The following is a 107,622-nucleotide window of genomic DNA, read 5'->3' as shown; positions in this document are numbered from 1 at the left end:
CTGGTTTGTGTTGCTTATCGTAACTATACTGGGCAGAGGACAAGAGCAGCGATGTTTGTTAAAAAAGTATACATACATTGCAGAGTAGATCCGACACGGTTGAACTAATGTTAATTCATACTTCCGCCGTTCCGAAACAAAAAAACGCACACATCCGGGCATCCGCGCACGTGCACTACGCTTACTCGAACCTACGGCATGCCGCCTGTTTTCATGGTGCGGGCCGCGAGATTTTTCCAGGCACTACAACACCGAGGTAAAGTATATCGCATACTGCAAGAGTTTTGATAGTTCATGACGTATTGTCAGACGTTCAAATCAGAGTGGAATAGCCACAGAACCATTGTTTCCGCATGCAAAGGTAACGCGGACTTACCCCAACGATCCGGTCCGTCTGCGGACGTTGCGCTTGCCACAGCCATTCCGATTTGCAGCACAACCTTGCCGAGACGCTGTAGTTCACTAACTAAATTCACTAGCTAACATTCACCATCCCGTGTCGTTCGTGAGAACTTCAAAGAAATGTCAAAGCGCAAGCGGCGCGTATACGGTCACCTCGCTTGGAGCCGTTGGAGCAGCAGGTGGCGCCACTGCGCTTTGAAAATGGCGCCACTCAATTCCTTTCGTGTTCTGGTGTATAACCAGTGGCGGCATCTGGATTTCTTCAGCAGCACTGGTTGGTTTTCCTTTAGTCGCCCGCTACGCGCTACTCTATTTCGCTGCGCTAAACGGAATGTTCATAATTTGTTCTATTTCTCCCTGGCGAGCATTAACGCGACTTGGCGTGTTCTTTCTCCTGTGAAATGCACCGTAGGAATCAATGTTCGTAGGATACTCATATCGCAAGTGCACTTCTCCGCACACCTTTGCTTAGGAAGGAAATCGATCAGTAGGTGTGTACGACTTTGACCGTGAGCGGTACTTCCGCGGTGTACGCGCCGAACGAAACTGCGGGCTTCCTGGAGGCTCGTGCTATTCGAAAATGAGCAGCTGGGCGTACGTTTGCTGGGAGAGAGAGTAAAACACCTTTATTAATAATATTTGAATGGTGAAAGCAATGTGGGAGGAACCCTCAGTCCAGGGTCCCTGAGATGATTCCGGCGATGTCTCGAGCTCGTTGTATCACAGCTCGGAGGACCTCGGGAGGTCCGTCGCGGAGGGCTTCGTCCCACAGCTCTTTGTTGCGTAGGGGGTAAAGGAAGTTGGCAAGGGAGGAAAGAGCTCTGCAGTGCACTCAGTCGTGACGTGGAAGATTGTGGGCGAGCTGCCACAGCCAGGGCAACGATCTGCATAATAGTGTGGGTAGAATTTATTGAGGGAGACAAGGTTTGGAAAAGTTGCGGTTTGTAACTGGCGTAATGCCACTGCTTCCTCCCGCGAGAAGGACGGCGGTGGTGCGGCGTGGGTGCGACGAATGCGTGTATAATGACGGAGTATGTCTTTGTAACGGAGCAAGGGATCCCCCCCACTCTGAACTAGTCGCCTCACCACGCCGAGTCGCCCGGAGGGAAGTTTGCTGGGAAATGCTTTAGCGTAATGGAGCCATTAGTTTTGCAGTCCCAGAGCAGCGACTTATGGGTATAAAAATATCGTTCGGGTGCGTCGGAGTAGCCGCGCAGAAAGAAATTTAAGTTTAACTCACGGGTCGTCGTACTTGCATCCTTGTGCGTTCAACAGAATCGCGGCGGACACCGCGTTTTTTTTTTTTCGCCGCATGTTCCACCCGTTGATGTCATGTCGTTAGTTCATGTCCTTGTACGTCATTCCGGCTTTTTTTTTTTTTTTTTTTGAACAGCGAAGCTGTCTGGATAGGATCCCGGGATTTTTTCGCGTCCTTCGCATCGACAGAAAATCCAGTGGGCCGATCCCGGCGGCAGCGCAGGGCCAGGAGCAATGGCTCGTACCCCCGTAAGGCAGGGGCGTGAAGCGAATATACAGCACAACAGTTTTGTTTCAATACTAAACGCACAAATAAAGAAAGCCGTCAAACCACGTGATTGATGACGAGCTATAGTGCGCGCACTTCCGCATTGATCGACGTACGTTGCCGCCAATCCCTCGCCGGTGGTCGTTGTCGCAGACTTTTACGAGGACGTCATCTCAAAAACCGGAAACAAATCAGTAGTTCACCCACTTCGTGGAATAGTTTGGCCTAGGTTACTTCAGCGATCCGATTCAACCAACTACCGTACACGGGTCACGCATCGATCTAACTTTGGCGAAAAAAAAAATTCTCGAATAAGAACGGAAAACATGCGTGTGTATCATATAGCGGCCAGAAAGTAGTTATCACAATAATGTCAAAGTAATAAATAAAACAAAGGTTTCGTAAAATGCATTGAAACAGGTGTTTGTGTCATATATATCACTGTGAAGAGCGATGTGCATGCGTATAATGGGCCCCACATCGTGGAATCAATGTTTGACAAGTGGCCCTACATTAGGCGCATCATATCCACAGCTTCGCTGACCAACCAGCTTCACAATTACATTGGCGGTGATTTCCTCTCTCTCTCTCTCTCTTTGATTCAGTAAGCATAAAAGAAGCGCGGGGTGGGAGGTCCAATACCCCAAAACAAATTTCTTTGACAACCTCCCGCCTACCTCCCAGTTGAAAAGAAAGATTAGGAACAGATATTAAGAATTAGAGATGCATAAAAGGGAAAGGTTGAATGTGAAAGGTAGTGGGTGTCAGTGGCATGGTGGCGGCTGTAAATAGGGACGGGGGGTCATGGGTGCGAATCCTGGATTTTGTTTACATATCTTCAAGATGTCCCTCGCGCGATAATTTGACCGTACTTTCTGCGACCTGCACCGATTATCACTTAATCGACCAGTCACTCGTGCAATGTCAAAAAAAAAAAAAACAACAACATTGCACTGACTCGTCAGAGTCCGTTTTCTTTTATTCTTTTCTTTTTTCGCATTGCTTACACAAACCTGAGTTTAGCGGGCCTTGTCAGTCGTGGATAAAACATACACGTCAAATATATATATGTCAAAAATATGCGCCAATATGTCTTCCGATAGAGTACGGTATATTTATGAATATTATTCGCATTGCACGTGCATTGCAATACATTTGCCCGGAGGGGAAACGTGCAAGAAATGTAGTGTGTGTGATATTGATAGTTCATATATTGAAGATTACAACGCAAAAATGAAGTACATGATATATTGGTCATCGGCGGATGATTTTCCTTACCTGCGTATGTAACGTTCATAAAGTCGAAAATATTTAAGTGTTTGAAGGACTGCTTCATGCTTTAAAAACGTGACCAATAGCTGATAGCTAAAATGGTATTAAGTGTCGCACGTAACAGCTGACAGCATTCTTTTTTTTTCTTTTTTTTTCGAGCGACAAAGCATTAGCTAGTCCAAAATCAAGAAAGGGGCTGACAGATGGAATAGCACACTGTGGTATAAAGTTTGTAAACAGGGATGAGGTGCCTCCGAAAGACTGGCCAACGTTTCGATAGGAGGACCTGTCTTCGTCAAAGGCGGCCTCGTCATCTTCGGCATGTTAGTTTCAAAGGGTTATTGCAGTGACGTCACGTGCGGGTGTTGTCGGTGGCGGCTCGTTTTAAAGGGAGACTTCAGAGGAAACGAGCTCTGTCGTCCGACGTCTGTGAGCTTCGTTCCCAAGACGAGGGGACAAGAGCGGGAGAGTGGGAACGCGGAGAGAAAAGAAAGAAAAGCAGAGAAAAGAAAATAGCCAGGGCGACACCAAGACAAAAAAAATAAAGGAGAGAGAAAGAACAAGAAAGAGAAAAATTTTTTTAAGAAAGACGGGGGGGGGGGGGGGGTCGAGAGCGCGTTGGGGAGGCGAGAGGTTAGGAAGCGTTCAGGGGTGTCGTTGGCGGCATGTTCTTGTGGCATTAGAAGAGCCGGTCGGGCGGTCAGTGCGCGAGTAACACAAAAGACAAAAAGAAAACATGAGTTGAAAGAGTGACTTGAGTAGCATAGCAGCAATACGTCGAGTAATTTCGAAGTAGTTAAGATGGCGACGAGGAGTCTGCGGTGCAATGTATGGGGTGACCGAGAGGCAGCGGCATGGTCTTTCAACGGGCATTGCCCCAGTCGCTCAAAGTAGGTGTCGTTACGGCGGCATCCAGAAATGGCGATACCAGAGTCCTTCCATTTTTTTTTTTTTCCAAAACATGGAAGGACTCTGGCGATTACCCTGGGTTGAGGCGCCGAAAAAGGGCATATTGACTTCGGAATGTGTTGGTGAGGGTGTTTCAAAAATATTAAAAGAAACAAAAAAGAAGGGGAAAGAGAGGGGGGGGGGCAAACAGGAATAACAACCAGGAGGGTGACGTGCGCAGAAGCGGGCTGGGGCAAGTATGCATGGGAGAAGGGGGTCGTACGGTTGGTATAGACGTAAAAACCTGAAAGAGTATATTAAATGTAGTAGTAGGCAGGAAAAAATTTTCGAAGCATTTAGGTAGGGCATGAACAGGGCCGTTTCCGTCCCTCCGTTTAACATTCCTCCCGTGGCAACAGCATGCATTTAATTATTACTTATTCATCTTTAATTATACCTATTTGATCGCAGTTCCGCTTCCACGCGGGCTTCATATGTCACGTAATAAAAATGACATGGTGCCGCAAAGTTTTCACAACGTGCTATATACAACACATTTCCGTGCCCTGCCCTTCGCTCGCGATCCTCCTCCGGACAGCCATCTGCGAATAAACACGACGGCGGTCGCGAGCGAACTGGAGGTACGTACGATCCCTTTCTGTTACCACGCAGATGTGTCAAGCGGACAACTGACGCAAAGCCGCATTAAAGCACTCTATGCATGGTCTAGGTGACGAAACTGTGGAAACGGTCATACGTCAAGTCAACGCTCCTGCTACCCCCCGCGGTAGCCTTACGGCTGTGGCGTTGCTCGAATTCGCAGGTTCAATCCCGAACGTGACATCCACATTTAGACAGGAGTGAAACGAAAATAACGCTAGTGCACTTAGATTTATGTGCACGTTAAAGAACACCGGGGTGTCAAAACTAATCCGGAGTTGGCCTGCCTCGTAATCCGATTGTGGTTTCGGTACGTACATCCCCGTAATTCAATTAACGTTTCACACTTCTGCTACGATGCCGTGCGTCATGTGAGGCAATGATAATGCTCAACCTTCTCTTCCAGATTATGAACGATGGCGCAAAACAACGCATCAAGCAAACACATCCGCCTGTGTATTCTGCGTACTGCGCAGACAATCAGCAGTGATGCACTCAAGGTAACGGTGCTCGGACGTAGCTGAAGAGTTTTCCAAAAAAATTGAGTGAACATCTGTACGTAATGGTTTTCAACCCTCCGAATTCGTATATCGCATCGAAATTGAGCGAAAGAAAGCGCAAACAGATTGCGAAGAGCTTGCCTCTAGAAGAAGTAAAAGATGCGGGTGCAAGCAGTGCTTTCGACGCGAACGAAAGCACTGCTCTTTGGTGAGTGTTTTTTGCAAAGCTGCATTCAGCGATACAACTTCAGAAAAAAGGCGGAGGCCCCGCCCAGATGATGATGATGAAAAACTTTATTTATCCCTCTTTAAAGGGAAGGGGGCAATGGAATAGAGGGTGGGGGAGGAACTACTTGAAGTAGGCCTCCTTTATCCTCTCAGCCCACTCCAGGATGGCCTCCTGAAGATCGGGCCTGGAGCTGCGCAAGGCAGCCTCCCACTGCTCCTCACTAGATATTAATTGCTATGACCGAAGCGCGACAGCCGATTGCCGCCGCAACTAATATAATCCCACTGAAAAAATCGTGCGTCTGAAACGCGCAATTCTCGGCATAAATAAACACTTTTGTATTTTGCTGACTGGTTTAGTAGAGCTCTCATGTGCCACAGCACATGCCGGATCGCGACAGAAACATAACCCCGTGCCTTCCACAACGCTGCGCGTCGTCTGCTCTTTAGCTTCATTGCGCAACAGACGAAAGTAGAAAGAGCAGCTCTGCATGGCTCTTGCGCTTGTTTACATGTACGTGACACATTTACTACTCCTTTTCCGAGCTTAAAATGAATCAGTTGCTATGGAACAAGTGCTTATATAGAACAATGCATTTATCGCAACCATTACAAACCTGGGGGCGCGCGTCAATACTCGAGGCAGCAAAGGTGCAAAAATGCTTCATTCATCGTTTTAAATAAGCACTCTTGGTGTTAGATAGCATAAAATTTATATTTTTTTGGTTTTGAGTTTTCACAATTTTTTTTCCTTCTCACCTTTCCTTTTTTTTTTTGCAAGCCTGCAATCTCGCCTGTTCGCGCAAGGCATTCCGTGCGAGTTTTCAGACATGGAGCCTAGCGAGGTGACATCGAAATGCGATCCTTTGTTGCCGAACGAGCCTTGTGTCGCCTCGATGTTCACAACGCGTACCAGGTAACCTCGACAAGAACAAGAGTGGCCACATTCAGAACAGCGATTCACGCAACATGATCCTCCACTGCTACATGTATTGGCGTAACAGGGAGCCTGAACACAGCGTGGAGGCCACGGCCAAGTTTGTCGCCGAGATGGTCGGTGTCAGCGAAAGCACAGTTTTCAAGGTGAGGAGGGAGGTCAAAGCGTCGCATATTTCGGGTGGCAAACTGTCGACGCCCTCGCGAAAGCGCCCACGAAATGCGGAGAAAAGAACACGCAGCATGAAGTACGACAGCTTAACGTTGTGCACGCTGAGGTCATGTGTGCACGATTTCTTTCGCCGCAACGAGATACCGACGGTCGAGAAGATAACTAAATAGTTCTCGAAGCGTATGGATCTCCCATCACTGCGCGTCGCCTGCTTGTCGAGACTGGATCCAAGCACGAGAAGAGGTGCTGCAATTCGCTGCTTATTATACCGCTTATCGACCGGGATGACATTGCCGAATGGCGGAATCGCTACCTTCGTGACGTGGAGCACTACCGGGCAGAATGCCGAAAGATCTTTTTCTTGGACAAGACATGGGTGACGGTGGGACACACTCGGTCCATCGTGTGGACGGACACCGTGGTGCAGAAGAGCGGACGCCTATACGCTCGAGCAAATGGCCTGTCGACGAGTCTGAAACAACCTTCTGGAAAAGGCCAGCGCCTGATTGCGAAGCACATCGGCAGTGAGGATGGCTTCGTCAACGGCTGCTTGGATATATCCCGAGGCCAAAATACAGGCGACTACCACGAAGAAATGGACGGCAATCGCTTCGAGGGATGGTTTAATGACGTTCTGCAGAAGTTGCCTGCTGGTAACGTCATTGTTTTGAACAATGTACCTTACCATTCCTGACGAGAAGAGAAATTGCTGACGACAGCTTGGAAGAAGGAAAAAAGACAGGAGTGGCTCAAAAGCAAAAACATCGCCTACAGCGAAAGGATGGTTAAAAAGCAGCTGCTTGAGTTGGTAGCATCTGTAAAGCCACGCTTTCTGAGCAACGTCGTGGACAATGCAGCTGAAAGGGCCAGTTCCATTGTACTCGGGCTCCCACCGTACCACTGCGAATTTAATCCTGTCGAGCTCATGTGGGCAAAGGTGAAAAATGGCATCGCTGCGGACAACAGAGACTTCAAGCTGTCCACGGTCAAAGATGTCTTGAGGGAAAAAATCAAGCAATTAACGACGAAATACTGCAGGAAGAACACTCACCACACGATGGACCTGGAGGCAAAGTTCAGGCTTGATGTGTCTGGAAGTGACCACATCCAACCCATCATCATCCAACTGGGTGAATATGACAGTTAAGAAAGAGACTTTGAGTGCGAGCTGTCCGGCATTGAGCCACTTGATGAAGTATAACAGTTTCTTATTAACGAAAGAAGAGCCCTTATTAGGGCTACCAAAGTTTTGCCGGTGGGTTTGCATCAGCCAAGCATACTCCCGTGACATTTCTAATAAATAAGCAGTTCATTTGGTGACATATTCCTTTTAATGGAAGCTCAATTCTGAAAAAGCAACGTCCTGCACAGATCGTGCTCAATATGAGTATTGGCATAGAAACGTGCTGAAATGCTGGAAAATCTTAATGCAAATACAGTTATTAACACTGAATAACTATGTGGGGCCCGAAATGCTCATTCGGGCAGCCAATGTCCAGCTTCACACGAAAAAGCAGTAGTCAACACGAAATTGACATCCACTCTTAGTAGCCTGCACTCGAAAGCACATTCATGTGGTTGCATTGTTTATTTTGGTTATCTGGCTCACACAAATACTGTGAATAAGAGAACAGTTATAAAGCATCACTAGCATTAGTGAGGCCCAAAGTGCTCGCTAGGGCAGCCATTCTCGAGTTGATGGGCCCTATGGTGAAGTAGCAGCAGCCAAGGCGAAATTGACCGCCGATCTTGGCAGCCTGCATGTCGAAAGGAAAACAATAGCAGCCGTGTCACAGCCATCGTCAAGTCTACATGCCCCTGAAAGCCAATACATGCAGCCAAGTAACAACAAAAACACATCGTCGGCTCGGTTTACTCCACTGCACAGTCATTTAATTTCATGAAGCCACCTGAACAAATAAACGCGATGCAAAGTGTCCCTGTTAGGCGGCCTGCTTTCACGTAGTTGTGCTGCCCCTACTGTTTTTTCCAGCCTGTTGAGATGAATAATGCCAATGTCAGAAGGCCCAAAATAATCTATTGGGCAGCCACCTACGAGCATGACGGGCCCTGTGATGAAATAACAGTAGTCAGGGCACACTTGAAAGGTACCTTTAGCATCTGCACTTCAAAGTGCAGCCATGTGGTAGCCATTGTAGGCGAAACAGCAGTAGTCACTGTGAAATCAACAGCCACTTTTAGCAGTTTGCATGCGAAAGCCCATTCATATGGTCGCAGCCTTTATATTGGTTATATGGCTCAGGCAAGTAATGCGGATAAGAGAACAATAATCAAACATCATTAGCTTAGTGAGGCCCAAAATACTCATTCGGGTAGGTATTCATAGTAGTAGGTAGTCGAGGGCACGCTTGACAGGCACCATTAGCAGTCTGCACGTCAAAGCTCAGTCATGCCATCGCCACTGTTGGTGAAACGGCAGCAGTCAGTGCAAAAATGACAGCCACTGTTGGCAGCTTGCATGCAAAAACACATTCATGTGGTGGCATTGTTTATTTTGGTTAGCTGGCCCAGGCAAGTAATGCGAATAAGAGAACAGTTATCAAACATAATTAGCTTAGCGAGACCCAGAAAACTCATTTGGGTAGCTATTAATAGCAGTAGTCGAGGGCACGTTTGAAAGGCACCGTTTGCAGTCTGCACATCAAATCACAGTCGCACCGCAGCCATTGTTGTATTCGTTTACCTGACCAGGCAAGTAACACCAATGTAAGGACAATTATTCACCCTGAATAACTCTGCTAGCATTGTTTGTACTAAAAAATGCCGAGTAAAGTTGAATGTGTTTTATTGAGGCAATTATTTAATTCACAAGCCATCAGCATGGCGATCGACGGCCAGGTTCAGACAATGACATTGGTGAAGTAATAAATGGTGAAAGTTGCAAAAGCTCTCAGTGCACTGCTTTACTGGGCTTCATTCACTGAAAAATGTCTTTGTAACGGTGAAAGCGCCAGACAGGAAATGATACCCCACTGCACAATGTTATTTGTGTTGAAAATTTTTACCATCATACGTGATGGGCAGCAAAACCCTCCTGTGACTAAAACTGAATGCATGAAAAATGCAACAGCATAGCAAGGTGTTGTTTCGCAATATGCAGCCTTCACGTGGACTTCTGGCGAGCTGTCACATGCACCAATGCATAAATACAAACAGAGGTAACAGGCAAAGTTACTATGCAATCCACATGACGCTTTCAAGAAAATGTATCGGTAAAGCTTTGTTTTCATAGGCGATCAAAATTTCTTTTGAACAAGTTGGTTAATCACATTGCAGCAGCAACAAAAGAAGCAAGAACGGAAAATACAGCGAGTAGGCAGATTGAGAAGACGAGGTAGACCAGTGAGAAAAGCTTTAATGAGATGGAAGAGGTCAGCCCTGCAGTGTACAGGAGTTAGTGCTTTGAATGAGAGCGGTTAACGAAAATGTGTAAAAAGACTTTGCTGAAAGAAAACTAGCAAAAACAAATGCTAAGATAAAATAAAAGGACAGAAATAAGAGTAAGCGCAAACACGCATGGAAGCAGGCATGTATTCACACACAAACGCGAAAACTAAGGAAATCTCAAACATAAAGAAATGTGGGAAATAAAAAGAATTGACAAATGCAAGAAAACATACATTTACAGATGCGGGTAGAGGTATTATAGGAGCGGGTTCACAAGCTGCTGTGCCTATCTTCTCGTATGTCTTCTTTTTTTAAATCGTTCTCTTAACACTGTCTTGGGAATTTTTAATTGCAACATATCACGACAATCGAAAAGCAGTGCGAAGCTATATTGTGGGAAACTATATAGAGCGCTGGCAACACATCTTATGCGTGACTGTGCCACAGTGCTCATTCTACAGCTTGCGTGCATGGTGAGCACTGGTGGAAAGCAATCAATCGACGGTGCTACACAACACTTGAAGCTAAACATTTTGACAGAATTGCCTGTCTGGTTGGGAAATTGATTAGGACTTGAGACTGACTATAACTGAACTCAGTTATTTGGTTGGAGTCAGTCTCAAGTCCTACACAATGCTTGAACGCTGCCGTTAGATGCTCGGCTATCTTACTGCTGACAGCGTTCGTTCACGCTAAGTTGACGGCGACAAATCTTTGCGCTGGAGGCTTCTTTTGCAAATATTTTCTGTTGAGACGCTCGTAGGTTTGTTTCATGTGCGCACGCTTTTCTCATTTCTCCTGTGAATGGTTTTGCTCCATCACTTCACCCCATCCGACAAGAAACACAGCGATGCAGTACATGAACACACCTGCCGCTGACAGTAGGCACCAGACTTTGGCAAATTTTTCTCATGAAATATTGCACATATCCAGCACTTGTGCACAAATTACCGTTTACACTGTGTACCCAGTGTATACCTCACACATTGGAAACCGAAATTAGTGCACAAGTATTTGATATGTGCAATCTTTTGCGCGACCGCAAGCATGCAGTACGGCTTGCAGCAATGGGCGGCTCGAGCGCAAACAGGCCCTAAAGGCGGAGAATTCCGTCAGCTACGTGAGATGGGTGTTTTCTTGCCATTTATTCCATGGTTTCTTGCTGTGCGCGAGAGAAGGTGGAGCGGAGCGTCCTGGCGTGTGCTGGTTTTCCAGCACATGCAAACTCTACACTTGCACTGCGTTATGGTAGCTGTATGCAGGCTGTTTTACAACACACGTGCAAATAGAAAATTTGTGGCGCTTTGCGACGATACCTGCGTCAAGGGTGGGAGATAAACATGCACTTTCCGTTCAGCGTGCTAACATGAAGGAGCTAGCAGTAAATCAAAATCCAGGTTTGGGCGAATTGGTGTACTCAGAAGGCTTTCCAACACCAGTTATCATCCGTCCGTCCACACCTATCCCGTCTTTGTGTTCGTTCCTCCTATCTTTTCGCGCTGTGTTTAGAAATCCTGCTAGTAGCAAGTCATCCTCTCTCATTCTGTGGCCATATACAGCAACTGCGCAGGCCAAATCACAGGTCTGGCTGTGGCAAACCTGCTGTGCGCTTAATAATGCATCAAGCTAAGGTTCACTTCGTAATTTGTTACTAGTTCTTTGCATGTGTTCATGAATGCAAATGCTTTTTTGGTAGCTCAGTGATGCCATTTTAAACACACTTCACTCTTAATATGTGTTCGTGCCATCACTGTATCCCAATGAACAGGACTGCTGCTGGTGTCAAGAAATTTACGAAATCACTCAAAAGCAGAAGCATGCACAATGTATCACAAGGTCATGAAAATTTAAAGACTTGTCTGAACAGGACTGTGCTTGAAGCGGTACTTAAGCAGCAAGGTACCACTTTATCAGGAAAAGGTGACAAACACTCCACAAACAGGTGATATTTGATATAGATGAGATATGTGCTGTAATATAATTTACTTTCACTTCCACAGGCAGTTGAGATATGCTGCATATCGGCAATTTGCATGGCTCATATGGAGAAGAATGGGCAAGCACGAGAGGCGCATTCTGCCAAATTGTCCTGTGTGCTGCCCAGTAGAAATATCCATCTAAAAAATGGAGTGCACACAGGGTTCAAACATTTTTCAAGCTGCATCGGAGTACTTAAAAATGTGTTAGTAAAGGAACTGAATCACTGCATGCACCGCTCTTGACATTATGAACCACTTTTGCATCACTTGCCAATTGACTTTACAACTTTCATGCATGTAGTAAAAGTTTTTGGCACAATAAGTAAAAAGTGAATTTGGAAGCACATATACATTTTATTCGGTGTCATTTTACCTGGTTGCCACACATGTAAAATAGAAAAAACAGCCAATCCTAGCGCATACAAACACATATTTATAAAGTTATTTACATGGATGTTGTGAAGCTGTCGCAAAGGTAGTTTGTCATGCACTGTGTCACGAGTCCACAATAGCTTGTGTTAGAAGCAAACCAGCTTTTCATATTGTTGGCATTCTCACTAAATTTTGCTACAAGACCATTTATACCTAACTACTTGTTCAATCTCGTTCTCCGCCTGCTTACAAGCTCTTCCTTTGATGCTTTAGGAAAGCGGCTGCCGAGAGGTGGCGGAATCTTCGCATTTGTGGTCCTTCTCGTCCGTAACACTGTCGCAGCATCCAGCATAACCACGTCCAGTAGTCTCTTCACCCATAGCCTGCATTAGGATTTCACAAAACAATGTATGTGTGCGCAAGTAAAGCGTAATACCATCAGCTTACCATGAGTGGGTTGCGCCATTACAGGACAGGCAACCACAGTGCCTCCTGTGGCTTCCGGGTATTTCACAAGCCACCTGGAAGTGCCATCCTGTGTGTACGCCTGCCTTCTCTGACTGTTATCACTGCAGTGCGTGGCTGCTAACCGAGTCCTGGAACAGTTACATTTAATCATTTTGTCACTTCGGGCCATCGAATCGTGAAACAATTTGATGCAGTCAAGAGATGCAAGGAGACAACATACATAGTAGAAACAGTGATTGTTAATTAAACAAACTACAGCCAGGCAAAGCAATCTGTAGGCCGTGGCTTGGACTCCAAAAGCAGCCATGACAAATCTGCTCCTAACAAATACTTGAACATAGTAATGAACATTGTGACATCAGTATAGTCATCAACAATTCCCTTATTACAGCCCATAAATTATTCCACTTACTGAAAGAAAGCATGCAGCTGGGACACACTGAAAAAGGCATGCTAAATTTAATAGAGCATACATACCTATAGAAACACCACAGGGCTTTGTCTGTGCTGCCTTTGATCTGACTTTTCTTTTCACGTTCACCTGTAATGCCTTAGAGCAGTTTGCAGGCGGCATGATGACTTGAATGCGCTTGTTGACACCTTTATGGGAGGTCAGTGCTGGTTCTTGGGCATCGTCTGCAAGTGGCAAGTTTCTCGTAGAGCAGTCTTCAGTGCAAGCCGTGTTGCCTAACAGTTCAGTGGGAACCTGAAAATGCAAAAAACATATGCTGCTCTTGCTGCAAACAGGACAAGGGAAAGTGCACTTCAGTATGAGTAAAATCTTTCCGCGTCTTGCAAAAATAATTTCAACGCTCGCTTTATGGCACAGCTGAATTTTGCAGCTGCGTTGCAAATCACACATGCCATCTCTAGGCAAAGAGGCACCATCTATACACGTTAGCTTCTCCAGACTTGTATTCATTTGGGCAGCTAGGATAGGCTTTAATAGCTGTCATATAGCTAAAAAGTCTGCTCCCAGACCTCTGTGACACATCTCTTGAAGGTTATGAAACATTTGAAGGAAAGAGGCTATGTAGACTATCCTACTCCTCCGTGTTCATAAAGAAAATGTCTCTTGCATTGTGGCTTCCCTCATTTTCATTTTTAAATGTGCCACTCGATGCTACAAGTCTTTCTTATGTTTTATTTGCCGGGAGCCGGGAGCCTTCTCGAGGCAAACGCTTTCTCGGCGCTCCGAGGACAAAGAAAAAATTGGCTGAAGGCTTAGCTTGGTTAAGCCTGGAAGAGTGCGAAAGCAATACCCTTGGCTGCGCCTTGTTATGTTATGTGTATATTGCCCGTCATTACGCATATGTGGTGCCTGCACCTAGCCATATTCTTACGCCAAACGCAACAAGAAGTACTAACCCGAACGCCCGCGTGTGCCCCTGAACGAAGCCTCAAATGATCTGTGTGATTACGACGTGGAATGAAAATTGTGTTGTGGAATTCAACCTTAGCGCTAGCCTGGTTCGCCCATCGCTGTGCTTGCGCTGCGAATATATATATGGGAGCCCTCTCTAAATATTTCTAAAGGCGCAAAAGCCGACGCATCAAATGTTTCGAGCAGTTACCGACACTTTTGTAGAAACCTGTACATTGTAACATAGCATTCTAAAAGACATGCTTTTCGGCCACTTTGTTGTCCCGTGTCTCGCGCTGGTAGTATACCCGGAATTTCTAACAAGAAGACCATATCAATACGCGCTATTCATAATGCAGGATCGTAGGCCCACGGCAGGCGCACTTGCCATAGAATTTTTCAGCTTTCTGCTCATCCTCGCACGCCTCTCACGGTTAGCCTGTTTTGTGGAAATAAATATTATTATTATATTATTAATGTTATTAGATATTATAGCTTCTTCACTGTAATTTATAGCAATCATCCAGATTTCTTAAGCTAGTCATGCATTTAACCTGCATTAGATCAACATTGTTACGACATGCTTATGGGAGTCATTTCAAACTAGATTGCTCAGACAGAGAAAGTACAAATGCAAGCCTCAATGTTTATTCCAATGTGGTATTCCTAAACAGATTATACTGGCAGAATTTTATGCCTGCTTGCATTTCCTGCAATTCAATGTTCAGAGCTGGAAAAACTAATTCCCTTTCTTGCTGTCGAAAGGCTGCTTCAATGTCGATAGCAAGCTATAATTATTCATTTCGAAAGTGTTAAGCAATGACTATATGTCTAAGCTTATCAATGCGTTTTTGTTCCACGAACACAATTAAGTTTTCTCTCTCCCTCTCATTGACAGCCATGGAATGAAACCATTCACTTTCATAAGTATCAGGATGCAAACATTCTGGAGTTTTTCCTGAGCATTTGTCTGCATCTTATAGTGTGCATGTTTGTACCAAGTTGTGGTATTACAATCGCAATGATCTACACATATTGTTATATTGCAACAAACAAATTTATTTCACTTTGTTTTCAAATCTACAATGTGGCCATGCAGTAACAACTGCATTAATAATAAAAAAATAAAACTGCAGATTCAGTGTACGTGTTGAATCTATGCGAAATGAAGTTTTTGTCAAGAGGTCAATTAAATGCTGCTAAAGTAACTGCGATATATACAATTTGTCTTACTTTCAACAATCCAACATGTCATCTTTTGCAAGGTTTGCTTATGCGCCGCATAGGTCACAACCTTAATGTCATGTAATCTTTATGCATTACACTGTTCACAAACCATACTTAAACGCAAACGGCAGTTAATGTAGATGCACGCTGCGAGACGTCAACGCAGTGACGTTTGTTGAGCAAGGAATGGTGCAAGGTGTTTGCAGATGAATGAATGACGTGCTTATGTACTTATTTATATACCTCGCAGGCTGCCAGGTTGGAGTATTATGCAAGGGGGAATAAAAAAGTTGTTACAAAAGGAAGAAGGGCACAACATTAAGAAAAAAACCAGCAAAAACAGCAATGCCAATACATTGCGCCAACAAGCCCGTGTTTTACTGGCACAACATTATACAATACTTAACAAACAATAACAGAAAAAGTTACTGCCCATGCACCCTGTACAGACAGTAAACCAGCAAAGTTGAAATGTGCAGCCCTGGTGTTTATCACTGGGTTAATTCCAATGGTTTATTCAAGTCTTTCTATATTATTGGTTATGTCTGTGTTTCTTAATGAGGTTATGCACATGTTTGGCTTGGATTTAACACATTGTTTATTTGGAATGCCACACATTGCACTTTGCAAGATCACCATCTTCGAAAGTGCAATGAGCAGCGGTTCATTGTGTTAATCCATGTGGTCCATCGAAGTCTTTCTGAATTATGTTACGCACTTGTGTTTTGTAATGCGTTAATCATAATGTTTATGACTCAGTTATGCACTGTAGTTATGAAGTGACACACCGGGGCTGCACATTTCATTTAATTAAATACAGGGACACATTTTCGCACCTATTGGGAAGTCCGAGAGAGACTGCTGCACACGCGCTCTGCTGCTAGAGAGAAACGACGTCACTATCGGTCTAACCAATGGCCCACCACACCTTTGCTGCGAGATAATAATGACATCATGATCTTGTCTTAACCCCATCCCCCTCTGTGTCCCTTCCCTGCAATAATACGCAGATAAATGTATGCTTGAAATGCATAAGCATTTCTATGTCTACCCAACAAGAAATGTCTCCGTCCATCGTGCAAGACGAATGCAATGACTCACACCCCCTTAAACAATAGCTCATACCCCTACACTAGGGTTTTTGGGATCGGACCATGATTGTTTCGCCTAGGCATATACAGCTTCACTGTAAAAAGAATGAACACCTTTCTGCTAGAGACCAAGACAATCATGAGGTGTATTAACAAATGGAAGTGTATTGAACATGCCGAGTAAATGCTGGTCGACAAGCAATAAATCGAATTTAAACAAAAAGCAGAAGCAAGATCTGATGCGTGTCCATACAGATACCAACAGGAAACGCATCCATCTCTGAAAGTGTAACAGCGGCCATGCTGACACAAGATTCTCCCAGTGTATTTGCATCTACGGCATCCATAATTTCTCTAGGCAGCCGATCTCCACAGAATGCTAGCTTCTTCCTCTACAATGCACTTTCCACATCTGAGCGTGCATTGTAGAGGAAGAAGCTAGCATTCTGTGCAGATCGGCTGCCTAGAGAAATTACGGAAGCTGTAGATCTAAAATTGCTGGGTTAATCTTGTCAGCATGGCCTCTGTTAGAAATGGATGCATTCCTTATCAGGAAATGCACATGAATTTTTGCTTCTCCTTTTTGTGTATGTTGAGTCTATTGCTTGTCAGCGAGCATTTACTCGGTGTGTACATTAAACTTTTGGTTGTTAGATCATCTCGGTTTTCTTGTTTGTCCTATGTGTTCTCTGGTGCCATTTGCAGCCAGGCTATTCATTTCATTTTTAGACTGCAACAAGTCACTTTAGTGGCCCTCATGATACCTTATAAAATCTTTTATTTGGCCAATGTAGCAAGAATGTACAGTGTGAAGCAGTAAGAACAGGGTATGCTAACTTCTAATTAAAAGGTTTATTGTGAAAATGCAGTTATCTATAAAGGTTACCACAAAGTAGTACAGCAATAAAACCTGATAAAGACTAGTGCTTGATGAAACCAAACATAAAAGCAGGAAAGGGAGAAAATACATATATATATATACAAGTCCAGGGAAAAAAAACATTGCGATCACCAAGTGTGCATGTGGCTACCTTCCAGGAAACTCATTTTTTTTTTCCAATGGCATGGAACCGGAAGAATGTGCTTGTATAAGCAAGCTGTCGTCTGTCTATTGGAATAACAAGTGTTTCTTGAAAGGTGCTGGCATGCAGGACTGGCAATTGTTATGATTTTTTCCTGCACTTGGAATTTTTCTCTATTTTCTTTCTGTAGGATTTTTATTTATGTTTGGCTGCATCAAGCACCAATTTTCATCTATCCTTCAAAGATGTCTTTCTTTTTCTGGGGAAAACTCGGGGAAGGCAGGAGATGGAAATTCAAGACGATGAGCAACATGAGAACAAGGTGAATGTAGGAGCCACCGTTTCCACAAGTGGACCTTGAAGAAGACAAGTGCACTTGTCGAAACGTTGGCTCCTGCTTTCACATTGTTCTCATTTTTCTCATCGTCCTTTTTTTTTCTGGTCATTTATACAACTCGCCACATTTTTACAAATGAACCTCAGTTGAAAGTTAGTCCTCATCCATATCTAGTGTCATCCTGTTGATACTGCTTCATGCTATGCACTCTTGCAACATTTGTGTGTGTGTGTGTGTGTGTGTGTGCACACGCGTGGATTTGGATGTGAGATCCGGCCCTTGGGCATAGGTATCATTCTTCTCCTGTGCAGCCTCATGAATTCATTAACTATAGTGCAACAGAAATGCGATGGGGACAGGAACGAAGTGAACACACAGAGCGCTTCGTTCTTGTCTGTTGTCTATCTGTTACACTTTAGTTAATAAGGAATAGTACACACAAACTCATCTAGTCTTCAGTTATTATGTCGGGTTTATAAGCCCGCTTGTGTCCTGGAATATCTGCACGGCTATGTATCCTGTAATTTAATTTCTGGCCATGTGCTTGCAAGTCGCGTGTCACTCTCCTGATTTTCCTGACAATCTTGTGTGATGTGCAGGCCCAGACAGTTTCTGGTGAATCCATGCAGGATGTTGTGCAGGGTGTAATCTGCACAACAAGTGCTGCTTTGATTGCTTTCAGTTCAGCTTTTCTAGGTGTAGGATGACCTGGAATGGCACTCACTTATATGGGGTTTAGTTTTATGTAGTGTCATACTGCTGTTACACTGCTATTGCCATGCCACATGTGCCTTATGTTAGCTTGCATCTTCATGATTAGCAACCTCCTCTGTGTGTTTGGCAGTTGCATATAGTCTCCTGGCCTAATTGTTTGCCCCCATATTCCACGGTATGGGCCTGTTGTGTTTCAAGTTCAGATACTTCCGAGGTTGTGTTTCTGAAGGGAGGGGTAGTCGTCTTTGCATCTCACATGCTAGCTGGCATAGTATCTTGGGACGAGGTTCTGAGCTCTTGAGACAAAGAATTTGTGCTGCAGGCTGCAACTCTACTCTGTCTAGGTGCTTGTTCGTTAGCTCTTTCTCATAGAGGTCTTCAAGCATGGTAAAGTTGGAAAGACCTGTTATTACTACCCAATGCCTGTATTCGATGAGTTGTCTTTTTTGTGTGCTGCTGGTAATTCATACCGTACCATACCTTGGACACAAGCACAGCATCTGCGATTTTCTATAGTATCCACTCGTCCACCCCCATTATTTCGAGATTATTCTTTTCACCAGGTGTGGAAGTTGCGTCCAGGCATTGCATAATTGTTTCACCCACGTGCTGGCTCTGCCGTCATGGGCTTACACTAGCTGAATATTTGTGGGTGTTGGCTTGCGGGCATATTTGTCCAGCTATGTGGATCACAATGTGCAATCTGGGGTGGTTCTTGATTCTAGTCTTTATTTTTTTTCTATGTCGATATGAGCTGACTTATCAGAAAGCGAGAGGCCAGACTGGCCAAGAAAGTCTGCAGTGTTGTCGAGGGCTTGTTGCATCATTCTTGATTTCTGTATAAGATAGCTTTCCCATAGACTGTAATACACCATAGGCTGTAGTGTTTCTTGTAGTATGCCCATGTTGTTGGTGTGTGTGGGCCAAGTGTACCTCCAACTCTCACCCGGAATTTTCTGTCGTTCAGAAAGTTACTGTTTAAGTGCTCTACCAGAAATGTTTTTGCTCATCGTTCCTCTCATTAGAGCAGCATGAGGTACTGCTGTTAAAAGCCTCTTCTGGCAGGCGAAAAAATTGAAGAACAATATTTCTGACTATTTTTTTTCTTGCCTGTATGTAAATAAAGTTTGGAATAAGTTTATCATTGCAAAAAAGCCCAGTTTGTGGTCTTTTAGTGAATAAACCACATATTGTGTATAGTTGAAATGCAGAAATTTGTGCTAAAATCCTCGGGTGATATATGTTCTTGCAAGTAGCATGGTATTTCATTACTTATAAAGATAGTAATCGCAGTGGATATCATTATATGGGTTTACACACTGATATATGTGATCTGATATGTAATCACTGGCACGCTACGCAGCAAATAAAGTGCATTTTCACGTTTGCTTCGTACGCCTTTGCGAGTTGTCAGTGCTAGGAGGTGTTCGATCCTCAACAGACGATGAGGTCGTCACAATTTTCTTTTGTTGAGTAGCATGCAAAAATCGCGCTTACGGAGCAGCTTGAATTATTTCAACCTCGGCAAGGGCAAATGACAAGACAGCAAAATACCCTAAGTTTCAACGTTGCAGTGAACGCGGTACCGTTCAGTTGCATTTTCTTGTCGGTTTTCAAGCATGAATTTTCCGATGCATCTTGAAAGCTTATCTTGCCTCTTATTAAATTCGACAGAGCGAAAGTGTAGGCTATCGTAATAAATTTGCTACGATAGCATTAAATCCGTGGCTTGAATAAAACATTACATGCACGTTAAGTTGCACGTCTTCTCTGGATAATTCTTTTTTTTCTTGCACAGAAACCAATAAACATTGACTATGTTGCGGACTTTGTATCCTTACTGCATCTGTATGAATACTTGTGCAAGGTAATTAACTGTACAGCTAGTAGATTAAGTAAATTGCTTGCTATAGTGGCACAGTGACAACGTACCCTCCTGCACAGTCATGTAGAACTCGTGCAACAATGCGAAAAGCAGGCAAACTGCATGTTCTTGTGGGAATAAAACAGTATAAAACTACACGCTGAAGAAAAGTAAATCAAAACTGTGCAGTGAAGTCGGCCAGTACAAGCAGTTCTTGCACGTTCACAGCTGATCAAGTGTGCAGTAAGGATCGAGGCGCCATGACCACCGATGGGCCGAAAGTGCGAGCAGTATTGCTTTCGCAATAAAAAGCATTGTCGCAATCAGTAGTTTACACGTAGTAAACTACACTGAACAACGGTTCGCGCGGTCAGGTTCTTACCTCAAGCTTCTTTCTTTGCGCGGAAGCTGTCCTTGACGAGCTCCTTGTGTACACAAACACTGACGGAACTGCTCCGGGCCTTAGTCGAGCCGACTTGATTGGCAAACCCAACGCACGCATAATTGATAAATTCTGGTAGTAATCGTCGTCACGGAAGTGGTTAGAGCACAGCACTGTTGTTCTTCTGGGCTTGAAATTCTTTCGCCTCACAGCAGCCTCCCACTTAGTTGAAAGCGTCTTGTCTTGCGGGAAGCAATGGAACACAACATCGTCGCGGCCGCTGGTGCTCGTGCAACCGTAGGCTGCACAGAAAGCCGGCATGATCGGCCCACCACTTCAATTGATGCTGCGCACGTTGACTATACCACTCTACATAAACGCAAACACACCAACAAAGGAATGCAGGGTCGATCGAAGCAGATTATGTCGGCACGCTAGCAGAAACAAGCACGGTCAAGCACGTTCGCGGAGACTGCGCAGGTACGTAACACCAGTGTTGACGTCACTACGCCGCGATTTCCGGTCACCACTAGCATCGTCAGGATAGTCGTCAGCAGCAGCGCGTGGCGTTCGATGGGGGAGTCGGAGCTACAGCGCAATTTTTACCGGCGATTGCGTCGCTCCTAATTGAAAAATTAATCCCCAAAATTTTACCTGCATGGTTTATAAGGTTCCCGCATCCGTATATGAGCGTCTTATTGAATTCGACCGACTCTTCAGCTTCCCTTTAAGGAGGAAAAAAGCCAAAAAAAACAAAAAACGAGGGATTCTCAAGGCACAGTAGCCGCTGAACCGGTATGAAACAAATTTGTTGAGGTTGAAAGTGAAAATCAAATTGCGGTGAGGTATGCAGTTGCATAACTTTGATCTTTAGACAATTATTTTGAACACGGTGGCATCACGTATAGAAGCGACTTTGCGCATGTCTTCCCCAGTGGACTAGAGCATAGAGTTACTATAACTCTATGGACTAGAGTTGCTGCATGTTGCTACCTGCGGTAGCATATACAGTAACTCTATAGAGGACCATCTCCGCCCGCCCCGCCGCTGTGGCTGCCGCGCTGCGGCGCTGCGAGCAGCGGGAATGCGGGCGGGAGGGGGGTCTGGTCCGGCGTTCGGCCGCTTCAAGTTGCGCAGTGTCGGGCTTTCTGCCCGAGTTAGCAAGATCGTTGCTCCTTAGAAAAACCGTTACAGCCAACACCTCAATGTTCGTGTTCTCTTTCCTCCTGCAACATTGAGTGAGGAGCCACGCCTGCTGATGAAGTGACATTTTACTGCTTGCATCTGGGATTGAGCTCTAAAAGCAGGAAGGCTGTACAAACATTTTTATTGTCTGGTATTTCTAATACGATGCTTGCACGTTATATGTCAGCGATTCCAAATTGGCGGTATTCGAATCTACGTTAAATGGTGACGCTCTCTGAATTTAATATGCTAATCTTAAAGGCTATGCTTTTGCTGGTTCAATACGGCGGAAGTGATTGCGAGAACCATAAACACGTCATAGGCGTCGGGTATTGGGCTCTATTTATTAACTATAATAACTGCTCTTTTTTTATTAACTCAATACTTTTTTTATTAGAAAGTAAATTCAACTATTACAAGATTTAATTTAGTGAACGTAAAAATTTTAAGCTGGCCATGGAGGGCGCTGATGAAATACCTATTTACGGCAACGATCGGAGTAATTTGTCCGCGCGTGTCGGCAAAGACGCCACACGCCACTTGTAGATCAAGACCAAATGCTGCGTGCTTTTAAAAAAGTCTGTCATTGTTTATTAATACCTGGCCGACGCAAACTGGAGTTCGCAATTAAGAGGACGAAGAAATGACGCATTGGCTTGTGCATCCCCTGCGGGGTTGGCTGGGGTTGTTGTCGGTCGCAAATTTTGCCACCGCTTTTCGATGCCTCAGAGACGACAATTTCTTGCAGCAAAGGGTCTTCATCGAGCTCAGATGCTCCAACGGTGAGCTTGCCTGATTTGTTTGCTCTCTCTGGAACACGTACACTCGGATGAAGCCGTGTTTGTTATTTTAAGAACACTGACTTCGCCTTGTGCCTTATCCAAATGCGTCCCCGCAATGTGTTCAGAGTTTGGCTTCTCCTAAACACTGTTTCTGTGCGCAGTGAAGTGGGAGTTACAGGAGTTTCGCGTTCCTCTTGACGCTGGGGTCATTGAACTGATGTCGGCGTAGCTCCCGAGCCAATGTGTAGACTATTTTTGTTGTTGTTTTTGTTGTTGAACTGTGACTGTTTAATGGTTCGAAGAGGTTGAAGTAAGAGAACGCGCGCGCGTGGAAATCAGGTCAGACTAAGGAACCGTTTCTTTTCTTAATAGTGTTGATTCGAAAATCTTGTTTTCTCCTGCCACTGTTCGAGAGAACTAGGTTATTTCAATTTCATGTGTCCTGCAAACAGCTTACACGACTTTCGACAATGTGATAGCGTTTGCTTATCTGAGCAATCTCCAAGAGAAAGCTCCCAGAAGGAAGCTTTAAGCAATGAAATGCGCAGACAAACAAATAAGCACTCAAATGAATAACGAATGAATGAATAAATGGTTATATATAAGCAAATGCTTGCAAATTCTGACATACGGCTGCTTCGGCATTTATATGAACTCTTACAAATTCAGACCGTTATCGTGCTACCTTATTCAAGTACGTCCTTGGTCGGTTTTAGTTATCTTACCGTGATTCGACATATTTTTCATCTATCTATCTATCTATCTATCTATCTATCTATCTATCTATCTATCTATCTATCTATCTATCTATCTATCTGTCTGTCTGTCTGTCTGTCTGTCTGTCTTGTCTTGTCTTGGTGTCTAACTTTTCGCATGGACTGGACAAAGTCTCGCACTGTGAACGAGTAATCCACAAAGTCTCATATATATCCTGCAGGCCTTCCAGGATGTCCAGAATTGGAGAGAACGTTCGCCTTCTGGTCGATATTCAACGGCCTGGTGTTTATGCATTGCAGCTTTTTCCTCGACAAGCCGCCGTATGTGCACCTTACTTACATTTGCGCGCTCGCCAGCACGCGCGGCGCAATTACCATATTTTCCCGAACTTAAGCAGCCCCCTAATCGCTTTTCATAACGCTCATGATGACCAAATTCATAGAGTTGGGTGGTTAGATTCGCAGTAAATAAAACGTTGGCATGCACTTTTTTTCCCATTTATTCTCGCTTTTGCACTTCCTGTGTGTCAGCACAGCATCGGGGATGCTTAAACTTGAGCAAATACGGTATTGCAACTCACAGTGACAGACGTATTTGGTTGGTAGAGCTACAGAACAAGTCAGCTTTACAAGGCACGCCACATGTCACTAAGCTACTGCAGTGGGTAAAAAGAAAGAAATGTAAAGAGGAAAAAAATTTTTGAAAGAAATCTGCTTCAAAACAGAGTTGTCTTTCGATTCGCCAGTGAGAGCCACTACCGCCAGGGGCCGCCACCACTGAAGCTTGCGGGTTAACCTCCCTCGCCCGCAATGCTTAGTCATTGTAAAATACGGGTAGACTATGTGGGGCGGCTTGTGCCACGAAATACAGATGAATTGGTCAAATTGAGTAATCTGGTTATTCTCTATTCCTTTTATCTGCATACATACATACATACATACATACATACATACATACATACACACACACGCGCGCGCGCGCGCACACACACGTACGTACGCACGTACCTACTCGTTGTCTAGTGCTTCGTACTATACCGATATTCTGTTCTCCCGCTCCCTCGCAGTATCCTCTCCATGACCGTGTGCGCTCTGGCGCTCTACCTCGGCTACTTCAGCAACGAATTGTTCGTGCATCGATCCGTAGCCATGCGAGGAGCGACCTGGTTCCCCATGTTTTTGAGCGGTACGTGCGGATGTGTTGCACACTTTGATTTGAGTGACTTATTGCGCCTTGTTTTTGTTGCCGGACTCGATCGTGATGATGATGTGAGAATGATTATTAAAGAAAAAAAACATGTAGCCCGTACAATAACGAGCGGAGCTAAAGGGCGTATAAAAGGCGCCCTCTGCGAGTTCGAGAAATAGTATGCAGCGCAATATAATGCTTCACAGCTGCCAAATCGTTTATTTGGCAGCCCCGCTGATCACGTATTCCCGATGATATTCCAGTGTGTGTGTGTGTGTGTGTGTGTGTGTGTGTGTGTGTGTGTGTGTGTGTGTGTGTGTGTGTGTGTGTGTGTGTGTGTGTGTGTGTGTGTGTGTGTGTCAGCATGTGCGCTCGCGCCCATGCGACTGTAGGATCATATAATATCCAACCTTGCTACCGATAACGGACACGCGTCAAATGATAACGTGCTGTCGTATCACATTTTATACGCCAGAGAGTCAACCTCTCTCTCTGTGTGTCTCTCTATCTGTCATTCGTGTTCTTTCAGCACTCACGATGGCCTGGCTGCTGGTCGCCGCGAAGTTTATCTTGGCCTCCCGTCGGAACGACAACGCCGAGGAAAACGAGCAGCTGTCCGAGCGCCAGGCCCTTCTCAACCTGCGGAGGCAAAGGAAAACCAGGCAGTCGTGACTGGAGGCTTACGCCTTCGTGCGGGAGCCCTCGAGCTGCCCGAGATATCGCCTCAACTCTTTCCCGCGCGATTGACATAGCGCCCATATGTGTATGCACGGCTGTTAACTACGCGCGGCGGACTGGTTGCCGTTAGGCCTATCTGCGACGCGGGAAAAATGGCCGCCCGCGCGAGTCGTCGTTATATTTGTCATCGTCGCCGCCGTGATTATAAGGTCTATATGCATGTATGGGGCGGCCGTATTCCTAGTCCGACACTGCCGGTGATACGTCACTCTCAGTGCGTGCAGAATTTGCTGTGCACGGCCACTTGAAATGGGTGCGATCGTAGAGTTCCCTACATAGGTTGCTAGGGGGAAATCTGGCGCTGCGATCGTTCCACGGCCGCGGGAATCGTGGAGGAAGGGAAGAAAACGGGAAGCGAGAGTGACGCGATATAGTTTGCGCAGGAAAGAGTCGGCCGATCACATTATCACTTCCTGGTAAGTTTTAGTGTCTTTCACAGCCACGCTAGCTGCATACGCACAGCGCACTCTTCAAAAAAGAAAAAAAGAAGACGAAAGGGTGTGACAGCAAACGTGAACGTGCCGTACTCCCACGTTGCAAAGGAGACAAAAAAAATATGTGTATGCGTCGCAACATAATCCGCCGACCTTGCGAAAACATATTTCTGGAGAAAACGTTCATAGAGCGGTTGGCGGAGTACCGTGAACAAGTGCGCGTCGACTAAAACCTACCGGGACCCAAGCACACTGGGCCGAGTCCGCCGAGCAGGGTTACGTGTTGGACAAACTTTCTGAGAGAGAAAAGGCGAAGGGGATGGCTTCACGGAAAGTTGGTTTGGGAAATAAGACGTTATACTCCCCCCTATAGTTTAAATTGTTTCCTTCCTCCGTGGTGGAAATGACGGTACATGGCTTTGGTTGATCTGCGTGCTTCTCTAGCTTTCTGAAGTTCTTGCAGCGTTTCAACTATGCGCTTCCTGAATCACCTAGAAATCATTCTTTTCGGTGCACATATACAATCATTCCGGACGGTTGCATTTATAGCGGTCATATTTTGTTTGACCAGTTTGCAATGTCGCAAAGCTGCCTGAACTCAGAAGAGCGAAGTCCTAAGCCAATCCTTATGTACAGTACATCCCCGTTCAGGTCATCCCCGCCTGCACTCTCGTTTGCTCCACCCGTAGATACTACAGCCATAGTTTCCTCTATAGACGTTGTGGAGAGAACACTACCCACGGTCCAAAAAGTCAGGGGCCACATTCCTGGGCTAACACTGTCGGTAATATATAATTGAAATGCGCGCCGAATCGGCCGTAGCAAGTTGAAGTTTCGATGCGAAGAAAGTAGCGGCTCACCCATACCTATATAGTCGGGTAGGGGTACTACTTTAAGACGGCAGGAGAGGCCCCGCCCAGATGACCGAAGCACGGGAGCCGATTGCCTACGCGACTAAAGAAATAGTCCCGCTGATGACACTCGACCCGGTTCGAAGCAAGCGCAGGGTTGTCAAGTTCTCCGTCGGCAGTGGTCGGCGGGGTCACCGGCCGTCCGGCTCCATGACGTCAGTCTGGAGTACGCGCTCATTGGTGGAGGCTCGTGTGCATCCGCCTTGGAGGGGCCAACGCCGCTGCCTTGTAAAGTTGTACCCGACCTCTAGTCAACGTTATTTTCAAGTCGCGTACTTTCTAAGCGCGTTGACAGAATGCACGCCATCTGTCAGGCGGTGGACTAAGAGAGAGGAGGAGGAGGGGAGTATATTTTAATGAAGAGAAAGGAGGAGAGAACTGCGAGGGCTAAGAACACCCTCGCACGTGATCGGCCGAGAGTATAGCATGACCCGGGGGTGCAGTATTTGGTCCTTACGAGATTGCCGGTGACTTATCGTCGCAAACAACCGCGATTGATGTCCACCGTGTTGTTACCTCCCAGTTAATCGCGGAGAGCGCGCGATACAGCTCCCTTCGATCTAGTCAAAAGACTATATGGTTGGAATTCAGCCGCGAAATGTGTATGCATGCGTGCGCCAGGCTCTACCAAAGACATTGTCCTCATATATGCAGTGGCATCGAGATTATTTGTGCGCGTCCGACGATGCTGCGGTAAAGTCGGGGCCATGCTCGGGGGAGAGGGGGGTGTAGGGGGTTTTCAGAGCATGGTTGCCAAATGGGACTTTCGGCCTCCCAACGCCAATCACTCAATCAGTGTTTATTCCTGTCGCAAAGTACACGAAAAAGAAGAGAGAAATAAAATCCAGCCGGCCGTTTTTCTCTCGCATAGCGCGCATGTCTTCTATTATATATCTATACGAGTTTCCAAGACGGTCGTGTACTCGCCGTTACGTGATTGGTTGCTTGACGGTGGGCACGCGCGGTCGCCGAACCAATCCCAGCTTGAGGTATGGCTACGTCACGTGTTGTGTAACAAAGCATGACACCAGTTGATTTGTGTCGTTCAGTTTGTTGAGCTACACTTCCAGTTATCCATGTATAGATAGTATTCATGTTCATTGATTATATATCTAGTCAGCTGTGTATCCCGATCAAGACGGCGTGTGCCCTGTGTAAGACGGGCTAATCGCCCCCCTCAGACTGTACCTTTGGTTGTACGTTCCACAGAGCCGAATGTTTAATCAAAATGCAGACAAATTATGGGGTGAACCTAGAAGGCGCAAGAAATTAGTATTGTCCTGTCTGTGTAATGTATTAACACTTACGCCATTTCGGATTAGCGGTGACGTATACACGCGAGCAGACGCGTTGGTAGATGTCATCTTGTGGAGCACAGTATAACCAGATATGACACAGTTAAATCTCTTAGTGCAATGACCTACTACACTCTGCTTATGGCCGCTTGTCCAAAGCACTGCCAGTGACGTAATAGTTAACTAGCAGTCCTTTCTTATTTTTTTCTTTGGCGGAAAACGCCTATGTAACATTGTAACGCCTTCTGGTTGGACAAAGCACACAATGACGTCACTACCAGCGTTATTATTACCGTCCGTGCTCTTATCCAGCGACCCGGCATTTCGGGAAGGGTAATAATACTACTGAAACCTTCTTTTCTTTATATTAATACATCAGCGTTGGTTACCCCTTCAGAATTAAATGCGATAACCTGCATATTGGACTCTTTTTTTTTTATTATGGACATGTATTCGTCTTGAAACCCTGACGACGTTTCGTCTAATCATGTGACGTGTACATGGAAGTAAATTTCCCTCAAAGTGAAAATTTTCCTCATACTAATGCAACCTAAATACAGCCGCCGAATTATGGCGTAGGCAAACTTTCGAAAAAAAAAAAGTTCGGCAGCATGATACACTGTTGTATATACACGATAAGGCGACAACGACATATGTGAGGACTTAATGCACTGCCTAAAGGTTCTTTCTTTCTTTCTTTCTTTCTTTCTTTCTTTCGTTTCTCCATTCATATTCAGCCATTGCATATTTGCTTGCTTACGGGGGTGTGAGTCATTTCTGATCATTATATATATATATATATATATATATATATATATATATATATATATATATATATATTTTTTTTTTTTTTTCTCGCTGGACTAGACGCCGCTCTTTTCGGGTATGAGCCATAGCAACTAAAGCCCCTTAAACTAAGGGGCTTTAATTGGAGCAAACACTTAAGACTTTCCAGTTAATAAAGAGAATAATAAACATTCCTCACAATAAAGGCACTTCTAGGAGTACCACGGACGTCGTTTGTCATTGGGGTGCCGACGAGACAATAAATGCACAATTTCTATACCACCATTGCGAGCAGCATTTTTGAAAACAGAACTCGAACACATGATACTGAAGTACTAGCTAAAGCGCCAAACGTGCTCCAACCAGCCCAACAAAAAGTTCTGCTTGAATATCGAACATATGAGTTGATAAATATCACGAATAGAGGATATGATTTGCGTCCAAGAGCACGTCTGTGTATACCTCTCGCAAACGAAATAGTTTCCACCAAGCTTTCGTGCGTCTATAAATCACAGGCCTGCGTTGTTCGCGAGAAACCGCCCGGTGTAGTACCAGTCGGAGACAAAAGTTTGTGGACCGCGCCCGCACAGGAAACGCCGAATTTCGACGTGGCTTTCGCATGCAAGTCCCAGTCAAAAAAAGTGCCAGCTAATTGTTCTCGTTGCCTCTCGTTTCTTCGTTGTACACGCTGAATTCGGCGCAGTGCTGGTGGTTTTCGCGTCACACGCGGTCCAGAAAATTGCGTGCCCGAATTTTCATGTACGCCCGTTGTGTGGTGGTGGTGGTGAATTGTAGCAACAGGCGGATTTAGCCTGGCGAACAAGGCCGGCAATTGCTCCGCCCGAGCGTCTCGCACAATACCGCTGAAGTTTTTCACCATTTGTCCATCAAACCAGTCTCTCTTAAGAATTCGATGAGGAGACGTGAAGTTTCTTTGCGGGCTATAACTGATCCCTCGGGAAATATAAGGTGTTGCAGGCGCGCCCGTTGTCATGTACCCCCGTTGTGTCAGCGTGAGTACGCGCCAAACCTTTCGTACTTAGTATGCGCAAGATGTGGCATGACGAATGCGGGCGCAACAGACGGCAAATGTATAGCTTTCGCGAACGAAAAAAAAAAAAGCCTTAGACTCGCTTCCTCCGTGTCCACACACGCACACCGTTTATTTGTCTAGTGGTTCCGAAAGCTCCACGTAATTCGGTGGCGCTAAGCAAATTTCATTTTGGGACACCGCACAACCGTGACCGTCGATTCATTTCCGGTTCGTGCGTTTGTTCGCGTTGCTGCACGCATTGCTCGCGTTGACAGGCGGCTCGTAGAACGCTGGCTCTACCGCTGTTTCAAACTGTTTACTCCGTACAACGAATTGCGTTGTCTGCCACTACGTTAAATAAGAAATCAGACTTCAGAATATGCAAATTATTAGGAGGCAAGTATACATCAAGAATAGCGTAGGGCCATCTTCTGAGGGCGAACCCCTGAAAGGCCGCAAAGATTTCCAAACGCGATTTTCAGCATAATTGCTGCAGTTCTCACGGAGAAAAAAAAAAAACACGTACACCTGGCATGATGAATATTTCACGATGAATGTTTCTCGAGCACACAGTCGCACACGAAACACAGAACGTGTTGCAAAAGCCTAGAATAACATCTACAAATTACTAGGGCAGACTTGCTCTACGCGAAGAGGTCGAATAGACGTGCTTCCAAACATAATGTCTTATGTTGGAAGTATAATGGCTGGACTACACTAGCATATATTATATTTTATCTGCGTTAACCTAGCTGGCCACTCCTTTATTGTTTCAGTGGAGCCTAGCTTGATTAGTGCATTAAGGGCGCCTAAATAGGGAACGAATAATAATGTTTTGTTTTATTTCGCACAAAAGTTCATGAAATGCCAGAACGGCGTGTGATTGTACTGTCGGAGTGTGATTATACTGACGGTGTGTGTTAAATGGGTTCCGCGGTAACACACGTCTGCAGTGTCCTTGCAGCCTTTCTTTAAAGCTGACTCCCCTTCGACCTTATGGCCGTATTCCCAAAGTTGCGAAATGCGATACTTCGTGCACAATTTCGACGAATTCGGCCGAGCTACAACGGTGAACTGCAATGGTGAACTACAAATTCGAGCTACAATGGTGTGGGAGTTATAGCCCACACGCCGCGTGGCGCTCACGCCATAGTTTCGGAATCGCACGTGTTTTTGTGGCGCGAACACGGCGTCCGCAACTGCGGCGACAACTCACGAAGGTGCACTTGCTGAAGCAACAGGTAAGAGAAACGCAGCTGTAATAAAACAGATCACATTATCTGGGTATAACAATACGGAGTATAGTCAGATGGACTGTGGAAAGGGTTAGTGATAGCTGGGAATTGGCATTCGGAAATGCTGTGCTATATGTTTAAGGTCGGTGATAGTGCCAGGGCTCGAAGGAAACGAAATATCAGTTCGTAGATTAGCGCTATAAGAAGCCATATGAAATTTAAAAAAAAAGTAGTACATGGAGACATATGGAATGGACATCTTTCTATTGGTTAGGAATACTAAGTAAAATCTAACTTATGGAAAGAGACGTACAAGAAACAGCATGATGGGTGGCAAGAGTGTATTCGTATAGGCAAAATATCTGAACTCTCGCTTTTTCGGAGACGAAAAATAACGAGAAAACTGGCCGGTAAGTATGCAGGCCTCATCACGGATAGAGACGGTAAATAAAACAAATGAAAACTATAAAGTAGCGAAGAAAGATCGAGATGAAGCAGGGAGTATTCTACGGTAACTCGAGGGGCAGTGCATTAACTTTTTTTTTTCAGGCTATGGGGCAGGCTGCGTAATGTGTAAGAACGCGAAGTCATTTAAGAAGCTTCACAATTACCCAAGAATATGATCTGCCGGCATACTATAGCACGGAAAATTTATATTGCGGAGACAAATACGGAGATGATGTTGAAGTGTCAAAATATACGCCCATAAATAGATAAAAAATGGGCTCAGTCTCCACGAAGCCTTGGGGTTCAAAGACAGTGATGAACGGGTAAACATTTCGGCAGTAAACTAAGTATGATACGTTCGGAATGTTGATGGCGCAACCGGTAGCGAACCAGAGCGATGTCGAATGAAAATTGCTATGTTTCCAGAATGATGTATCATCTATTTGCTACAGCCATCAAGGACATGAAATTAAAAATTTAGCGTCTTTAACGTTACAGATGAACTTTAATAGCATATGCCGAAGTTAATGTGGTGGCACCAATGACGTTTTGGGCGCACGTGCAACCGCCCAGTTTCAACGCGGAATTCACTCATAATCATCATCAGTGTTAGCACGAGCAATTTAGTTTAACATTTTCTGCTCAACATCTCGGATTATCACGAACCTTAATGTACCAACTTTTAAACTACGTCTTCTCGTGTGCTTTAATAAAAATGCGCCAACAAAACTAGAAACCTTGAGCCGTCTGCTCGTTTTGCAATCGGCGTAGTGTGCCTTCGATTCTTTCCTTTTTTTTCTTTTCACAAACATCTATTCGGTACTAGAGAAGCAGTTTCCACAACTAATCAAAGAACAAACGCCTACACGCTTCCTCTCTTATGAGAAATAATGTGCAGATCCAGTCAACGCCTCCTATAACTATATATAGGAGGCGTTGATCCAGTGTACAAACAAGCTCGCAGATAAGCGGTAGCTGACCACGTGTTCAGTTTGACTAAACCTTCGCGTTTTTTTTTTTTGTAAGGTTACAATCAGGATTTTACAACTCTCTGGCAAAGAGATATTCGTCCGTCATCGCTATAATTCACTCGGGTCTATGCGGTGATGGGGGAATAATCGTCCAAACAGTTGCGTAGATCGTGCCAGTGAAAAAAAACGTACCTCGAGTACACGTTCTCGAAGTCGTTAGAGATGACTTGGTTAAATTAGTGAACGTGTACCCTAAAAAGAAAAATTGTTTTAAAAAGAAAAGGTTTGGCAGCGGTGGGATTCGAACCCACGCCTTTATCAGACTGGTGCCTAAAACCAGCGCCTTAGACCGCTCGGCCACGCTACCGCGGGTACTCGGCGCCTACCAGATGAGACGGTATCGAGCTGACGGAATTATTTCGTTGAAGTAATTCAAATAATGAATTTTTTCATTGATATGCGTCTCTAGCCGGTCATATAAGTTTGCGCAGAAAGAGGTAGCGACTCACGACTGCCCAATGACTACCGCTAAATGTAAGCAGTGGCACGAGAAACTTCACAAACGGCATGCGTTGCTCGACGGTCGAACCGGTCGTCGTCTGCTACGAAACCTAGCACGCAATTTTCATGTCGCAAACGGAGCACCTCGCGTTCGCCCCTTCTGCACCATAGATTTTGTAACTCCCTATATCTAAACGTATCGTTGTTCCACTAAAACTCCAATGCAGAAGCATTAAAATGTGTATGTACGATAAAATGAGAATGCGCCTCAACAGGAGAGAATGATTGCTGAGAGGGAGATGTCTGTGTGCGTTCTTTTTTTTGCGACCATTTAGGGAGCACAGCTCAACAGCTAAAACAGAGGGGGTGGGGGGCTATGAAGAAAACACGCCTGATCGACTTTGCGAGTTCCTTATTCACAATGTACAAAATTTGCGAGGGTCATATCTATTGCACAAGTGCATTAACTACTTTCGTTTGCCAAACTTTATTACTGTAATTGTCAAATCAAATAGGGAACTGTTCTTCTTGTTTACATGTCTTTATTCGAGAGTTCCAGCTATGATGCAAGAATGCCAATTAAATGGCACAGTTGCTTTTTTGCTAGAAATGAGAAGACTAACGACACACAGCCACAAGATCAGTTCTTTTATCAACATGCTGCATGTGTAACGAGCTACCTCTAACAAAAGCACAAACTTCAGAAGCATCTGAAGCATATCTGCCGCTAGGCTATCAAGTGAAGTCTCCCGTAGAACACCGCTTGTTGGCACCATTTCTGCTCGTCACAGCTTTTGTACTCCACAAGAATGAAGGACCTTCGAAGTGATAAGCAAAGCAACATTTTGCAGACACCCCTGCACACGATGTATCAAATGAACCACATTTGATATGTCATAATGAAAGCAGATGGAAAAGACAGATAAACAAAGAGATGTGGTTGCTTTTATTACAAACAAAAACAATCTTCCTTGACTGTTATGCCCCTGATGCAAAGTTGAGATAGGCACACAAAGTGATGACGGGCTCATAAACACTTCATACACACCCTGTGGACGGAAAGCATGTTTGTGAGCCAAAAGTTTCATTTTGGTTCAGAGTCCTTCCAATCTCATTGCCTCAATAAATGAATCATGACAGAGCAAAAGAAGCCCATTTCAAATGTCCCTGACTGTAAAGATAGTTCACTTCTTGAACAGTGCTTGGAGCACGTTTGCTCGGAGCACTTTTGGAACAACTCGTATGGTGAGGGAAACCCTTGTCTCCCTCTGTAGCACTGTGCCCCGTTTCACGGAACAGGCATCGATGTTCTTGATGGAATCGTCAATGATGTCTTTTGTCCTGCCCTCAATGCCATGGAGGTAATCGGTGTACATGGCCCCGCTTGTTATCAAGAGGCTCCGCCGCTCCAGCAGAAGTGAGCCTATGTGGGAATTCGTCTCCGTGTCCTGCGTAGGCATTGTACACTTGTATCACGCACACCATCACACACTTGTGCATGATTAAGGCACCTTGAACTGTCTCCTAGAAAAGGTATGGAATGTATCGACCAAACATCGTCCAGAACGTGTTGCGAGACATTGGCGGAAATGGAAAGATCATGATTTATAATGACAAAATCAAGCATACTATTTGCGATTTCAGTAGGAATTGTAATTTACAATTGGCATGGAAAGTCGCGAAACCTGGTATGTGGCGTGAAGTGGCATTGAAACCTTAGTACTTGAGATATGTGCAATCAGATTACCATATGCAAGTCTGCTGTTATTAAGTGCACCATACTTGAGGTTTAAAATCGGAGTCTTTAGATTACATAGAAATCTGCGATTTGATTTATGCATATTACGACTAAATAAAAGCGGCAACGAGTGAAATGGCAACACTGCAATGTCTCTCAATGCATGGTAGCCCATATGACTGTCTTTGTATGTGCACGAGTGCGCATGCGAGTACTCAGAGTTCTGTGGTCTTGCTGTGAGATAAAAAGTGCCTTCAACTAGTGCAGTGAATGGGTGCCAGGACTACATGAATGGCACAGCTGGCACATCCTATCACTTCCCACCAATGCCGGCGTGCAATCGCTATTGCACTCACATACCACCGTTTCCAGCAAGTTTACAGCAAATGACTTCATACTCACGATTGCAAGTGCAGATAGAAAAATTCATATTAAAATGAAATTTCCTGTGCCGTTTTTTGTACTACCATTGAAGGATTGGACTATCTGACTGATAAGCTTTCCACTGCAAAAGCAAAAAGAAAAGGAACAGGTAGCACAAAAATTGGTTCTCAAAATATTGTCAAAATATTTTCAGATTAAAAGTTGTGGAATGCACTTTCTGTGAGCAGCAGAGTAATTGGCAAATCCTTGCAGTGTCACCATTCCATTGCAATGAAATCGTCGTTAGCGGCACCAAAAATGTACATTTCATTCCCGTTGTGAACAAAGCAGGAAAGTAAGGCACATAAACATGGCATTAAACTGAACCAATCGTGAAATGCTACCTCTGTGCAAAATCCAAGCCAGTGGCTTAACTGTGAAAGTCATGTTTAGCTGGTGCTCTTATTTAGACAACAGTTCTATGCAAATCAGAGATACAAGATAGTTTCCATGCCAGTGATACACCTTCATTTAAGACACCACAGAGCACAACAAAACTAAGAGTGATTCTGCCTTATCAAGACATGCATGCTGTACTGTCCTTTACAGAGCCTAACGTGGACATTAATGGTTACATATGTGGTAAGTCTTGATACCTTTGCATCAGCAGTTACTTCGCAAGTGGTGCTTTTCCGTGGCTTGTAGAAATCGATGACGGTACTCGAATTCAGGGTGATGTTAGTCACCACTGGGTAGTAAAGTGGGCCATCTTCGTGAGGCTGTGACGAGAAGACATCAAAAAGAAAAAGAAAATTACGAACCCTTCCCCAAATGGAAAATGGCTGCAAGCGAATCTCTGGAACTGCGGCTCTCCGTTGTCGGAACACCTCGGCTTCGCACTCCCTCACGGCGAGGTCGGCACGTTGATGACGAGCCCTTCTTCGAGCGAATTCCAGGCGGCATTCATAAACGCCGCCTCTTCTTCAGCCGATCGCACGAAGCGCAGCCCACTCCCATTGTTTTAACACAGCCTGCTCTTCAGCAGAACGAACCAAATGCAGCCTCCCCATCTGACTGCTCGGCCCGAACTGGCGGGCGCAAAGCGAGCAAACGTGATCACCCTTTCCCTCCTCCAGAGGGAGGGGTGCCTGTGATTGGCTCATGCCTTGCGCAGTGCCTACTTCTTCAGGCACATGAAATCCCACTTTAAAGGACGCGTGTGATGTACCAAGAGTGGCTGAATCGCTTAGCGTGGTGGTCGGTGGTACGAATCCACAGCCCGACAAGCAATTCTTATTTTCACGCAGCTTGAGTTTTTTTCATACGGCAACACTGATGCCGATACTAGTGAGGCAATACAAGCTTCGCGTGAAAACTGTCACTTTTGCTAGGATGTCTTGTCCATCAGAAACACACCATGTCTGAAGCTTAATTAGCTCAACTTCACCTGTGTCCAAATGATCAACTGATGGTGTAAATAAAGTGCGCTGAAAGAAATTGGAGGAAAATTTATTATCTTTTCACTCTGTAGCCGCGACAAGCTGCTTTGCACAAAGCAACAACGTGCAGCACCACTGGATGGCCAAAGGTCAACCAGACCATCTCTACCACAAGTACATCATGCAGACACAGCAATGAAATCACTGAAATCTTCTTTTTGTCAGTGTTGCATAGGCCTGGATATGTACAAGGATATCAGACAGCAAAGCCTTTCCACAGAGCCACTGAACTCTCTAATAAAGAGCTGGTTCTCAGAAAACAGGCACGTTTTAACCAATCCTGAGCATGCATAGTCATGCCAGAATGAAATATACATACTTCAGCAGGAATGCTAAATATTGATAAGTACTGGCGAATGTGGAATGCAAAATGTGCAATCTATTCAGTTTTCTCACTGTCACATTTCATTCTGCGATAACTGTATGCGAAGTAACTCAGCCATGTAAGCCACAAGTCTGTTCGCAAGCTCATTAGAATATTTGCACGATCATCAGTGACCAGGAAACGCATGTCAGCCTGCAGAAGTTGAGTATTGGTGGAAAACATGCGGCAAAGAGATCGATAGGACTGAATCCATTACAGTCATAAGTAACCATACAAGGTAGAATATTAAGGTCTTAAGGTAGCAGAAAGTATTAAGGAGATACAGGCAAAATGCTACACTGATAAGCATTTATAGAGTACCTCTTTAGCTCAAGCAGGCTAGGTGACTATTTGTCACCACCCATAGCGAAAGGGTATGGCAATAAATCATCATTCTTATCAAGTATGTTCACTTTGAAGAAGCTTTGGGGTTCAAAGCTGATGGGAGTACTCCACTAACTTGTCAGCAGTGAAAACTGGCAACAAACAAAACCAGGGAAGGGATGTTGACAGGATGGCCACAGATGCAAGCCATTTTACGAGATAAAGCTGAGATAGGTAGACTGCTAGGTTATGGACACGTGCCTCAGGTATGCTAGGTGATTACCTGTCACCACTCGATGCAAAGGGGACGCCATTAGTGATCATCATCGTCATCAAGTATGAAAAAGGCATAATTAATTGCATGGAAGCTGCAATTGCAATCACTCGAATGAAAACATAGGCATCTGCTAGCTACAGACTACAGTAGTGCTACTGAAGACAGGAATTGTGAAAGTGGCATGACGATGGTTTATGGAACCCACCAAGATTCCTTCACCAGGCTTGTACTCGTTGACGAGGACATGATTTGGCAACTTCTCGCCAAAGACGCCCAGGCTAGCCACTTTGGCAGATATGTCCTTCAGCCACTGCATCAAGTTTGAGTGTCCATCAGTAAAAATCAATGCAATAACCTAGAGGCAACTCTGCCTTATGTACCTCAATGTGAAGATTTCGCTGAGCATACAAGGAAGCTATGACTATAGTTAAACTGTCTAGTGTGCATGACCTCGTCAATCGTACCGTCAATTTTCGCACTAGCTTGTACTATTGCACGTGCTCTCAGATCAAGAGAAAGTTCGCATTCAATCGGAGCTATACCCTTGCCTTTGCAGTTTCACGCTAACGTTATTCGGATTCTAGGTTTTCTTGCACATCGTAACGACTTGGCGTGTGCATAGCGATGGGAGGTCCTGACCACGGGTGATGACTTGCATTGACAGTTTTTAGTCAAGATGAAACGAATTCTCCATTTTCCGAGCATTCTGATGAAATGGGAGCGACGGAAAGATGCAGAAGTGCCAAACGAGTTCAAAGCACCTTCTTCATCTCGCGCGCTCAGTTATTCGTTATCGCAGTTTAGCTTCGGGCAATATCAGAAAAAAGTTACTTGCGGCAGAGGTTCCGAAACCATGCCTTTGGGATGGGGCAGTCCACCTGCGAAAGTAAGCCGAAGTATAACGTAGACTTGTACTTTACCATGCGACCTGGAGTTCGAATTCTGTCCGCCTTAGTACCCACCCCAGTTCTGGAGCCGCCTGCGGGCGAGTTGGACCCACTTTGGCTTGGGTGCGTCGTAGACTTTGTCATGGAGGTATTTCTCTTCATTTTCTGTGATGAAATTCGGAACGTAGTAGACGCTGTCAGGCAGCTGAAAACAAGAGAACCCTTATACTATACCGATCGCACGAGAAAGCATTGACCATGGCTTCCTCGAACGCGTGCGTTTCAGACGTTTTTTTACTAACACAAAACAACGAATGTAACGACCCTCACCGAGGCGATTCGAAATTTGTCCAGATCCCCGGCCAAGCCGCACATGGGCGCCGCCATGTTACCCAGGACGAATTTGCTTTTGTCTTCGCGATTGGCTACAAGTGATCACGTGAACGCCATCAACCAATCGCTACGCCGGTTCAGTTAGTGCGCCTTTCGGTTTTTGCCCGCTGGTGTGTGTATTTTGTTGCCGTCGCAAGACGACGATGTCCTGAAAGCGATCGCCGTTTTCTTTGGATACAGAAAGATTCCATAACTACCAGTACGTCGCATGGCCGTCAGGAGCTGACCGTGGATACCGCTGAAAACATCGGACGGTGACTCGAAATGGGGCTCGGCTAGCAGACGTGTCTCGGAGGTTGCGAGTTTTTATCGCTTTGCGCGCGCGTGTGTGTGAAGTGTGCGGCATTGCCTTTTGTAAACCGGTGGTCCAGTTTGTCCCGGGCTGCTGATAATCTGTGAGACCTGCACGCTTCGCCGTGCTCGCAAATTCGGCGCAGAATCGCCCTGCGACTCTTCCAAGATGGTTGTGAAGAGACCCGGCGTCGGTGAGGCGCCGCAACCGAGACAACGTCGGCACCACTTCCTCGAAAACGTGCAAACCAAGACGTTCACGCCCTTGGAATACCAGGTTAGACACACCTGACAGGGATATACATTGTTCACTCCGTCTCTCCTCTGCCTGGTAATAACTCGGAGACAAAGTTTTTTTCGCCGACAGTGTCGTGAACCGCAGGACGCAAGTGACACACGCTCGCGATTTGCGCCGTTTCGTACGACGAGGCGCCACTTCTCGCATCTTTCGAACGGGAACATCTCGATCCTGCGAGAGCCGATCAAACACTGCTTGCCTTCGGATGTTTTATCTGCCCCTGCGGTGCCGATATCTCTCGTTTTCTCGTTTGCAAACTATCTTGTGTAGCTGCGATAACGTGCTGTCAGCCAGTGGCTCGCAGCTACCGCTGACTTCCAGATTCTGTATGCGGGGTTTAGTTGTGTTGCGATGGCTGCACACATTCACGACCTACTGGAACTCCAGACCTGCACAGATATCCGGCTTCTATGGGAGCAGCTTGCGCCCACTTTCGTTGAACCGACTGCCGTAGGTGGCGCTTTTATAACCTGTTCGTACATGGTGAGGATGGAGAGGGCGCTAGAAGGAAGTAATATCGGGTTTAATCTCTCATACAAACAGGCAGGTACAGTAATAGAGCAGCAACTCCCAGGTTTATTTTATGCGGACGACATTGTGTTGCTCGCAAACAAGCAAAGTGATTTGCAACGTCTGGCTAATATCTGTGGACAGGAAGCCAACAATTTAGGTTTGAAATTTAGTGTTAGAATATCAGGTGTTATTGTATTCAATGAAAACAGTGAACAGACAGTGGAGATACAGGGCCAAGAAATACCTCGGGTAACAGAATATAAATACCTTGGTATATGGATAAACGAAGGCAACGGATATATGGAAACACAGGAAAAAACCATAACAGTCAAGGGGAACAGAAATGCAGCCATAATGAAGCACAGAGCGCTATGGGGATACAATAGGTACGAGGTCCTCCGAGGTATGTGGAAAGGGGTAATGGTTCCAGGACTTACTTTTGCAAATGCGGTTGTTTGCTTTAAATCAGGGGTACAATCAGGACTCGACGGGAACCAAAGGTAGGTGGGTCGCCTCGCATTGGGCGCTCACGGGAAGACTACAAATGAAGCTGTGCAAGGGGATATGGGCTGGACTAGTTTTGAAGTGAGGGAAGCTCGCAGTAAAATTGAGTATGAAGAACGGCTGAGGAATATGGAGGAAAGTAAATGGGCTGGGAGAGTGTTCAGGTATCTGTACAGGCAAAACATTGATTCACAGTGGAGGAAAAGAACTAGGAAGCTTACCAGCAAGTATGCGGCCTGTGGGGTGGGCAACACAGCAACAAAGAAGGTCAAGCGGAAAGTCAGAGAGGCTGAATTAATCTCATGGGTGGCGGCAATGGAAAAGAAACCTGCCATGAGTAACTACTTAAGGGGAAAAAACGAAATTAGGAAAGAAACCATTTATGATAACTCAAAGGGAAGCTCATTACTTTTCGAAGCGAGATCGGGATGCCTTAGAACACGCACGTATAAAGCGAGATATAAGAAGGAAGAAGAAGCATGTGCTTGCTGCGGTAAAGCTAGGGAAGCGACGGAGCATATTTTATTAGAATGTGAAGACATCTATCCAGCGGTCGATTTAGGCACCACTGGCCTCCTTGAAGCCCTTGGGTTCAGCGGGAGCAGTGGTAAAGCAAACAGGTCCGCAATAGACATCAGTAAGAGGCGATTGGAGGATTGGTGGAAGAAAAGTAGGGAAACGACAAAGGACGGAGACGTACAAAAGCACAGTTCGCAATAGGGTATCAGAAAATTTGGACGTGGTAGTTCATAGTGTGTTTTTTTTTTTTTCTCATGGGTTAACCTAGGTAGGATATTAGGCAGCATAGTAGCAAGAGCTTGGTGGCGCAAGCCACCGCCCCGTTCCAAAGGGGACGCTCATAACATCCATCCATCCATCCATCCGTCTTAATTAAAGCTTCAAGCATGGGCAGAAAATAATGACATTTTGGGAGAGCTTCAGAATGGCTTTAGAATAGGTAGGCGTTTGGATGATAACTTGTTTGTTCTTACTCAGTGTATTGAAATATCAAAAGCAGAAAGCAGACCGTTGTATGTGGCCTTTTTGGACATTACAGGAGCATACGACAACGTAGACCGCAGCATTTTGTGGGATATTCTGGAAGGGGAAGGCTTAGGTAACGATTGTATACAGCTTTTGAGAGAGATTTACCTAGAAAATACTGTTTGCGTTGAATGGGAAGGGATGAGGAGCGCAGAGAAAGTTCATATCAACAAGGGACTGAGGCAGGGGTGCCCTTTATCCCCGCTGCTGTTTATGATGTACATGGTGAGGATGGAGAGGGCGCTAGAAGGAAGTAATATCGGGTTTAATCTCTCATACAAACAGGCAGGTACAGTAATAGAGCAGCAACTCCCAGGTTTATTTTATGCGGACGACATTGTGTTGCTCGCAAACAAGCAAAGTGATTTGCAACGTCTGGCTAATATCTGTGGACAGGAAGCCAACAATTTAGGTTTGAAATTTAGTGTTAGAAAATCAGGTGTTATTGTATTCAATGAAAACAGTGAACAGACAGTGGAGATACAGGGCCAAGAAATACCTCGGGTAACAGAATATAAATACCTTGGTATATGGATAAACGAAGGCAACGGATATATGGAAACACAGGAAAAAACCATAACAGTCAAGGGGAACAGAAATGCAGCCATAATGAAGCACAGAGCGCTATGGGGATACAATAGGTACGAGGTCCTCCGAGGTATGTGGAAAGGGGTAATGATTCCAGGACTTACTTTTGCAAATGCGGTTGTTTGCTTTAAATCAGGGGTACAATCAGGACTCGACGGGAACCAAAGGTCAGTGGGTCGCCTCGCATTGGGCGCTCACGGGAAGACTACAAATGAAGCTGTGCAAGGGGATATGGGCTGGACTAGTTTTGAAGTGAGGGAAGCTCGCAGTAAAATTGAGTATGAAGAACGGCTGAGGAATATGGAGGAAAGTAAGTGGGCTGGGAGAGTGTTCAGGTATCTGTACAGGCAAAACATTGATTCACAGTGGAGGAAAAGAACTAGGAAGCTTACCAGCAAGTATGCGGCCTGTAGGGTGGGCAACACAGCAACAAAGAAGGTCAAGCGGAAAGTCAGAGAGGCTGAATTAATCTCATGGGTGGCGGCAATGGAAAAGAAACCTGCCATGAGTAACTACTTAAGGGGAAAAAACGAAATTAGGAAAGAAACCATTTATGATAACTCAAAGGGAAGCTCATTACTTTTCGAAGCGAGATCGGGATGCCTTAGAACACGCACGTATAAAGCGAGATATAAGAAGGAAGAAGAAGCATGTGCTTGCTGCGGTAAAGCTAGGGAAACGACGGAGCATATTTTATTAGAATGTGAAGACATCTATCCAGCGATCGATTTAGGCACCACTGGCCTCCTTGAAGCCCTTGGGTTCAGCGGGAGCAGTGGTAAAGCAAACAGGTCCGCAATAGACATCAGTAAGAGGCGATTGGAGGATTGGTGGAAGAAAAGTAGGGAAACGACAAAGGACGGAGACGTACAAAAGCACAGTTCGCAATAGGGTATCAGAAAATTTGGACGTGGTAGTTCATAGTGTGTTTTTTTTTTTTCTCATGGGTTAACCTAGGTAGGATATTAGGCAGCATAGTAGCAAGAGCTTGGTGGCGCAAGCCACCGCCCCGTTCCAAAGGGGACGCTCATAACATCCATCCATCCATCCGTCTGCTACGTGGTGGGCGGTTGTGCGGCGTTGTAAGTAGTACGGCAGCTGTGGTGTTGCGACGAACTGCTTCTCTAGTTGATGATTTTTGCTAACACAGTGACAGAGATGTCACAAGGCTTTGATCGGTAACTTGGCTCCAAAAGCTGACTCCCCGAACCTAAAGAATGTCGGAGCGTGTAGTCCGCTGCTCTCTAAAATAGCGTTAAATAGCCGCTCCTATTGCCTTTATCAAGCAGATTATTATAAATCACATTGTGTATAGAGTTCGTAAAGTACACAACAGTTTCATTGTACACGTTGTAAAATTCGCTTCTGCGCTCTTTAGAAACAGCCATCGTAATGTTCGACGACAGAACGATTACCACTCATTTTAATAACTCTTAAAAGTTGTCCATGAATGCGTCGTGAGTTCAAAAGGTGAATTACACACACAGCTTCACTGCGTACGTATCTTAAGCACCACCGTTATGCTGTCGCCTTACCACGCAGGAAACCTAGCTTTACAGTTTGAAAAGAGTTCCGCGACACGATTTTTAAGGCCTGCAGTGCAGCACGCTTTAAAGCACTGGGATCATTTTTGCAAGCTTTCTACTGAGCTAGACATCCAACGACATTAAAAACAAGATATGCTCACGTACCTTTCCTTGAAACAGAATTGATCAACCTATTGCACATATCGGGCGGAGGAAGCTTACTCATGAATACTTTTACTATACTTTTACCAGATCATCTTCCTTTCACTACGGCACACAGCAGTAAATCCTAATGTCATCTACGACATTAGGCTGTCTGATGGTTGTTTGTAATCAACTAAAAGAAGCTAGATAATCCTATGATTCTTTTAAAACAATTTTTCCAGTCTCTTATGGAGGCTAGGAAAGGGAAATTTATGCCGTCGATCTAGCATTGCAGCTGCCACCTATGCTCGTTGTTTACATTTCTTGCACCACTCCTCCTCTTGTAGTTTCACTATTCAAACGCAAAGCATTCGCAAATATGTTTTCTTTTGTATATTTGTGAATTTATTCATTTACCGCCAATACAAGAGCTTTGTGCCTGCCGAAATGGCAAGACAAGCGCTGAACAGATCGCAGAAGCAGACGACAGCGAACAGGTTATGACTAGCGCCACTCTGCTCGTATGTTCTTTCCCTAGCGGCAAAAGGGGCGAACTAGACCAGGCGTGCTGGAGGAGGGAGATCTGTGCAGGTCTGTAGTTCAGTAGGTCGTGCACACATTATAGCGAAACGACGTTCGAGGGCTTCATTCTTGTCCTTTTGGCAATGCATTATCCTCGCATATGCCACGACACCGATGCTGCTGCTTGTGGCACGATAATAGCAACAAGCGCTTTATTTTTTTGTTTTGTTTCATGTCTCATGGGCCGTATGAAACGATCCACTTCGGCTGTACTATCGCCATCAGGCGCCTCCTGATTGGCTGGTTGAGCAAAGTCGGATGACGTAGCTCATCCGGTTTTGCTAAGACAGCCAATCTGTGTGCGCAGATGGCGAAGGCATGGCCGAGGCTATAGCATGCTATAATATCGCTGAAGTGCATCGTTTCAGAATATGGCCCACGCCATGATGTCAGATCAGCGGTTGCATTGAAATTGAGTGAGGTCATTGCGGTAGTTCTTGCATATTACTAATCCTTCCACAATAAGTTGTCTCAGAGGCACCGCATAGAGACACTGACACTTATAGAGAATAAAATGTGCTTGGTAGATGCTGGGCATTTGCAAAAGTCACTTGCAGGTTTTGCAGTCTCGGCAGTCTGTCTCATCAGTAACTGCAGAAACGGCTTTGAGAAAGTCGCTCCCATAGTTCTGGAATTTCATCACTCTCAGTAATGACTCTGGCGTACGGTGCTAGTGGTAAGTAGAGTTGCCGTACAAAACGAGGGAACACGTACATAGTGTCTTTGTTTTGGGGTAAACCCCGATAATTATCGATTTTTGCACTCCGAACAAAATTTATAAACATAGGATTAATCTCCATTTCTCTACGACATTTGCTCCTTTTTTAGGGATAATAATAAATGCAGGTGTAAGAAAGCTAATGAACGCTGTCCAGCATTTGTGGGCAATTGGTCAAGACATAATATCATTATTGTTGTTGTTGTTGTTGTTATATGCATATGGTGATGCCTCATTCTCACTTAACACCCGAGTGAAAGCCAACAAATATAAAGATGTATAATCAGCGTGTGCCAGTTCTGAATGAATGAATTAGCTTGTTGCTTTTTTAGTAGCCCCGTTTACATGAATGTGACATATGGCACATTGCATTGCATTTCCTGCACTTTGCTTGCATGTAAACGGCAGTAATGTACTACAAAGTGGGTTAACACAGTGTTAATGACGTGTTCATTGTGAATGGCAGCTGTTATATTAGGAGGATGTTTATCCAACTACGTTACATTCATCGAAGGGTGGCTGAGTCATCTAGTTGGTATTCCACTAATTTTCTTGCAACAGCGTATACTGGTAACCAATAGGTCGATAAGGACGAAAGGCCTGACATGTCCCTAGGATGGACACATAAATGCTCCTGATGCATATCATAATGTACGTCAACAAGGGCTTTGTAAAATAAGGAAAAGCATCAAGCTTTCTACAAAGCATGACCATGTGCAGTACATAAAGAAGTGCAGATAAAGAAAGTAAAGAATAGATTTCAAGACCTGTCTCTCTGTTGTTTGTTGTTAATGTCGTTTCATTTGAATCTGTTAATAATGCCTGGCAATGATGATTTGTATAGAACTGAGTTCGTCGCATGATTTTCGAGCAACTCTCTTCGCCTTTACATATTCTTACACATTTACCATCTATTACATGTTCCTGTGAGGAATTTCACTCATTCAAAGAGAATAATTATGTCCAAATGGAGAGAATTGCTTGAGTTAATAGTTTGTGAACCTTACCAGAGAAATCCTGAACTTTTGGGCTGCCAGACAACAAAACCCCTGATTTCCCCCCCTGTTCTCCTATTCAAAAATAACCTGTTTCTTGCTCCAATGAATTTAAATATATATATCCGAAAACAAAGGACTCTACATATACATTAAGTCTAGTAATTTTAGTGATAAGCAGTGCCACATAATTGTGATTATCTTTGGCTGTTAGTGCTCCGATCCCTGGAGCTCTGTTGTATTATGCTCGCGGCAGTTCCAGTCATTTGGAATGAGCAATAGTTGAGGCAAGCAGTAGGTGTGGCTCTGTCAAGCTGCATCCGTGGTCGAAGTGCCTCCCAACAAAATAAGGGCACTACCTCATGAATGGCTATTCTTGAGATTTTTATTTAGTTCAAAGGGCTGACAGGGACGCATCTTGAAAATAATCTTTTAAGACAGATTGCTCATTCTTTGTTGGTCATTGTGAATCAGTGCATAGCTCAAACAAGATGCGTACAAAGGAACATTTTCACACATACTTTATGATGCTCAAGCGAACTGTTTATTTGACAGTAAGAGGGCAAAATATGTGGCCACAAGAACATAATAAAAAAAAAGAATGAAAGAAAGATGTGAAATTTGCCCCTGATACGTTTGCAACCGTTATAAAGAAGCAGCTGGCCTACACGCAACCTGTCATTGGTTGTTTGGGAGCCTAGGTACTTATAACAACATTATCTAGCATCTAGGTTGTCTTTATTTACCATGTTGTAGAAGTGACCCAAAGGAAAGCTTATAAGTGCCTCCCAGAAAAGTAGCAAGAGGACATACAAACGATAACCAATGACTACAGCCACACATGCTGACAGTGACAACTACAAAGATGAAGCTACGGCTTAGACATATTGAGCTCTCGCCTAAGTACTTGGTGAGTACTAGGGTGAGCACTCGTTTTCACTGTATAAGCCATGGCTGAGTACTAGAGAATTTATGCAAGTGCTTAGGCCAGTGCAAATTTTATTTAACAGTCTACTACACTCACCTGGTGAGTTTTCACCCAACTTTAGACGGTGGCTTATACATAGCAGACTTTCCTTCCCTTCCTGTCTAATTTCTATGTCTCTATCCCTTCCTTCCTAAGGAGTACGCAAGCGTTGCACCTTTTCCAGTTGCAGTTACCTGCCCGCTGCTTCCCGTATCTTTCACTCCATCAATTGTATATGTGTTTTTAAACCAAATGATATAAATCTACCTGGACCGAAACAAGCGTGGTTTTATTTTCTAGCAACCTCTTTTGGCCAAAGGAAATAATGATTGAGAAAACGTAATATTGGCCACACATGCTGCAAGTCAGCTGAGGTATGTGCACTTAAAGGTTTACGGTAAAAAGGTTTGATAAACTGGATTTGTAGCTTACGCTTCTGTAATACTAGAAATGTCAGTTTCATCGTAAGGTTTGGTGAGGCAGAAAAGATGCAAGAGCAAACAATATGCTTCATGTTCGTGCTGTTTTTCCACGCGGCATTGGGAAATTTGGCCAGCACCTGCCTGTTGCTTGTTGGTAGTTCATCTGCAAACAAGGCTTGTGTTGGCCTACTACTTAGTCAGCTCAAATTAGTCTTGAGAATGTCCTCTGATAAAAATAACTCTCAAACATGCAAGAGTACTCCGAGATCCGTGACTTAATACTGACGCATCAGTACTGTAGCCTGTGCACAAAATTCAAAACTTGTCCATTCGTTCTCTCCATTAATAGTGAGCCCATTTTTCTTTGTATAGATGCTAATCTCATTTTCGCAAGAGTACTTCAGACTCAACTTAGTGTAGCATTTTGGTGTCGCATTAACGGCTGTCACTGCAAAATGTAGGCGCGTGTGAATACTAAATGTTTGGACCAAATCGAATGCGAATTTGATAGTGCAAAGAACGAACCAATTATGAAACACTTTTCTAATGCTTTTTGAATAACGAATAGTCGTTTTCATGATAACTATAAAACGATTTCCATTTCCCAGTATTCATAATGTAAGCAAGTTTCTGTAATTATGTTGCATATTTTAAGTGCCATTTATTTAAATAAAAAATGGAGCATTAGGAACAAATAAGCAGTTTGCTTGCATGCGCAGGAGTTTTTTTGCCGAGCGCAAAGTATGGTGACTTCTCGAGCAACATAGCTTGTTCTACTGTGTAACATCTCACATCCAGCCTATTATGGTAGCGAGGATGAAATTTATCATGTTGCTCCAATTTTGATTTATACTCTGTTGAGGATTTGAGATAATCAAATACTATTTGATTCACAACCCGAATCAAATGACACAATATTTGGTTTGTTACTCAAAAGTTTCCAGTATTCGCACACCTCTAGTTAAATGTGTTGCTAGGCCTTCCCCAATGCCGGCACATGTTTAGCTTTTGCATGGAGCAGACGCGACTCCACTCGCACTGCAACAGCAATTTTGCGCTGCTTCCAGGTGGAACTACTGGACACCGCAAAGCAGCAGAATTCCATCGTGTTCCTGTCGTCGGGGAAGACCTTCATGGTGGTCATGCTGGTCAAGGAGCTAGCCTACCAGGTCCGGCAAAGCTTTGCTGCAGGTGGCAAGCGAGTGCTAATTCTGGTTCCATCAGGTAAGGACAGCTCTGGCATTCTCATTCGGGTTGATCGAGAAAACTCAACTCGAACAGTATTCATATCAGCTGTGTTTAACATACCACGCCGGCAGAATGTATTTCGGTATGCTCATTGTGCTGAGTGCGCTTACCTTTATTAGCAGGTTTCACTAGCCAAGCCCTTTTTAATTATTGTAGCTTTGTGAAATACGGATCAAATAAATTTATTGCTGGGAAAAGTCAAAAAGGAGGCACAAATACTTCTTAAGTACAAGAGCTGTTGATGCGTGCAATCAAAGCGGTTTGTCTCGTGCAGCCGAGTCCGGCGTGCGGCACCAGAAGATGATGGAGGACTACACCGATCTCAAATCCGTCTTTGTCGGCGATCCTACCGGCAAGACCGAGGAGCGCATAGACTTCCCGAAACTGTTCCGCGACCACCACGTCCTCGTAATGACGGCCGGCGCCTTCACCTGCCACTTGGTCAATGCGGATGCAGACATCGCCGAAGAGCTTGTCGACCACTTGAACCTTGTCGTCTTCGACGAGTGCAACCAAGCGCTGCGCCGCATTGAGTTTGAGCCTGTGCTGAACTTTGTCATGGACTACGTCATCGAGGGACGGCTGAGCGTGCTGGGGCTTGCGGCGCCACTTGCAACAAAGAAGAGACAGCGACCCTCTTTGCTTGAGGCGGAGATCCTTGAACTTGAGGACGGCTTCCAGAGCGTCGCGTGCACTTCTAGCGAGCTGACGGTCGTCGGCAAGTACGGCAGCCGGCCCAGGGAAGTGGTCGTCGAGTACGCTGTGTATGGCGGCGGCAGCGGCGATGGGGAGTCCGCGAAAAACTTGGAGACTGCGCTAAGGCTGCTGGACGAGGCGATGGAGTTCCTGGGAGGCACGGAGGGTCAGCTGGATGAGCGGAACAAGGCTTCGCTGCGGCAGTCACAGCGCTACCTCGTCGAGCTGGGCTACATGCTCGTCACCCTGGGCCCGTGGTGTGCCCGAGAGGTGGCCGACCTGTTTCTCAAGGTGAGTCCCTTTTGTGTGCTTCCTGTCTGGTTCCTGTGTCGGGTTGTTGGGCACCTGAATCACACAGGGGTCGCCGTTTGACGATGGATGCCTTTCTCTGCGGCCTGGTTTTCAGTGCGGGGGAGGACCATTTTAGACATTTAGGCTTCGTTCTCACTTGGGAAGGGAAAACAAAGTCAAAACTCCCTCACGGATGGAAGTTGTCTTTCACGCATATCCAAGCTGTTGTCATTTGTTCTGCCGGCGCTGCTGTTCACAAATCTGCCTGCTGTGAGCAGTCTTGTCTGCGTGGTGGCGCTTGTCACCACACCATTTCAAGCCACGTGTTCATTCGTGGGTCTGTTGCTCATCATAAAAAGTGATTGCGTGCAACATCACCCGCACTGATTTTAAATATGAATATAGAAGGGCTGCTGAAGAAGCTGAAGTCTTGAAGGGGGTGGTGATAGATTCACCTGGCTCTGCGAAAGCATTAGAAGTTTGGGCACGGCAATACTTTGCTGCTAATCTTCTGCTGATCCCCAGCTCCTCAACAATTTTTGTTCAAATCTCACTCTTGTGGAAGGTGTTCTCGTAGGGGCTGGAAGTTTTGTATTACAACATGCAGGGTTAAAACTCTTGCGGTTGGGGGTAACCTTGAAGAAATGCTCCTTTATTTTATTTTTTTTTCTCTGTGAATATACAACGATGTTCACATCCTAGTATATTCACAATGTTAGCAAACTTCCATCATTAGATTGCACATTATGATGTGTTTTTTATTAAAAACATAAATGGAGCATTAGGAACAAATAAACAGTTTGTTCGCAAGCCCCGGATTCTTCAGAGAGTGGGACTGATCGGTTTTCAAAGACAAATTTTAGCTCCCTGAGCATTGTATGGAGAGCTCCACTGCGTACACTGTCACTTTTTATATCTACTCTGGCAGCAGAAATATATATATCGCACTTCCGGTCCAGTTATGCACTTGTTCACGCATAGTTGATCTAAAATAGTTGAAAACTATCGAAGAAATATTCATATTAATGAATAGTGAATGTTCTATTCGAAGACCAAATCAAAGTGGCAATATGCAATTCGTTATTCGAAAATTTCGAATATTGGCACACCTCAGTAGACAGTCATGCTGAAAGCTTTTGACTTCTCTTGAAAGATGCTAGGAAGTTAGAATCAAGACAAAAGATTGTGCAGAAACTATTTATATTGATTGGCAATGTAAGCAACATTGATTGGTGCTGTAAGTGAAAAAACACTTTCCTTGCTGAGTCCGACCGCTGACGAACCACGAAAACGGGTGAAAAAGGCAAAAAAGTAATAATAAATTATTCACTTTAAAACTTTTGCTTGGACAGACCTTGCACCTCCTAGTTAGCGGAAAGGGTTGTAAAAGATTGTCGAATCAGACGCTCATTTGCTGCGTTTGTAGGAGGTGTCCCAAGCGGTGGACAGCCTGGGTCCCGCCGTGAACTGGTCACGCATGGCGCTCCTGGTGGTCCACACGGTGATCCAGCAAGTCGCACGACTCACCGAGGATTTGGCTAGGGATCTCGAGCCGAGTGATGCTGTCCACCAGCCGGCCAAGTTCAGGCACCTGCTGCGGATACTGCGAGAGTACAGGCCACAGCAGCAGCCACAGCAGCAGCAAGGTAGCTGTTGCTACAGTCTCCTCTTCTTCTCCTTTTTTTTAGATGAATGAAATGAAATTGCATATAATCATGGAGTCCTGTATCATGTAGATACTGCAAAAGCGACTTCTGAAATGTATTGTCCATGAACCATCATTCATAGTCTTCTTGTTGATCAGTTCTGAGCATCGCATTCCGAAGTACAGTTTCGTGGATCGGCAGCAGAGACAGTAGCAGTGCACTTCGAACACAGGACATGGTGGAACCTAGAGTTGTGGATTCCGTGTGCGTTTGTGATATTCAATGGGAAATGGTACCACCAGTCCCCGAGCGAAAGTGTCTGACCTTAGAGCAAAAAGACTTTTTGATATGCGAATTGGAGAAGGATGACTGGCCCTATGCAGCCTATGGAACAGGACGTTATTGAGACCACGCGAAAGCTATACTGCAAGAGTCTTTCACAGTGCATGCTATTCTTGAATTTCTAGTTGAGAAAATTAAAATATGTTGGCACTGTTCATATTTTTCACCTGTATACAATTGCTGTGCTGCAAATATGTTAGCGAACAATGTGAAACCAAGTTATTTACAAATTTTCCTGAAAAAAATCATTATTTTTTGAAGCCATTACAGGTTTTGAGAAATTTTGTGTCTTTAGACTCGAACCCAATTTTAACAATGTCTCATCCAATGCAAAAACACCTTCGTTATATCCACTATCCACATTAACCTCCTCAGACCCAAAAAGCTTTTCACAATAGCTTTTCAATTTTGTTCTCATTGCTGACTGGTATGTTATCTTAACCCCATAATGCTCAGTGAACGTACTGTATTTATTCAAATGTAAGGCGAGATTTTTTTTCCAAGAATTTCAGGTATGTCATGTCAAGTAAACCCTTGTTGACTCAAACTCTGATATCTCAAAATATTGGTTAAGTCGAATTTTTTTCCGGGCTCAGTGTCAATTCCATGTATATTTCACCCTTTGTCTCAAAATTCTTTTGCGCTTTGCTCCGGATACCTCGAAATTTAGACTGCGAAAATACCAGGAAAACAGCACCCAGAGATTTCCATGCTTTTTGCGCAGTTGTGATATCACCAAAAAGTGACGAGACCACAAGTTTGTAGCAAATTTCGCTTCATTCTGGGCCACTCTTATCATCTGCTGTTCACGGCTGGGCGCGATCTCATTGATAATCTCGGCGAAGTGTTCCTCTGACCCCCTGACAAAGGGCAATGGCCATGAGAAGGTACGCGTGACCTCGACAACTCCCGCTCACGTGCGTGCTGAAGTCGTCGGCCTACTTATTCGTTTTGCTCTGTGCTTCTATGTGAATCAGCACGCTAGGCCATGCCGTGCGCTATGCGAGCTGAGCTGAATGTTTCGGATGTGTTTGGCATTTTCATAAGTAACAAGTTCAGTGCTGCGGTGTTGTAACAATGCCTTTTCCGATACCAGTTCTTGTCATGCTTCGTCAGTGGTCATAGTGACGCTCCGCACGCGTTATCAGTGGGATAAGCCAGCCAAGAATGGTGCAGGAAATAGCGGCACGTAATTGAGCGGGAGGCGTGGCTACGAAATCTCTGCCCTAGGCCAGCATTGCCGGTCGATTTCTTTTTTGAGGAGATACGAGCACTTTCGCTATATTTCACATGACAAGGCTTTGGACACTTCAGTGCCTACGTGCAACAGCGTTTGCTTGGCTCTGTGCGAAGATCGCTGTTGCTCGTAGATGCCTGTCGTGTTGGGTGCCAAGTTGTACAGTATCTCGCAAAAGTAATCTGCCAAAAATACTACTCCTGGTATATTTTTAAATAAATCTTTTGCAAGAAATTAAGCGGCAGCTGCTACGTGCTTTGAAAGGCTGTATGTGGTCTCTGCACGGCCAGGGTCTTATATTTTTGTGAACTTACTATTTTAAAACTCCACTTATCTCGAAATTTTCCCCGCTTTTGACAACTTGAAGTTGACGAGGTCTAACTGTATTCTATTGTACGTGGTTGTAGTCGAACATGGCTAAACAGGGTGAATGCTGGATGGCGACTCGCTGCCATTACACATCTCAGAGTTGCTTACAGCGATGCATTAGAACACACTGCCAGGCTTCTCAAAGAAAAAGAAGCAGAGTTTGAATGGGAATATCAAAATCTTTTATTGCAATAGCAACTAAGCAAATGCACGAGGTACATTCACACCGTCGGCGCAACTGCCGTGGTGTCGACGCATATGTGTGCCCTGCACATGGAGGATCAAGTCTCCATAGATACGCAGTGAATTTGAATGCAAAAGCAACAAAGCCAAGTGGCTGTACCATCGTGCTTTGCTCAATTGGCTCTGCAGCAAAACCAGAGCAGTGTCCAGCCTTCCACTTCCGGCCTTCCACCTCCTGCTGTGCAGATTTGTGCTTATCAAACCATGCTGTCTGCGCTGGTGTTATGATAATGGAGAGTAAACACCAAGATGAGTTTATCAGATCCTTTATTTGGGAACGTCGACAGTTATCCTTTGGTCTCATCTTGTGCACCCCTGATGTGTGACACCTGTAACGTTTCCGTCGGCGTTCCACATTATGTCACCATTCTGAGGTGCCTTCAGCACAATGCTAACCCTTGCTATCAGTTTCACTGCTTGCTGTCGGGCAAAACTGCCATTTCGCCACTGCCTAACAACTAGGAGTGTGTTCTAATAATAGTTGCTGCGATTTTTTTTTTCTTCCTTTGCAGGTACCACTGCCAACTCGCATGTTGGACAGGACAACTGTGCAGCTTTGCAAAATTCCATCAAGGAATGTGAATCATTGACAGAGGAAACAAGCAAGCCGGCTGTGGTGGATTCTTCTGCCCAGCCCGCGTCAGCTCCAACCAGTGATGTGGAAAGTGTTGTGCAAAATGCGGAAGACTCCATCACTGCATTGTCCAACAACATCAGCAGGTTGTCCATTTTATCGCCAGACAAGAAAGTTCCCTTAACGGGCGACACCACGTCGTCCGCTGCGACAGGTGTGGGAGTCACTGCATTGTCGTCTGCTCCAAAAGTTGACGCGTCTGGTAGTGCGTCAGCAACAGGTGTGTTGACACCCTCAGTGTCGACCAGTGTAGGTGTGCCAGTCCGAACCATGGGCCACCGGGCCGACCTAGTCGACGACCCAAACGCGCTGTGCGGCATTGTGTTTGTGCGGCAGAGGATCACCGCCTACATCCTGAGCATGTGGCTCTCGAAGCTGGCGACGCGGTGCCCGAATGAATATGGTTTCATCACCCCCAACTTTCTGGTGGGAAGGACCGCTCCATCGGCGCTCGGAGAGGCGAGCTCAAATCGTAGCAGTGGTAGTCTGCGGAGTTTGCCAAACACCCTGACCCCACTGGGCCTTCAGAGACAAGAGGAAGTGCTTCAGAAGTTCCGGTCACGAGAGTGCAATTTGTTGGTGGCTACAAGTGTTGTGGAAGAAGGGATAGAGGTCAGTGTGAATGGGCGTTATTTTCTTTCTCTTTAGACTGTGACAATCTTGTGGCATGCAGCTTCTTCTGCTAGTTAAACCTTCGGGAGTTCTCTTTGGTGTATGCCCATTTTTAAAGAGCTTTTTTGCCTTAGGTACACAAGCCTGCAGCAGTTCTACTAAGTGCTCTGTGAAGAATATATTTTGGATCTGTAACCTATTTCTTCTGCAGGTAATGGTGGGCTGAGAACATTAGCAGTGGGATAAATAACAATGGCTCAGTACCTATAGAGGTTGCTGCATTTTTGCATTGCCTCCAAGACTTGTGTTTGTGCCAAGCAACACCGATCTCAGAGGCCAAGTAGCAGTTTCACAGTCCCAGTGCTACATATGAACATAAAGCTTCCGAACGACAAGAAATATAAAACTCTTATAGCTTGTAAAAAATTTTGAAATCATAGACAAAAATGTAATCTGGTCAACTACAAAGCCAGGCCTCTGCGCTTGCGTGTGTCAGGATGCATTTGGCCAGTTTCTAGCGCGCCCTGACTCAAATCGCAAAAATGCAAAGCCCGCTCTAGATCGTAGCCAGAGAAAGTGTGCTTGAGCCAAATGTTCAGTTGCTCTCCAGAGCTATCAGGCTTGACGCAGAAGCACGTAAGCACTGCTTCGGTTTGTAAGCAGATGGGGTGGACACACGCACAACACACACGCACATAATGGCCACAGTAGCAGAAGGCGTGCTAACAACAGAAGTTGCTGCAGTCGTTTGACCCAAACTCCCAATGATCTAGGTCACACTCCCAGAATGAAGTTGAGACCGCCACCAAGCTGTGTGAAAGAATTGGGTTAATGGGTTCTGAGCACTCAATTTCATTTAGCTGTAATATAAAAAAGCATGCACTCTGGCGCTCTGAACAGTAGCAAGTTGAGTGTGGTAATTTTGTTTGTAACCCATAAAGTATGTTTTTTACTGGATTGCGGAAATAGAATATAGTACAGTCGACTCTCGTCACAGCGAACCCTGATAATCGGACAAAAAATGTCCATTTTATCTGAAGTCCTTAACATCCAAAATGCCTCACTTCCGAAACTTTCGGCACGATGTCTAACAGCTTTATTGCAAAAAGTGGGTGAGGAACGTCCAAAGTAAGAAACAAACAAAAAAACTTGCAGTTTCGCCCGAAAGGTGAAGCATCGACTGTGATCGCAAATTAAGCAAGATACTAAGTGTGGCAGCATCAGTGAGCAAATTGACTTTTGTGCGTCTTTTGCTTCAATGCAAACTAAACGTTGAAAGCACAGTGCATACGAAGCCACCTGCACTGGGCACACTTTGTCCACATCGCAGATCACTTTGAAGATGAGGCCCGCTTGAGCGCGCACTTTGTCCACATTGCAGATCGCTTTCAAGATACAGCGGCCACACTGTAAGCAGCAGCCGCCAGAGTAGAACCGCCCCCTCCACGCTTTGCGAGCAAAACACGGCGCGTTTCTGCTTTGCCTGACTCCCTTGTGCACTCGATATTGAGTCACGGTCGTTAGATGACCCTCGCAAGTCAGTTGTCAGCCCATGTCGACACCGCAAAAGTACATTAGATAAGCCCGATTTTAAAAAGAAAATTTACGCTAATTTCGTCTGCTGTAGCTGATAGTCCATTGTAGCACAGTCCATTAAAAGTGAACTTCGTTGCATTAATAACATAGGTAAAACAAACTAAGCCTGAAATATGGTCCGTTATATCCGAAAGCCTGTTGTACGCGGTTCCATTGTAACGAGCGTAGCCTGTGCGATGATACTGTAGCATGATACACAAGAAGCACAGAAAGAAGAGACATCTCCAGCATTGTCATTTCTTTTTGTGCCCCTCGTGTATGACACTGGTAGATCATACTAACTTGCCCAGCATTCCCTCCTCTGAAGAATGTAGTAGCGGGGAAACATGTTATGCAAACACGTTGAACATGCTGCTAATGTCACAATTTTCAGCAACGTTATCTATAAGCAGCATCTGTCTGGCTCCTGAAGTGGATAAAATTGAGATTTCATACGCTGCTCTGAATGGCCAGAGTCAGGAAATCATATTAGCTAGTTTATGCTGCATTAAATAATGTTCACACTGTCACCTTGTCTCATTTTTGCCTAGCTTCCGTTATGAATTCGTGATGAATGCATAACAGAATAGGCAGGTGGGATACAGGCAGTGGACCAGCGGTCCTGGCTCTTTGCACCATTGTTCAGGGTTAGAGCAGAGCATGGCACGTGCCTTGTTTTACTGTTACAGTAAGAAGTGGGCATCACAGCTACATTCTTGCAAACTCTGCATTTCTTGTATAGTGTCGCTGCAGAGAACACCTGCTTAGAGAGAGAGAGAGAGACAAAAGGGAAGGAAAGACAGGGAGGTTAGCCTGTGTTAATACCGGCTGGCTACTCTGTGCTGAGGAAAGGGAGTCACTCGGTGTGAAACAAGCAAGTGATGCACCCAAACGCAGTGGGAAGCTGCGTCTGCCACGAAATGCTGCCTCTGCAGTATCTGAGTATGAATGAGGTGACAGTTTAGCTGGAAGAGTTGTGCATACCCCGAACTCCTGTTTATCCTGCATAATAATAAATATTGGGGTTTTACAATCAAAACCATGACCTGATTATGAAGCATACCGTAGTAGGGGACTCAGGGTTAACTTTGGCCACCTGGGGTTCTTCAGCGTGCACCCCATGCACAGTACAGGGGCGTTTTTGTATCTCGCCCCCATTGAAATGCAGCCTCCGCAGCCGGAATTAGATCTCGCAATCTCGTGCTTAGCAGCACGACGCCATAGGCACTAAGTCATTATGGCGGGTTTACGCAGCACGTGGTACAAAGGAACATACAGAAAACGTGAAACTTGAGAGCGAGATAGCCTGCAAGTGCGAGTGTTTAGACAGCAGCGCGATAGACCAATCGGAGCATGTGAATGAATGTCTTGTGAAAAGGCGGCCATTCCACACAGGTCCCTCGTTGCAACCTGGTGGTGCGCTTTGATCCACCCGAGAACTTCCGGGCCTACGTGCAGTCCAAGGGCAAGGCCAAGGCCGCTGGGTCGCGCTATTTCGTCCTGGTGCCCCATGACGAGAGTGGCCGCTTTCTGGGCGACCTGCATGACTACCGGACCACCGAGCAGGTGAGCTGTTGTGATGTGTGAAGTTTGCTCTAGCAGGAATTGGCAGCCGGTTGAAGTGGATACAAGGTGTGCAATATGCGCAACGCGAAGTGTGTGTCTTTGTCTTTTGAGGCCTAATTCCTGCAGTCCTGCTAAACTTGCTGAATTATTGATCATGTTTGGTAGAGGTATGCAAAGGTCCTTGAAACTATGACACTTTCAGAGCGACAAAAAAGGCAGGGCCATACTGACAGAAAACTGTGCCAATGTTGGCGTGTTTCCACTGGCCAGTGTCTCTTCCACCACGGCAGTCACGATAGCCTCTATCGGCGATGGTCTTTGGGGTAGCCAATAGGAAGCTGTAGTTCCTGATGGCACTAGCTATCGATGCGGTGACACGATTGTGCTTCTCATTGGTTGCCTTGATTGGCGGTGTGCAACATGCTGAAAAAAAAAAAGAAAAAGCTCAGGTCCATCCTTTGCTTGGCACAGGAGTTCTGCCCTTCTGCCAAGCGAATTTTTCCGCTGATGTGGCTCAACTTTTAAAAAACCAACTGCTGTGTAATTTTGCATCTCATAGAGAAGTCATTGTAGTGATAGGGCCATTACAGAGAAAAGGCTTACTGCAATATTTCGGGGGCAAAACGCAGAGTGCATCAGGAACAACTCGGAAGAGTTCATGTTTTCCATACCAAAACTAGAAATAGTTGCTGTAATTAAGGCAGCTTCCAGTGCACCACATGCAATGTTGGTATTTTATTTTGATGTAGAAATGAGATCCCCTCAATAACATCACGTCGAAGCTGCCCGTAACTTTGGAAGGACAATCTGTACGTTTTCGGAAGTCTTGTTGGGAACTGCTGCTCTACAATAATATTTTGTCTATTTCGCCCCGTTTGGAGCAGGCTCTGTTCTCTCGGCACAGTTTTTGAGGCATTCGACTGATAAGCGTGAGGTTTTAGTTCCGATTCTCAGCTTATCTAGCTCCATTTAGATGGCTGTACATAGGACAAATTTAATTTTTAAAAAATTAATAAATAAAAAAGGTGCAGTTTCGCTCTTAATGCATAGTAATGACATGATAATTTGTGCAATAGCATTAGACGTAATTAGTTTTACAGTGTTTTGTGCTGCATCGGTTGGAGGGAACATTAGCAGGCACATGCAAGCAATCTCATCTCAAAAAGAAGAAACCTGTATTCAGTGAAAGCTCTAGTTCCTGTGATCTTGGTGACAGAAAAATGCAGAGATACAGCATTTTCTTCCTCCTCTTACTTAGCCTGCTTTTCGTCTCTTACTGCTCGCTTCGTTTAAAGGTTTGTTCGATTCAGAAAAAGGTGCACGGCACCTCAAACAAAAAAGTGCAGGGGGTGCCGGGCGGCACCTTGCATTGCACCCCGTTCAATCGAGCACGGGGGTGCAGGGTGCACTGCTGCACCTTGGGGAATCGAGGGTCTAGGTGCAGTGCACCGTGAATAGGTGCAGAAGGTGCAGAGAAACTTGGCTGAATCGAATAGGCCTTAAATTTAGCACCCAGTTGATCTGACAATCTGTGGGTCTGAAAGTTCAAGTCCCTGTGGGGGCGCAACGGATGTTTTGTTGTTTCTTTTTAAAGCTTTTCCTAAAACAGTTCCTGCATGCATTAAGAAATCTGCAGCATGAACTTGACCTTAGCCTAAGGCTTTTCAGTACACTGACCCTTGCTGCCTTTACAGTTAAACGTGCTTATAACGAAGTTGAGGGGGAAGTCAACATTACTTTGTTATATCCATTAAGTTACATATCAGTTATTGCCCTTTACTGTATGGATTCCCTCCGAGGCACAACATGTTAAACTTGCAGAAAGCTTTGTGGCCCACCAAACTCCCGTACTTGCACGATTCTAATGCACCCCCAAATTTAACACGCACCCAGTTATCGCAGATTTAAAATAGGAAAAAGAAAAGTGCACCCTAATGTAACATGCAGCCAATTACAAAGCCAAAGATAGTGTGCCCCTAATGTTAACAATCAGGAAAAAGTATCACAGTTTCACCACAATGGCAAAGCAATGAATGCATTATCAACATGTTAGAATATTACACGATGTGTCAGACTTATAGCTGCAGTGGCAGTATGAATTGAAGTAAATGTGATCTGCCTAAGTAAAAACTAGCAATTGTGCTAGGGGTCTTTTGTTTTAATCCTGCCATCAGACAGTTTCATTCATCTTTATTAATGGAAGCCAGCGTCTTTCTTAGAAACCTTACCACCACTTTCCTGCATCGGGTATCTTTCAAACCTCTTTCCTTGGCCGGTCCCGGAGGTAGTGCACAGCCATGCCAATAAAATTACTTAATTTTCAGGTTCGAGCTTTGTTATTGTTTCGCACTTATAATATTTAAGTCTGAGAAGATTTTTAAGAAAAGGCAAAGGCACGCACCGTCGGTGTTTTGTTTCTTGACATTTGTTTGCGGGCCGCCATTGTCAAAATTCTTAAGAATATTTTTTGGCAAGAATGTGAAACCTGGTATGAGCAACTTTAGTGATAAAATGGTGGGGCACTGTCATGCATATATACCGCATATCATATAGCATGGCATGGCATATAGCATTACATATGGCTAAACACGTGCGGAACACCGCGGCAACGGCGACAACAATGGCAACGACGAAGACAACAAAAATTCACTTGGTGTCTCCAAATAATTGCTATCGCAATAAAAACGAGACATGCCAAAATTTACCTTCACAAAAAGGAAGCTTTTTTTATAATGAGCTTTTGTAAGGAAAGCAGCACGTGGTCGTCACCATTTGCGTTTAATTGGCCACAGATGCCAAGCACACGGGGGCAGTATTCTCAAGCGGTCACCTGTCAGCCTTGTCGAAGTATGCGGCTGAGAGCATTCCCGGCACTGTGCACTGATAGCGAGCTTGGCACCGCACCAGAAACGCTGGCGGCCGTGTACGCCGACGCGTCTGACGCGTCGACGCGTCATGCGTCGACGCGCCGACGCGACGAGTTGCATGAAATCTCACAAAAGTAACAGTACCTGAAGATGTGATTGACCGAGAATACTGCTCCAGATCGTAGCCAGCAGCCTTCACGAAAACATGCTCTGTCACACCTCGTGATGACAGGGATGCTGCGCCTGACAGCTCCGACGGCAGGCTGTTGCCAACGCCGTGAACACGGTTTTCATTTCATATTCGATTTTGACATACAGGCCGTTTTCAGTCAAATTTTTCTGGAAAAAAAGGTGTGCATTAGATTTGTGCAAGTATGGTGCTACGGAGCTGCATATGCAAATGAACTGTAACACTAACACAACAGGAAGAAATCTTCAGAATGTATAACTGCGGCTTCTTAGCAGCTGCTACAACACTCTTTATGATGGATAGTCTTTTGCTTCCACTTTCCAGTTGGCTTGTTTATATTGTTGTGAAACCAGTTAAACGACAACATGCTTGAACAGATGGCACGCTGCATTAGTCTGTTGTGTTCAAGCAGCATGTGCCAGCATGTGCCAATCGTGTTATGTCACGGCAGTTCATCCGCCGCTCTCACGCGACCCTGCTGTGTGAGCGAAGAGATTGGCCACACAGCCAGCAGGCAAACAAACCTTGCTGCATTGGCTTGGCTTGGGCTGGCTGGCTGGCTGCACCTGCCTGTGTCGTATCGCCCTGATTTTATGGCCGCTTTTATGTAAGGAAAATCAGTCGGCAACAATACTTATTTGCATAAAAGGGCAGATTTCAATATAATGAACTTTCGATATAACAAAGAAGATTGCCTATTTTACCAACTTTGTTATATCAAAGTTTAACTGTATCTCTTTGTCAAGCGCGAAGTGCTCAGTTCTCAATTTAAAAAAAAATTCTTGTTAGCGCATGTCCCCATGTTTAAAGTGTAATGGCTTAAATTGTTGCAGATTCTTTTGGAACGCAGCCACGTGGAGGACACCACGATAGATGAAGAAGTCGACGCAGCCTATGCGGACAGCCTGAAGCCGGCATACAAGCCGCTGGAGGCTGAAGATGCCCCCAGGGTCACCATGTCCACTGCCATTGCCTTGGTCAACAGGTGATTTGATCACTTTTAACCAACATTGCCTATTCATGCTGAGCTGTGGCGAAGCCAAAAGCACTTTGAATTTCACCAATGCCTGTTAAGTCTTTCATGCATTGTGGAGCTGCATTTATGGGACCTGGGATTTGCAACAGAAAGTTTAGCGAGCAGGAGGAATAAACTTTATTTTAGTACAGCAGATTTGGGACCTAGGCCTCTCTACCTACATGACGGCCTTGGACCCTGGCAGCGTCTTTGGCTGGCTGGGTTGCCTTAAGTTGGGCTTTTGGTGCACAAGTGAGCAACACGGTCACCCACTGCTCTCTGGTCTTGTGTATTTCATTCTGTGTGGGTGTCTGAGGACAAGCCCAAACCATATGTTGTAGGTCCACCCTTTCTTGACAGAATCTACATCTACCCGCGCAAAGTTCTGGGTAGTAGCGGTGGTAGGCCACCGGGTTCGGATATGTGTCTGTTTGCAATAGGCGCCATGCAGTCACTTGCCGTCTACTTAGCGAGGAGTGTGCCAGGGAAAATGGGCCCTTACCAATTTATAGTGTTTGGTGGTCTCGTTAAAGCTGGTCATCCGGTCTCTCTCCGTTCCCAGTATATTTGCATGTCACCTGCTCGGCCCGTCATTTCTCGAGCCAGATTGTGCACTATTTCGTTCCCAGGAAGGGAGGAGTGTGCAGGGGCCCATATAATGTGAACATCTCAATCTTCATGAAAGTTAGTTAAAATTCTCAGCACTTCCGGCGAGGTTCTTCGTTTGGCATAGTTCTTGACGGCTGTCTTGGAGCCGCTGACTCTGATGTTAGCCTCCGTGGAGGCTATTACCAGTGCTAAGGTAGCCTCTTCCGCCACCTCCCCCTTTCCTGTTTTTACAGTGCCACTAACTGATTAGTTACCCTCTAGACTCGCTGCAATTATCGGCATACTTTGTCTATTTGTGTACTCCGCCGCGTCCACATAGACCACGTCCCTGGCACTACGGAATCTTTTGTGGATTGCTCTCGCTCTTGCTATTCTTCGATCTTGGTGAAACTCCGGGTGCATGTTCCTGGGGATTGGGGGTATTGTGAGATGTCCCCTTCCTTTCCTTGGGATGTCTCTCCGCAGTCCGTGCTTTGCTTCGTAGGTTATTCCGATGTTGCCTAAGGTGTGCCTCGTTGTCAAACTCTGTGTGAGTCTTTCATACAGCCACCACCCAGAAGGTGATGTTCACGTACAGGCTGTCTCTGAGTCCTTCTATCTTTCCGAGTCTCGCAGGAAGACCAATCATTGCCACGTTGAAAAGAAAGGGAGATAGGACCGAACCCTGCGGGGTATCCCTATTACCGAGTTTATGTGCCTCCGATTTGGTTTCTCCAATTGAGAGCTTTTCCATATGATCCGTCAAGAAGTCTTTGATGTACGCGTATGTTTTACTGCCTACATCCTGATCTTGGAGATTTTTGTAGTATTGCCTTGTGCGTGACAGATTGAGCCCTAGTATTGCCTTGGTGTCTAGAGTTTTTGCACCCGCATCTATGATCTGGTGTTTTAGTTTGAGCACAATGTCCTGCCTCGATAACTTGGGTCGAAATCCAGCCATGGTATGTGGGTAAAGTCCTCCATCATCCATGTATCTTGGGTAGCGTGTGAGAACCACATGTTCCATGAGTTTACTGATGCAGCATGTTAGTGACATGGGTCTTAAGTTCGTCAGGTGTAGTTCCTGTCCAGGCTTCGGTATAAAAATGATTTGGGCTGATTTCCATTGACTTGGAAGGCCACCTTGCTCCCAGCAGTTATTCATGTAGTCTGTGAGAGCTTGGATGGACGCATCGTCAAGGTTCCTGAGTGTTTTGTTACTTATTTCGTCAGGTCCTGGTGCATACTTCGGGTTGAGCCTCGTAAGTTCATATCTGACTTCTGCCTCCATAATGAGGGTATCACGATCAGGATTGTCATTACTTAGGTGATCCGGGAGTCGTTATTTATCTGCATCTCCAATGAACATCTTTTGGAGCTCTCGAAAGAGCTCTTCTTCTGTGCCTTCTTAGCTGTGTATAAGTTTAGGGAAACAGAAAATTTATGGGACATGGGAATTAAATTGCAAAATTTTCAGCGAAGCCTGAACTCATACCTTTGAATTCTGTGTTTCACCGTACAGTTGCCTTTGCAAATCAACAGTGATCTAAATCATTCCTTTACAGAGCAGAAGGTCACATTTGTCTTGGAGCTCACGTACCGTAAGCTATTGCAGCAGACCATATGTAAACGCTACTTGCATACACAGCTTTTACACCAATTTAAATTTTCAGGTACTTTCAAGAAGGAATTGTCCTTTGAATTGAATTTAGGATGGGTCTAATTGTGCGGCATTACTCTTGCATTCCATGACATGTATTTAAAATGTTTAACGTGATAAGCGATCGTCTCTTTACTATGCATATATCCTAGTTGCCCTCAGTAAATTACGTGGGCTCGATTCTGATCACCACAGCTGTGTTTCAGTGGGCGCACAACGCAAAAGCACTTGTGGGCTTAGATTCAGGTTCACTTGAAGAATCCTAGGTTACCAGAATTATTTTGAAGCCCTCCACTGGCAGTATGCTACCTGCCTTGACAGGCTGTGGAAGCCAGGCTATGGAAGGCTTGGTTCTTGGCTTGGTTCTTTCTGGCTATAAGTTAAGCTGTTTCATTTGTGGTAATTTCATTGTCTGATTATTTACGTATTCCTTACTAGCTCCTTATTGGAGTATATAGCGGAGGGAGACGGCACATTGATATTGTAAAATGATAGACTGTATCAAAAGCAAGAAAACAAAACACTAAGAGAGATGTTATGCAAAGATTAATTTCTATGACAAGGACACTCTCTAGTTAGTTGTAATTGTGTAGAAAAAAGCTGTTATACTAGTTGAACCCTTTAATGCCCAACGTATGTGTTGCTACGTTGAGTTTGGTACCTCAATATTCTGATTCAAGCATGGAACACATATCGCATGTCCTACAGTAATGCTTTTCATACGCTGGAATGAGTTTTCAGTCTGCCATACTTCAGCAAAGCCATCACTAAATTAATAATTAGTGTAGTAAACAAGTCTTTACTCACATAACATTTCATTGTTGTTATTCACACGTGTACTTTCCATGGCCAGAAATAAAGGTGAACAAGTTGTTCTAATTTTTCTTGATGATTGTGCAACTACATTTAGGCGCTACAGGGTTAAATGAGATGTCATGCATTAACCTTGCTATTGACGAACGCTAAACAGCGTTATAGGTATTTAACACTGCGTTTCTAAATCCAACATGATCACGTACGTGGGTAATACTGTCAGGGGAAATCGTTCCAATAACTGATTGCGTGCGGCAGCACAGACATATCGAATGCCTAGGTTCGGCCGAAAAAACGTGCAAAGCTCTGTTGATAATGCAACCAGTGTTGGGAAGCAAATTTGGTGAACTTCACTTCCGCCACAGCTCGTCACAAAGCTTGTGTACATACTACAGAGCCCGTGCCTTGATGTGCCTTCCTCTGGCGCACTTTTTTTTTTTTTTTTCACACCCAGATACTGCGCCAAGCTGCCTAGCGACACGTTCACGAGGTTAACGCCTATTAGCAGCATGGCGGAGGTCGAGACGGAAGGCTTCGAGGAGACCCTCTACAGCTGTTCGCTACGGCTGCCCATCAATTCCCCCCTCAGGCGGTGCATTGTGGTGAGTGTGTGCTGCCGAGGCTGCAGCATGCCCTAGTCCCTTCATTTGGTCAACAGTGAGCTAACGAGGGAAAGGGTAAGTCTGGAGCCGATCCTTTGGCAAGTGGACTTCACCAGGAGCAGTGCTCCTTCGGGAATTCAGCCCTTTTGTTAACGGACAACAGTCTACATCGTAGATTTGGATTATTTATTGTTCCATGTCATTAATTGTACTTAATGGAATGTGTCATGCATTAAGGTATTCACCACGTATATCCAAGCATCGTTGCATTAAATTAGTTGCATGGGTCCGTTGTCATATATGTGTAGTGTGTACAACCCCCCCCCCATTTTATTCAAAGGTTTTGATTAAGGGAACCGGTTATGCACATGGAAGTACACTGTTTGTTACATTGCTGCAGTAAAGATGGCTCCGAGCTGTTTCAGCGTCTTGGGGCGGTACTCTGGAGTGATTGCTTTAAGAGATATGGTCACTTCTGCAAAATTTTGAGTGACCCGGCACCAGATGTGTTGAAGTATACTGCCAACACTGTGCTGCACAGGGCCACGAAAACTGTTGGCACTTCAACGTGTCCAGCGCCAAGTCACATAAAATCTGACAAAAGGGGTTGTATCCTCGAAAATTATAGCTCGAGGGTACCACCCTTGGCATCGTGAAAAACTGGTGTGTGAAGCCAGCAAAGCCAAGCCTGTTGTCACCTAATCTTTGTGTTGATTCACAGGGGGACCCAATGCCAAGCAAGCTTCTGGCAAAGCAGGCGGCTGCACTGAAAACATGTGAAGAATTGCACAGAATGGGTGAGCTATGCTATGTATCTGGTTCACTGGGGTCCACCGTGCTCTGTTTGGGGTCGGTTGAGCTTGCTGTCCAAATGCCTTTGTATGTGGCTCACTCGCAACTCATTGCAGGCGAACTCGACGACAACCTGGTTCCACAGGGGAAGGAGGCCATGCGGATGGCACTTGACCAAGGGTCAGCTGGCCGCTTCCCCGAGGAGGACATCCAGCCTGGTGGACCACGGCCCGGTACCACGAAACGGCGACAGTACTACGACAAGAAGGTCGGCACTCGCGTTGCACTCGCTGGTCTCTCTTGGCAAAAGCCAAGGTATCGAACTTATTGCTGCTTGTGTAATCGTGTTTTAGCACGAAAAGAAAAATTGGTCCTTAGCCAAAGGCCAGTTATCCAAAGACTAAGCCAAAGAGAGGGGAATGAAGCTTAGCTCTGAGATAGTTGGCCCTCTACAATATAGTCTGGTAAAGCAAATGTTTGGAGCTATTGCGCACGAAATGTCCTCAGTCTTTTTATGCACTTTCAGTAGGTCGGTTTTGGGGTTGTCTTGTGGGTTGAACTTAATGGCAGTGAAAGTTACACTTACAGACTCGGTCGGAGTAACGAAAGTTGACTGTAAGCAACCACTTTTTGTGGAATCCCTTCATTCATTAAAAGTCATTTTAGTTATACTCTGCAAGACAGCCAGTATCTGAAAAGCGGGAGAGAAGACACGAGAAAACGTTTCTTTATTAACTGTAGGCTTGAGAGCTGGGTGGCCCTGCAGTGCTATGCCTATCCCGAGCAAACTCTGGTATGGAAGCATAAAACAGCAGGGTCGTTTAGTCATGGTAATTAAGAGGAGCAGGCGAGGAGGCCATCATCACAAGCACGTGTACTAGGCAAAACCCCATCCAGAGCCACTGCTAATAGGCAATCACCGTGCTTGTAGCAAATGTTCAAGCAAAGACGTCAAGTGATAGGGTACTGTGCGCACCTTTTCATTTGCTCATGGTTGACTCCCCCTGTCGCTCACCTCTCCGTGCCAGGTGTCCGAGGTGCTCAAGGGCAAGCGGGTGGACGAAAACGATGAGTTCCACCTGTACGCTTTTGGCATGAAGCTCACCTGCCCCATTCCAGAGGAGCAGAACACGCGTGGCCGCAAAATCCACGACCCGGCCGACACCACACGAGGATTCGGACTGGTCACCTCCAGGCGGATCCCACTGGTACGTCTAGTTTGTCTGTTCCCTATGCTTGGGAAGCTGCTGCCTCGTGGAACGAATTTCTGGTATACTTGTGTCCTTGGCATGTCTGCTTTGAGTTGCATGATTTCTGCACTGTAATCGTGACTAACACAGATTGCACACAGGTTTCTTTTTCTTTTTATTGTGATAGCAGTTATATAAACACTCCAGGCGCATTTCTTCCGTCGCTGTGCAGTTCCATATAAAGTTCAAGAGGTGATGAAATGACGCCGCATAGTGTATGCTGTATGTGCGACTGAATGCATGCGAGGGTAAGCTGGCGATCGCAGCTCAATCTTGCGCACACAAGGGAGGGAAGTGGGGAGGAAGTGCACTGTCTTATGTCCCGTGCAAGGCTCCAGGGGGAGGGTAGAGAGGGGGGGGGGCGCATTCTATACAGCGGCCTAGGCAGTCGCGTGCACCCGCTTGGGCCGCTGTTCGGGTGTAAAGCAAGCAAGGCTGATAGACATGCGGTTTTCTCATGCAAGCCAGTGGGAAGTATGTAGCGAGATGCTCGTGGTGATCACGTCCCAGTGTTTCTTCTTTATTTCTAAGGCTCAGATGCTGCCGCGGCAACCTTCCCGCATTTTTTAAAAGGTGCCTTTTGGGGCCACCAGAGCGATGCCTCGGCAGAGCTTGCATGTCACTTGGACGCCCATGAACCCTCTTTGCTGTTGTTATTGCAGTGTCATTTTTGAACGCTGACAGCCGCAGCTTGTTAACAACATGCGATCGGAGCATGCAGGAAGCAGAGTTGAACAGTTAAATGAGTCAACACAATCACTAGCCGCATGGAGGAAGGTGATGAAGAGAACTGGCCTCCCCACCCTTGTAGTTTTCTCAGAACAGCTACGCCATCCCCCATTTTGATTTTTTTTTCAAGCAACTCGCTTATAACAGTTATCGGCTATAACAATGGAATTTTCATGGCATTTGAATATTGCTAAAAGTGGGCCTGACTGTACTAGCACATATTTCTTTTTCCATCTGTGTGTTGTGATTCGCACTATTATAGCTTTGTTTTTCGTTGAGTGCAGTGAAGGTGCTGTGCTTTTACCGCTCACCTATGCCACTAACAAACAGAATGCATTCTGTATGCTTATTATTGAAATAGCAATTATATGGACCAATGATATGGACGCTCCAAGCAAATTTTTGCCATTGACGTCAGCATGAGGTTCTATATAAAGTGCAAGTGCGATAAGATCCTATCACGCCCCACACGCTGTATGCTGTGAGTGCAAGGGGATGCATGTGACGGTGAGCTGAGAAGGATTGTGGCTTAATATGCACTTAATGTTGGAGGTCACATGATAGAGCTTCCACAAGGCGGAGGAGGGGAGGGGGAGGAGATGAGTGCCGCTGTACCATGATCAAGTGCATGGTAGGGCCGCGCTACTGAGCACACGTCCCCTCCTCTAGCCCGGCCGTGCGCCCCTCATGCCCTCTCTTTGAGGTAATCTCTGGCAAGTGCAAAGGTTGGGCGAGGCAAGATGGCTGGTGGCTGCGTGATGGCTGCAAATACATAGGCATTTGTACATGATGTACAAAGAAATAGATTAACCCTTTGAGGCGCTGTGTGCACAATTGTGTATGCCAAGGTTGTGCATCAACAGCAAAGACACTGATGAAAGTAATGAAATTTTAAAATGTGTCATATACATCTTAAAACGCTTCTGCTTGGAATTGTGCTACAAGTTTGAATAGCATGTGCAAGTTGCTTTGTAACATTAGTGGAAATGTAGACGGTTGGATATTTTTACTCAGTGTGAGTACCAGGCACAACTTTTGAATGACTGGATAGGTGCTTTTCAGGCCTGCTAGGCAGGAAATAGTTTGTTTTCCTATTTGATGTTCCGTATGAGTTTTCGCATGGAGTCCACATTCTTTAAACATGACAAAACACACTAAAGGATGGAAAATTGTTAATCTATTTCACAGCTGTACGCTTTTTATAATTCCAAAAATGTAGGAAATGCGGTTGAAGTAAGTTTTAAATGAACAGAATCAGTTAGCGCCTGAAACGGTTAGTAGATACAAACATGCACAGGCATGAGGAGATCACAATTCAGCATTACAAGTCACATGGCATGACATCTAAAAAAATATTAATATTTTTTAGCATATTTAACAAGGATAAAGCCCATATCGTATGTACTCGTCAAATACAAACCCAGAAGTGCTGCTGTTTCAAATGCTAAACAAGTTCGGCACATTGATAAAATCGCAGGCTTGCAATTCAGTGCAACACAGGTTCATAACCTAAACTGTTGTTGACACGATAATCTAAGACTCACTGCACAGCTACTGCTGAAGCGCAGCAGGGAAAGCATGATCAGGTGCTGCAACAACTGTTTTCAGGCAGCTTTCTCCATTTGAAAACTTTGGTTTTCTGTGTGAAAAACATGGTACTTGTTCAGAGTAAATGCCTAATGCTCTTGTTTTGCATCTCTTCCATTCGCGTTTTCCCCTTGGCAGATCTGCAGCTTCCCTGTGTTCACGCGGTCAGGCGAGGTGACGGTGGAGCTGGAACACGTGAGCTCAGACATTGGCCCGCTGTCTCCAAAGCAGGTCCGTGACCTCACGACCTTCCACCGATACACGTTTACCAATGTGCTGCGGCTCGAGAAGTATCCGATGACCTTCAACCCCGAGGGCGACGCATGCTCCTTTCTGGTGGTGCCCATCAATGCAGGTGAGGAGCTTAATTATGCGCAGAAGGCGTCGTTGAGCCTGTAATCAACTCGGTAGGGTGAGGAGGACATCTGCAGGAAGGTTTAACCTTGCAAGGCTTTGCTAGCAGTTGCTTTGCACGAGCACCAGCTTTCACGGAAGCTTAAGAAATGTAAAATCTGCGGCCATTCAGTACATCACCATTGCAAAGTGCAGTCCATAACAGGTGAACAAGACGCACACAGCAAGGCAGAACAGGAGGTAAACCCACGGCCTTTGGGCTATCCATCTGGTGATGCTGTGTAGGCCTGTCCACTCGTAACATTATGCCCTTGAATGAGTCTGCTAAGGGTTGCCATTTACAGTGTAAGTTCACATCATTGTTCAAACGCAATGATGAGGGCACAAATAAGCAGAAAGTCTTCTCATTTTCCCGCCGTTCACATACAATTTTGGCTGATAACTATGGCGATCCGGACTCCGCCGTTTCGTTTTGGTTGGACACTAGCGCTGCTTTTGCTCTTTTTGTGGCACTCCACGCTTGTCAAGTTCTGAGAGTTGTCCAAATAATCAGCATGGTTAGCAGTTATGAAACTAGCATAATTCGTTGTAACACAGGCTCCGTTTCGAACCTTTGTCGTGCAGAAGATCGGCCAGAAGACCATGCATCTGTTGCTGAAGCGTACCTGCCAACTCTCCCAAATTCGTAGTAAATTTTTTGGGGCCTGTTCTGTGATCTTGTGATTGTTACGTCAACTTCTGTGAAAGATAGACTGTTCACTAAAAATTTTTTCATGTAGGGGTGTGCAAATACTTGAATATTCAATTTCAAATCAAATAGCAAACATTTGAATAACTTGAATCACGAATCGACTATATAATATTCGGTTTCTCGAATATTCGATTTTTCAAATATTGGTACCTTCAGTGAATGATCAGCCTGTGGCTGGTGCCCTGGCACGCGCAGCGTTCCCACGGCGTGGGATTTCAGCCGTTACGAGGTTCATTCAGGTGGTCGACACAGATCTATACGATTAACATGACACGGACAGAGGGAACTACAACAGCAGCGTGTACAGTCGCCGACCGTTTATTCGGACCTCACGGGGACTGCGAAAATGTCCGAATAAACAGGTGTCCGAAAAAGCAGATTAAGAAAAAAAAATGAAATCCTTTATTTCCACGCACTTATTCGGGCTTGGCAGTAGGCTTGGAAGAAAGCGTGAATGCGCCGTTGCACGCTGTTCCGTTTACGCGCAATCAGATAAGCCTGAATCTCGGAGAGGGTCGTACGGTCACTATTAGCGGCTGATAGCACAGTCACTGCTTGTACACGCTCCACATGCGACGGCAGCGTAGCACATGGTGAGTAATCTTCCGACTCTGAGTCATCGTCCGGCGGTGCAGCAGAAACCTGACGAATGATCTTGCCGTCGTCGAGTTCTGCGCATGTCAATACAGCAGTGTCAGCACCTATGAAACTGTCAAATGAGACGGTGTCCGGAACCGCAATGCAACCACTGCGCAGGTCTCGGAAGAACATTTTCCGCGTCAGGTGGGGCGCACATGGGAAGGCGACTTAGGCCTCCCGGCACCCGCTAGCCGGCATTCCCCAGCGAAGTCTGTGCGGGCACTGTCGGCGCCATTAGACACTTGACGCGATGTTTCCGTACACCGCGTTGGATCACCGAAACCTCGACACAGCGCACAAACGAAAAACGTGGCCTGCTCGCAGCGTCGTGCGCGAAGAAACAAATAAGCTGCTGGATTGTCTTGACATAACTTACTAAGCTGAAACCGGAACTGCTGCAGAGCCACTCTAACCAGGCAGAAACGATGATGATGAGCGGGGATTTCCAGTAGCGCCACTTCGTGGGGCAGCAAGGAAGCTCTGTTCAAAACAAACATGGCGTTCAGCAAGTCGAACGATGTATGGAACCATGCACCGGTCAGAGTCGGTGCATGGTGCTCTCGACCGAGTTGGCTCAAGGAGTGTCCGAAAAATCAGACGAGAGGTTGCAAGCTGTCCGAACTTTCGGCAGTTGTTATACATTATGGTCTATGGGGAGAATGGCGGTGCCGCGAAGCTGACCGAATAATCGGGCATGTCCGAATTTTTGGAGTCCGGAAAATCGGTCGGCGACTGTATAGAAAGCACGAGAGCATTTGTGAAGGCTTGTCTGATTAGCCACCGGAAGGCATGCCGATCGCATCGAATACGCGAGTTCAGTATTCACTCATGCAATTGCGTTGTGCTAACTTGCCACGGGTCTCCCAATTTGAGGACTCTTTACTGTCGGCACCAACCGCGGTCGAGCGTGCTGCGCTAGCGTGCGGTGCCAACCCAGGTGAAAATGTTTTTACTTCCAGCTGGATTATGGAACTGGAAATTTCACCCAGCTGGATACTTTTCTAGCTGGGAAGGCAGCTGGAAAAAATCCAGCTGGGTGAAATTTCCGGTTCCATAATCCAGCTGGAATATGTCCCAACTGGAAGGCCTTCCAGCTGGATCCAGCTGCAAGAAATGCCAGCTGTAATTCAGCTGGAAGAGGTTCCAGCTAGAATCTCCAGCCCGGACTGTGGGTCTACAGCCCGGACTGTGGGTCTACAGACCCACAGACCGGGCTGGCACACAGCACCGGTCGCCATGGTGTTGAGCCTTGGCGACACCACCATGGTGTTGAGCCATGCTTAGGTGAAATCCCAGGGTGTAAGCTCGCATCAAGCAGGATACAAACTGGCCAGAGCTCGCATGGATCTTAGCTTGCTGTCGCAAGTCACAGTTAGTTCCTAATATGACTGGCCGCAAGACCAACTGGTCCGGTGAAAATACATGCAGCCAAAACAGCACGGTGCTGAAACTTGCAACCATTTATTTGAACACTTGCAGCAAGGATTGCGGAAGCATATCTTGCATCTCCCTCAAGATGTGGAATACACTTGCACTTCTCCTTGTACCCCATCTGAAAAAAATATTTAGACATAGTGAGTGAACTTTAAAGCAATCATCACTTTAATCTACTCAGTTCTAGTAAACAGTGACCTTTACCAAAATCACGTGGATTGTATCAACAGCCTTTGGACAGTACCACAGTTTACCTTCATCACAGACCCTTCTACAGTTTATGTGGCGCAAGGCCTCAACCTGAGCTCTCAAGAGGCTCTCAACTTGAGCTGCAGAAGCTATGCAATGATTGTTAAATTGTTTAGTGCCATTGACTGTGGCTTTAGTGCAAATAGAATTCAAATGAGCTCATTTGTATTTTGAACTAGGCGTGTGATGTAACTCAACAGCCTCCCAAGAAGCATTTCTCTGCTGATTAACACAGGAGCTTGAGGGCCAATCTTTTTATATTATTGTTGTTTTGCACCAATTCAAATGCCTGCCATTCGAGGCAACGTGTTTGCGAGCACGCACTTGCAGTGAAAGCACGCCATAAATGTGCTTCTATTGCATTGGGCAGATTGACGTATACGCACTAGTATTTAATAGACGTACGTGTGTGCAACATTGGGCACAAACACTGCACGGCAATATATTCAAGTGGGCTATTGGAGACAAAAGGGGCTTACGCAAACTGGCAAGCACTTCACATATGCTGCGTGATAATTTTAAGTTTTATGCAATTTTTAACAAATCGCCTGTTGAAGATACCGTAATTCTAGTCCTTGAGCTGGATCCTTCAGAGGAGATTACTTGCACGAAAAATCTGAACACATATTGAACTCATTTTTTAAAATTCAATAATGAACTTCCTAATTTATTACATTACGGCACATATCGCAATCTACGAATTGTAGCCATTGAGATTGCCAGGCGTATCCACTTGACTTACTTTCCAGAATGACACCAGTTAGAAATATGTGTCATTAAACTCGCCGTAAAAGTGCACTGTTGGTCTACTTACTTTTTTAACAAAACGCTCTTTTATGTATTGGAGCACAAAAGTAACTGGAACGCCCACTTATTCGTCTCACACTTTAGTAAATAATATATCGAAACTGATGTAATTCTGGAAATTCATTTAAGGTGGATCCATCTTGCAAACTCACAGGCTACAACTCGTACATTGTAATATGTGCAGCAAGGTAATAAGTTAATTTGTCAATTTTTGCTAATTACTTGAATACGTCTTTCGATTTCGCATGCTAATAATGTCCACCTCTTCGAATAATTCCGCTCAGCGACAAGAATTATGATATCTGCCACAGGCCATTTCTACCAAATTCCGCAAAACATAAAAATGATCAACCTGTATACGAACATCACGTACAGCAGGGACCTATGATATCATGCTCAAGCGTGCCAACATGCAGGATAAAATAAACATTAACTTACGCTCAAAACATAAGCAAGTGAAATAATTACCTCCAAATTGTAGAATCAGGGCTGGAGAAAACGGTGCTCTTCGATCCGCACTGGTGAATCACAACACCACAAAGTACAGCAATAACAACCGTTGATAGCCGCTTGCCTGTACTTGTAACACCGTCCGGAGAAGGAACTGTCCAAAAATAATTACTTCATGCGCAAGATGATGCAGGTTGCTCACAAAAACTTGATCACACGCACACCCGAGAGACTCTCGTTGTCTCGCAAAATTGCCTCGCCGTGACAGTTTCCGCCATGTGCTGTACGCAACTAGGGCCCCTGTGGCGTCGTCACATTTTTTATATTCGGCCTGCCTTTGTAATGCTGCTGTTTGCTGTGAATAAAAACCCGAGCTTTTCTGAGGAATACTGATATTGCAATAACACGCTATTATATTATTATTAGTGTCAAAAGAGCAGATAAAGACAAGATACGAGACTAAAGCTCCTAAGTATTCAACAAATATGGCGGCAATTGTAGTGGTGTCGTGCAGACAGGAAAAAATAGGAGCAGCAGTCATTGCAGCCTGAACTGCTGAAGGTGCCACGTGTTAAGGCTCTTTTTTGTTAGAGAAGGAATTGCTATGCTGTAAACACTAGCCGTTTGCACAACGGCTCATCATGACCAATCGGGCAAGCTCCTCGCTAGACGACGTCGACAATGTAGCAAGATAACACAGTGTCGACCAAGAGCGCGTCGCTTTTGTTTACTACAAGCAAGGTTCAATAAAAGTGGCAGTTTTTCCTGGAGATATTTTTTTTTTGGCAACTCGATCACACAGGACACTTTAGATTGCTATCGATCCCGATTGCGATCAAAGGTACCCGGAGTGACAAGCATTTCCATGCAGTTCATGCAATTACGATTGTTGTCACAACACGAACGAATAAAGATATATATATATATTTTTTGCTGCTGCAAGAGTAAAAGCTCTTTGTTCTTATGTAAACACCACCTAGGGCTAAATATGGGCATGTTGCAGATACAAAAAATGTCTTAATGCAAGTGGGCATGAAGCTCCACTTTCCAGTCGATAGATTCTACTTCCGGCTGGAAAATGGTCCATCCAGTTGTTTCCAGTTGGAAGCGCTGTTTCCAGCTAAAAAATGCTGTATCCACTTGTTTCCAGCTGAAGCTGGAAAACTTCCAGCTGGCAGTGCTGCTTCTAGCTGAAAAACCAGCTGAGGTGGATCCCACTTCAAGCTGGAAAGTGCCATTTCCAGCTGGCTCTGGAAAATTTCTAGCTGGAAGGGCTGATTCCAGTTGGAAACCTGGCTGGAAAGACCATTTCCAGCTAGAAATTCAGAGCCCATTTTCATGTGGGAATGCCTGAGCAACTTTATTCAGACAACTTCCTGAAGCAATCTAAATCGGCAAAAGCAAAGTTGCTGAAAAAGTCACTGTGATCTAAAAACACTGTATTGCTTCTAAGTCTCTGCTGTGCCTAGCTTGCTGCTCTTTTTGTGCTGTGTCTAAGCATAAATAATCATAAATAAAATGCGTATGTATCTTGCAAAATGTGCGTGCTTTGGGCCAACGTAAACAATGATACATTCAGCCCCCCCTGACCTCACCCCGTCTCCTTTGTGTCGTGTCTATGTGTTTTTCAGAATTTTAATGTTTACGGGTTAGCAGGCACGCTCAGTGTGGAGGAAACCAAACATGATACACATTGTGCTGCGATGGTCTCAAGCCAAGCTGCTGCTCTCTTACGCCACTCACAGTACAGACAACCGACGACCAGCCAGGCTCGTCGACCATCGACTGGCAGTTCGTCGAGCGCATTTGCGAGGAAGAGAAGTTCATGCCGCGCCGAGTGCCCGAGGAAGAGCGCGAGCTTTTTGTGTTCAAGGAAGAAGACTACCTCGACACTGTGGTGAGTGTTTGATCGCACCTCTCTTCCTCCGTGGTCCAGTGTGACAAAGAAGAAATAAAGCCTGCCTTTGTTTAACCAGCCCAACGCTGTGATTTCAGACCCAGAAGGGCAGGTTCATGGCTCGAAAAAGGCTCTATTCTAGTTCTGTTTAGATTTAGAGGAGCACACATGACGTTTTCGACTTGTGTTCTTTTTCCTCTCTCTATCTCTCTCTCTCTTTTATTGTGTGTGTGTGCTAACCCTTTAAGAACGAGACACATAAATACCTGAAAAAAAAAGGTTATCTTCTGTTTAAATGTGCAAGACGCATTGAGAATAAGCATAATCAAGGGAACTTTTGAGTAATATGGAGGATACACCAGGCAGAAAACTGGAGGTGGGCTTCACTGTAGCCCACCTATAGCTTCGTTTGGAATTAGTACAGACAGCTCTCGTCATATGTCATCCATAGGTGTACATTTAATTTGCTTTAATCATGTGTTATACCACTGAAGTTGGAGGCCTTGCATCGGTCTGTTTCCCGTGCTTTCAAAAGAAAACGTGTTGCGTGCCAAACTTCTTCCTCGTCCCGTGTCACCAACAACAACCAACAAATGATGCTAGCTGTCTGTCAGTCAGTGTTTGCTCAAGACATTTAGTTAGAAACTTTGTACTCTATACCAAAACTCCCTAAGAAAAAAAAAATTCTCGTATGTTGCCTGTAGGCAACAGACGTCCATAAAGGGTTAAACAAAAGTACTGGCAAACATCGAAGAACCCTAAATAATTTACTGTAATCATTGTTTCTGCAAACCGGTGTCAGTTTTGGTATACTGATATGTATATATATATATATACTGACTCTCTCCATTCCTGTAAATGCCACCTACGAGTGCAGAAGAAAATGTATTCAGTGTTGTTGTTTGTTCTTGTTACTACAGCCAACTTCCGTTAATTCGACTCCGGTAAATTCGATCCCGGCCGAATGTCTCCATCAGCACAGATACACCTGGCCCCTATGGCGATCCCAATAGCAACACCTTTGGCGGCAGCGTCTCAGCGAAGCTTAGGATACAGTGAATGGTTTGAACACACATGATCTCCCGTCGAAAACGCCGATTTTCTGCCTGCCCTAGGAATATTTTCAATCAATAACCGTAACTCGCAACGTCTGATTAGGATATTTTCTCAATTCCCCACAAAATATGGGCGGAGAATTTCCTGCGCGGTGCAATCGCATGCGAGACCAAAACTGCCCTTCACGGCGTTCTTACGCTTTACCACATAGCACGGATGTATTGCGGCAAAGCTGACTTTAGGAAAGCGGCTGTCATTGTGCAACACATTCTTTCGGTTGCGCGTTAGATTTCTACTTTATTTTGAAGCTTTAATATCATTTCTACCTTATTTTTCTACTTTTGGCAAATAGAATGTGGGCGTCCATTTGATTTGGGGGCATGTTAGACTCTCGCAAGTACTGGCAAATGAATCAGCGGTTTGTTCTGGCGTTTCTTTTTCTGCATCTTGTTTTGTTCGACCCACCAGATAGTTCGATCAATTTCGTCGGCCTCGTCAGGGTCGAATTAGCCGAAGTCGACTGTATTATGTTTTTAATCTGCAACGTCCCCATACCTGGTCATTCTGTTTGCAGCACATAAGCAAATTTTGCTCCGTGTCATGCTGTTGCCGTAACGTCAACGATGCCAAATCTGGCATTTTAAGATTAACGTTGACATCAAATTAACGTGTAAGTGTTTCCCAACCTCCATACTTGCTAAGTGGCATCCTTTTACACACAAGAAGCCAGGGGTAGTGTCTTTGCAATTTAAAGATTGTCTGCTGGTACTCCCTTAAATAAGCTTTGAGGATCACCACCGTACATTCACAGGAAACCCAAACCTGCTCCAAGGTGTTTGAAACTTTGTGCTGCATTGATTAGGTGCGATGTTTGGAAGCAGCTATCATTTCCACTGAGTTCTGAAAGCTTTTCATCCTGTCCTTCCACCTTCCTAAGGTGAAAAAAAAGCAGGTCTGTACTTGCGAAGTGTGTCTTTCCAAAGCGCTGCCTGTGATTGGCTATTACAGCTGTGACCATCTCACTGTCACGCCTATCACTGTCGTTATTAGTGAGCACGTGAGTGCTGGCCAGTGAAGAAACTCGGTTACGTAGCAGAAGTTGTTTGCGAATGCAGCCCCCGCCTTTTATCTCATTTCACTCCAGCAGTGCCTATGATTATCCATCGCCTCTATGATCGTCTTATCATCACACCTGCGACTATCATTAGCAGAAAGCAGCTGAATGCTGGCTAGTGCAGAAATGCTGTTGTGCGAGAGATTTTGGAAATGCATAAATGCAGCATTCGATTTTTATTTCGGTTCGTGCCTGTAGTGTTTAATTACATTAGTGCCATTTGAAACTCCTGGAGATATCTGTGACCCGATTGTTACTTCGCTTTGTGCTCTGCTAAATCTTTGTCGCTGGTGCTCATCTGGTTAATTGATGTCGGGCACTCTCGGACTCCCTGCAATTTCACAGGTGCTGCATGGGCGTTGTCGTTCTAGGCAGATGATTTCAGCGATAACTATTGTCGGGGTATGATAGATGTATGCACCTTGTCAGAATCTCCAGAAGACAGCCTTGTACATGGGTGGAGATTTGTTCCAGGGGTAATGTTCCAGGGTGGTGCTGCAACATCCGGCGTCGCCATTAGTAGTAGAAGCCATCTCTTGGCGGCTGTCTAGGTTAGATTATGCCGAGCGAATCTACTGTTAGTATACAACTCTACACAACCCCTCGTACGACGTTTTTTCTTGGAACTCTCGCAGGTGACACCTTGGTACCGCAACCTGGACAAGCCCCAGTTCTTCTATGTGGCCGAGATCTGCCACGACCTGAACCCACTCAGCGACTTTCCAGACGCAGGCTTCGATACATTCGATGCATACTACAGGCAAGGTTCTACCCCCACATTTTTATGAGTGTAAAGGCGGTCTTGGAATGTTCACATTTGAGACCACTGTTTTGAGGTCACAGCTGCATTCGTTGTAGGCTGTTGACTCGGACAATACGGAGATTTCAAGTACTGAACTTCGAACTCATGAATGCTCCCATAGCCATCGATTGTGTTGTCATTTCAACATTCTATTTTGCACGTGTCATCTACTTGTATACATAGTATTCCTGTTTTGTGTACCGAGTAAACAAGTTGCAAGTTACCAACCATGTTGTCATTTTTCTTCCTGTATGTGCTTTGTCTCTTTAGTAAGCACCAACGAGGCCAAGAATAAGTTCTCGTGAACTTATCACAAGTTTTAAAATTGCTTAGTTTTTTGAGGCTGTGGACAAGTCCCCTTTGACATGGAATGCATAGTTCTCTATAAAAGAAAGCAGCTTAAGATGATCACGGGTCCTAGCACTAATGTGCCTCGCACATCTTTCAAACTCGATACACCTCCGAGTTCAAGCTCACATTTACTAATACAGTCAAACCTCGATATAACGAACCTCAATTTAATGAAATTCTCTATGTACCTAACGATTCTCATTTTCGGATCTTAAGAGTACGCATTTGGACTGGTTGGTTCATGATTACGAGCAATAAAAACAGCGCTAAACGACGGGACGAGTGAAGGGGCACAGACAATAGCGCTGTTGTCTGTGCCCCTTCACTCGTCCCGTCGTTTAGCGCTGTTTTTATTGCTCGTATTCGGATCTTAGTTCCATTGAAAACAGTTTGCTTTTTTTTTTCTATTTATCGAAGTCACTTTGTGACACGGTTCCGATTAAACTAAGCTTTTGGCCATTTCAATCGTGTACTTGGACCTGTATGGCTAGCAGATCTAGCAAAAAACTATAAAAAAGCCGGCCGAGGCTAAGCTGTTTCAAACATCCTTCTGCATGAACAGTTACATAAGCAAAAAAACACCGTCAAAGCATGCACGCCGATATGAGGTAGGCAGGAAACACTGCTTTGCCATTTGTTGTCTTGGTAAACAACTTGCAGAGGCTGCAGGGCATGCAGCAGCTCATAGTGCACGGAGAAACACGAGAGCTAACAATTCCTTCTGCTCAAGGGAGATGGGGAGGGGTTAATTGTGCAGTAACGTGGTGAAGCACGCTCTATGGGGAAAGGGAGAGGGGGCAGAAGATCCGTGCCTTTATGCCCTCTCCGTCTAAAGCACTGTAGGGACACGTGGAGTTAATCTGCGGCAACTGCCAAGGACCAGCTGAGACGGTTGGTGCATAGATGCGCACTGTGTTCTCACGCGTCCAGTGTTGTTCATTGCGTAATCTCAAGTTTTCGAGACGTGGTAAGAGTCGTTTGCTCGCATTGTCGCAGGAAGTTTGTGGTCATCGAGTGAGATCTGTTCATGTTTGCAGGAGTGTGCATGACACCGATAAAACTACAAACCTTACTTCATGTTGTTGTCTCTTCTTCATCGCCATCAATGCTCCGTACTTCTTCCTTTTCTTCCCCCCTCAGGATAAATATTCGTATCCTTTTACACTTTTGCTTAATTTGTGGGCACCATCTGATGACCGCTGCAGGCAATAAGCATAGTCCTAGATATAAGGCGCGATGCAACACACGCAAATCTCGGATGCTGTGAGCCACATTGATACATTGCTCTTAGCACAATCTGCACCACACACGCCGACACTCATAACCACACTATTATTACCCGAGTTTCTTGCAATTTGTTAATAAATGTTTACTGACAAGATACTATCTTCCAGGAATGCTTTGGGAAATCGTGAAGTTGTCTTTAGTGTTGAAACTTTAAAACCTCTAAATAATGAAATTTGCAATTTAGTAAAGCTTTTCACTGCAAGTGCAACTTAGTTATCTCGAGGTTTGACTGTACTTCCAAACTCGGTACCCCTCGAACTCCAAGCTTGCGCGATCACCCTGCCCCGCTGCACAGGGAGAAGTACCAGATCCGGGTGGTGGACGGTCGGCAGCCGCTGCTAGACGTGGACCACACGTCGGCCCGGCTCAACCTGCTGACGCCTCGCTACGTGAACCGCAAGGGTGTGACGCTGCCCACTTCGTCGGAGCAGACAAAGCGGGCCAAACGCGAGAGCCTGCAGCAAAAGCAGATCCTGGTACCCGAACTGTGTGCCATCCACCCGTTCCCGGCGTCGCTATGGCGCAAGGCTGTCTGCCTGCCCTGCATCCTCTACAGGTCGGTCGCACGCTGCCCGTGGTGTTTATTGTTATGTCTCCTTCTATTGTATTGCCCACACGTGGTCATTTTACTTTTATTGCGATGGTAATTGAACTGACGCACAAGCCGGCACAGCTGGACTGTCATGGTATTGACACGTTTGCACAGCCCATGCATGGAGGGTTAAAAGGTCTCCAGAAACGCGCAGTGTGTTTGGCTGCAAAAGCAACTAAGCCGAGTGGATGCACTGTCACGCGTCACTCAAACACACCTGTGAGGCCTTGTGCGCCTGTACTACGCATCTAAGATGAGGCATGCGGGCTGCGCGTGCGTGGGCAGCGCTTGATTTCAAGCATGATTTTGATTGCACGACACAGAAGTGGCTTCTGCATTGACCCCACGTGAACAGCATGTAAACTTCTGCACAAGTTTTTGAAACAGGTTGTTGTGGTTTCGGAATTGTGCTGAGACACCAGGAGTCACCACTGGTTTCGTGTCGTACAAAGACGATGGACGCTATCGCTAATGAAGCGCTGGTCACCTGCATTGAGGCTCAACCAGCACTTTGGCCAACGATGCACAAGCAGCATAAGAATAAGCATGTGACGAGGCACTTGTGGGCCGAGTTGTGAGTAATGTGGATGCTCAAGGCTGCCATAATAGGCAAGTGCTCAAAATTTATACAAGTGTCACACAGGGCACTTTCGATCGCAGTTGAGCCCGTTCGGGATCAGATTTCTCAGTAAAGGTTTAAACTTTCCTCAATCCCAAACAGAAAAGTTAACCCCGAAGGTAATCTCGCAACACTGAGCTCCGTGCTACGAAGCACTCGTCTCCCTTGTGTGCATACCGTGTGGCAGTTCGCCTTTCCCTTCTATGTGCGCTTTGGAGGCGCACATCCTTAAATATCCGCTTTGTGAGACACGTATCCCCTGCTCCATGTGGTCAGTTGTTTGTAGTGCAGCCACACAAGACGAAAATAATGCGGCTTACATAATAATACATGCAGGTGCTTGGCCTACATGTTTCGCACGTATGCAGCCTACGAAAAATATTGTTTTGGTTATAATGTGGTACCGCTTATAGTCTGGATATTCGTGACTGTGGCAACTTATGCTATAAGCAGTCTATGCTGTTGTACAAAAGTTGTTGCCTTTCAACTTTGCAGTTTATAATATTTTTCTAAAATTGAAGGCATAAATTGTAAGTTCACTTTGTACTTTACTAGACTTTAACTTCTTTCAAGTGCAGCAAACTTAATTGAAGTCGGTGCAGCAGTTGCAGAGAAAAACAATTTCTTCGTTTCCGTGTATTTAGATAAGAATTCACAAGCTAAAGCTTCTTCTTAATTTTGAGAAGAATTGGAACACACCCAAGATGGCTTCTGTTCAGTGGAAGAACGGCAAAATTTGTATCGATACTTGCAACATGCCTTAAAGGGACACTAAAGGCTAATATTAAGTCAAGCTAGAGTGATAGATTACTACTCCATAATCTCTAAGGCGTCGATATTATCGTGAACAGGGCCTTAATAATCGAGAAACTGAGGTAAATGCAAGACATGATTACAGACTCCCCCGGGACGTTCAAGCACTTGCCCAAAGATAAAAGCACTCCTCAGTTAAATTCTGTGACTAGCACTGAACCACTTGTTGCAACAAGCATTATTGTATTGTATAATAAGATGAAATAAAATACTGCTTATCCAGTTCTATTTCGTCTTTAGAAAAAAGAACTAATTGAAATTAACCTTCACAACGACGCGGGCAGTCGAAAGGTTTCGTTTTCGCTTGACTCTGCGCTGCCCACGCTTTCGCGTTTCAGAAGTTCCGTTATTGCGTAGTGCTGTGCTGGTTTTGCTGGCTCGCGAAACTTGCACAAGCTCCAAGTAGCAGAGAATTCAACTTTAATGTTGTGTCACGGGATGCCCGAACAGTCTACGCCACTTGACGGAGAACCAGCTTCAGCGGCGAATCCACCGCTCTGTCTTCGCTCGATACCGCCGTCTGTGGGGCGCCATTTTATTCCCCCAAGGCAGCAAAGGCGTATGCAATGCCACCACTCTCCCAGTTGGGCGGCGGGAGATCTGAATTTTGAAAAAGGTATTCGTACCCTCCAGATGCTATTTTGCTTTCATGACACAAAACAAGCATTGAGAGGCTTCTGGAATGATATTTAAACATCCACATCGACTTATAATTTGCCTTTAGTGTCCCTTTAAGAGCAAAGTGAGGCAACAAAAAGAATCCGCCTAGCCGTTGAGGCCGTGAAGACTCACCGTCCTCAACGCACGGGGACTGCTTCGTCCTCCCCCCCTACCTACGTGTAGATTAAGAGGCGGGCACCCCAGCTCGGTGGAATAATAAAGTTTTCAATCAATCAATCAAGTCCATGTTGATGCCCCACACTGCAGGATGAACTCGCTGCTCCTGGCCGAGCAGCTGCGGCTGACGGTGGCTCGCGAGGTGCAAGTGGGTCGGCTAGAGCTCCCCAAGGGCTTCAAGTGGCCCACGCTGGACTTTGGCTGGACCCTGGCCGACGTCCTACAAAAGGCCCAGGAGGCCGCCAAGGCCGAAGAAGAGCGGGCTGCCGAGCTGATGGAGCGCACGGGCATCCAGCCGGTCTGCATCTCGCCGCCGCCGGCGATGAACGCATGGCGTGCACCCCAGCCATACCAGCCGCCTATGTTCCAGCAGGTAAGGGTGACGTTGGCATCTCTGAAAGCACCCTTTAAAGCAAGCACCTTTCTCTGGCTCTTTCACCCCATTTCATAGTCTGAGGGGGGACTTTCGCCACCTTTACAAAGGTGCCGATGCAAAAAGCTCATGCTCTCGCACAACCGAGTTGCAGGGTGCGTTCATCATGGAACGCCGACTGCTATAGCTCTTTGAGACACTCGTCCTGTTCATCGATGCCGCTACAGATGTGTTGATTAATGTCTGCGGAATTGTGTAACAAAACAACTAATGCCACCTACGTATCCTCACTGCAGCAATATGCACGTTCAAGCACATCATTCCTCTAACCCTTTGGGGGTCACCGTGATACATATATGGCGACACAAACAAATCCAAAATGTTTGCAACCGTACAGGTATGGCGGCAGCCAAATGTTTCAAAAAATTAGCCTTTTTGAAATGGAACACTGCATAGTGTAGCACCGGAGGCGCTGCAACCTTCCGTGGCTTCTAGAAAAAAAATTCTTAATGTGCTTCCGCGAAAACTGATATTACGCTTTACTGCGGTAGCTTGCGAGTACAATCAACTTCCATTAATTCGACCCTGACGAGACCGGTGCCGAATTAAGCAAGATGCATGAAGGATGCCGAAACAAACCGCTAATTCAGTTGGCAGTATTTTCCATATTCTAATGCGTTCCCAAATGAAATGTGCACACTTTTTATGCATTAGAAGTAGAAAACTTATAAATGTCATTAAAACTGCTAAACAGTGCAGAAATGTAACGCGCGCCTGATTTGTTCTCAAGAAAGATGGGCTAGAGTCTAATATGGGTTGCACATTGGCAGATGGTTCCCTAAAGTGAAATTTGCCGCGCAGTTCTTTGAAGTCGGCTTTGCCGCAATGCAGCCATGGTATGTGGCGAAGCATTTGAATGCCACAAAGCCAGTTTTCGTTTTACGTCCAGTTGCACCGTGCAAGCAATTTTCGGCTCACCTTTCTTGAAAAAATAACAGGTACGCATTAGAATCTGGTAAATACCGTGATCAGGCATTGTGAGCCACAGTTATTGCTTGAAAATCCTCCTTGTGCAGGCCGGAAATAGGCATCTTCGACAGAAAATGATGTGTGTTCAACCAGCACCTCCTCTACTTTTTTCTATGCGAGCCAGATTCGATTTGTGCCACGAAAGGAACACCACCCTCTCCTATCGTTCTTTCCTACTCTCCCCCCTCGGCTAGCGTTAACGCCTGCTTTACGGTTATGGGGGAGAGTACCATCTGGGTGGCGCCTCATGACGGAAGTTGGAGGAAGACTGACAGACGCGGCATAACCTGGCAGACGCAGGGACGAAGTGTCTACCACTTCTCCACCGGAACGGCAGCAGCATGCGCTCAGACGCACACATGATGCAAACACATGACGCAAGCAGTCATACTAGTATGTCTGGGTAGCGTCACATCGTGGCAACTCGCTGCTCTAAGGTGCACCAGTGGCTCCCGTTAGGGATCGAGTGATTGTGCTGGCATTGAAAAAATAGAGGAGGCGATGGTTCAACGCATACACTGTTGCCTTAGCTTTGCCGAGGCAGATGCTGCCACTAAAAGGAGTCTCTTGTTGGGTCACCATAGGGATCAGGCACATGCTTGCTGACCGGTCAAGTTCGAATTATTCGGCAAAGGCCAATTTTAGGATCAAAATAACGAAAGTTTGGCTCCAGGATCGACTTTACTGAAAAATTGAATTAATCAGAGTCGAATTAATGAAAGTCTACTATATTCCAGTTTTGCTTAGTTCACTTCCCACATGCTCACACCCGTGCTCACACACTTTTGAACTGACATTGTCACATGTGCTGTTTCAAATTATGGGTTTAGAAAAAAACTGATTTTTATCTCACTTCTTACCGCTCAAACTGTTGGAATGTCAGGCTAGCCCGCATGGCTCTCCCATGAGATTGCAATTACTCTGTTTAGAGATCGGCATTCACCAACTGGTGATACTGTCGTACGTGCATCTCCTTTTGGGGGGTGTTGCACGAGAACTGATAGAACCTCTAGTGATCTAATGGTTGATTACTGCGAGTTTCTCGCCCACTTCATTTGTCTAACAGACGGGCCACCACTGAGTTTGCTTGCAGGCGCTCGCGTGGCACGCCCTGCTTTCGCTATGGCCGTGCGTCCCGGGAACGTAATTGTTTAGTGACCCACTTAATTTTCTATTTTTCTGGCCTTTTGTCGTTGGTCTGCACGTGGCTGGACTACGCCATGCTGATTTTGCTAAGATTGCTCCCTTCACGCAACGCACGATTAAAGGGGGAGACAAAATTGGATGTTTCAAAATACAAGCCCTGGCTGTGTCAAAAGCAATGTAAAGCATAAAAAATTTGTTTTGTAACCTTAATTACGTTTCTAAATAAATTACCTATGCTATTTTATTCATGTGTTCAACGATGAACCATGTTAAAACTGCACGTATATATTTACGATTTCTTTTTTATCTAAAACTATTATATACTGGGAAATTTGTGACGTCATACCGACGTACCAGGGCTGAGGTTGCCGTGTAAAATTCAGGAAATTAAACATTGTCCTTCATTTTTTATTCAAATGATCAACCTATTGCTGCAGAATTAATCAAAATAAAGCTTTGAAGGAGTGCTGTAGATGTCTTGAATGATTTAATGTTTCTCTTTAGTGTCCGTTTAAAAAATTTCTTTTAAGTGGCAGTCTGAAATTTTTTTTACGACTTTTGTTCGCTTGTCCACTATAGTATCATAATGGCTGTGACATTCTGCTGCTAAGCACAAGGTCACACGTTCAACACCTAGGTTAATGTACAGCAGAAGCATAGTGCAAATATATATATATATATATATATATATATATATATATATAAACGAGAAGGAAGGGGCTTAACCGAGGGGCCCGATTTTTATTAAGCATGTCATACGAAGCCAACAAACATTGACACCAAGGTTAACATAGGGGAAATTACTTGTACTTTACTATAAAAAGAAATGATAAATTATGGAAATGAAAGTGGATGAAAAAACAACTTGCCGCAGGTGGGAGAAAGTTCCCACATCTTCGCATTACGCATATGACGCTCTACCAATTGACCTACCACGGCACTGTTTCCCCATCCACTTTCTTGGGTATTTTTGTTTCTTACTAGAAGCCTGGGAGTGTTAGCCAGCGCTACCACTCACAAACCTTGGCAGTGGATGTGGAATATCCTTTCTGCTGCAAGCATCATGAGTTTGTGATCTTTCTGGGTGAAGGCAACTGGTCAATAAACCCACGCATGCTACCTGAAGGCATCAATGTTCCCGGATTCAAGACTCTCGTTATGTGATGAATGAGAAGAAAGGGGCTTAACCGAGGGGCCTGATATTTATTAACCATGTCGTAAGAAGCTAACAAAGACACCAAGGACAACTTAGGGAAAATTACTTGTACTAAATAATTGAATTAGAGGAACTGTAAATTAATGCAATGAAAGTGGACGAAAAAACAACTTGCCACAGATCGGAAATGATCCCACGTCTTCGCATTACACATGCGATGCTCTAACCAACTGAGCTACCGCGGTGCTATTTTCCCGTATACTTTCTTGGGTATTTATGTTTTACTCCTAGAACTACGCTGCCAAGGTTTGTGAGTGGTGGCACTGGCTAATACTTCCAAGGTTAGTTCTAGTAGAAACCCATTGTTAGAAACTAATTCCTTAGCCATTTTCCATGTAAACTTGAGCTCTGTGTTCACATTCTAATGGTTTACTATTTGTTGCTTTTTCAGGACCAGGAGCTCGTCATCGACACGTTCGATCCAAGCAAAGTTCACATTCCAGACGATGACCAACTCGACCAGCTAGCTGACGCTGAGGTCAGTGCACTGAACCTCGGTGGACCCAAAGGCCCCAACTTCGACTGGAAACCGCTTCCCAAACTACCAGGGGAGCCCACACCAGTTCCTCGAATCCGCTACGGATCTCCGAGTAACTTCGAAGCCGAGGGCTGGGACTCTGAGTGGGACACGGACATGGAGGACAGCTCGTTCGTCACCTTGGACATGCCGGGACTGGGCTACATCTCGGCACCCGGAGTGTTCAACATGCAGGGCTTGTCACTAGACCTGGCCTCGTGCCGTGACGATGACATCTGGGACAGCTTTGACGAGGACGAGGAAGACCCTGAGCTTGACTTCTCGCGATCCGAGTGGAACCAGTCTCCGTCCGAGGCCGGCGGCAATGAAGATGAAGGCCACTTGCTCAAAATAAGTGACAAGTCGGAGAACAAAGACGACGAGAAGAGGCCCGAGGAACAGTTGGACTGGTTATCACACTGCAGCAAGGACCAGCGCAGCAAGTCTGTGAATGCTTTCGTGGACGAGCCAGAGGAAGAACAACGAGAGGTTGACCCATTTGTCGAACAGAAGGTCATGGCACTCAGGAAGGAGTGCGTCAAGAAACTGGAAGTTTGGAGATGTGATGAAGACGAAGTGAAACATGCGGCTCAGAAAACAATCTACAAGTCCTTTCGCAAAGTCTCGGAGGCACTAAAGCTTATTGCGGAGTATGAAGACGACCGGCCCCTGAAGAAAGATGAGCCTCTGGCACCAGCAGTCCGTGATAGTGGAGCTGCTATCGTTGGAGGGGAGGCCCCAAAGGCACCGGAAGGGAGCGTGCTACCATTCGGCGAGCTCCTGCCGGACAGGGACTCCGTCAAGCTCGGAGGCGGGGACGCGTCACAGGCTCGCTTTGACGAGCGGCCCGATCTCGACAGTCACTGTGGCCCGAGCCCCAGCATTCTCCTCCAGGCACTGACGATGTCCAATGCCAACGATGGCATAAATTTGGAACGTCTCGAAACGGTGGGCGACTCTTTTCTCAAGTACGCCGTGACAGCCCACCTCTACTGCACATATCCCAGCGTGCACGAGGGCAAGCTGTCCCACCTACGGAGCCGCCAGATCAGCAATCTCAACCTCTACCGACTCGGCCGGGCTCGCAGTCTTGGCGGTCTGATGGTGGCCACCAAGTTTGAGCCCAGCGACAACTGGCTTCCTCCCGGCTATATCGTGCCTCCCGGGCTCGAGAGGGCTCTCATTGAATCGGGCCTTCCAGCGGGCCACTGGAACATTGCAGCCCTTACCGGACTCACCCAGATGGATGAGGCGCAGATCCGGCAGACCCTCGCCGAGCGATCCAACAAGGTGCGAAACCTCGACGAGGTTCTAGCCGACGAGCAGAACCTCGACACCGCACCCTACGTGCCGTACAACCTCCTGACGCAGCACAGCATTCCTGACAAGAGCATTGCGGACTGCGTCGAAGCGCTAATTGGAGCCTACCTCGTGTCATGCGGTCCTCACGCGACCCTCCTCTTCATGTCCTGGTTGGGACTCGATGTGCTACCCAAAAACTGCACCGCGGAGACGCTGCCGAACTTTGGTGTCATGCTCTACGGTACGCTAGAGCCGCCGCTTGTTGTGCCCGACGCGGGACCGCAGCTGGATGAGCTTCTCTCTGGCTACGATGCGTTCGAGGCACGCATCGGTTACCGGTTTCGGGACCGCGCCTATCTCCTCCAGGCCTTCACTCACGCGTCATATCACTACAACCGACTCACGGACTGTTATCAGCGGCTTGAGTTCTTGGGTGATGCAGTGTTGGACTACTTAATAACCCGGCACCTCTACGATGACCCCCAGCGCCACTCTCCAGGCACATTGACTGACCTGCGGTCAGCGCTCGTGAACAACACTTTCTTTGCCTCGCTGGCAGTGAAGTATGACTTCCATCGCTACTTCAAGAACGTGTCACCGGGCCTGTTTGCAGTCATCCAGAGGTTTGTTGAGATGAAGAGACTGAACAATGGGCTCGGATACCACGAGGTAAGTCCTTTTATGGCCGCAGTGCTTCTGTCTGCAGAAAAACATTCTGGTGGTATTTCATATGTGAGTTGTTGACACCGTTACGGAATGTTAGATTGCCAACAGTGGCAGGTACACGTGCCCCTTCTGCGTGAATTGCTATGCTTTTTTGGCTCTAACATCACCGAGAGGTTGCAGATGTTCTAGAACATTTGCTGGGGGTACTCAACAGCCATCCTAAGCCTTTTGTGCCTGCAAGTGAATGCAGGAAAACAAGGAGATGGCAGAACTCTCTCATTGGTATCTTTCCATTGAAAGTGCAGAAGGCAGGTCTCTGCTATTTTAATGTGCAGTATGATCCGCTTTTAAAGGACACATGTAGTTATTATTTAGCTACTGATTAAAGCTTAATTGTGGAATTTAGGCATGCAGACTGCGTTTCATTGCATAGCTGTCAGCCTAATGTGCCCTCTCAGCCGTTCCCCCCCCCCCCCCCCCCCCGATAGAGTGGAGGTGTTTCAGTTATACTGTATTTATTAGCAGCTAGGTGTTCCCTTTAAGAATTGACTGTGCTGTACATAGATAGGCCCCCATTCCTACAAACTTCATGATCTCTGGAGCACCCTCTTTCCACAATCTTTTTCCATTGTTGTGGATCAGTTTCTCTAATTATTGTACACCTGGGCGTAGTGTTTGATGCCACTATATGTAATCTACATGAGATCCTGCTATAAAGAATAGTTTCATAAATTCGAATTCTCCGACAAAGCACCTTGGCAGGATAGCAAACTTTTGAGATATCGAGATCCACTTCCAGCTGCCTTTTGCACCAAAACTGAGTGCTTGAATTATCACTGGCAGGTAATTGCATCACAGTGGCATTAATGCTTTGTTAGTAACAAACAGAGATTTGCATGGGGTCTCTTAGATAACCGGGAGACACAGCGACAGGCTTGTTTGAAGCTAGTAGCTGCATTCTCCAACCAGTACCTGCGTATGTTCTGAGCCGCTCTGCCGCGATTTTGCTATCGGTGCTAAATTCTAACAGTCAACTTGATCACCAGTGCTTCTGTGTAAAATGGAAAATTTTGGTGTGACTTCTTTATAAGAATGTCAGAAACAACTTTTGTTTTTAACACTACACATGTTTCAGTTCATATCTTATTTGCATTTCTTTACCTTTTTTACCTTTCATTATTGTGAGAACCTCAGCGTGTATAATAAACTGTAATATGCACCTTTCTAGTGCTTTCTCAATAAATGCACAATTAAAGAAAAGCTTTAGCTCTGGAGCTTTTATCTAAATACGCACGTGACAATAGAAGAATCATTTTTCTTGGCAACCACTGCATCAGTTTCATGAGGTTTGTTTTATTTAAAAGAAAAAGTTAAAATCGGTAACTCTAGGAAGTCGATTTTCAATTTGCACCATAAATTCTTTTAGAAAGTTTTTCAAATGGCAAAACTTCAGAAAGCTCAAGTGCTAACTTTACAACTTATAACACCGTAATAAAAAAAAAAAGGATATTACAATTCTGTAAGCTGCACCTCATACTGCATGTAAAGCAGACAAAATTGATGTATTATACACCGCTCTGAAATATACCGCTAATTTCTGAGTAGGACTTTTGCAAAACGCTCATAATAGTGGTAGCAGCTTAATGTAAGCTGTCATTTCATGTATCAAAATTGTCCCCTTGAGATGCTCTAAAAGATGCAGTTTACAGAACTGCGATAGCTATCTTTGGCACAGAGTTAGGGGTTTGTAAAATTGAATGTACCAGAAACTAATCGAATATCAAATACCTCTCAAATAGTTTTCACCATTAATACTGTTAAAATCTTGTTCAGGTGCTAGTACTCACAATTTTAGCAAGTTTTTGTTGTAAAATTATCTGTTATAAAGCGCTGTTTTGTAAAAGTCGAAATGGAGCATTTGGAACAGATAGACAGTTTGTTTGCATCCCCGCGATTCTTCGGAGAGTATTTATGATAGCGGTTTAGAAAGGAAAGTCTGGCTCTGCCATGTGTAACTTCTTGCGTTTTATGTTTACTATGAGCCCCAGGATGAAATTTATCGCACTTTCCCTCCAATTTTATGTTTGATTACACGCACTAGAGAATTGTTAAACTATTTTAAAAATATTTGTATTTACGAATAATGACTATTTAATTCGAAGACCGAGTCGAATTGGGCATTATTCAATATTCCCACACACCTACTTCTCTCGCAAAGGTGGTAGTTTGGGCACGTTGGTATTGGTATTCCATATGGACAAGTACAGAAGCGCAAACTGGATTCAGATGTAAAGGAGGCACACAGACACACACAAAAGCACTACTTTCAACAGTTGTGAGCACTTGTGACCTGTTGCTACTTTATACCCCACAGACGCAAGCGTAGTTAGAGCAAGTCAGTGCAAAGTAGAAGGATACCTGCCAGAACTGACAACCTATCAAATTTAATGGGACACTAAAAAAAAATATTAAGTTGATGAGTTAATTCAATGACCCATCTGTCTAGAAGCCTATCATCGTTTTCTGGGCGCCAATTTACGAATTTGTCACATAGAAAACTTCCTCTGAAAGTCCTGCTGTCACAATTGAGGAGTGCCTCAATTTGAATCGCCCACTTCAAAGCTGAGACCGTGGCATAATGTCCACATTGCCACCTCTGCTGCTACCAGCGGATCAGCCACTTCTCTCTAAATATGCGTCGGCGTCATTCCTCAAACCACTTGCCACCCGTTGTCATGACGTCACACCATGCGTCACACAAGAGAGGTTCCATACTCCATGACAGGTGGCGCCACTGATTTTCCACTTTCGTCATTTTCTCGCTTACGTAAGCTCTCTTCTCGCTACGAGTGACGAATTCGTTATTGCATAATTCATTATTGCATAAGCTCTGTCTTTCAGTCAGGCTCAACTTAATACTTTCCTCTAGTCTCCCTTTAACCCCTGGTAGCACTCCAAGAAAAGTAAGTTGTTTTGGCTATGTTCATGTCACGCTTCTTTTGTCATTCCTGCTTTCTTCCAAGCACATCAGGCAAGCGCCTCTCTCTCTCCACAGGAGTACTACTTGGAGGAAGAAGAGTGCGAGGAGGCAGAGGAGGTGGAAGTGCCCAAGGCCCTGGGCGACATCTTTGAATCGGTGGCCGGCGCCATCTTCCTCGACTCCAACATGTCCCTGGACACCGTCTGGCAGGTGTACTACGCCATGATGAAGCCCGAAATCGGTGCGTGTGCTGGAACTCTTTGCACCATGAAGTCGTTTACTCCGGTTCTTAAAGGGCTGCTGACACGATAGTTTCGACTATTCATTTTCTGGCGTTACATAAAAGTTCTAGACTTCTAAACTCAAGAAAATGTAGCAAGAAACCTCAAAGCGCTGCCAACAATTTAATAATAATAGCTTTTCTGCAGCCAGATTGGGTTTCATTTTCCAGGAGGATACTGTGTTGTGACGTGATGACACAGTATGTGGTCACGTGGGGGCAGAACATTGCGACGTTTGGACGCTCACTCTGGCTAAATCGGTCATCTGTAATGCTGCTGCTACATCGGCCATAACTACAGATAGCAACATATGAGGTGATCGAGCGAGCTAGAGTGAGTGTCATAACGATGCCATGTCCTACTCCCACCCGACCTTACTTTGTGGAGAAATGCATTGGCGGTGCAGTTAATTTGTTAACAAAACATTGTTTTACGCATTAAAGCACACAAGTAACTGGAACGCCAGTGCATTTCTCCGCAAAGTTTGGGAATTAATATCTCGAAACTGGTGTCGTCCTGAGAAATCATTCCGAGTGGACGCACCGTGCAAACTTCACGGCTAGAATTTGGGAATTTCAATATGTGTCGTAAGGCAATTAGTTAAAAGTTAATTAGTGATTTTTTGTTAATTAGTTGATTTTGCATTTCACTTTTTTTTTTTTCTAGTGTCCGCCACTTCAAGTAGACCACCTCATGAAGCTAGAATTGAGCTATCTGCCATAGGCAACATTTAAAAATGTTTGAGAGTTCGCTGAAACACCCTGTATAAAATGCAGGTTAATATTAAAGGACTCTCTCTCTCTCTCTCTCTCTCTCTCTCTCTCTCTCTCTCTCATTGAAGGGTGGCATATAACCAGTGGCACAAACCCAGAGACCCAAGTTAGTGTGAAAGAGGTTAGATACAAACAAAACGGAAATTGGGTAAAGTAACCAAAAAATGCTAATTGCACTAAAGATTATTTTGCTGGCTTGATTGCGGGTGCAGCCTCACCAATGGATGTCTCGGACCGGAAGTGATGCACCAAAAACATGTGTGACTGAAGTGCCACATAGATGGCTGAACAGACTGCACTGTTTCAAAAAGTCAGAAATGAAAAAAAAGGGATTTTTACAGCCCAAATAAGTTGTGTGGCACAAACCTGAATTCGTGAAATTTATTAGCCATGAATATGCCCCAAGTTCCCAATTCATAAACAGTTGCGGCGATGATAGTGTACAATTTTACAGCATGTAATTACAAAAGCAGCCTGAAAGCCCTGATTCAAGAATTGCATGTGCTAATTATACAGGCAGAACTAGCAAACAAACGAACAAGAGATCTTTGTCTGTGTTACATGGCTTCCACATGTGACTTGTCAAAATTGTAGCTCCTTTCTTAATAACGATGGTGAGGGAATACTGGCGCGTAATGTATCGTAGCGGTCTATTTCAGCTGCTGCTGTTATCTCTCTTGTGAGCCTATTTCTGTTGCTGCTAACAATATTGGAGCCACACTCCTTCCAATGTACTTGCAATGTACTGCCAAACCTTTAATGCCCGTGTTAGATTATTTTTGCTGTTCTTCATTACTTGCGATGTTAATCTGTAACCACAAGTCATTAACAGCTCATGTAACCATGAGGATTAACGCATTAGCTCTTTCCTTACTGCGACATTGGAATTCAATCAATTCGATCAGCAGCGTTTGAACATGTTGTAAAACATTGACGTTGTAAATCTTCACGAACAGTGCTATGCACCATTTGAAATGAAAACTGCTCTTTTACTTTTCATCAGCTTTAGAAATATTCGGCCCATTGGGGAGTCTTAGAATATAAAAATAGGACAGGAGGTATTGTTCCAACTGGCCTCCAGTGCTTCTCGCACTTCCTAAATCCAGCAATGCAAAATGTGCACTTTTGGTCGGCTCGGGTAAATAATTTTGAGAGGACAGCAGCAGTGAAGACATAGGAAGGCTTGCTGGGTTGTCTAATTTTTTGCTTAGATGGCTAGTTGCACTAACAATGCCTCAAAGACCAACACGTGCTAATGAGTGCATGTCTAGATTATGATGTTCTACTAGTATCTAAAGCTGCTTAACTTTTTTTTTTTGCAACTTTTATCTGCTAGCACTTCCACACTGTGTGTGGAGTGTTCAGTCGTTAGAGAGCATGCAGTTAATTACTGACCACCCTTCTGCACAAGCTTCGATAGCAGTCTGACTGTTTACTGTTTCAATGCAGCTTGTGCAAATGTCCTTATTCATTACTAGAAAGGCCGTAGAAACCATGTGAAGGCTCCAGTGTAAGTTCAAGGTGGACACAAGGCCAGCTTGCTTACTGAGAGAAGCCGATTGAGCACGATAATTAAGTATTATGAAGTAGATGTTCCTTGACATGGCGACCACTGCATTCAAGAGCCGTAAAGAATGCAGAAAGAATGTAAACAAGCACTTCGTGACAGGAGTCAGAACAAATGCTCCCCGCACAACAGGCGCATACCTGTTTTCATTTCACAGTTGCAATGTTGTAGCTTTCCTGCATAACATGGGAATCACTGTGGCCAATATTTATGCTGCCAAATATGGATAAAATTTTGTTTTCGTTTAGTCTAACTTCGAGGAGTTGGAATGCAGGAGCAAGGAACATTGCATTTTGTATACTTCAGATTTATTTTTTTCTCTCAATACTTTCAGTAAAATCACAGTTTACTCTGTTCATTCACTCTTCTTGAGATGCTTCTTAAAAATTTTACTTAAGAGTTCTCAAAACCTTTCTGAGAAGTTATTGCTGCTTTCGTTCAAAATTGCAATGATTAAGCTGCAGTATTACGTATCGTAATATACGTTGCGAATAATGCTTCTTGGTATAAAATGGTAAAGCATAAAAGCACCAAAAATAAATAGATCTCTGGTGGTAAGGAAAGAGTTTAAGTAAATTGTTGCTATGCGACGTGACTCACATGCCAAGCATCTCAAAGTGCTAGCTTGCACAAAGGGAGCTAGTAAGGATGTTATGTTGCTTTTGTAGGCATGCATCTGTGGCCTAAGGGGTAGAGAATCGGGCTGCCGTGCTGGGGCACTGAATTTGAAACTCACCACTGGACACATGCCTTTTTTTTTAATTGATAATTATTAACTAGGCCAGACACAAGATGTGCCAAACCCAGGAGAGGTAGGCAAGGAAAGCTCCATTTAGAAAAAAACATGGAGAAAACAATGAATGTGATTTACTGTACATAGTCATGTCCCTAATACTATGAGCATATAGCAGCATATCCATACATTCACGGCAGTAAAGGCTGCCCTTTCAATGCCTGTGGCCTGCCATGGCCTTCCTGGATAGATGTCTTTTGTGTAAATTGGAGTAAATTACACTGTCTCCTTGATAACGAAATTCAGACCAACGTTTACCCACAAAATGTGCAGAAAGGAACCCCCCCACCTCCCCCCAAGACCCAGCGTGGATGAAGAGTGTAATTCCATATTTAACAAGGTTTAACTCGATCCCTCACTATTAAGTACGCCTGAGAAACAAATATTTTCATGTGCCCATTTTTGAGACAGTTCCCGACTGCACATTTATTAAGGTTTACACTGGTCCTTTAACATCCGTAGTTAGGCATGCTTTGTTTTTTTATTTCTTTCAGAGAGCATGCTCTAAATATACAATTGTTTTTGTTTCTGCACAAAAGGATAACGGAATGCATTTGCTTCTTCTCCTTCCAGAATATTTCAGCACGCACGTGCCAAAGTCCCCAATCAGGGAACTTTTGGAGCTGGAACCTCAGACTGCCAAGTTCGAGTGAGTACCAACACCGTGCCAGTTTATACTGATTGGCTAGTCAGCAAGTAAACACTGGCTACAGTTGTTTATTTAAAGGGACTGGGAGTTCTGTCTCATTGAACTGAACCATGGAGATTCTAGTGGAGGCATTGGGAGGAAGCTACAGTTTTGATCCGATTTTTCTCTTCGTGCACATGCAAAATGCAGAAAGGTTTTCACTAGACAATCACGCTGTTAATACCTGCAATCACAAAGATGGCAGTTCAGTCGTATTGAAACGAACGCTTATTCACTGCAGGCGTGCTGAGATGACCCTCAATGGCAAGGTGCGGATCCGAGTGGAGGTCTTCGGCAAGGGCCGCTTCGTCGGCGTCGGCCGCAACAAGCGCATCGCCAAGTGCACAGCCGCCAAGAGGGCGCTGCGGGCACTCAAGCACATGCGGCAAGAAGGCGGCAGCGCCAACATACACGGCACCTTCTAGGTCGTCGTCTGCCGGCGCACCCTCAGTCCGACTCCTGCCTGCACCTTGCTTTGCTTCATTTCCATCCCTGTGTGCCATCTAATTATGATGCAAGTGTTGCTCTTTATTATTATTTTTCTTCTCTTTGTCGTGGATCAGAGCTTGGATCGTCACCTTCCACCGCCATTTTTTGCAAATTCTCTGCACTCCATCTAGCCAAACTTTGGTGCTGAGAAAACCAGGCGGAATTCGTCTGTTTGTGTTTCGCAGGGAGTTCGGAGTATGCGGCGGCCGTTGATTCTTCAGCACGGCTAGTCGTTCGTACAGCAAGAGTTACTGTGGACGTGGGCCACTGGACATTGCTTGTAGGCAAGGTTTTGTGACTTGGAAGTGTTGAGACTCTCCGTACGGTATTTATGAATGCATTGTTTACTCCCTGTCAAGGTAACTGTCAGGGGAGCCGGTGGGAACCGTTCCCTCTACCGGTTCATACTGATGCATTTCTGCAAATCGCCTGCCAAAAGCAAGGGACCCCCGAACCTGAAGATGCCTTGCCGGAGGTTGCTAACGTGATCGAACTGAAGCTACGCTTTTATCTGTGATTCTTTAGAATGAAGGCTCTTGCATGTGAAGGCAAACCCGCGGTGTTTTTAGCTTGCTAGAACTTTGTGTCTCCTGTGAGTTCTGCCATGCTTTTGAGACATTTCACTTTTTTAATCTTCCTTAGCGTCTATTACCATTGCCAAGTGCACACTCACTATAAAAGCACACTAATGCAGCAAGAAATATGCGCGGCAATAAATGTGTTTGTTGTATTTTGCGACGTGACCGCGTCACGGCCTGTTTTGGTAAGCGTTGTGATGTGTGGCGTGCCGTTCTGCGTATGTGCGGAATAGCTGGTCACTGGAGCAATGTTGCTCCTTTCGTGAAGTGTTACAGCCACTAGAAGGGCACGAATTTTCTCTTGCACCCTGTAAATCAACCTAGCACGCTTTAAAGCTTTCTCTTGGCTGTTTGCACGGTGCAGGTTGACGGTTGCGCGATCAGTTCGCTCATGATGAATTCCATTGGTCGATTCTCGGGCACCACCAAAATCCTCAAACGAACGCCTAGGCCGCACTATAACTTTGCAGATGCAGAGATCTCAAGTGGGAACTTCCTACTGCTTTATGCCGGACCAACGAGGAAGCACTACGATGTGCCGCGGGTGCAGCCGCACCCTAATGGAGAGCAGGAGAGAGATCCACCACGAAGCGCTTCGTTTGCACCCATACCTCAACAGTGAAGCAGGGGACGCATATGCTGGGCAGTACTCCTGCTGCACCGATTAAATTTGAGGCTCACCCATGCGCCATGGAGCAAGTTGAATAAAAACAAACACTGAAAAATGTAAATCCACTTCGAATGAGAAAAAAAAAAAGAAGGAAAAGTCTGCTCCACGTCGACCAGTGGAATTCACTCTTAGTCTTCTTGGTCTAGTCTCTGCGCAAGTCAGTGGCATTTTTTCTTTTGTTTCTTTTGGCGTGTTTGCAAGACAAGTTGCCACTATTAGTGAACTTCAGTCATACCGTACCAACATGAAGACCTTCTTGCAACGTATTTGGTGCTGATGCGATCCGTAACTTATCAACTAATGCTGGGTGACATATCTTTGGTAACTATGATTGTTCGCTTTTTTTTTTTAACCTGCACACAAACTGTGGCAAAGCATTTCTTTTTGTTTGCTTTAGCTTAGTAGCTACCTTTGAGTCACTTTGCAGCATTAATCATCTGAGTATTTGTTGTGTAAATTAGCGTATTTTAGAACAAACTTTATAGCAGGAGCACCCATCTTTGATAGATTATGCTCACCATTCACTGGCTTGATTTTGATGCAGTTTCTTGCATTTAGAGAAGGAGGTTTAAATCTACCGATCCTTTGGAGGTAGTGTTTTTTTTTTTCTGTACTTCGGTCTAGAAAATTGCCATAAAAATCATAAAATGTAAAAGCTAAGGAAGCATCGACTTTATGACTGATTAACTAGGCAACAGAAACTGTACCATCTACAACATGGAGAACTTGCAGACTTATCATCGGCAAGTTGTAAATCTAGGGAATAGATAAGTTGTGAACTGGCCCGAAATGTTTGTGAATAGGACTTTTGCAAAAATGACAAGCTGATGCTAGAATTCTGTGTAAGCTGTAAACTAATGTATCATATATGTTCATTTTGAGCACTCTAATAGATATCTGTTCTTGGGTATCGAGTTTTGAACATGGTGCTTCAATTTCTTTGAAGTTATTTTCAGCAACACAAGAAGTTTGAGGCCCTAAATGAGAATTGTGCTTCCAAAAGTGAATTAAATTTAAGTGATAATCATGCTGTCTGCATTTACACGGTGATAGTATTACTGTGTTCAATGTGTATTTTATTAGTGAAAATTTTCGAGCCAAGGTTGAATGGTCACTCTCAAGGGTGCAACCCACTACTGTGGTTCTGCAAATAAAGCATACTCTTTGATTGTGCCTACTTTTCGTTTCTGACTGTAGCATTGTATTGCCAGATTTCTGTAAGAGGAAGTGAAGGGACTCGCACGATATTGGTGTCGTTTTTGCATTGTTTGTTTTTTTAGCCGTGGTTGTGTTTGTACATAGGTTTGCATGAGCTACAGCCATTAACTTCACAGGTTCTTTTGATCTGTGCCTGCATTGCGTGGTGAAAATGAAGTTCACAGAGCGCATGAAAGAAGTGCATAAATGGAATAAACAGAAACTCTTTCTATACGTTTTATTTGCTGTGTCTTTGTTCGCAGAGACTTTATTGCAAGTTTAGCTGGACACTGCTGAATAGGAACTCGCCACGGTAGTGCAGTAGAAATGCGCAGTACTATTTTGCTGCCGACTGCGAGGTCACTGGTTCAATGCCCGCCTGCCGTGGCCGAATTTAGATGGGAGAAAACTGCAAGAACATTTGTGTACTGAAGCGCACACAAGGAAGCTCGGGTGGGTAGTCAAAATTATTTCGGAGCTGTCCGGTATGGCGTCTCCTCATATTGCGTGTGTTACGTTACGGCGTTAAATGACCTAAATCAAATCAAACCACTTTGCGAGAGGCTGATGTTGATTTTTATTATCAGCGTCAATTGAAACACTTGGTGCTTCTTCTGTCGAACCTAGCAAAAAAGCGATGCACGCAAGAATGCTTTTGGCACTTTAGAGCTCAAGCAGCAGAGCTACTCCTTGCTTTCTTTTTTTTGTGTGTGTGTGATCGCAGCACCCGTTTCACGTTGTCTGTCGTCAAGCTGTGACGCCACAGCACCGAAAGTATGCCAAAAGTATGAGCTCCAAACTTGTGGCACGATCCGCTGTGCAAATCTTGATTTATCCAGTCCCAACTTCTTGGCACTGCTCCTCCCACATTTGAATCAATCCACGAGAGCTGCCAGAGTCGTGTCAACTTTTCGTGGAGAGGTAGACCCAGACACACGCCGACTGTAAACAGCACCAGCATGCCATATTAGGAGAACGGCTTCCCTGTTTACACATTTGTGAAGGCCTTCATTACCAAGTTTGTCAGCATCAGTCGCGTGACATGATTTCCAGATGTTGTCCAGGCAGAATTGGCATACGTTCAAATGGAACGACAGACCAAAGTTGGTGCAGTCAGACAAGGTGGCATCAATGACCACGACGCAAAGATCTTGCCTCATACTCTTGTCTCATCGATGAGTACAAAATCCACCAGTTGTGGCGAAGCGTACCAATAGTGACAAGGGCAAACTGGCGCCCTATCAACCAGGTTCACTCAGAGGTTAACTTGTCCACCCAAATACGTTTTGAGCCCCCTACTTGATGTACAGGTGGAACCAGAGGCTTCGGAAGTGAAGCCCAACTGGGCCATACAGCAGCAAACTCTGAAAAGATTTTTGTCTAAACTATGAGAGTTACAAAACAAATCAACATATTTCAATAATCTGCTTCATCTTAAAAGCCTACATTCATCATCATCAGCCTGGTTACGCCCAATGCAGCACAAAGGCCTCTCCCATACTTCTCCAGCAACCCCGGTCATGTACTAATTGTGGCCATGTCGTCCCTGCAAACTTCTTGATCTCATCCGCCCACCTAACTTTCTGCCGCCCCCTGCTACGCTTCCCTTCCCTTGGAATCCAGTCCGTAACCCTCAATGACCATCGGTTATCTTCCCTCCTCATTACATGTCCTGCCCATGCCCATTTCTTTTTCTTGATTTTAACTAAGATGTCATTAACTCGCGTTTGTTCCCTCACCCAATCTGCTCTTTTCTTACCCTTAACGTTACACCCATCATTATTTCCATAGCTCGTTGCGTCGTCCTCAATTTGAGTAGAACCCTTTTCTTAAGCCTCCAGGTTTCTGCCTACATTAAAACCTACATTAAAACATGCAATAGTTTGTATGTGAACTTTGATAACACTGTGCGCATGCAACCATTACGCTCTGCTGAAGTTTCTTGACATAAACAAATGCAAATAGCGTGAATATGCTTCCTGACTGTAAATCCATTTAGTTCCTTCAGCACGACGCTAAATCTACGGCGCACGTTCGCCGCCAGCTCGTTACGTCACGGCGACAGTGCTTCGGCAAATAGTCCCAGTCCGAAACTATACCAGGCCCTTAAACTTTGCCTTTTAAGAGTGGAACGCGATAGCATTAGAAGATTCTCGACTGTTCCTCATGCTGCCCGGCAAGTGCAGCCTATAGAGACGTTTAGCTTGTACGCTATTCCGGAAAACGGGAGCGGTTTGGGCGGATTACCGGATGGTCGGGGCGTAAACGTGAGCGGTGAAGCCGCCTGGTGTTGTAGAGCTCAACCAGACAAACGCAGAGCTAAAACTGCAGTAACTCACCATATCCTGCTTCGCCATTCGTGCAAATTTTTGGCAGCGGCGTAATTGTGAACACGATTACGCCACTGTCGAAAATTTACGCCAGCAGCTAAGCAGAATACAGTAATTAGATCTGTGTTTGTGTGGTTGAGCTTTGCGCCACCGATCGGGCCGCTCACCTTGACGCCCCCGCTAAACCGGAAAACCGCCCGCGCTTGCCCGGATACCGGACACGCTAAAGGTCTCTTATGTAACCGTAATATTTACCGGGAAACGCTCGCGGCAAACGCAATGCACGAAGGCGTGCTTTCTGGTAGAGACGCGGCCATGGGCCGCGATGCGGCTGAGGCGAGCGCCATCTGGAAGTGGTTCAAGGTTACTGTATATGCTACCTTTGGTAGCATATACTACCTGTGGTAGCACATACAGTAACTCTAGTTCAAGAGAGTGGGCGCGCCGCACCGTGGACTAGATATTTACGCGCCGGCGTGCGCAAATGGTGCATTATATGCATCATATACAAACGCTGGAATAGGGGTTTGAGTTTCCGCGTAACAGAGTTGTGTTTTCAGTGCGATAGCAATTGCATGGACACTCCAGCCGCATTTCTGCCGTCGCCGTCGCGGTGAGGTTCTGTATGAGTGAAAGCGTGCGAGGGTGAGCGGGGGAACGCGGTTCAATCGCGCATGCGCGAGCGGGGAACGCGGCCCGGATGTGCGCCCTCTCCTGTGGCGCGCGAGGCAGAGGGGTGAGGCGAGGGAGGAGGGGCATTCTCCGGCGGCTGCTACGGTGCCTCGATGTCCTCCTCGCCTGCTGCTCCGTACAGAGCATGGTGTAAGACTTATAATGTTGTTACACCGTGGACAGCTGGAGTTGGACGGAGAATGTTCGTCGAACAAGGTGAAAGTTCTTACTTCTGTCGCTGCTTGGGACGGCGTGCAGGTTTGAATAACAAAACCTGTCGCTCGCCGGCAAACGAAAAAAGCACCACGGCAACTACAGAGCCGAACTTGCAGAACGGGCTAACTTGAAAGAAATGCCATTTTCACAAATGCGGCCTGGGATATCCTGCTACCTCAAAGCAGCACTGGCAGTCGTTGATGGTAAGAAGCAAGATGTACAGGTCCACCGGCACCAGCAACAACTGACCGTAAAGTCCCTTGAACTGCAGGCTATCCTATTTGCCATAGAGAGGCTTACGGGAAAGGCGGAAATAAGTGCGGAAGACCACAGAAGCAAAGGGTTCACAATATTCACCGAGTCCTTGGACGCTCTAAAGGCGCTCACGGGGATGCCTAGAGCCGGCACGTGGGTCCATGATATTAAAGAGACGCTAAGGAGAAGAACTATTTCTTCTGCATCAGTAAATTACCTCTCTGCGACACCAAAAACACCACTCTTACTACGATAAGACGCTTGGTAAGCCAGAGAAAGCGCAAGAACGAAAGACAGGTGGCGACGCCTCCTTGAAGTTCCCGCACCTGGTCGCTGTGACGTCGTAGATTTTGATGGCATCTTCTAGGGCCTACTTAACTACATAGCGGTACAGATTGACTACATCGTGTTCTAAAGGAATCGAATATTAAACATGGCTTTCAGGAACCTTTACCCAGCTAACGCGGCCTAAATGAACACTGACGTGACGTCGGGGTTTTGCGCGAAATTCAAATACTGATACTTCGACCTTCATTTTCTCATTTAGTAATCACACTATTATTTTGAAATGACTTCCTGCAGTGTTACCAAACAATGCTTCATCAGACCAAACTGATTTGTTGTTTCGCTTTAGTGTCCCTTTTAAGAGGAAGCTTTAGCTCGGGCCCAACTCCGACGCGGCCTATTCAAATACATGTAAAAACGCAAAAACGTTTTTCTGAGATAACCCCTGGACCGATTTTAATGAAATTTGTTGCATTTGAGAGAAAAAGTTAAATTCTAGTGACTGTTGGAAGTGGAATTTTGATTTAGGGCTTGAATTTTGTTAAAAGGATTTTCGAAAATTCAGACGTTTGAAAAAAATAGAAGCACGAAGTTTACAAACTAATAGCTCTGCATCAAAAACAGATATCGCGATTCTGTAAACGGCATCCATTACACCATATAAAGCGGACAAATTTGTTATGTCAGTTTACATCTTACGTGAATTTGTTACGTTGTTTACGAGGGTTCTGCAAAAGTTGTAGTTACACATTTCCCCATTTCTTGAGGTTCATGTGTAACATATCAATTTTGTCCGCTTTAGATGTGCTATCAGGTACAATTCACAGAATTGCGATATCATTTTTTCTTGCTGAGTTACGGAGTTGAAAACTTGATAGTTTCGTTTTCTGAAAATTTGCGATTTTTCCCAAGTTTTTATAAAAAATTGACAACCTAAATCGAAAATTCGAAACCAACAGTCACTAGATTATAAGTTTTTCTTTTAAATGCAGGAGGCCTCGTCAAATTTGGTCCAGTGGTTACCTAGAAAAACGAATTCTCCTTTTACATGTATTTAGATAGGAGCACCCGAGCTAAAGCTTCCTCTTAAGGTCGCATGCGCATCTCTTTATCGGGATTACGGAACGGGCGTGCGAGTGGACTGGGTTCCGGTGCACTCGGGCAGCATCGGCAATGGTGCGGCCCACAGTGCAGCAAGCGAGCTGTTATATTTTCCCTCTCCCCTCCCCTGGAGCCGGCCCCTCTCATTCCTGTGCGGGAGGACCTGGAGGACGAGCGCCTCAAACTGCAGGCAAAACGGGAGCTGAAGACACCACACAAAGCCCACCCTTTGCCCAAGGGGCTTCCTCAGGGCGCGCCAGTACTGGTGCACAAAGCCTGCAATTCTTTCGTTCGGGGCATCCACTTTGGGATTCAGCCACAGGGATGCATGCTTCGCGCCCAGTCGACGAATGAGCCCAGAATAATTTTCCCAGAAAAATGAAAAAACGGTAAGCCTATAGCCCATGAAAATAATTATTCAGGCAGGTCTAATAAATTGTCTTTAAAGCAGCGGTTCGTCATATATATCAATTCCCACGCATTCACAGACCCGCAATAACACGCCCAGTCAGCGAATGAGCATAGAATAATTTTCCCGGATAAATGAAAAAACGGTAAGCCTATAGCCCATGAAAATAATTATTCAGGCAGGTCTAATAAATTGTCTTTAAACACCGGTTCGTCATATATATCAGTTCCCACGCATGCGCAGACCCGTATTAACGTGGCCAGTCGACGAATGAGCCCAGAATAATTTTCCCGGAAAAATATAAAAAACGGTAAGCCTATAGCCCATGAAAATAATTATTCAGGCAGGTCTAATAAATTGTCTTTAAAGCACCGGTTCGTCATATATATCAATTCCCACGCATGCGCAGACACGTATTAAGGCGCCCAGTCGACGAATGAGCCCAGAATAATTTTCCCAGAAAAATGAAAAAACGGTAAGCCGATAGCCCATGAACATAATTATTCAGGCAGGTCTAATAAATTGTCTTTAAAGCACCGGTTCGTCATATATATCAATTCCCACCCATGCGCAGACCCGTATTAACGCGCCCAGTCGACGAATGAGCCCAGAATCATTTTCCCGGAAAAATGAAAAAACGGTAAGCCTATAACCCATGAAAATAATTATTCAGGCAGGTCTAATAAATTGTCTTTAAAGCACCCGTTCGTCATATATATCAATTCCCACGCATGCGCAGACCCATATTAACGCGCCCAGTCGACGAATGAGCCCAGAATAATTTTCCCGGAAAAATGAAAAAACGATAAGCCCACGAAAATAATTATTCAGGCAGGTCTAATTATATGTCTTTAAAGCACCGGTTCGTCATATATATCAATTCCCACGCATGCGCAGACACGTATTAACGCGCCCAGTCGACGAATGAGCCCAGAATAATTTTCCCGGAAAAATGAAAAAACGGTAAGCCTATAGCCCATGAAAATAATTATTCAGGCAGGTCTAATAAATTGTCTTTAAAGCACCGGTTCGTCATATATATCAATTCCCATGCATGCGCAGACCCGTATTAAGGCGCCCAGTCGACGAATGAGCCCTGAATAATTTTCCCGGAAAAATGAAAAAACGGTAAGCCTATAGCCCATGAAAATAATTATTCAGGCAGGTCTAATAAATTGTCTTTAAAGCACCGGTTCGTCACATATGTCAATTCCCATGCATGCGCAGACCCGTATTAAGGCGCCCAGTCGACGAATGAGCCCTGAGTAATTTTCCCGGAAAAATGTAAAAAACGGTAAGCCTATAGCCCATGAAAATGATTATTCAGGCAGGTCTAATAAATTGTCTTTAAAGAACCGGTTCGTCATATATATCAATTCCCATGCATGCGCAGACCCGTATTAAGGCGCCCAGTCGACGAATGAGCCCAGAATAATTTACCCGGAAAAATGAAAAAACGGCAAGCCTATAGCCCATGAAAATAATTATTCACGCAGGTCTAATTAATTGTCTTTAAACCACCGGTTCGTCATATATATCAATTCCCACGCATTCACAGACCCGCAATAACACGCCCAGTCAGCGAATGAGCATAGAATAATTTTCCCGGATAAATGAAAAAACGGTAAGCCTATAGCCTATGAAAATAATTATTCAGGCAGATCTAATAAATTGTCTTTAAAGCATCGATTCGTCATATATATCAGTTCCCACGCATGCGCAGACCCGTATTAACGCGCCCAGTCGACGAATGAGCCCAGAATAATATTCCCGGAAAAATGAAAAAACGATAAGCCTATAGCCCATGAAAATAATTATTCAGGCAGGTCTAATAAATTGTGTTTAAAGCACCGGTTCGTCATATACATCAATTCCCACGCATGCGCAGACACGTATTAACGCGCCCAGTCGACGAATGAGCCCAGAATAATTTTCCCACAAAAATGAAAAAACGGTAAGCCTATAGCCTATGAAAATAATTATTCAGGCAGGTCTAATAAATTGTCTTTAAAGCA

General features: G+C 45.2%; 4 protein-coding genes, 2 long non-coding RNA genes and 1 other non-coding gene across 13 annotated transcripts; 3 read left to right on the top strand and 4 right to left on the bottom strand.

Annotated features, from left to right (window-relative positions):
- Positions 1–7,364: 7,364 nt before the first annotated feature.
- Positions 7,365–7,730, top strand: LOC139047822 (uncharacterized). The gene has a single exon (XM_070521956.1). The coding sequence runs from the start codon at positions 7,365–7,367 to the stop codon at positions 7,728–7,730; it is 366 nt and encodes a 121-aa protein (XP_070378057.1).
- A 435-nt stretch (positions 7,731–8,165) lies between these two features.
- On the bottom strand, positions 8,166–21,777 carry LOC139047950 (uncharacterized). 3 transcript variants are annotated; one of them, XR_011507397.1, is made up of 5 exons: positions 20,811–21,777; positions 13,288–13,516; positions 12,790–12,938; positions 12,556–12,725; positions 8,166–8,340 (listed from the first exon to the last, which is right to left on the bottom strand). It is a non-coding gene; the product is annotated as an uncharacterized lncRNA (long non-coding RNA). The 3 variants fall into 3 exon arrangements; XR_011507398.1 differs by having other exon boundaries at positions 12,593–12,725; positions 20,811–21,776; XR_011507396.1 differs by lacking the exon at positions 8,166–8,340 and having other exon boundaries at positions 12,144–12,725; positions 20,811–21,773.
- Positions 21,778–22,494: 717 nt separating this feature from the next.
- On the top strand, positions 22,495–28,836 carry LOC139047949 (ergosterol biosynthetic protein 28 homolog). Its single transcript, XM_070522149.1, has 4 exons — positions 22,495–22,777; positions 23,715–23,814; positions 24,561–24,679; positions 25,212–28,836. Exons 1-4 carry the CDS (start codon positions 22,639–22,641, stop codon positions 25,352–25,354), a joined length of 501 nt encoding a protein of 166 aa, XP_070378250.1. The 5' UTR covers positions 22,495–22,638; the 3' UTR covers positions 25,355–28,836.
- Positions 28,837–32,818: 3,982 nt separating this feature from the next.
- On the bottom strand, positions 32,819–32,899 carry TRNAL-UAG (transfer RNA leucine (anticodon UAG)). The gene has a single exon. It is a non-coding gene; the product is annotated as a tRNA-Leu (tRNA).
- A 1,059-nt stretch (positions 32,900–33,958) lies between these two features.
- LOC139047947 (alpha-ketoglutarate-dependent dioxygenase alkB homolog 6) lies at positions 33,959–39,819 on the bottom strand. Of its 4 annotated transcripts, none has more exons than XM_070522145.1 (6): positions 39,458–39,819; positions 38,561–38,650; positions 38,430–38,476; positions 37,804–37,908; positions 35,791–35,913; positions 33,959–34,481 (listed from the first exon to the last, which is right to left on the bottom strand). In XM_070522145.1, the coding sequence occupies exons 1-6, from the start codon at positions 39,612–39,614 to the stop codon at positions 34,218–34,220; spliced, it is 786 nt and encodes a 261-aa protein (XP_070378246.1). In that variant the 5' UTR covers positions 39,615–39,819; the 3' UTR covers positions 33,959–34,217. The 4 variants fall into 4 exon arrangements, with proteins under 4 accessions (XP_070378246.1, XP_070378247.1, XP_070378248.1 ...); XM_070522146.1 differs by lacking the exon at positions 39,458–39,819 and adding an exon at positions 38,816–38,956 and having other exon boundaries at positions 38,561–38,690; XM_070522147.1 differs by lacking the exon at positions 39,458–39,819 and adding an exon at positions 38,720–38,753.
- Positions 39,315–100,580, top strand: Dcr-1 (Endoribonuclease Dcr-1). Of its 2 annotated transcripts, XR_011507394.1 has the most exons (21): positions 39,315–39,446; positions 48,538–48,694; positions 48,993–49,705; positions 51,132–51,351; positions 54,055–54,788; positions 57,759–57,929; positions 61,820–61,971; positions 65,517–65,664; positions 66,386–66,461; positions 66,573–66,724; positions 67,485–67,664; positions 70,161–70,377; positions 76,452–76,603; positions 79,409–79,533; positions 81,509–81,769; positions 84,165–84,447; positions 88,230–90,326; positions 93,379–93,544; positions 97,291–97,366; positions 97,647–97,919; positions 98,080–100,580. XR_011507394.1 is itself a non-coding variant. In XM_070522144.1 (20 exons), exons 1-20 carry the CDS (start codon positions 39,339–39,341, stop codon positions 97,828–97,830), a joined length of 6,372 nt encoding a protein of 2,123 aa, XP_070378245.1. In that variant the 5' UTR covers positions 39,315–39,338; the 3' UTR covers positions 97,831–100,580. The 2 variants fall into 2 exon arrangements, 1 of the variants encoding a protein (XP_070378245.1); XM_070522144.1 differs by having other exon boundaries at positions 97,647–100,580.
- Positions 73,212–74,843, bottom strand: LOC139047948 (uncharacterized). The gene is made up of 2 exons (XR_011507395.1): positions 74,725–74,843; positions 73,212–73,318 (listed from the first exon to the last, which is right to left on the bottom strand). It is a non-coding gene; the product is annotated as an uncharacterized lncRNA (long non-coding RNA).
- Positions 100,581–107,622: the final 7,042 nt, after the last annotated feature.

Source organism: Dermacentor albipictus, chromosome 7, assembly GCF_038994185.2.
Source record: "Dermacentor albipictus isolate Rhodes 1998 colony chromosome 7, USDA_Dalb.pri_finalv2, whole genome shotgun sequence".
Lineage (NCBI taxonomy): Eukaryota > Metazoa > Arthropoda > Arachnida > Ixodida > Ixodidae > Dermacentor > Dermacentor albipictus.
The sequence above is the reverse complement of the archived record's forward strand: the minus strand, read 5'-3'. Positions and strand labels throughout refer to the sequence as shown.

Coding starts and splice junctions, on each gene's coding strand:
- Dcr-1 (XM_070522144.1), top strand. CDS start 39,339: ATGGTTGTGAAGAGACCCGGCGTCGGTGAGGCGCCGCAACCGAGACAA. Junction 66,725..67,484: donor GACAGTACTACGACAAGAAG/GTCGGCACTCGC, acceptor TCTCCGTGCCAG/GTGTCCGAGGTGCTCAAGGG. Junction 67,665..70,160: donor CCTCCAGGCGGATCCCACTG/GTACGTCTAGTT, acceptor TCCCCTTGGCAG/ATCTGCAGCTTCCCTGTGTT.
- LOC139047949 (XM_070522149.1), top strand. CDS start 22,639: ATGACGCATTGGCTTGTGCATCCCCTGCGGGGTTGGCTGGGGTTGTTG. Junction 23,815..24,560: donor TTTTTCCTCGACAAGCCGCC/GTATGTGCACCT, acceptor GCTCCCTCGCAG/TATCCTCTCCATGACCGTGT. Junction 24,680..25,211: donor GTTCCCCATGTTTTTGAGCG/GTACGTGCGGAT, acceptor GTGTTCTTTCAG/CACTCACGATGGCCTGGCTG.
- LOC139047822 (XM_070521956.1), top strand. CDS start 7,365: ATGGTTAAAAAGCAGCTGCTTGAGTTGGTAGCATCTGTAAAGCCACGC.
- LOC139047947 (XM_070522145.1), bottom strand. CDS start 39,614: ATGCGAGAAGTGGCGCCTCGTCGTACGAAACGGCGCAAATCGCGAGCG. Junction 38,651..39,457: donor ACAATGTATATCCCTGTCAG/GTGTGTCTAACC, acceptor ATTTCATCACAG/AAAATGAAGAGAAATACCTC. Junction 35,914..37,803: donor AGCCTGGTGAAGGAATCTTG/GTGGGTTCCATA, acceptor TTCTCGTCACAG/CCTCACGAAGATGGCCCACT.